The 144,179-nt window shown below is 41.0% G+C and overlaps 1 protein-coding gene across 1 annotated transcript; it reads left to right on the top strand.

Annotated features, from left to right (window-relative positions):
• The first annotated feature begins 86,012 nt into the window (after positions 1-86,012).
• gabbr1b (gamma-aminobutyric acid (GABA) B receptor, 1b) lies at positions 86,013-140,864 on the top strand. Its single transcript, XM_054606715.1, has 18 exons — positions 86,013-86,153; positions 94,091-94,225; positions 101,890-102,060; positions 102,903-103,004; positions 105,020-105,085; positions 106,992-107,183; positions 111,514-111,759; positions 111,914-111,977; positions 117,063-117,140; positions 123,111-123,261; positions 124,099-124,231; positions 127,975-128,091; positions 129,736-129,843; positions 132,045-132,138; positions 132,314-132,441; positions 138,039-138,167; positions 139,916-140,059; positions 140,577-140,864. Exons 1-18 carry the CDS (start codon positions 86,028-86,030, stop codon positions 140,862-140,864), a joined length of 2,472 nt encoding a protein of 823 aa, XP_054462690.1. The 5' UTR covers positions 86,013-86,027.
• The last annotated feature ends 3,315 nt before the right edge of the window (positions 140,865-144,179 follow it).

The raw sequence follows: 144,179 nt of genomic DNA, 5'->3' as shown, positions 1-144,179 counted from the left end.
GAATGCAAGTGGAGAGGACAGTGTGTTGGAGGCTTGTTCTATATTGGCATCTATTCAGAAAAATCCTGACTTGTCTGTAGATAAGCAAAGTCACATTTCACAGTTAGTGGTTTTGGCTTTGTTTATCACACCTCAGCCTGGGGCAAATCTCACTGCTATATCAATGAGCAGACCTTTACAATAATTCAAAATAACCCTAAATTTGTGGATGTCTCTTGAATGTGGGCTACTTTGGAATAGAGCTCCTAAAAACAGAAGGATTCCATACTCTCTAAGACACCGTTTCTATGTGGTATAAACATGCAATATCTGTTACAATATGTGTCTGGAAATCTTATCTGGATCTGGTCTGGCTCGCATTGTGATTAGATCTCAGGCAGGTATAAATAACAAATCTACAGTTTGGTCACATTCTTAAGAAAAAGATCACCTGACTATGCCTCTTCTCTTATGTTGCCTGTAAAAAGATATGGTACAAAAAACACTTCAACTTGAATAAAAACGTTTGTGCTAATCTCAGGTCTTAATGAAACAAGCCTAACTACAATAGAGAAACTTACATACAAAGACAGGAGTAAAATAATGGAGTTCCAGCTGAGTTCGGAGATCAGTCAGAAGCTGAGCTGCCACACAAACACAGAGAGAGACACAATGTGTTAAGTTAAGAATTTGCTATGTATTCCTGATCAACATGATAGTTTTCTTTTTTTGTTATAAAATAAAAAAAGATAAGCTTACTGAACAAAAACTATAAACACAAATAAACTTTTAAATTAGATGAATATAATCTATTTTCTTTGGTATTTTTGTCATATACAGATGTGCAATGATGATTGTTTGGTAACATGTTAGTTGATATTGTCAAATGTAAAGTCTCAATTTGATCATGTGACGATACGATGTGTGTACTTCATAACTGGTAGAACTAGCATGCACTAGGGCCTGTCATAAGTGTGCACTGGGGCCCATTGTAACTTCCTTACATCTCCGTGTGTAGCTGTTGTCTGTACTGTCGGTACACTGTTTGGTCACCACAAATCTTCACAGCATCAGTAACTTTAGTCCATAACCCTTGCCTTGCACATTGCAGAGGTGTGTCAGTAATCTTATGCATTGCTTTTCTTCACCTGCAATGCAACAGGTTTTTGAGACCCCTCTACCTAACTAATTTACATATTGAAAACAGAGCACAATTCAGTCATTAGGAATCAAGATAACATGAATGCTTATTAATAACCGGCGTTAATGCAAATGCCTCTGATCCGCTGACAATATCCTGATAACATATCCAGATGCAGATCACAGCTCAATATGAGAACACTTGAAATTCCAAACCATCCTACTGAAGAATCCAGGTATTCAATGCCTATGAAAAGTATTCATCCCCCTTGGATTTTTGCCCCTTTTGTTGCCTTTATACATGAAATCATGGTCAATATAATTTGGCTTTTTTTGACAAGAATTTGCAAAAAAAGCTTCTTTCATGTCAAAGTGAAAACAGATTTTTACAAACTAATGTCAATTAATTAAAATTATTAAGTGTAAAATAAGTGTTTGCATAAATATTCACCCCCTTGATTGGGGTATAAAAACACCTGTGTCTTGGAGATCCAGTCTCTGGTTCATCAGTATTCCTGCTACAATTGCAACATGAAGACAAAAGAACACTCCAAGCAACTCAGAGAAAAGATCATTGAAAAGTATAAGTCAGGAGATGGCTACAAAAATATTTCCAACTCACTGGACATCCCACAGAGTTCAGTTAAATCCATCATTAAGAAATGGAAGGAGTATGGCACTTGTTTAAATCTGCCTAGAGCCTCACAAACTGAATGACCGGGCAAGAAGTAGAGTGGTGAGGGAGGCCACCAAGACACCTACGACCACTCTGAAGGAGTTAAAAGCTTCAGTGGCTCAGATGGGAGAGACTGTACATACAACTGTTGTATAATTGACATTATTTTTTGTAAAAATCTGTTTTCACTTTGATATTAAATAGTTTTTTTTAGCCAATTCTTGTCAAAAAAGCCAAATTATATTGACCATGATTTCATGTATAAAAGCAACAAAAGGGTGAAACATCCAAGGGGGTGAATACTTTTTATAAGCATTGTAAGTCATCATCTGCTCTTATGAAGTCAATGAGAATAGTCAGAACAGGTTCTGCTCCTCACATGCATACAGTCTCTTTTCCCCAAAAAACTTCCAACATAGGTTTACTTAGTTTTTAGGTCTGATGCAAGGTATCCCCCTTGCTGAATGTCCCAAAAATCCCTGCACATGCATCTAATCAAATTCTTGAGACATGTCAACATGACGGAGCAGCAGTTGTACTTTGCACTCCTCCTGGATATCTGCGCTTGAACACCCTGAGGGGGAAACTCATTTGGCTTCTTGGTTTCTGATCTTATTATTTTGGTCAATACAGAACTCATGACTATAGGTGATGGCTGGAATGTAGATCAACTAGCAAATTGAGACCTTTTCAGACTCAGTCCAGTAACGTGCCTGCATCACTGTGGAGGCCACCAATTTATATAAAAGAAAATTAAAAGAATCCAGCATGTCCAACCACCTTGAATCAGCCAGGCACGGCACACACTCTAACTTACCCTGAAGTGAACAAAATCCTGAGACACTTGGGCTCCTTACTGGTAAATGGACTGTACTTGTATAGCACTTTTCTAGTCTTCCGACCAGTCAAAGTCATCATTCACCCATTCACACCCATTCATTCACTGATGACAGGGCTACCATGCAAGGTGCCAATTGCCAATCAGGATCTATCTAATCATTCATACCCATTTATACACCCCTGGCACAGCCTGCGGGAGCATTTGGGGTTAAGTGTATCGACCAAGGACACGTCAACATGGACAAGCGCAGCCGGGGATCAAACTGTCGATGCTCTGATTGAAGGACGACGATGGACTACTACTGAGCCACAGTCGCTCGTCACAGACACTTAATATAATTTATACAAACGATTGAACACAAAACCAAATATTATTATTATTTGTTTTTAGTGATAATATTAGCAGGCATTAAGCCCCACTGTTTCAAGTACAGCTTCACAAAGCCTAGTGTGTTTTTTTTTTATCTACTTATTTTTTGGATTTATTCCCATTGGAATAAACTCATATTTGGAGTTTTGTTTGCATTATTGATTGTTAATAAATAAAAACAATTATTACCCCACAGCTAGATGCCTGGTAATATTTACCCTCTGACAACCGAGATAATTCTGGTATTCAGGTTAAAATGATTTACATCTTTTCCCATAGGAAGTGAATGCAGCATCTCAGGCTGCGTCTCTCAGTGACGTCACGAGAGAGTGAAGGAGTGAGGTGGTGAAAGAGGGAGGGAGCTCCACCGTGAAACGCCGTGAGTGAGCGTGTCCGAGTACACAGTGGCGTGCTTCTAGAGACAGCTCTACAAGCGGCAGTGAGCCGACAGGATCTCCCCGGGCCGCGGAGCCGCCGTGTGCTCAGCTCACTTCATCTCTGGACGGACTGTGTACACAGAGCGCTCTAACAAACACTGCTGCGGACACTGGCGCTGGATTTCTGCCCTAGCAGCGGCAGTCGGTTTGAACCTGCCTTCACAGCTGGCGTCTATGTGTGAGTACGACTCTAATGCAACGTGGGGTTTATGTATGACATGTTGAACTTTGATTTCACTGCTCCAGTTTTTATTGGATGACATGCCAGTGGTTTTGAATCACCATGAGCTTCAGGAACACTACAAATGCATGATTATTTCGCAGTTGATTCAGACATTTAGTTTGGATTAAATATTGCTACACCTGTAACTAATCTCAGTTCAGTGCCAGGCTGCCGTGTTTTCAGACTTCCATCATGTTGTGCTGCGGATTCTCATTCATTTTCACATCACACATTGGCTAGCGGGGAAGCCCGTGCCTTTTTACAATTACTCATAGGCATAATTCTGCACTTGCACGTGCGCTGTCACACACGCGGCAGTGAGTATCTCAGTGTGTGTATGTCATCATGTGAGTTCAAAGCTCCACAGTAGCCTACATTAGGTGCAGACGCCGCGGCGTTGCTCTCCTCGCAGTGATGCAGTGTGGTCCATTTATCCCCCTTGTCATCAGCAGACAGGCTGGAGGTCTGCAGCTAATGGCTCTGATGACAACAGCCTGTGTGGATCAAGCCAAGCAATAACTGCCAAGGTATCACTTGGTCAGTGTGGCAGATTACAATTTGGCAGAGATAATCAACCAGTCAGCTGAAGTGTGACATCCAGGGAAACCTAATGATTCACGGTGAGAAATTAAGATTAAGATGTTTCCTTAAGAAAACGGATTATTATTTCACTGATTATTTCATTAACCAACAGATATTCTACTTCTACTGACAGTGTGCTTTACCCACTGCTGCCCCCAGTCTGCACTCAATATGTTAGGGTCATGTTTTTTTGATTGAGAAATTTCTCAGATAGAGAATGGTATTCATTCTGCTTATTATATTCTTTTTTCTGAACCTCAGCATGTCATTTTAGTTAGAAAAGAAACCAAAATGTGTTCAATATAAGATAGATAAATAAAATGTATTGTCCATAACGTCACATGAAATGGAAAAATGCCTTCTGCATTCTAGCAACACAGTGAGAAAAATACATTAAAACATCAAATACAATTTAAACAGTGGCAGTGCTCATGGACTTTGGCGAGGCGGGTTACCTCATTTCAAACTAGTGTTCGTAGTAATGCCTTATGTTGTGTCTCCAGCAGCATCCACTGAATAAAGCTATAGCCCTATACCCCCAACAAAGTCTGTACTTGACCATTACATGCTGTGATTGGGCCCCTCACGCTTTCCTCTCTGAGCCTGAGCCTGCACAGCAGTACAAATACGATCACAGAGTGTACAACCTTGCTTATTCAGCTCAACGCTGGGAAGCAGGCCCCTTACCAACATCAAGCTAGCTGACATTAGATTTGTCAAGAGTTGCTAGCTTGCCAAGTAAGAGTTCAAGCAGTGTTCCGACTGTGGTTCCCAGATGACGAGAAGGTACGCCCACACCTGCTTTGACTGGGGTAGGGAAGTACTGAGGTAGTGCTGTCAGACCAGTCTTCTGCATTGACTAAACCAAACTCCCACTGGGAGTAAGTCCATGGGTAGACTCTGACACGGCTCTCCGGCCGACTCTTGACTCGTCGGCGCTCCGGCCGACTCCTGCACCTCCTGATCCGTCAGCGCTCCGGCCGACTCCTGCACCTCCTGACCCGTCAGCGCTCCGGCCGATTCCTGCACCTCCTGACCCGTCGGCGCTCCGGCCGACTACTGCACCTCCTGACCTGTCACCGCTCCGACCGACTCCTGCACCTCCTGACCCGCCGGCGCTCCGGCCTGCACCGCCCGTCCCGTCAGCGTTCCGGCCGACTCCAGTCCCGGCTGGGCAGCAGCCTTCCCTGGGTCCCGTCCCGGCTGGGTCGCAGCCTTCCCGGGTCCCGTCCCGGCTGGGCTGCAGCGTCCACCTGCTTCCGATGGGTCACAGCGTCCCCCTGCTCTTGTTCCCGCTGGGTCGCAGCGTCCCCCTGCTGCTGTTCCAGCTGGGTCGCAGCATCCCCCTGCTCCTGTTCCCGCCTTGCCGCCAGAGCCCCAGGTCCGGTTGCCGCCAGAGCCCCAGGTCCGAGAGACCTTGCCGCCAGAGCCCCAGGTCCGAGAGACCTTGCCGCCAGAGCCCCAGGTCCGAGAGACCTTGCCGAGAGCCCCGGTCTCGAGAGCCCCGGTCTCGAGAGCCCCAGTCTCCAGAGCCCCAGTCTCCAGAGCCTCTCGCCCGACCTCCAGAGAGGATCCGCCCGCCCCGAGAGACCCTCGCCCGACCTCCAGAGAGGATCCGCCCGCCTCGAGAGACCCTCGCCCGACCTCCAGAGGGGATGAGCGAGAGCCATGTGCCCAAGGACACATGGCTCTCGCTCAGATCAAACCTGACACTGTACGGTGATGGAAGGGCCTCCAGAAAGGTCTCTGCAATAGAAATCAAACACCAAATGCCATTAATAAGATCATAAGATCTTATGATCTTATGGGATTGATGGTAAAGATCTGAAAGTTACTGACTAGTGATTGTACACGGAGTGATGGTGTTAGACTAGAGGCACATGCCAATATGGAAGGGGTTGCCTGTAGTGATGAACCTACAGTAGTAGTAAGAGTATTATCACCTGAATCTGCAGTTGTACTGAACTGAACTTTTGTATTGAGTCTCAGCTCATTGGTCAGCTGTCTGGCCCACAGCTCTACTGACTTGGTTCTCTATCAGTGCTCTCAGAGGCATTTGTGGCTGAAGCAGGAAGCTAATTTCAGCAAAAGAGCTCTTAAAAACCCACTGTACTATACCTGCTCAGCAGCAAACAACAGACAAACAGGACTGTCTGGTGAACATGGTGGAGCAGAGCAATAGGAGATTGAATATTGGACTTGCCAAAAAACATGCCTGATAATGAAGACACTCTGTAACTGCTGGATATGTTAAAGGAACAGTGCGCAGGATTTCAGGGAATCTATTTGCAGAAATGCAATATGAGGTTCATAACTAAGTTTCATTCATGTAAAATTTGTATCACCATAGAATGAGCCCCTCATACCTACATAGTAAGGGTGGGAATCTCTAGGCACCTCACAATTCGATGAGATTCCGATTCAGAGGCATACGATGCGATTATAAAACAATTGTCAATTCATGCTGATTTGTCAAAAATGTAGATTTCTACTATTTTTAAAACACAGCAAATTTCAATGATTTATTATTAAAAAACTGATGAATTATTCTATTACATTTTATTAATACAATATCAGTAATAGCCATAAGAGATGTGTCAATAGGAGGGTTCCAACATATTTCCCATGATTGTAAAGAGAAACGACAAGTAAAGAAATACAATTGTGCCTGTATTAGCATTCTTTTTGTAAAAAACACAGACTTTAGCATGTTCTGAATCACTTGACATCAAAAGCTGCCCTTACTCACAGATAATGGGCAATAAGCATTTAAGCACCAGATCTTATACAAAAATAACACTTTCTCTGGAGCATGTGGTAAAACAGTATACAATGACAAAGTGAGCAGTTATGGTGGGAGATCTATAGCAATTGATGTCCACGTATAACATGTTACTTATATCCTACCCGCTTTCCTCAGCGATTACATTACTTTAGCTTTGGTTTGGTTGTAGAGTGCGAGTATCGCCATGTCCATAAAAATGGTGAGATGAATGTTATATCTTGTTTCCAAGGTGTGCAAAATAGCGTGAAAGCTTTGATTCCCACTGATTGGGTAGGGGCGCAAATCCTTAGCAAAAAAAGTTTCAATCTACTTGGTGATTCTTGCGCCCAATACCTTTCCGTATTGGGCGAACGAAAAAGAAGCAAAATGCTTCCATACATTAGCTTTTCATTCAGAGAGTGCTGGTCCGATTGTATCCATATTCTGCTGCTGAAGCTCAGCCACTCTCACCAAAACTCCTTTAGTAGTTAGTTTTGATTAGAACGTAAACAAGACACAGGTGTTTTACGTCTGTTGCGTTCAGGGGCAGCCCGGTGTCACAGAATTGTTAGAATCATAATGTAGAGAATTGAGTAAAAAAAAATCTGATTATTGATTTTTCTGAATCAAGACATAATCTTTCAAGAGAGAATTGCGATGCATCTATCAATTGATTTCTGCCCCCCACCGCTACTACATAGGGAGAAGTTCCTCTTCAGAGTCCACCTTGTTGCACTGCCATGTTTGTACAGCAGCCTAGAAGGACAAATCAAACACTTCTCAAGCTTTTACGTTACCATTTATTTATTTTATTTTATTGCAAAACAACTCAAGACAAGACAAGACAATACATAAACAAAACAACAAGATGATGACAGTGAATATAGGCCAGCTTAAATCATGTAGTCAGTGTGTGGGAGAATGGAGAGATCTCGGTGTGTTTGTGTGTGATTGTATGTGAGCTACGTGAAATGATAGAAATGACATATGCAACTAAATAAATAAAAGGGCAGATCAAATAACATAACATAAATTACAAAATAATAACAAACATAAACCTGTGCGTTTAATACTTTAAAAAATAACAAAAATATTAATAATGTCCGGGCGGTGTCGCCCGTCCACTGGCAGCTCAGCAAGACCAGGGCACCGTCAAGGAGCTCCAGAACGGGTCAGCAGGATCCGTCAGACAGGGTTGACAGGGTTATTGTTTTCATTTTGTAGTTATGGATAAGGAAATATTATTAATTCATTCATTTATAGTTTTTAATTGTAATGTTTGTATTGTTTTAGTTTTTTTGACTGGTTGGTATATTCAGGCAAAAATAGCTTAAATATACAAACAAATAATGCCTTCAGAACTGCCTTAATTCTTCGTAGCATAGATTCAACAAGGTGTTGGAAACATTCCTCAGAGATTTTGGTCCATCTTGACATGATCGCATCACGCAGATTTGCAGATTTGCAGATTTGTCAGCTCCACATCCATGATGCGAATCTCCCGTTCCACCACATCCCAAAGGTGCTCTATTGGATTGAGATCTGGTGACTGTGGAGGCCATTGGAGTACAGTGAACTCATTGTCATGTTCAAGAAACCAGTTTGAGATGATGTGAGCTTTGTGACATGGTGCATTATCCTGCTGGAAGTAGCCATCAGAAGATGGGTACACTGTGGTCATAAAGGGATGGACATGGTCAGCAACAATACGCAGGTAGGCCGTGGTGTTTAAACGATGCTCAATTGGTACTAAGGGGCCCAAAGTGTGCCAAGAAAATATCCCCCACACCATTACACCACCACCACCAGCCTGAACCGTTGATACAAGGCAGGATGGATCCATGCTTTCATTTTGTTTAAGCCAAATTCTGACCCTACCATCTGAATGTCGCAGCTTAAATCGAGACTCATCAGACCAGGCAACGTTTTTCCAATCTTCTATTGTCCAATTTTGGTGAGCCTATGCGAATTGTAGCCTTAGTTTCCTGTTCTTAGCTGACAGGAGTGGCACCCGGTGTGGTCTTCTGCTGCTGTAGCCCATCTGCTTCAAGGTTCGACGTGTTGTGCGTTCAGAGATGGTATTCTGCATACCTTGGTTGTAACAAGTGGTTATTTGAGTTACTGTTGCCTTTCTATCATTTCAAACCACTCTGCCCATTCTCCTCTGACCTCTGACATCAACAAGGCATTTTCGTCCACACAACTGCCGCTGGATATTTTCTCTTTTTCGGACCATTCTCTGTAAACCCTAGAGATGGTTGTGCTTGAAAATCCCAGTAGATCAGCAGTTTTTGAAATACTCAGACCAGCCCGTCTGGCACCAACAACCATGCCACATTCAAAGTCACTTAAATCCCCTTTCTTCCCCATTCTGATGCTCGGTTTGAACTTCAGCAAGTCGTCTTCACCACGTCTAGATGCATAAATGCATTGAGTTGCTGCCATGTGATTGGCTGATTAGCTATTTGTGTTAACAAGCAATTGAACAGGTGTGCCTAATAAAGTGGCCAGTGAGTGTATAACTACAAATAACAATGACAATAGGAATAGTGATTGTGAGAAGCAGTGATAACCAAAAATAAATAAATAAATAAATATTAACAGAAAGATAAGATGTATTCATGACTATAATAATAAAAATAATATAAATATATAATAATGATAATATCAATCATTGATGATGATAATAATAAAAAATATAATAGCTGTAATAATATTAATAACATCATCACAATAATAATATAACGTTGTCAGAAACGGTGACAAATGTAATTAAATAATTTCAGAATTGTAATATCATCTGTAGTTATTTTATGAGCACCGAAAGAAAAAGTAAATAAAATAAAAGGAGAGGACTAGAAGAAATTTAATAATATGCTATGATATATAGAAATAATAGAATAAAAAGGACAAGACCAGAATAAATAATAATTTAATTAAATATTATAATTTTATAAGAGTATGTTATGTGTGTACGTTATGTATGTATGCATGTATATATGTATGTATGTGGATATCAATTGATGGACAGGCAAAAAGAAAATGATAAACAAATAAAAATAGTAACGAATTAATAAATAATAATTACTATAATTTAATATTAATTGGATGGGTAGTGTCACATTTGTAAAAACATAATGAAGGATGACAAGATGAAGTGATGGTTTATTGAGTGTATATGATTGAGGAGTTTAGATTTTTTCCGTTGAAATATATTCTATCATTACGTTTTTCCAGTGTGTGCTATGTGGTATGGCATGTAGGTGACCAGTGGCGTGAACATAGCTATCCGGGCTATTTTGTGTGCAATGTGAACATATTTCTGACGTGAATCCCATTTTAAAAATGTTTTGCCCAGTGTAGTGAATTCTGTGGAATATCTTATATTGTATGAGTTGTAGATTGGCATTTTTAGTCATGAAATAGATCTCTGTTCGCGTATGTACAGTTAGTAAAGCCCTCTTAGGCAATTTTGGGCTATACAAAATAAATTTAATTTAATTTAATTGAATGTTATTCCAAATTTAGTTCCAGAAGTTGGCATCAGGAGTGATGGACAGGTTTAATTCCCATTTTCTTGATGGTATGGATAGTGTTTTGTCCGACTGTGATATTATTCTATGTATTTTTGAGATTAGCTTTTTTGATGAATTGATAAATAATAGTATTAGGTTAGTGGTATTAGGTTAGTGGTATTCATTTTACGTTTTGATTGAACAGATGATTTAAGTTGTAGATGCCGTACTTCTGGACCAAGTGGGGGAATAAAACCCAGGTATTATTACTGAGGAAGTTTTGTGTGATGCCTTTTGTCGAACCATGTGGCTTAGAAAATCAGGGTTGTTTCAGATGGGGGTCAAATTTGAAAGTGCAATGTGGGGTTTGGGATTTTTGGGATTTTCCACCAGGCTGTCAGAGTTTCTGCTATTGTTAATGATTTGAAACAGGGATGGCGTTTGATAGACTGGCTGAGAAATGGTAAATCTGAATGTCTTTACAAACTGTTTGCTCTATATCTAACCATGTGTTATCTGATTGATTGGGGTCGATCCATTTAAGAATGAATTGAAGTTGATTTGCTAGAGTGTAATGGAAAAAATGTGGGGCTTCAAGTCCTCCTTGTGTTTTAGTTTCTTTTGAACGTGTCCAGTTTAATTCTTGGTGTCTTGTTTTTCCCGTGAAATTTAGTAATGATTGTGTCTAGAGATTTGAACCAGGATTGAGTGGGTTGAGATGGGTTCAGTGGCGTGCACAGACATTTTGGGGGGCAGGTGCTCAGGGGGGAAGGGAAGGGCACTTTTTAGCGCACGCGGAACACCTTATTATAAAAAAGTTACACGCACATGTTCAAATCAATCAAAATCAATATACAATTAACAAAGAGACCAAAAAGTACGAGAAGAAGGAGTTAGCTGCTAACTGTTGTCATTGAATAGGCCTACAGATGGGCATTTTTCACATGAGGAACTTCCCGTTTTTTCTGCCACAAATAAATGTGTTAATTTATGTTGCCTGACAAAACCTATACAACAGAAAACGTTCGTCCTAACACATTTGCAGATTTGCAATTGCAAACTCTACCGAAATAATTTGTAGCCTAATAAGCCTATGGTCGTCCTTGCGTTATCTGTCATTGGGCTATACAGCGTAAAACTTTATCAGGTGACCAGTCGGCTAAAAATGCTTAGTTGTTTGTTGCTGTATGAGACATTTTACTGCACAACAAAATGATTAGGCTACACGTTGGGCTTAGAGGGCAAACTATACGATTTTACTTGATCTGTATGTTACCTGGCTGGTGGGAACACGGGAGAAGATGCCTGTCTGCGACCGTGCCTGCTATGCTGGAGACGCTTCTGTTTACTGAAGCGCATGTGGTGCCCTGCGCGTGTCAGCGCGAGTGCACGTGACAAAGGAAGAGAATTGAGTCTGGTCTGTGCAAGGGGGACGTGGCTCATTTTTGGGCATTGTTTCAGTCGTCGTTTTTAATCGCTTAGGTTTTTAAAAGATCATTTCAAAACCGGCCTCAGTAAAATGTTAATAATATTAAAAAAAAAAAAAAAAAATTAAAAAAAAAAAAAGTTTCAAAAGGGCATTTTCGTTGATAAAGGGCAAAAGTCCTGGTGCGTTAGCACCACCTAGTGTCTATGTGTGCACGCCACTGGATGGGTTCATTGTAAATCGGTAATTTATTTAAGGAGGTATTGTCATTTCAACTATAGCTATTCTGCCCATAAGTGATAGTGGTAGGTTCATCCAGAAGAGAAGGTCATCATTTATTGTTATGAATAGTGGAGTGAAGTTGAGTGTGAACAGCTCTGACAGCCTGGGGGAATTTTTCATTCCTAAAAATGTGATGGGACCTGTGCATTAAGTGATAGGTGGTGTATGTGTGTTGTGGCAGAAAACCAATGAAGAGATGCAGTTCTTGGAGTTTGCAACCAGTGGGGATATTATATTGCAGACGAGCTTACAACAAAATCCAACACGTTAGTCCTTTCATCATATCTTATATACTCTTAATGCCGCCCTTCTTACAACACTTTCAGCCAATCACGTCTTGTCGATTGGACCATAACAAAGCACATCTGGCCTTTCACTTGCTTCCTGTTTGCTTCTTTAATGTCAGGTCATGTTAACCTTCTTGGCAGGACACATGATATTTTCACAGGACATGTTATTCTTATTTCCTGGCATGACGTTACCCGTTTATGGGAATCGCTTGTCTCCCTCATTCCCACAGATGATCTCATCAAACAAGTTATTGGGGTTCAACATAAGACGTTATATAAAGTTGTATAAAGTTGTATATTAGATAGATTTTCCTCAACATATCCCCCCTCTGGGGGTCCCTTAACCCCCACACTGACTTCATACAACCTTTATCAGATAGATGGAAAGGTACCCGAAAATATTGATCTTAATTAAGAGTATTGAGCAAGGAGCTTCCCTTTTAAACATTACAACAACGCAAGTGATTATACATAAAACACTGAACCTGGGAATGATTCTACCAAGTAACTATATAAATTATATATGCTTAATTATATACCAATACAGAACGTTTGAATTAATGAAACATTTCGGATAACATCGTGCAATACTAAGGTTCACTTTCATATAAGGGCGAAAAAACCTGCAGGTTGCTTTACAGGAAAAACTCCCTTTTGGTCCTTCCCTGCCAAGCGACCACCTTTCTGGCATGACGTGAACCTGTTTTTGCTTACAAACATGCATTAACTGATACATCACACATTTTAGTTTATGCAAAATATTGACCATATACTCATTAAGTGCAAAATACATGTCAAAACTCAGTTGAATGTGTATAGGCTATAACACTGGTACATCGACTATATGAATCATGAATATGAATTGTGAATTATGAATATATTTTGTAGAGATATCTGATTACAAGTTATTCAATCTATAGTTGCACACTCTCAGTTTTACACAACAGCCTTGATCTATGTTGTACTGTTGTGTCACTTTTCAAACTCCTGGACAGATAATAAAACATGTGACGTGGTGATCTTGGACATGTATGTACTTGCAACAAAGTTCAGGCTCCCATCTTGATGCTGAGATGCCTCCTGGTCCTGTTTCCTCCATCTCATCTGAGTCCTCCAGATAGTCCGGAATGGGAAACCGGTCTGGTTGTCCAATCACCATTTGAGCGAACTGGGCCTTTGTCATCATCTGAGCCAGTTGGAGATTTGCCATGACACCCATCTGTCTTTCCACACTCTTCTGGCACTGCCTCCTCAGGATGGGTACGATGCAACATGCCAATAGAAAAACTACAATTAAAACTATTAATACACTAATGCCTGCTTTTACCACTACGGCTCCCCATTTTCCCATAATTTGGTCTAGCAATCCCATTACCATCCCCGCTTGCCAGCATTGTCTTTAAATTCTTTCCTCAACCCCCAAATTGTCTCCATTGCAACAGAAAATGTCCCATCAGGTGCAGTGTTATTGGAAGGTTGCGTGTTATTGGGGATGAATGTACAACAATGTTTCCCAAACATTTGACATACTTCACCCTTTTCAGCTAGAATCGAATCTAATGCTTGCCTGTTTTGCAATGCCATTTTACTGGTATGGTGTAGCTGCTCACCCAACCCCTTAAGGGCCTCATCAGTGTAATTCATGTATCTCTGTTGATTGTAATAGGTATAATTGATCCAGTCCACATTTTTGTTAATAGTAATCCAAGGCAGTATAGGTTCAAATCCAGCCTGGATCTCATTTTGCGCTTTGAACTCCTTTGGAATCCCTCTAGGCTGTCCTATAGCGTCTAACTGGATATGTTGATCCTGCATGTATTGTCTTATATACCTACGCCTCCTATCGGACACTTCCCCTATTTTAATTGTATCCCTCACACCCTCTATATCACCAATACCGGTAACCTCATTCGAACTAATATGCAAAGTCCAAGCCATCTTGGCGGCAGAATATTCAGTAATACATTTTCACCACACATCTAATAACTGTCGGCTATGCCTGTTGTTTGTTCGCTTAACAATGAGATAGTGGGAATGGTCATAGTTATGTTGTCACAATTTTCTTTATTTCCGCATGCACATAATATACATAATTAGGGTCCCACATTTGGCTCATTCTGACCTTGACATCAAGCTGATCTCCTGTCGTTATGGTGATTAAACACTGGTCTTATCCCCATTTTGCCACTTGTTTACCTGTACTATACCCACATAGTTTTGTTCTCATTACTACTTCTATCTTGTGCTGTTTTTCTCCTTCCCCTATTTCGCATGGAATGTCCATGCTAACTTAACATTTCCACATGGTGTGTATACTTGGACTACTTTGTCTCTTTTTCCGTGTGTTAGCATGCATCTGTCTGAACACTGAATATGCTGGTTTGAACTTAAATGGCAATGGTGGCATAGGTCCTGGTCTAACATGGGTTGGAATATATGTGGTTGCATCGTACGCATCTGATTCATGGTTTCTGGCCCTCCCCAGAATTACCATCTGGGTGTTGATCTGCATGCTTCTTGGTGTCCTCACAGGTGTCATCACCGTCAGTCTTTCCTGCCCCATGGTTCCCGACAGCATCCATATCAGAACGCTCATCAGTTTCAACACGTGTTCCATACTCACTTTGTTTGTCATTTTCTTCTGACCTTGCACTGTCCCTTGTATTGTCTTGGGCCTTCGTGCAATGGCTCAAGTGATACCACGTTGTACTTTCTTCGACCTGGACCGCTGTCAGCGTGGCTTGCACCACTCTATAGGGACCTTCTCGCCTTGGCTCGTGCCACTTTCGTCGGAAGACTTCAACGTATACCTGGTCCCCTGGTACCACAGGTTTCTCAGCCTTGTGGTTGGAGCCTGGCTCTTTTCCCTTCTCCTGCAAGTAGATAGATCTATGGATGGCAGTTAGTTGCTTCATATAGTCTCTTAACTCTATTTGCAGCTGCTTAAGTGGGGGTCTCTTGTAGGGGCCCCTTAGTCGAGGTGCGGGCATAGGTCTGCCTGTTAGCATTTCATGCGGTGTTAGGTCTGTGCTTCTATGAGTTACATGCGATAACTCATTAGCGTAAGTGGCAAAGCATCCACCCAGTTTAGCTTAGTGCTTGCACAGATCTTATTCAACTTGGTTTTTAACGTTCCGTTAATTTGTTCCACTAAACCTTGACTTTGTGTACTGTTGTAAAATCCCCTTGGCTACTTTCTGCACAGCCATTATCTGAGCTTATTTCTGATGGTATGCCAAATTGTGGGATAACTTCCTTTGTCAGAAATTTGATACCAGTTTCAGCTGCTAGGTTTTTTTTATGGAGCTGCTTCCACCCAGGGACTGAATCGATCAATTACCACTAACATGTAGTGCTTTCCATCCATCCACAGCCATTTTCCGTAACCTGCTTATCCAGTTAAGGGTGCTGGAGCCGATCTCAGCTGTCAATGGGCGACATATAGAGACAAACAACCATTCACACTCACATCCACACCTACGGGCAATTTAGAGTCTTCAATGCACCTAAGCTGCATGTCTTTGGACTGTGGGAGGAACCCGGAGAGAACCCACGCTGACACGGGGAGAACATGCAAACTCCACAAAGAAGGTTGTCTAGCCCGGGAATTGAACCCAGGCCCCTCTTGCTGTGAGGCGACAGTGCTAACCACTACACCACCGTGTAGTCCCTAGTGCTTTCCATATGCTGATATTATCATGTCCACATCTCTCGGTCGTCCTCAGACGAGCTTCCATCGGAGTCTCCAATCCTCTCGGTTCTCCATACACCCGGCCAGCTCTGAAGAACTTTCAGCTCCCGCATCTTTCTTAAGCACGTCCACGTACGTTAGCGCGGAACGTCCTCGCGATCGATGCCCGCGCGTTGGTTCCCACAGGACCAGCCTGCTGGCCGGGAGCTCCCGATGTCTGTGGCAGTGGCCGGCCAGCTTCATCCTCCTGGATGCTACCTTCTGGTTGAGCCTCGGCAGCCGCCCGTACAGATCCTTGTTGGTAATGTGGGCATTCTGGTCTACATTCAGCACTGCTCGTAGCATCCTGGTGTAGCACCCATCCAAGGACTTCTGCAGGGTGGGCGTCAGGGTCCAGCTTTCGCAGCCATACAGGAGGACGGACTCCACAGTGGCATGAAATAGGCTCAGCTTTATGCGACGGGGGAGATTTGAGCGCCACACGCTTGACATAACATTCAGGGCCCTCCACGCCATTGCCTTCCTGATCTTAAGGTCTTGTTCTGTGGAGTTTACCCAGGAACCCAGGTATTTGAAGTCATTGACCTCTTGCAAAGAGCTGCCTTCTGATGTTGTAATCGGCAGATGGTCTGTGCAGATGTTATAGGTGATTACCTTAGTCTTCTTTATGTTCAGTCTATGACTAAGTGTTTGAATGGCCCTTCTAGGACTGGGATGTGTCCCACTGGTGTTTTTATGCTTTTTCGCACATTGTTTTGAGCGCAGATTTTATATTGGTTCAAGACTTCATCCACCATTGCTTGCATAAAAGGCGACCAGTACCCTTGTCTCTTTAACCTTTTCAGTACTTCCCCCTCGAACAGTGATCTTCACTGTGCGATTCTGAAATGAGAATGGTTAACAATGCAACAGGTGCAACCAACAATCTTTGATGTGTTCTCCTCAACCCCTTTCCATCAACTGTTGCCCCTCTTTGCACCCACATGTTATGTTCACTTTGGTTTACCTTTTGTTGTATCTGGATAATGTCTTGACATTAATGACATAAAAACATTCATTCATTCATTCCTTCATTTTCCATAACCTGCTTATCCAGTTAAGGGTCGCAGGGGTGCTGGGGCCAATCTCAGCTGTCAATGGGCGAAGGCAGGGTACACCCTGGACAGGTCGCCAGTCTGTCGCAGGACAAATAAATAAAAACATTATTATTATTATTATTATTATTATTATTATTATTACATAATTGACTGGGCCTCCACCTTGCATGGACTGAGCACCACGACACCCCTCTCTCCACAGTTGGCTCGGAAGTGGCCAGTTTGGCTGTTATGAATAAACATTGACAACAGAAGGTGGCTGCGTGAGCGCTGGTTGTGCAGTAGATGAGGCTGTACGTACGGCAGGCGCAGTTGGTGCTGCATGGTTAGTGATGTCATTTATCATTGGAGCTTGGGTGCTTGTTTTGTTTTTGTTTTGCAAGTCATTGAGTTGCAGTTGTGCTAGTTTTCGCTGAAGGCTTTTCTCTTGCTCTTTAACTCTCACCTCATCCTTCCTATATTTTCCTATAGCGTGCACCACGTGATCACGGAACTCGCGATGAGGCATTGAAGTCAGTCACACAACATCCTCCAATCTGCTTTGCACCGGCTTTGACAGGGCCTCAACAACTGAGTTTCTGAACAAAGTCATTAGAACAGGGCTGCTCTCGGCCTCCTCCTCGGTCTCTTGCTTCCATCTTTTCAGCTGCTTGTTAATATATGCAGCTGGATTCTCCGTCTCAGATAGAGGCTCCCCCTTCAATGCTTTGGGATCTATTTTGGTCTGCTACACTTTATCCAATCACCTTCTCCGATGCTGATGAGTTTGTCTTCCTCGTATGCCATACATGCTGCAGTAATAAACACAAAAGACAACAAATTAAACCTGTAGACCTGTTATCATAACAATATACTCGTCAATCAACAAGAAGATAATTCATAACTGGAAATACACAAGTGAATCATTGAAATATCTCACCATGATTACTTTAAGGTAGTACTCGCAGTACTTTGGTGAACATTTTTAAAGAATAGGGCAGTGATAACAAAAAACGGTCCTGGAGTTGCTCTCTAACGGTGAATGTGAGTACTGGGAGAACAGGTATAATATCTGACTGCTAGGAGATTCAATTTAGATCTAAAGGCAGACTGACTGATCAGTATCTGTACAGTGTTAAGTGAAATCAGGACAAAAAGCCAGAATAAAAGATAAGAAAATCAGGCAGACATTTCTAGACTGTAGCCAGACTGATTTAATTTAAATAAATGAATTAATTGAATGTTAAAACCTGCCACGCCTGTAATACCAACTGGTAAAACGGTGTCAGGCCAGTTAAATCCACTGCCTGGGGCTGAAGTAGGAACAAGTGTCGAATCCTAACAGTCCAGCCCTCCTCAGCGGCACACAGGCAGTATCTGTCCATGGCAGGCCAAAGCTGTAGAGCAGTCTGAGCAGTCTGTTGAAGCCTGTGACTGTCTGTGCTGGTGTGAGTAAAATAAATATCCTCCAAATCCCTGATTTATTTTTCTAGATTCTGAATTACTGTTTTTGACTCTCACAGTAGAGTGACTTGTATATTGTTGACAGAAAACTCGTATATGTGCCTCGCCCACTTCCCACCACTGATTTAGGGACTCAAAGTTGCCCTTCCTTTCACTCCAGATCCCCCAGAATGTCTCAAACTTCTGACAGAAATCATTGTCCTGAAGCAGCTTAACATTAAAGTGCCAGTAAGAGCTGCATTTAGTGGTTGGTGAGGTGTGAAAATGTAAAAGTGACTAACTGGGTAAATGTAAGTGTTCAGTAACCTGTTGCTATGCAAAACCCTGTCCAGCCTGGCTGCACTAATGTTCCCATCCAACACCTTAACCCATTTGTACTGTCTAACGTGGGGATGTTTGACCTGCCTTACTACACCTGACTCTGAAACCCCCTGTAATAAAGTGGCAGAAGACTGTAAGTGAAATTTGTAGTGCAATTCCAATCTCCCCCATCACTTTACATTTGTTCTGATCACACTGCTTTAAAAAATCCTTTATTTTTCTTAAAGATGTCCAGCGAGTCAGAGCCATGTGTAGTCCACACAGTTTTAAAAGATTAAAATTAATTAAAAAGAGTGCGGTGTCTACTCCCAAACCAGCTGCCTTCCTTAAAACACAGTTTGTTGCCACTCTGCTGTCCATATGTACCAGACCCTGCCCACCTCTTCTTTTGGTAAAACAGTACACTCTGAGGTACCCAGTATTAAGATAGCCTGTAGCCTGTGTGTGAGACCTATAGGTGGCCACTAGATTATTAATCACTAGAGTCCTGCCTCTGTAAGACATCTGTCGCCTCACTATATTTTCATTTCCAATATATACACCAAGATACACCCCCCCCCCCCCCCCCACCCCCACACACACACACACACTTTTTTTTTTTTTTACCTTTGCGGCTGAAATGGTGCCAAACTCTCTAACAATAGTTACCAGTTTACCGATCTCCTTCTGGTTTTATTAAAAACGTCGTCAGCATAAGCTGATAAAATGTGACTTTTGTTAAAAACCTTTAAAAAGACACTTTGCTCTGATTTTGCACAACATGGGTTCAATAGACAGTGCATACAGCATCCCTGAGAGAGAGCAGCCCTGTCTCACCCCTTTATGCACCGTAAAGGGAGCACTAAAACCTCCATTAATTTTCAGTACACTCTCAATGTCTTGGTACAAAACCTTGATCATAACTATGAGACCTGGGCTGAGGCCAAAACTCTCCAGAGTCTTCCAGAGGTAAAGGTGCTCAACCCGGTCAAAAGCCTTTTCCTGGTCTAGAGAAATGAGACCAGTTTTAATGTCTAAATAACTTAATATCCCGAATTAAAGACACATTGTCCAGGATGGACCTACCAGGCACACAGTCGGTCTCCCTCAAACGGTTTTCCAGCGCCTTGGACACGATTTTATAGTCCGAACAGAGTTGAAGACTGTCCGGCAGCCTCCCCCGCCACCTGATCCAACTCACCACCAGGTGGTGATCAGTTGACAGCTCTGCTCCTCTCTTCACCCGAATGTCCAAGACATACACCCGCAGGTCTGATGACACAACTACAAAGTCGATCATAGACCTTTGGCCTAGGGTGTTCTGGTACACTTATGAACCTCCCTATGCTTAAACATGGTGTTTGTTTTCGACAAACCCTCCAGGTTTCTCCATCGTTACCCACATGAGCGTTGCAGTCTCCCAGAGGAACTATGGAGTCCCCAGTTGGCACCCTTTCCAGAACGCCACCCAAGGACTCCAAGAAGGCCATGTACTCCGAACTGCCGTTTGGTGCATAGGCACAAACGACAGTCAGAGACTTCCCCCTCGCGATTCGCAGTCACAGGGAGGCGACCCTCTCATTCTCCGGGGAAAACTCCAAAACAGCGGCGCTCAGCCGGGGGCTCGTGAGTATCCCCACAGCCGCCCGGCACCTCTCACCCTGGGCAACTCCGGAAAAGGATAGAGTCCAGCCCTTCTCCAGGAGTTTGGTTCCAGAACCAGTGCTATGCGTGGAGGTGAGCCCAACTATTTCTAGTTGGTACCGCTCCACCTCCCGCACCAACTCCGCCAGAGAGGTGACATTCCACATCCCTAGAGCTAGTCTGTGATGCCGGGGTCAGCACGCCCAGGTTCCCGCCCCTGCCTGCTGCCCGGCGCACACGGCACCCGACCCCAATGCCTATCCCTCTCTATCTTTTACAACTGTTTACTATTCACATTTTTTACTGTTTCCTGTATCATACCTGTCTCCACCTGTCCTCCATTACTCACCTGACTGTCCTGTTGTACTTCACCCATCCCCTCCTGTCCCCCCCTCACTCACCTGACCTTCCTCCTGTCTTCTGTCACTCACCTTACTAACGTGTTGGACCTCACCTGTGCCCTCCTGTCCTCCCTCACTTACCTTTCCTACCTGTCTGACCTCACCTGTCCCCTCTTGTCCTCCCTCACTTACCTTTCCTACCTGTTGGACCTCACCTGTCCCCTCCTGTCCTCCCTCACTTACCTTTCCTACCCATCTGACCTTACCGGTCCCCTCCTGTCCTCCCTCACTTACCTTTCCTACCTGTCTGACCTCACCTGTCCCCTCTTGTCCTCCCTCACTTACCTTTCCTACCTGTTGGACCTCACCTGTCCCCTCCTGTCCTCCCTCACTTACCTTTCCTACCCATCTGACCTTACCGGTCCCCTCCTGTCCTCCCTCACTTACCTTTCCTACCTGTCTGACCTCACCTGTCAACATTTCATGTAGTCAGATGTTACATAATCAAAATCATTCACTCTGAGCTTAAACACTAGGTTCAATTCCACATTCCTGTTGTTCAGGATCATGTGAAGTTGTCTGTGAGACACAACATGCTTCAGCAGAGGAGACTTAGAGCCAGAGGAGCCTTTCCTGATCCGAGACACTTTTCCGTGTCTAGAAAGTTCCCTGGTCAGAGTCTCATCTCTGATGAACGGGGGAACATTAGATAGGGTGACTTAAATCGCCGGTGTAGCTAGAGGCAGAACCGGAACGAACGTATCGTTCACCACGATCCCGTTCGCCACCACAGTGTTCGCCTTATCAACGCTATCTACAAAAATAACCACAGCATTGTTCATCTGAGCAGCGGACTTCACGCTCCCGTGACTGACAACCTTCCCCACGGCCAGGCTGCAGTCCTCCACTGAGCAAGAGAATCTTAATGCTGTGTTTCCTTGTTAGCTTTGAGAAGTCCATTGTGGCGTTTAGCACGCTGACCAGCACGAGCTGGACGGCTGCAAACAGACACAAAAGGTAACCCTACACCCCCTACGTGAACACACTGTAACACCTACACTCTATAATACACTCTATTTATACCATTTACAAGTAAAGAAAAATATAGAAATATCACCATCAATCGCTCTCGGACACACGCTCTGCACACTCACTGCTCCTTCCACTCAGAGAGAGAGAGAGAGAAAGAGAATGACAGAGCCACAGAAAGAGATAAAGACAGACAGAGAGAGAATGGGATTTTAAACTAAAGACTGAAACTATAAACTCATGTTTTCAATGTTTACTGAGGGAATAAATCAAGAGAGAAGAGTCATTTTCTCTAAGACTTCTATACAAACAGAGTCACCCCCTGATGGCCAGTAGAGAGAATTTAAGGCACTTCAGCACTGGCTTCTCTTTCCAGTCCCGGAGGTTGCAGCCTGGCATCAGGCTGTAAGACTCCTAAATTCTTCCTCCACATATAACATAGTTTTTAAAAAATATTTTCTTGTTGTCCTTTTTTACAATGAGAATAAATTAACCTTTTACCTTGTTTACCGTAATAAAGCCAAAGCTTATACCTAACATTGTGTTTGTCCTGGACTAAGGGTTCCCAAAATAACTTTTCACCTCCATTTCTCTGCTTTTCTTCTTACACCTTTGATTTCATTACATGTTCATCCTTCATTAGCAGCCAAAGAAACAATGGGACTTTGGGGTTCTAGACATGTACAGGGATTCATTTCCTGCATGCTTCACTGGAACAGACAGAGCATTGAGTCCTGTGTGTTTGCTATTGGCTTGATTTTCTTCCCAAACACATTCTGGCATTTTAACAGAAGATTAATGATTTCAGGATATTCAATTCAATTCAGTTTATTTTGTATAGCCCAGAATCACAAATTACAAATTTGCCTCAGAGGGCTTTACAATCTGTGCACATGCGACATCCTCTGTCCTTCCCTCACATCGGCACAGGAAAAACTCCCCTAAAAAACCCCTTTAACAGGGAGAAAAAAGGAAGAAACCTATGGGAGAAAGACAGAGGAGGGATCCTTCTCCCAGGATGGACAGAATGCAATAGATGTCATGTGTACAGAATGAACAGCATAACAGAGATACAACACATTCAATGTATATGACATAAATTATTCATATAATAAGACTACTTATAATAACAGCAGCAATTATTACAGTAGAATTATAGCCATGAAAATAGGGATAGTAATGTGACTAATAATAATAATCGAAGTAGCAGTGGGTGTCAGTTGGCTCACAGCAGGAGGCACGACTACGGTCCAGGTACCACAACGATTCATGGAAACCTGCAGAACGAGAAAGCAAAAGGGCTTCAGGGTGGAAGTAAAGCTAAAATGCTTAATGGTACAGGTAATAGGTATATAGATATTGAATAGGTAACTTTAACATTTACCCCAGCATGGTTTCCTTTGCTTCTTCACGGACACTGTGTGTTGCCTTGACAACAAAACATCCAACCTAACCCCATACCACCAGTCCATCCATTCCATACCCCATTATTTCTGAATTATTTATTTATTTATTTCGTAGCAGCCAAGAGCACTGACCGCACGACCATAACCATGTGTAATTGCTTTAAGCAGCATCACACCCAGCGCAGAACAGATTGCTTTTGGAGCACAGTTTAAAATAAAGGTTGTATCAGACCCCCTTTATGGTTCTCAAAAAGCATTATTTTGTATTCATCTATACTGTGAAGTGCATTTGCATGTCATTTTTCAAAAAGGTTTAATCCTTTTCGAAATCACATAATGGAATACACTGTGATCATAACAACTAACAGCACTTGCAATTAACATGCTCATAACCTTCAGTAAACCTCTGATTTGTCTTTTTTTATACTTAGATTTTACCGGTTTCCTTAATCAATCATTTATTGCCAGCTGTAGTATAGCAAAACAGGCCCAACATCCCCTGACCAAATGTGATACAGGGCAATTATCTGTGTTGACCAATGCGGACATTGATGTAAGTGCATAGGTTGACAGAAATGGACAGATGTTCACAAGCTGTGTCCCAATCCAGGGGCCGCATCCTTCGAGGGCTGTCCCATTTCAAAGACTCATTCTAATGCAGCCGACAAATGCCGCCTTCTTTTCCCAGATTCGGAGGATACAACTGATGGATCCTTCACGACGTCTTTCAACTTAGCTTTACCTCTTTTATACTCTTTTATGACAACCGCAGCTGGTTGCTAGGAGACGGGAGCGGCAATAGGGGGGGACTCTGTAGACCAGACCTCTCATTTCGGTGACGGCTTGGTCTTGCCTTCATGGTTATGAAGGCTGTGTCCTCCGGAGGCTGCAGACGCTGGATTGGGACACAGCTACAGATTCACACTTTCCTGATCAATAACTCGTAAACAAAAAGTTGTTAAAACACGAACAACGCCACTTTGCTACCATAGTAATGTAGAGCCATAAACGGTAGTGGCACCAAAGTCAAGGCACACATATACGGTCTCAACACTTATTTTTGGTAAAAACATACTTTCACCTAATTTTGGTGAATTTGTATTCAGAATTTCCCCCCCCCAATAGATATTCTGCAATATCTGCGGGTCCACATAACATGCCCTTGAAAGGTTGCAGTTCAGCTACATTTAGGTTTTGGCAAGAAAACTGCATAATTAGGTTTAGGAACAGGTAATTGTTGGGCTCAAATAAGTATGTGAATCCTGGAAGTTATTTGATTTTCATTTTAGTGACAAATGTTTTCACTTTAGTTGAAGACAAAAGAAGAAGAATGGCTCTGGACTATCTTTCCTGAGGACAGTACAGAGAGGTTACAGGCATCATAGTAGTAGTACAAGTAGTAATAATGATAAAAATACATGACTGGGCACGGTGAACAGGAAGTAACCCAAACAAATATTAACAGGATAAACAAATGCTACAGGTAGAGAAGGAGAAAGGTAAAAGGCTTAAAAAGACATCAACACATTACTAGCTAACTTATTTGGCAAATCATAACATAATATAGGAGACACCAAGCAAAGAGGTAATTAAAAAAAAAATAATTAAGTGATAAATAGAGTATAATATTAATGTAATGTTTAGTGATCACACTTGAGAGATAGACTGATATAATATTGTCTGGTGTACATGTGGCAGGTTATCTAATACGGAGATGATGATCATCACAAATAAATACAGGTGTACGATCACCAACTTTACCTGAGGAAAATAATTGCAGTCATATCCCCTGATGTCAGAGGCTACCATGCAAGGTGCCACCTGCCCATCAGCACTAACTAACATTCATACCCATTCATACACCGCAGGAACAGCCTGCAGGAACAATTTGGGGTTAAGCGCCGATCCTCTAATTGAAGGATGATCCGTTGTAACGCTGAGCCACATGTAGCCCCATCCAATGGACAGAGGAGGCCTCCTCCAGTGTTCATTGTTACAGTGGGGCTGAATAAGTCACCTGCTACTCGCTGATATTTTACCTAAATTTCTATGCTAACACAAACAATATTTTCTCTAATCCAGTACTGGTTAAAAGTTTCAGTGATGGGTGTGGTAAGAAATGTGTCTTGCAACTTGTAACAACTGGATCTTGGTTAATGCTTATTTGGACTCATAGACTTGGGTTTGACAACCATGTCTGTATTATTGTGCTCTAGAGCTGGGCAATAATATCGCTTTATTATACACATTTCTGATGTCCAAATTAAAGGAGCAGTATACGACATTCAGATCATTAATATATCATAAAAAAAGATTGTCTATATAAAGCAAAGAATGAAGTCTCTCACTCGCTCGCTCACTCACATACACACACACAAGATACATTTTGGTGAGGAGCCATACATAACAAAGATTCTCATCTACGCCATCTTCCTCCCTCTCTCACCTTCTGCCAACCAATGCACGGTGTCTAAGGAAACAAAGGGCACACTTATCTATCATCTATAAACAAGTTCTAACTGTTTTCCAGCTAGCTAGTGAGTCCTCTTCATAAGTGAACTTTTGTCAACTAGCAATCCAAAGGTTGTAGGAAACAGTAAGGATGACAGGGAATCATCTATGAGTCATTCCAATAGAATGCCTGCTGTGACCTGGTTGTTTACTAATGTGTGATGATAAGACAATAGCGGAAATTCTGCTAATTTATTTGGTGACCCAAATAAAATCTCCTGCGATCCACCTTTGGGTCCAGACAAGTCTGTTAAAATGATTGTGCTAGAGCACAGGGAACAGGAAAGTGGGCAGGTAGGGGTCTAGAGGTCTGGAGTTGGGAACCCAGGGTCTAGACTACAGAACACTGACAGAGACTGAAAACATTATTGTAACTCAACTCAACACACTGAGAAGAAGAAGGCCTCCTGCTGACTGCACTTCAGTGACTCAGAACAACACTGCAGCGCAGCCTCTAGCTGGTCCAGCTTCTGTGGATGCTGACTCCTGTCATCCTGCACCTGCTGTCACACAGACCATAACAGCACAGGTACAGGCTATAATACCTGATGCACAGACACCTACAATGACTGTCATGCCCTCACAGCCCAGGGCCCTGCCCACAGAGGTACAGACCCCCCCAGTGGCCAATGCTGACCCCAACCAGGCAGCACACCACGGAGACCTCAACCCCCTGGCAGATAAATAAATGATGAAACATTGTTTAAAGTTTAATGAATCTGCTTTTCATTCACAAAAGATGATTTTACAAGGCAAACATTTTCAGAAGAATGTAATGCTCAGCTGAATGCTTCGATTTGTGTAAATAATAACATAATTATTTAACTATAGCAAAAGTTTGGTCATCATTTACAGTCATAATAATGTCAAATATGTAAAATATATTTCCCCCAACAAACAACCCCGACAGCTGCATAGCACCTCTTAAGCCTGACCGAACCCTGTAATATCCACAGCTTGCAGTAGGAGAATAGCTACGACAGATATGTGGTAGCTTTAATAAGGGCAGGGGAAAGTGTCAGTGTTTCTGTAGACGGACACGCATGCATACACAAGTGCACACAAGCTAAAAGTCCTGGGTTCCCACTGTTGATGGTGATTGTTACTCTGGTCATTCACATACTCGTTACTTTCCTCTCCTTTATTTCGCTTCCCTCCCTTTTCTCTCTCCTCACTTAATTAGAAACACACACACACACACACACACACACACACACACACACACACACACACACACACACACACACACACACACACACACACACACACACACACACACACACACACACACACACACACACACACACACACACACACACACACACACACACACACAGTGTCCCCATCTTTTCCCTATTTCGGTCTTCTTCTCTCACTGCTATGTTCTTTCTCCATCTGAAATGGTGTCACTGCTCATCACAGCAGAAAAACAAAATTCTATTCATGTTCGATCTATTTTTACTATTCATAGAAAGTCACCTATTTGAGCAGCTTGTCTGGCTGAAAGTAATTTATAATGGAAATGCTTCATTTTTAATGTGAATGGAGCTGCCTGTGCTAATCATTTTGGAGAAACCATTTCTAGGTTTGGAACCTTTCTAGTCCAAAGGGAGGGTTAAGGAGACTGGAGGACTAGGGGGAGAAATTAAATCTACCAGCAGTGACGAAGAACAAAATAGCACTTTTGTGTAGATTGATTGGATTCTGTTGACAGGTTTAATTGAACTCGATGGGACTATTTCTGGCATGGCAGAGATTGGACTAAATCAGACTTTATCTCTGAGCTGTGTCCCTCAGGAGAAAAGGCTGTGTTTTCTCATTTCTTTCTGGCTGTAAGCCTCAGATTTCTGCAGGTAATTCAGGAGATAAACTTTGGCCTTGGCTCTGACCTCTGTCCTCCTCCCCTCCTCCAACAGCTTTGGAGCATAAAGCGCCAGGATTAGTTTTTATCACCTGGCTGTGTTTCTGCTCACGGCAGTGGTCAGCTGTGTGAAGATTTGCTGAGCTGCAACAGGAAGGATTCGTGTTCACAATGGCTACAGCCCTCCTAGCAGTGGCAATGGTCATTCTTCTGACTTCTGGTCCCTCAGTAGCAGAGGAGTGCTGATATATTGTAAACTATGTTGGCAAATTTTTTGTCTGGCCCTCAAGAATGCATATGTCATGTAGGTTTGGACCCTGAGATTGGTTAATAGCTGACCCAGTGTCATAATAATTGTATTATCTACTTAAAACAATATATTTTGGGGCATTTTGCCCAATGTTTGGTGCCTGGGCCCCAAATTTGAATTCAAAACAAAATAAAATACCCCCCAGTGTACTAAAACAAAATAGCGTTTCAGACTGGTTTTCAGGCCACTCCTGATCTGGTCTTGCAATTCTAGGTTAGTTATGTCTCACAGGAAATCTATCAACAGCAATCTGTTGTTGTACATGTTGTTGTGCATAATGTGCCATAGCTGCATATAATGTGTCATTTCAGCTGGTAAATATTCAGAACAAAATCAAATGTGTGCCAAACACTTTATGAGTGCCTGCATTAAGCTTAGTATGCTGCTGAAGTTGACAGATGGCGGACAGGAGAGGCTGTAAAGTTTAATGACTGAATAATTATGTAGAAAAAATTCTGCATAGCTGTTGTAACTTAGTAAATAAGTGCCAAGGGCCACAGAACCGGGCTGCGTTCTAATTAGCCCAATGACACCCTTTCTCTTCAGTTACCTATCACGTATGTGTGCAAAGAATGTGTAGAGCATCTTTAGCACAGATCAGAGAGACAACCTTTTGTAAATGGTCCTTCATGTACCAGATGCTGCTGTTTAACATGCAGCCAGAGCTGAAGCTCACCAACAGTCCAAACACATGGTCATACTCCTTCAACTCCCAGTAGGCCAGCTCAGCTCCTGCCTCATGGCTTTCCCAGGTTGGAGAGGAATTGTTTCATTGCTACACGATTCAATTCAGTTTATTTTGTATAGCCCAGAATCACAAATTACAAGTTTGCCTCAGAGGGCTTTACAATCTGTGCACATGCGACATCCTCTGTCCTTCCCTCCTATTAATAGGGAAAGGGACTTTTCTTAAAAAATGTGTGCAGAGACATCCTCTCTCATTTTCTCTTGCACCATCAATCAGATAACATGTTATTATGAGCAAGTCAGATTTGATGCAAGCTATGATGTCCTATGGGGTTCATGTGCCATAGAACCACCTCCTGCTAGGTGACCAGTCCCGCCTAGAGAGAACGCTGTGTTTCAGTGATATTTCCTCGCTTTCACGGACTTGGTAACATGATACGAGCAATGCACAATCCTTGTTCAGTTGCTGCAAGAACCAACAGAGAAGTCTTCATGTACTCCCATCATGTTGTTCTGAAGTTGTGAAAACCCATTGGTTTAACTTAATTTTTGAAGGAAAGGTTCCTGCAACAACAGGAAGTCAGCAGAACTGAAGCTCAAAATGAATCTGTAACCTTTGCCTGTGATCCAAATTCAAACTTGGAAGCTGTATAAGTTTTGCCATGTTTATGTTGTTTTACTGTTTTGCACGTTAGCCTTTTGAAGTTACCATTTGCATGTTGCGCAGCCAAGCACAGGACGGAAAAATGTTGGAATAATGTAATACTGAGAGAGACTGAATGTTAAGTCTCATTTGAAGTTAAATAACAACAGTTGTAGGTTGGATTGTTTTTTGTGAAACTTTATACTGCAAAGCAGCTCAGCTGGCTTTGTTGTTGCATTAAGGCCTGCTCTCCGCAATCCTCTCTGGTCTGTGTTTGTTGTTGCAGGAAGAGTCTGAAGGAACAGGATACGCATAGAGCTGGGAGAGCAGGTAAAGGTGGAAAAATTAGGGATTTTATTTACCCAAAGTATTTACAAAATTTAAGATGGGTAACAAAATTAAGCAAAAGTGACAAAATAGAATAACTATATAAACTTGACATAACTGCTCCAGAGTCTAAGTACAACTTATCTTAACAGAACTTAATTTAAAACAACATAGTGCGTGCTCCTCTGACCAAGAGACGCTGCCCCTCATCTACTAACTGCATGATTGTTTATACTATGCTGGCTTGTCCATAGTTGATCGCAGGGTAGAGAAGACATTCCTCTTCTGTGGTGCAAATGTAGTGACTCCTTAAAATACCCCTCTGGCTGTAGTTGAATGGTACAGTCCAATTGTCCAGGCTAATCTATCTAGGCAGTCTTTTGCCAGAAGGATGGTCGCTACAGGACACTGACAGAAAAGTTGTTAACACTTTATTAACCTTAACTCAATTGTTTGCACTCAATCTAGAAAAATAAAGTGGGTCAAAACAATTGTCTTTATGTCTTGTATCCTGATGTGTGTAGATTTTCTCAATACACTGCCCTGAAGGTGCACATGTGAAAAACAAATGGTCAAACTGTAAGGAATTTTAGAAAACGTGATTCTGTTGCTTTAAATTTTTGTGTAACTCTAATTAATTTTGCCACAGTTGCTAACTTGCTCAGACTGAAAACTGCAGTGGCCTGCAAGACGGTGTTTGTAAAGTTACGCTGAGGCCAATATGAATATTACGATTCAGATACGCATATCATTACTGTAATACTGGCATTAGTGAGCTTGCGGTTCTGATGTAACATATATGAAGACTGTCACAGCCCTTCGGCCTCTCTGTTCGGTCATGTAATCTTGCTTTGCATAAAATAACACAGCTTACAAGCTTCTGGTATGTCACAACACAAGTGATTCTAAATATGTTAGCAGAGTCAGTAGTTTTACACTTTCATCCCAGTATATCCACTGTGCTTAAAGGGACAGTTCACCCCAAAATCAAACTTACATAATTGTCCTCTCACCTGTAGTGCATTTAACAGTCTAGATTGCTTTAAATTGAGTTGCAGAATGAGATGATATAGTGATGTCTGCCTTCTCTCCAATATTATGGTAATAGATGACACTCGGCTTGTGGCGCTCAAAGCTCCCTAAAAATGCCTTTGAAAAACTTTACAGAAATCATGACTTGAAGATAATCCACAGACCCTGTGAGCAGTTTCATGTATTGTTAAAAAAAAAAGGTTCCTATCGAAAACTGCTGTTTCATTGTATTTTGGGCCTTTGAGCATAGCAAGCCAAGTACCTTTTAGTCCAATTATATTGGATAAAAGGCAGATATCTCCAACCCTCTGCAACTCACTAAAACAATCTAGATCGATAAAAAGCAGTACAGGTAAATGGGCAAATCTATATTTTTTTTTTATTTGGTGGTGAGCTGTCGCTTTAAAATTTGCAAACTGACAAACATTTTCACTTCATGTAAATGGTGCTGTAATTATGAAATGTTAATTTTCCTACCTTCGATTGCGTTGAGTCCTTTTCAGTACGCTATCAAAATAAACTCACAGAGACGTGAAACTTTCTGACGAGCTAATGCATCACAATAAAGCACACGTCTACACTGGTTGTTACAGTTTTAATAGTATATTAAAATGGTTGAGTGATCTGTGAATCCTTCCTGGTGGTGCGTCCATGTACTAAAGTGAAGGTCTGACAGAGGAGCTTTGCAATTCAGCTGCCAAATAGTAACACGTTATAATTAATATTATGATTTAATATATTGCTAAGCACCAATGTCTTGTGTCTGTTGAAACTTGCCGTGAATTTGACAGTTGGCTCTCTTGAATTGTCTACGAAGAGGATTCTGCTGACTTCAGAGTGAAACTCAGATGTGCACTATCTTTGGATGATCCGTGCTAGAAGACCTGTTTAGTTTTTAGTAAACAAAGTAGTCAGAAAAGATGTTTCATTGCCATCCTGATTTCTGTGCCCTCTTGCAGGTTTATAGTGAAGTTGACAAAGCTGGAATGTTTTAGCTAAAATGTTTATCTCCGCCGTGGAAATTAGTACCAGGATAGAGGAAGAAGACAGAGGAATATTTGATGAGCACAATCATATTCACCATGAGTGATTAATGCACAGAACATTTTTTTTAACTTTAAACAATTTGAAAAAATAAAGTTTTGTTAAATTGTTTGACGTTTAAAAAAAACAATATAAGCCAAAGTATTGCTCCCTGAATGAAGATAAATAACATGTATTTTCTGTTTAATTATGGACATCCTCAACTGCAGCAAATTAAAATGGGAGTGGAGCTGAAAAAGTCCTGCTTTGCAAGAGTGTTTGGAGTGAATGTAATGTTTGTACTTATTGTTCTACCTTGTTTCAGCTGCGATATAAAGCTACCAGAGACACTGGACTCATGTGAATCAAAATGACCAAATGAGTCTCTTTTCTCACCCACATGCATTTTCTACATCCACTTCTTCAAATCCCAACCCACACCCCCAGAGAGTGTAGAGTGTAAACACTACCTAAACCTATCAAGCCCTCTTAAACAGGGCTTCACTCCTAAGAGGGCACACCATGAGCCGTTTCTTCCTGCTGCTAAAGAAGCTGCTGCATCCACCCTGTGAGGACCAAGGTTGTTTCCAGCGACACAAACATAGTGGTGTTTTTGCTCTCTGAGGGTGCTTATCGCTGCTTCTTGTTCAATTCAATTCAATTCAATTCAGTTTATTTTGTATAGCCCAGAATCACAAATTACAAATTTGCCTCAGAGGGCTTTACAATCTGTGCACATGCGACATCCTCTGTCCTTCCCTCACATCGGCACAGGAAAAACTCCCCTAAAAAACCCCTTTAACAGGGAGAAAAAAGGAAGAAACCTATGGGAGAACGACAGAGGAGGGATCCTTCTCCCAGGATGGACAGAATGCAATAGATGTCATGTGTACAGAATGAGCAGCATAACAGTTCTTAGATACAACACATTCAATGTATATCACATAAATTATTCATATAATAAGACTACTTATAATAACAGCAGCAATTATTACAGTAGCATTATAGCCATGAAAATAGGGATAGTAATGTGACTAAAGTAATGTGTTCTGTGTGTAGCTACAGCTCTGGCTTTGCTTCAACCCAGTTTGCTCTGGCTCCGGGACCTGTGGAGGCCTCGCTGGCTTTAAAGTCTATAGTCCTGCCTCAGGCAGCATTCAGCAGCCTACAGGGCTGCCTCTAAAAGAGCAGCTCCCTTAAAATAAAGTTATTTTGAAGTCTCTGTTGACAACACATGACCGTACTCAAGTGATTTCACCTGGGAAAACAAAAAAATTTAATGTGTGCAAACCACAATTATTATGAAACTATAAAAAACCTTGCTGCTAATTATTAAGACAGTCAAAATTTGGAGAACACAACAGAACTTTAGAGATTCAGACAGGTGTTTCCATTTTTTGGAGGGTAAATAAAAAGTACATGTATCTTTGAATACTACACTGAATTCAGAGGACAGCAGAAAGGGTGTTATTTTCCCCTTCAAAGTCATCTAAGTTCTTCTATTAGTAGCTAATATGACCACTAGGATCTTTATAGGAACTAGTGATTGAACATCGTCTCTTCAGAGAGGGAATCATCAGAATGCTAGTCACACTTTGCCAACCTGTTATCTTGCTGTATCACGGAAGTGAGAAAAAACATGTTGACAACATGTTTGGCTATTTTCAGTTATTCCTTAAAATGATCACTTCATGAACGCACACGTTGTTCTTTGACAGGATACATATGTAATGTAATGTAATGTACATGATTAGCTGATCTATATGTATTCCATTGATTTGGTGTGGAATGATAATATTATGCTGGTTGGTGCCTCTGTCTGGTTTCCTCATTCAGTACAAACAGTTGATACCTCTTCACAGCTCATCATTCAATATAGAGAGCTGCTGGTATATTCTTTAAACCTCCACACACCTTTAGCTATGCTTGTTATCCTTTTTGAAGATATTGGGGGATGGTATGGCATTTTTGTCAGAGTCAAAGGAAGAGAACAAAGAAAATATGAATAAGACTATGGCAGGATTATGTCTCTCTCTCTCTCCCCTCTGTCACTGACTGTTCTGACAAAATGTCCTGCATGTTGGCCTGCTGCAGAAAGAGGCAGGTGTCGGCAGCTCTGATCAGTGTTTTCATGGTGTTTATCAGTAAGGGTGATTCATTAGCATTAGAATAGGTATCCATCCCAACGGCTGTATCCTGTTCTCACCTTCAGTCCATGTAAAACAGCATCTACATCCTCGTGCTCTTTATCTTTGCATTTCCCAACATCCTCTCCTTGTTTGGAGTCCTCTGTCTCTTTGCCATCTCTGATTAGATGGCAGCAGCCTGAGTGTGCGATCTCCTACTACCAGTCATAATTGACTAACCTCCACCAAACCACAACCTGCACTCCTCGTCTTTCTTCTGTGCAGTAGTACAAGCACTCATTTATTTTTCCATACCGCTCAGTGTTATTACACTGTCTCCATCATTTCCAATCTCTGCTACTCTCTGTTTCTCAGCCCTCTCCTCTCTCTCTCTTTCACTTGCTCTCATTTGCATAACATTGTTGCAGACGATGTCTTTCATCTTTTCAGTATCAGATTGGAAGGGGGGGAAATTACATTACCTTTCCTGTCGTATTACAAAGTGCTCGATCTCGGAGTTCAGCAGATCAGGAGCGCGGGGCCCTCAAACGGTCTGGATTTGGAAACCATGCAAAAGACTGGAAGTGAATTGTAGAAAAGTCAAGGGTCAAGATAATTAATTTTGTCACATTTATTAGCTGAAATGCAAATTTGTACGAGTGGGAGAATATATTTTGGCCTGTCCTTGTGTTGTGTGTGCGGTTCAGAATGCCCTGTCTGGTCCGGTGTGGGTGGACAGTGGGAGCTGAATCTGTGTGAACACATTATCATCTGGCTAATGTGTGGAGTCTTATTGGATTCACGTTTCCGCTGCATTGCCTCATGTCTAGTCACGTCCTTGAGGCGCTCCTTGCCCCAGAACTCAGACAGCCCTGGTGATTTTGGCAGAATGAGAATTGGCATTTTGGATTTTTCTTCAGAATCCGTAGATTTATCTGGATGAAAAAGGATGGAAGCTGTTTCAACAGGCATCCTGATAAAATACATGTTGATAAGGATGATGAGGTGTTGCCTGTCTCTGATTATTTAAAGCTTCTGAACAGGACTCTGTATGCACAGTAGCCCTCCGTGTTGCTGATTATTGAGAGGGGAGTAAGAACGTCATTCACAGGTCAATTAGTTTGTTATATCTATATTTTCTAAAAGAGATAATGGTTTTGTGGGAGACAATGTAAATAAAAGCTGGTCTTCAAAAGCACAGCAAAATGAAGGTCAGTCACTAATAAAGAGATGAATAAAAGCCCCCATGGTAAAGTTAGCATGACGTACATTTCGACAGCACTAACTACGTGCCCTCACCACTCCGCTGCTCTCCTTTTCTCTTTTATTAATAAATACCATTGTCATTAACATAGCTGCTTTCTGTGAAATCCTTTGAACCCCTAATGCAGATGTCTCTGCTTTGTCTCTGGTTGCTGGTTGCTTAAAACCAGCAACCAGAGAGATTATACCCTTTGAGCCACATGAAGGGGTTTGTGAAGGAAGTGTTGAGTCGTATTGATAGTACTTTAACATTGATTGAAGAAATTGCAAGGTAGAAGTTAATGGAAACTAGTGCAGTGTCTGTAGGAAACGTGCCTATTCAGACCGAGTGAAATGTGTGGCCTGTGGTGTTGCTTCCTGCAGCATTCTGGAGAACCTCTCATACAAACAAGTTCACACTCAACACTGATCCTCCTCTGGTCCTCCGCAACACATCTGCCATGACATTCAGTAGTTGTATCACACATCCAAGTCCCAGCTACTTACGGTCAGAAACACAAATGAAATACAGTCTGGCCCCAAAGGCTATGGATTTATTATGATGTTTAGATAGAGAAAATATGAAATTATGTTACTATTCCAACTCATTGTTCCACTAAATAACTTACAAAAGGCCCCCAAACTACTTTTACCTGACAAAGATACCTTACTGGTTATGCTGCAGATTCAGATTTGAGTCAAAAAATATAACAATTCAAATGAAACATTATTCATTCAACTATCCAACCTCATATTAGAATTGAAGCTCCAACTCATTAAGTAAATGTAAGTACATTGTGCTGATGTAGTAAACACAAGTAAACTCAAGTAACATTTGAATGCAGGACTTTTACTCTACTTTTAATAGTTTTACTATTGATAGGTAATAGTTTTACTTCAGAAAGAAAGTTTTGAGTACTGTTAATAAAAGCTGTTATCAAGTCACTTTATTAAGTTTTAATATGCTTTCATGAGAGAAAGTAACTGTTAAGATTCTCAATATGTGGTCAGTTTATCCAATTGAGACCCTATTTAATAAGCAGTAGTCAGCAAATACTGATTCAGTATGTAGTATGCACTAGGCATACCTCTGTGTTCACGGTTAATCTTGCATTCTGCTGCAGCCTTCATAATACCTTTCCTGTTTTTTGGGGGGTGTTTTGGCCCAACTGTTCGAAGTGTATTGTAAGACGAATTCAAGCCCGTTGCTTGTTTAGAATTACGTCATCCTCATGTTTTTTTTTTTTATGAAGAAAGTTAAATTGTATCAGTCTATATCTAGAATTTAAAATAGATGTAGCACCATTTCTGCACAATTCACCCCATAGTTCCCCATCCAAAGTTAATCCCAGGTCATTCATCTGGATCTATCCAGATCAGGTATTAATAAAGTGGACATGAGAGCTTCATACACTCTAGAAATTGTTTTTAACATTGGTTGGTCGGCATGTCACAATTTTCCACGAGTGTCATAGGAGGTAACTCCACCGTCTTTATTTGTCAAGCAATATTTCTGTTTAAACTGTTCAAAAGAAATGAAGATTCCATCCTCATAGCAGTTTTCTAGGTGACTGATTCCCTTGTCTGGCCATAATCTGAAGTTGCTACTCTGAAAGATCTTTGGTAGCAGTCTATTTTTCCATAAAGGGGTTTTAGGGGAGAGGAATCCCTTTTGTCTAAACAGCTCATGCAGTTTGTGCCAAATTTGAACTGACTGAATGATAAGGGGGTTATCTGTTGCAGTTTTAATTGCCCTTTTATCCCATTTATACAGAAAATCTGTTGATGTCTCTTCCTTCATCTCTATCATTTCAATGTTAAGCCATGAAGGGGGACAATTATCCAACAACTGTGCAATAAATCTAAATTGGGCAGCATAGTAATACATTTGAAAGTTAGGGAGTTTCAAACCTCCCTTTTCATAATTCAAAGTTAACTTGTCTAAACTTACTCTTTGAGCCTTACCATGCCAAATAAACTGTCTAATCAATTTGTTAAGGGAAGAAAATAATGTTGATGGGATCTCAATCGGAAGTGACTGAAACTTAAACAGGAATCTTGGCAGGATATTCATTTTTATAACATTGATTCTGCCCAATAAGGTGAGTGGCATATCTATCCATTTTCTCAAATCCTCCCCAATCGTCTTCAACAAGCTGGTTAAATTAAGTTTTTCAACGAAAATAACCAGATATTTGAAACCTATAGGAGACTACTTGAAAGGGAACTTATGTTTGACAATATTGTAGTTGAATACATACAGTGGCAGAATTTCACTTTTATCAAGGTTGACCTTATATCCATATGATTTGAATAGAATCTGAAGATGGGAAAGAGAGGTTTTGTGGTTAGTTAGATAAAGGATGATGTCATCCGCAAAAAGTGATATTTTATGCTTGTCAGGTCCAATCTCAAAGCCACCTATATTAGGGTTGCCTCTAATTGGCCTAGGCCAATGGTTCGATGGAGAGAACAAAAAGGGCGGGACTAACTGGACTGTCGCCCCTATAGAGACGAAAAGAGTTTGAAGTAATCCCATTAGTAATAATCCTTGCTTTGTGGGACTTGTAGAGTGATTTTATCAGATCAGTAAACGCAGTGGCAAAACCAAATTTATCCAAAACACAAAATAAATATGGCAGCATCAATTGTGACTGCCACACTTGGTACTTTATTTTTATGAGCAAAGTGGATTATTACATTACATTACAGTCATTTAGCAGACGCTTTTATCCAAAGGCGATTATGTTAAATAATCGCCTTAAATTATTAGATGACAGTCTATTAATTATAAAGCCTGTTTGATCCGGATTGACCAGTAGAGGGAGACACATCTCTAACCTTTTAGTTATCATTTTAGTAACCAATTTATAATCTGTGTTAAGGAGAGAGATTGGTCTATAAGAGACACATTTTAGAAGGTCTTTCCCCTCTTTGTAAATAGTCATAATAATAGTTTGGGCAAAAGAGTCTGGAAAACATTTGTCCTTCCTAGCTTGTTCAAGTACATCCATTAGGTGTGATACAAGAACATCTTTAAATTCTTTATAAAATTCCGAGGGAAAGCCATCATCCCCGGAGACTTTTGATAGCTTCTGTCAACTCAGAGATAGAGAAGGGATCTTCCAAACGGTCTCTGTCTTCACCTGACTAGCATGGAAAGTTAACTGAGGCAAGAAATGAGGCATTTTTGATAGATCCCCATTTGATTGTGAAGTATAAAGGTCCATATAGTATTTTTGAAAGGTTCCATTAATTTCGATGGGATTATTAGATATCTCATTAGAGGGTGTCCCTATGGCATTAATTGTTCGCTTGCTTTCCTCAGCTTTAAGTTGCCATGTATGCCATTGTTTGTATTCATAATATTATATTTTAATATATAATCCAACGATTCCTGGGGTTCGGCAACTTCTATAGACGTTTCATCAGAGGCTACAACTCTGTAGCTGATTCAGACCAGATTCACCTCAGCACCCATTCTCCAAGTCCCCGACCCCGACTGGCAGTTCGTAGTGGAGGTGGATGCTTCCGACGTGGGAGTTGGAGGCGTTCTGTCTCGGCGCTCCGCCACCGACCAGAAGTTGCATCCCTGCGCCTTCTTCTCTCGTCGGTTGTCCCCCGTGGAGAGGAACTATGACATCGGGAATCGCAAATTATTAGCCGTGAAGTTGGCTTTGGAGGAATGGCGTCACTGGCTGGAGGGGACCAAAACTCCGTTTCTGGTTTGGACCGACCACAAGAACCTTGAATACATCCGCACGGCCAAGAGACTGAATTCACGACAGGCCCGGTGGTCGCTGTTCTTCACAAGGTTCAACTTCACCCTCTCATATCGCCCCGGGTCCCGCAACGTCAAGCCTGACGCTCTCTCCCGTCAGTTCCAGGAGGAGGAGGAACCTACCTCAGGGCCCTGCTCCATTCTTCCAGACTCCTGCCAAGTCGCGGTCCTGACTTGGGAGATTGAGAGGTCAGTGAGGGCCGCAACCGAAGGCCAACCCGGCCCCAGCGCCTGCCCTCAGAATCGCCTGTTTGTCCCTCAAGATCTTCGGTCCGACGTTCTCCAGTGGGCTCACTCCTCCAAACTCACCTGCCATCCGGGCATCCAGCGAACCCAAGACGTCCTACGACAACGCTTCTGGTGGTCCTCACTCCCCGAAGACACCAAGGAGTTCGTTAACGCCTACCCGACCTGCAACCAGCACAAGTCTTCGGACCAAGCCCCGGCGGGCCTCCTGCATCCTCTTCCTGTACCCCACAGGCCATGGTCACACATCTCCCTGGATTTTGTCACCGGGTTGCCCACATCTGAAGGCAACACCACCATCCTGACGGTGGTCGATCGGTTCAGTAAAGTGGCCCACTTCATCCCTCTGCCGAAACTCCCCTCTGTTCCCGGAATCCTACTTCCTGGTCCCGACAGCTGTTGTGGGTGGAGTATGCGCATAACACCCTGACCAGTTCCACCACCGGCCTATCCCCCTTCCAGTGCGCGTACGGCTTCCAACCTCCCTTGTTCCCCGCACTGGAGAAGGAGGTTTCCTGCCCTTCGGTCCAGACCTTCATCCGCCGTTGCCAACAGGCCTGGACGAGAGCCAGAACAGCCCTGCTTCGGTCCGCCGACCGCTACTCAAAGGTGGCCAACCGACACCGCACTCCAGCCCCCGTCTATCAAGTGGGGGATAAGGTGTGGCTGTCGACCCGGGACCTACCCCTTCGGGTAGAATCAAAGAAGCTGGGTCCTAAATTCATCGGTCCGTTCGAGGTCGAAAGGGTCATCAACCCGGCGGCAATAAGACTCAAGCTTCCCAGGTCCATGCGCATCCATCCCACGTTCCATGTCTCCAAGGTGAAACCAGTCCGGGAGAGCCCCTTGATGCCAGCTGCTCCTCCGCCTCCTCGTCTCATCGAAGGAGGACCATCCATCGCCTGCTTCGCTCTCGCTGCTGGGGTCGGAGCATTCAATACCTGGTGGACTGGGAAGGATACGGTCCTGAGGAGAGGTCATGGGTCCCTGCTCGTCACATTTATGACCATCGATTCATCGCAGACTTCCATCGACAGCACCCGGACCAGCCCTCCAGGACAAAGACCCCGGCCAGAAACATCCAGGAGGCCCCCGAGTCAGACAGTGAGGCTTAACTCGTCCGGGGCCGAGGAACCCTTCCTCTAGACCCCTCCACCCACCCGACTGAAGATCCGGACTCTGCGGCCTCGGAGGAGTACTCGGATTTCCCGTTGCCGACCCCGCTTGTTTGGACTTCTCCGCCTTGCCTCTGCCCCGGTTAACCGACTCAGCCTTCTGTCCCCGACCACGAGATTTGCCTTCGCTCCTTTTGCTTTTTGTCTGCCTGCTCCGCTGACGGGGGATATTCCACTCTCTAGAGTGGAATATCCTGCCTGTCTGTCTGCTGTTTGTTCCGCTTTGAATAAAGCTCCTGAACATTACTCTGTCTCCTGGTCGTACTGCACTTGGGTCCACACACCACCCGTAACACAATCAATCTTCTTATTTAACTCAGACTTTAAACAGAACCTACGAGCTCTCACCTATATTAGTTGATAATCAAAGGCTTTATTAACCTGGTTCATAGAGATGTTGACACAAAAATACGTTACATTTCGGCTCAAATGAGTAGTTTTATAACTTATAGATAATAGTAAAATAAAGTTTAGTATCTATAAGATATTATAAAATATGAATGAATATATAAAAGAAAAAAAAAAGGAGGGGACTAAATAAAATAACCAAATCCCTATAATCTATAAAGCAGGAGTTTGTCTATCCAGTTTATCTGGTAGCATTCATGATATTCGTATCCTTCTTGTTATAATTCGTCAGTCAATCACTCTCCCGCAAATCAATTAACTATTACACTTAAGAGAGCATACGTTTGAGAATCAAGCATCATTGATGCTCAAACATCTCCCCTCTTCTTAATGGAGCTCTACATTCTTTAGGCACTATAAACTGTCGGTCCGTCAAGTGCAAAAGCTTAATATGGGATGTTGTGATAAAGCCAGGTCTTTGTAAATATTTGTGCACAGTCTGATTTCCTGTTGCGGGGTAAGCCTGAGTCTTACTTCATCCATCTTATTTTCCAGCGACCGGACATTAGTTAGGAGCAGGCTGGGTAGTGGGATTACCTCAGGTCCAAGCTGTTTAGCCCTTACCCTGGCTCTCTTCCCCCTCTCTTCCCCTTGTTCCCCCTCATCCTGGTTTGATCACACTGCTTCCGATGGCATTTGTTTGGCCAGTCCGGCCAAGTGGTCAGAAGATTTTGTGGGCGATGATCTTCTGATTAACTGCTGGCAAATCCACTCTTCATACTTTATTTTCCGATGTTGATAAGTGTATTTTTATCATAAATGTAGCAAAGTCTGTGGGGGCTACCAGCCACCAGATCTGCGTTGCCATAGCATCCCTAAGACTCATATATGTAAATAAAGTTGGAAATATATAATATGTTCAGTGTTACTTAAGTCAAGTGAAAGCTCCTTGGTCAGTTCCTTAATGTGTTCAGGAAAAACAATGCTTCTTTTTGCAACTCTACTACTGAACCATGTGAAGTTTGGAAATGGCATGTTTCTTTGTAAACTTCAGTGTGGGCTCTCTCCTGTGTTTGTTGCTGACAATACTGACAGTAATAAAAACGAAGTTCTACTTCAACTATCATCAAATACTGTCAACTGTCCTTTTCTATAACATGAAAATCTGTCCAATAGATGAGTTATTTGGCCACAGTAGCAGTAAAAAGCAGCACAAAAAACCCTACTCACAAACAGACAATTTTAAGATGAATGATATGTTGCAAAGATGAAAAACTATATTCTCCATCTTGTGTGTGTGTGTGTGTGTGTGTGTGTGTGTGTGTGTGTGTGTGTGTGTGTGTGTGTGTGTGTGTGTGTGTGTGTGTGTGTGTGTGTGTGTGTGTGTGTGTGTGTGTGTGTGTGTGTGTGTGTGTGTGTGTGTGTGTGTGTGTGTGTGTGTGTGCTGGACTGTGCCCTCTGATAAAGAGAGGAAGTGGTGGCTGGTGTTTTATGCCTGTCAGTGCAGGGAGACTATGCTGTGATGGTAACCAGAGGAGACAAACCATCATCAGTGCTTAAATGTGGAGAGGCATCCACACATAGAAGACAGTGTGTGAATGGTTTCCAGGCAACACACTTAGCCACCATCTAGCTTCCCTTTACTGTCAGAGGAGGAGATTACCTTCTGTTATATGTCACCTGATGGAGATTGTGTATGTGAACACAATGTGTTTTTAGAATAATAATTTATTTTTAATTTAAGTTTGTAACTGGTGCAATTGTATTTGTTTTGTCCATCTTCAGTTTACTCCACAATCCTTGATACAAAAGGTCAAATAATCATCTGATAACTTTTCAGTCTTTTAAAATCCTGTCTCTGAATATTGTTAAATGCTGTGCAGTGTTTTGGTGTTTTTTCAGATAAACCCTGAATGGTTACAACAACATTGTTCCCCCAAACATTGCTGAATGAGGTTTTACTTATGCTCTGCAGCAGAAACCCTTGCTCTCTGACAGCTTTTTCACATTTCCCTCGGGGCAGGCAGCTATAGAAGCAGTTTAACCCACGTATCATAGTAATTTGTGCATTTAGTAAGGGCTTCATGTTGTGTTATTGTGCTGCTGCACCACCAGAATGTACCCCGCTTCTATTGTTTCAAATGACAATAAACTGAAATTGAGGCCATCAAGAGGGAGGCTTTTGGGGGATTGGTTGGTCAAGGGATCTCAGGAAAGAGTAGACAGCAACAGTAGAGCTGCAGCTGCAGTCGCCAAAGCAAAAACCTTGGCGATTAGTTGAGGGAAACTAGGACTTTTGGTTGGCCTCAAGGAAGTTCTGGCAAACCATGAGACATCTAAAAAAAAGTGCAGGTCTTGGCTCAGGTTGTGTTCAGCATGGGAGGAGAACTGTGAACCTGGACTGGGGGCATTGTTGAACGGTGGAAAAAGCATTCTGAGGAACTCCAGAACCCAACCTACATGTCTTCCATCGAGGAGGCAAAGTTTCAGGATTCAGGGAAGACTCACCTTTATTTCTGGAAGAGGTTGCTGAGGTAGTTAAAAAGCTCCTGGGCAGCAAGGCACCAAAGGTGGATGAGATTCACCCAAAAATGCTGAAATCTCTGCACATTCGCTGACACTGACACTCTTCTGTGTCACATGGAGGTTGACACCTGTGGGAGCCACCACCCAATTCTGCCCTAGGCAGGCTCAAACAGATTGTCTAACCTAAGATCCAGTACAGAATCTGGACTGGCTATAGAACTGTTGACAAGCTCTTTACCCTTGCAGGGCTGTTGGAGGGGTTATGTAGTTTGCGCATTCAGTCTACATTTGTTTTGTGGAGTTGGAGAAGTCTTTCCCCTGGTGAGTCTACTTTCCTACCTCACCAATAGGACAATGGTTTCCTGTTACCCCCAACTGGTAAAGGCCCCAGGGTAGACTGGAGATGTTATATATCCTGAATGACTAAAAGACACAGTGTTGTATTTTAGTTAAGGCTGTAGCCTACTGAATGTATTTTATTTTACATTAGAAGCTTCTATTGAGGTTTTGGATGTAGCTTCGAAGGTCTGTCGCCATCTATAATGACCCTTAAAAAAACAAACTTGAACAAAATTCTCAGTTTGATTTTAGTGATTCATCTGATTAAATGAGTCAGTCATCTTTTTATTAAATAAACTTTTTATTTATACAATTTAATGAGTATAACTTTTCAGTTTTGTTTGATTTGCTTCACCACATTAGTGAAGTGCTTCCATTGTGTGTGGTGAGTGGGATAAGTTGTTTTTCCACCGCTGTGAAAATGTTCAATCCTCTCACATGCTCTGACAAAGAGAGAAAGTTTTTTTTTTTTGGATCTCTGTACAAAAGGATCGACTGTAGGTATGGTTTAACTGGTAAAGTTTTGATAACCACCTCTAATAGGTCCTGTTTGTGCATGTGCATGTATTTTGGAAACATTAGGGATGTAATTGTATACAGATGTCATGGTTCAGTTCATAACCTGGTTTGGGAATTCAGTTTCTTTGTGACTAAGGTTGAGCTACTGTTACTTTTTTCAATCTGTCCTGTTTGTGGACTTCAGCTCAACACTCAACACTATCTTTTGCTCCAAACTCACCAACCTCTCTGTCTCACCAGTGAGTGGATCACAAACTTCCTGACGGACTGGAGGCGGCAGGTGAGGCTGGGTAAAATCCCATTCAGCACCCTGACTAACAGCACTTGCGCTCCCCAGGGACTTGTGCTATCCCCGATGCTCTTATCCCTCTACACCAACGACTGCACCTCAGGAGACCCCTCTGTGAAACTCCTGAAATTTGAAGACCACACAAAGTTCATCAGCCTCATCTGCAACACATTCATGATGATTCTGCATAGAGACGGGATGTTAAACAGCTGGCCTCTGATGTAGTCAGAACAACCTGGAGCTAAGTGATCTTTAAACTGTAGAGAAGACGCTGGAAATCAGGTGGAACCCCCCAACACTGCCCCCCCTCACCATACCGAACAATATTGAGTCTGCTGTGGATGGCTTCAGGTTTTTGGGATCCCCCAGTGCCCCCCAAGTGGACTTCCAACACAGACACCATAAGGAAAAAGGCAGATGCGCTTCATTCAGAGAGTTCAACCTGCCTCAAGAGCTGCTGGAACAATTCTACAACGCCAGTCTGATTCAGTCTGTTCTCCTCAGATCCATCACTGTCTGGTTTGGATCCAACCGGAACAGACTACAACGGTCATGACTGCAGAGGAAATCATTGGTGCCAACCTGCCCTCAAGATTTATACACCTCCAGAGTCAGGAAACGAGCAGGAAACAGCCCATTATTTCATCTCAAGTTACTATCCAAACTGTAAACATCGGCTGGCTATACCCAAACTCTGGAAATACTGGAGAATGGTATTTTGCTATTTAAAGCCTTTTTTCACTTTAGGCGACAGTATGACGATCAGCCCTATGTAGCCCAAATGAAGCAGGACCGATACAACAGCATTGGTCACCTGGTCAAATATTCAAACCCCTCTAATCTTGATCACAAAAAATGTGTTAGAAAAGTTAGAAAAAGGAATCAATCCACACATTAAATAGGCGTGATACATATCAATGACAAACCTAAAAGCTTATTGTGCAGCCCTTTTGAAACCTTGATGGAATGTAACATGTGTTTCAACATCATGCCATTAACATGGAGCCAGTTGTCAAAACAAAACATCCTATAAAGAAATAGACCTATATATTGTTTACAGGATACATCAACTACAGTGTTTTAGGATAGGTTTTTTCCTTTTAATTTATTTCATGCTTTTACTTGAGCATATGTGTCTCTTTCCCCATCAGCCTCATTTTTTAAATGAATTCTTCTCTCTGTGTTTTGTTTTTCAGGTAGAGAGATGGCACTGTCCTTTCTTCTCTTCTTCTCTGCTGTGTTGCCCTTACTCAGAGTGTCTGCATATAATGCATCTGCCGGTAATGACTGTGCTTCTAACACACACTTTCTTGTCTCTGACACAATGTATCCAGTTGTCTGTACAAAATGATTGTGGCTGTGACAGTACAATGGTACAGCTTTGTGAGCGTAGTGTGTGCTGGCCTGCTGTATGGTTGTCTTTTGATGTCTAGTGTGCACACATGTTGATATGTGGAGGGTTAAATGATCTCCTGTTGTTTACTCATCAGTTATTTTCTTGATCCTATTTTGAGATGGGAATGTTTGCCCCAAATTTTTCTAGATCTGTTAAGTTTTTACATTCAAATTTTTGAATTCATGTTTGTAGCACACAACAGAGGATGGTGACATGTAGAAGGCCAAGCTTCATACTCCTCACTGTATAGGAGGAAAACTAAAATTCATATGCAAAGAGACTTGAGAATTGGCCTGATTCAACCTCTGAATAACCCCCACATCTCAGATTTGTTCAGTGATCCGAATAGGTCCGTTATTGTGCTCTTTATGTCCCTGGTTGGTAAACAAAGGGCCACTCAGAGCTTTAGGTGGTGTTAAGGCCAGAGACATCATCATACCTAGCTAGCCACCAAGCTACATCCATGAAACATCTGAAAAAACGCAAGAGACTCCAGGGAGACACTGGCTTCTTTCCAACCTGTTTTTTTTTTTTTTTTTTTTTTTTCAAAAAAAGGTTGGGAACCACTTGTTTGCCCTGTATTTATAAGCTCATATTATTATTTTTGCCAAACCTTAAACAAATAAATTCAGTCAGACAGTCAGATATATTTAGAGTAAAACATACATTATTCTTTTTTTAATTAAGTAGAAGTAGACAGCAACATGAAATGCATTAGGCATTTGCTAAGACTGTTTTGAACTGATACATTCATCATACATCTAAGGTTCACAAAATTGTGCAATTACAGCCATGAAAAATGAAGTGGATGTTTCTGGATCCTTTGTGTGCATTCAGTTCTACAGTTATGCCTCTGTCCCTTTTCCCTCATATCAGTCAGTTTCTGATTATGAAATAAGAAAAGCACCATATCCACCTCTAACAGCCCAGCTTGGCAGGCAGGCCTAGCCCCACATTTAAAAAAACAATTTACAACCAATAGGCACTGAAACCACTAATGCATATTTGCTGTAAACTCCTAGTGCTTATTATGGTGCTTTTATAACCAAGCTCATGCTTTGACACTAATGCTCAGAGGCAGATGTCAGATATTTGCAATAAAGACATAAACCTGCCGTCAGATTAGTAAACTGTCATTTCCTCTTTTTGTTGAGCGTGGGGATTGTGGTGCGGGGGTGGGTGGGGATGTTTGCTATGGGAATCACGTCTAGTGGTCTTTCCTGGCCTCTACTGAGAAATGTGGTGACTGTTTAGTAATTAGGGTTTTACACTGTGGGTGAACCTGCATGGAATGGCAGGCTCCAGATGTAGTGCCCCCAGGGAAGGCAGGGCAGAAAGAGATGGAGAGAATAATCAGATACACAGAGCATACTTGTGGCGATGTGTCAGTGAAACAGAGCTCTGCAGTGAACTGGCAGGAAATGAAAAATGCCAGCACACAGTGGAGGCACCGATGAGATGTTTTTTTTTTTACTAGGACTGATTGATTTCATGTACTTTAATGGATTACTGGAGGCCATATTGTGAAGTAAGGCTATGGGTGGTGTCTATCAGGGTCACTTCCCATTTACATCAAAGTTAGGCTGACATCTTCATCAAAGAGTCTATTTCCATTCTTCTGGCTTATTTCTGCCCCTCTGTGTGCTGTCTTTTTCTGCCTATTTCTGCCACACCAACCTGTTATTATTAAAAGGCTGGTCATGTTGAAAATGCTGAGGGGCTATGTATTGTTAGCAGTGAGGTCTAATCTGCCTGTATCCATTCATTAGATTGTCTGCTTTATGTTATTAGCTTTCTTTTAAAAATATTTAGCAACTGGCTTTCCCTGAGTTATACAAATAAGATAAAATAAGATAATTTTTAAAAAGTGCATTACAATAACTTTATTAGTCCCGCAGTGGGGAAATTTGCAGGATTACAGCAGCAGAGAGGATAGTGTAAACAAGAGACATAAGTAAAAAAACAAAACAAGATCAAAACAAGTATTATGAATAAGTAAATAAGTAATCACACAGTAAAGAATAATAAATAAGTAAAAAAACTTCCCCAATAACTAAAATATTATATAAAAATACAGAATAATTGTAGTTTTGCACAGTGGATTGCACATATTATTTATATTGCACAGATTTATATAGTCAGTTTTTTGGTATGTGTGGTCTACTGGGAGCAGAGCTGGTTGTGCAGCCTGAAGGAAGGAAGGAAGGACCTGCGGTACCTCTCCTTCACACACCGGGGGTGAAGCAGCCGGTGGCTGAAGGAGCTGCACAGAGCTGCCAGAATGTCCTGCATGGGGGGTGGGAGGTGTTGTCCATCAGGGATGATAACTTAGCCATCATTATCCTGTCTCCCACCACTTCCACCATATCTAGTGGACATCCCAGGACACAGCTGGCCTTCCTGACAAGTTTGTTTAGTCTCATCCTGTCCATAGTCGAGATGCTGCTGCCCCAGCATACCACTCCATTGTCACAAGACATCCCAGGAGACGGATGGCAGCAGAGTGCAGTTCATCCTAGGGAGTGCACCAGCGAAGAAGCCTGTGCCACACCTGTGCCTCGTTCTGGGACTCGTTACCTTCATTCATTAGAGTATTTAAACCCTGGCTTGTTTGTGTTTCGTTGCTTGATCTTGACATCTATGGATACCCTATGTCAAACAGTTTCGTGAGTGCCTTGGTTTCAGTGTTTATTATTTGTCAGTTTTTAAGAGCCTTGTCTCTGTTTTCTTTCTACCTTTGAGTGTATTTTCATTTCTCAAGTAAAGCCTCAGTTTAAACACCTTTTTCCTTGTCATCTCTTCAAATGGGTCCAGCAATCTCAGTGAAACGTTACATCCATAGAAGATGGCTGATGCCACCACAGAGTTTAAAAAAGTCCTCAGGAGTGCTCAATGCACTCCAAAGGACCTCAGTCTCCTCAGCTGATAGAGTCTGCTCTGACCCTTTTTGTTCAGTGCGTTAGTGTTGTCTGTCCAGTCCAGTTTATTGTTCAAGTGCACACCCAGGTACTTAAGATAATAAGATTAGATAAGATCTCATCATCTCAATGTCCATTCCCTGGATGTTCACTGGTACCGGAGGAGATAGTTTACCCCGTTGGAAGCCCACCACCAGCTCTGTAGTGTGTTCTTTAGTGCGTATGGTAATTGACAAAGACTCTATTCCCAATTTTCTTTCAGCAGTTGCTTGGAACCTCCAATAAACCAGCTTCAGATGATTACAGGGTTTTTGAAAGCAAATACTTAACAAGGAGGTTAGCCATATAGGTCGATTCTAGCCCATTTAGGACTTTGTATATAGGCAGGAGGACATTAAAATAAATTCTTAATGTTACAGGAACCCAGCGTAGGGCATACATGTATAGCGCTTTTCTAGTCTTCCGACCACTCAAAGCGCTTTAACACTACATTTCATCATTCACCCATTCACGCCCATCCATACACTGAAGGCAGGAGTTACCATGCAGAGTGTCACCTGCCCATCAGGACTATCCAACCATTTATACATATTTATACACCACTGGCACAGCCTTCTCTACCAGCCACAGTCAGTTATAGGGCTGTAATGCTCCTCTCTCCTCTTCGTTCTGGTTTAAAAGCGTGCTGCAGAGTTTGGAATGAGCTGTCAGTGTTTTTTTATTCGAAAGGCAATTTAAAAGTGCATTACAATAATTGAGTTGCCTTGTCATAAAGGCATGAACAAGTTTTGCAGCATCTTTTTGGCTTATAATAGGTCTACTATAGCTATGTTTCTAAATGAAAAAATGATGTATTATCTGGGACTTGTAAGCTCAATAATTATTCAGGGAGTTAAGTTCCCCAGATCATTAAACAGCTTTCCTCTTTTTGTTTTAGGACTGACTTTTAAAAAAAAAATTCCTCATCCATTTGTTTGTTGCCAAAAGACAGGTAGTAATGGATCTTATAGCTGCAGCTGCATGGTTCAGTAGAGATTTAGAATTGTGTGTCATCCACATAATTATGGAAACATACATTGGGCTTTCTAATAACATCACCATGTGGCAGCATGTATAGTGAGAACAATAATGGACCAAAGCAGCTCCTTTGTGCAACCCCAAAACAGTGGTCATGTTTCTCAGAAATATGATCTGACGTAAAACTTTCTCCTTTTGATCTATGTTTTGAACCAGTTTAACACCGTTAGAAAGACCAACCAACTTTTTTGTATTGGCATGCATTGGCATGTTATGTAGAATGCATGGCCCCCATTGGACATACTAAACAGTTATCCTTGTGCTATAGGAATGGTGTGGCTGGTTATGTCCTATCCAAGTAAGGCTACGTTCATCAGCGAAATATGGGGGAAAGACACAATTGATCTTGTTATGACCTGAAAGGTAAGGCAGGTCATTTATTCTTATGAAATGCTTTAGTGACAACACATTCTCACCTCAATCAGTCAAATAATGCAGCTTGGTCAGTGGTCAAGCAAAGAAAGGTTTTTCTTTAGCATCAGTTTTGCATGTGTCAGTGACAATGTGTTAATTACACTCGGTACATTCATTGTGTCTTTTCAAAATAAACTTCCATCTCCATAGGAAGTCAGGTTCAGGCAACAAAAACACTTAGGTTGAGGAAAAGAGAGTGGTTGACTTTAACTTGACTGAGTAACAACTGACATTGTATTTTACAAATACTGATGTTCCAGAGATATGTAATTTAAAAAGGCAGAACTGACCAAACTTCTGCGTATATAATTAATAATTTGACCAGAGTGTTAAACTAAGGTCAGCAAATTGTTAAAGCCATAAATTATTACCAGAGAACATAAACAACTCCAAACTAGAGCAGTTGAAAAGATAGCTCAGAATTTATCATAAGATACTGCAAGCAAATTAATTATCTGGGTATGCTGTGAAGTCCTGCAGCAACCCAGCTAGGAACACAGAGATAGTTTTGATTTTGGCCCTCATTAATCAATGAATATCGTCTGATAAAACAAAGCATTTAAAAACACAATACTTTGATGCAGAAATAATTGGGGTGGCAGAATCGTATTTTTGTCCCTTTGTCACCTTCCAAATATCTGCTTTTCCTGTAGCCTAAACCTTGAAGTACATCAGTCGAAAACAGACTGAACATGCAAATTGGTCTCCTCCCAGATCGACAAGCCCCAGCTGGCCCCATTAACTGTGTCCCCATCCCACTGAAGCACCATTTCCTTAGGGGAACCCATTGCTCAGTTGAGAAATAAGCAACAAGCACAAACCTCACAAGGATTCCACAAATTACTGATGTGGATCACGTGTGAGCCTTCTGCTGAAAACCAGGCTGCTGGTGCTTTAGAGCAGTGGTTCTCAACCTTTTTTCAGTGATGTACCCCCTGTGAAATATTTTTTCAGCCAAGTACCCCCTAACCAGTGCAAAATTTTTGGTTGAAAAAAAGATGAAATACACAGCGCTGTGCCATCAGTGTCTGATTTATTAAACTGTCAACACTGAAGATTGCATTGTGGCATTGAATTCAGTTCATGAACTTACACTTATATTTTATTGAATATTTATTAAATAACTATTTTGAAAGGATTTTTGAATGGATGCTAATTTTAAATATATTCTTTAAGAATCTCAAGTACCCCCTGGAGTGCCTTCATGTACCCCCAGGGGTACACGTACCCCCATTTGAGAACCACTGCTTTAGAGTATGCTGAAAATATAACATAGGTCTCCACCTAGTGGTAGAAATAATGGTATGATATATTAAGAAAAGCCTTTTCTTGTATTTAATAAAAGGCTTTACTGACCTGTAAAAACCTACAAAGCACTGTGAAATGTTTTATTTATGTTTATTTTTACTCTTTGTTTTTCATGTCCAGGTAAATTGTTTGACTCTTTTTGTACTCATCTATACATATTGTCATGTCATTTATCCTGTAATTAAGAATAATTTAGATGATTTATACTGCTCATGCCAGGCTTACTTTTTGCTTCTTAAATTCAATTTAAATTCAGCTGTTTGTCTACTGGTAGTTGAGGAGGAATAGATTTGGATAATTTTCCCTTATCACCACTAATTTAAAAGGTGCTATAAACGGGATTGGGAAGCGCATCCGCTGCCTCTCAACGGCTCTCAACATGGCAACAGCCCAGCAACAGCTGAGCCTGTGGGTTGCAGTCTACGACTCTGCACATCCCGAGATGGAGCCTCTGACTCAAGCCAGCATGCTACAACGCCATGAGCAGCAGCTTACCTTCATAGCAGAGGCTATGCAGGCGATGGCCGTCTGTCACAAGCGCAGCATGGAGTCTCTCTGGGATCATTTGCTGAATGTTTCGATCTTTGCTCCCAGCCCTATGGTTCACACCCCTCCAGCTTCGGATGCCCGCTTACTGAGAGGTCCCGGGTGGCGTATATTGTCTCTCTGCTCACGGGAAGAGCTAAGGACTGGGGAACTGCTGAGTGGGAGAAGCAGACTTCAATCTGTGCTTCTGTCCAGCTGTTTTCTGACGAACTGCGTAAAGTTTTTCGATCACGCCACACCCGGAAGAGAGGTCGCTCGAGGCTTGTTTGACCTGAGGGAGGGAGATCCGTGTCTGAATACTCCATCGAGTTCCGCACCATTGCAGCTGAGAGCCCCTGGAACGCCTCTTCACTCCTCGATGCCTTCTACCAAGGCCTCTCGGACTGCATGAAGTACGAGTTGGCGGCCCGGGATCTTCCTACTGGGTGGATGAGCTGGTCGCTCTCTCCATTCGTATCGACGGCTGTCTGCGGGATCGGAGAAGGGAGATGGGCTTTTCCGCCGTTGCACAAGTGCCACTTTGCCCGCCATACGATCCTCGGGGGTTTTCTTCTGAATTTGCCTCTGGCGCCTCTCCTGAGCCATTGCAGCTGTGGCGGACATGGCTCTCCACAGCAGAACGAAAGTGCCGCCTGCGGGGAAACCAATACTTGTTCTGCAGCCAGGACGGCCATGTAACCTCTTGTCCAGTAAAAGAGATGGCTCCCCAGTCATCCAGAGGGCGCTGGTGAGCCAGACCATGAACTTAAAAATGCCCTCTCGGCCTTTGATTCATGCTCAGATGTTTTGCGCAGGGAATAATCATACTGTTGCAATCCTTATTGGACCTTAATAAACCTTTTGGACATGACACTTGCCGCCCAGCTGGGGATTGGTCAGGTGGTGCTGGAGAAGCCTATCAAAGCTACAGCCCTAGATGGCCGTCTCATCTGCAGGGTCACACATTGATCCACACTCCACCATATCGGGTAATCACAATGAAATACTCACATTCCATCTCATCCATGCACCACAACAACCTGTCATATTGTGCTACCCTTGGCTTAGGAGACATAATCCACACATTGACTGAGCCTCAGGAACTGTATTGCAGTGGAGTCTTCATTGTCATGCTGTCTGTCTAAGATCTACCCCATCATCTGCTCCTAGTCTGCCTGTAACCTCTGAGTTTCCAGATCTCTCCAGTGTTCCAAGGGAGTACTTACATCTGAAGGAGGTTTTTAACAAAGCCCGGGCCATATGACTGTGCTATTGACCTCCTTCCCGGTACGTCTCCTCCCAAAGGTCGACTTGGGAGGAGACATCTGGATTCCACCCTCAATCTAATGGTCAGGCTGAGAGAATGAATCAAGAAATGGAGACTGCTTTGCGCTGTCTCTCCTCACGAAACCCCACCTCCTGGTCTAAACAACTCCCCAGTTCTGCCACCGGTCTCTCACTCTTCCGGTGTGCCCAGGGTTACCAGCCACCACTCATCCCTGAGCAGGAACAGGAGGCCAGTGTCCCCTCAGTCTAGGCATTCATGCAGCGGTGCCGATGCACTTGGAGGCAGGCCTGTTCCGTGCTTTTACGCTCTTCCGACCACTACCACAACACTCTCCCCAGTTCTGCCACCGGTCTCTCACTCTTCCGGTGCGCCTAGGATTACCAGTCACCACTCATCCCTGAGCAGGAACAGAAGGCCAGTGTCCCCTCAGTCCAGGCATTCATGCAGCGGTGTCGATGCACTTGGAGGCAGGCCCGTTCTGTCACAAATCCCACCAGGTTTTAGATTGTTTTTTATGGCCTGCCTGTTGTCATTCACTCTCCTGTAATTTCAGGTCCTGCCACTCGCACCATGTAATCAATCATTCCCCTCACCTGGTCTTCCATGCCCTTGTGTCTGATTTCCAGGTTTTGACCATGCCTGCACAACTAAGTAAACTGAATTATCTGTATTTTTGCCTCATTGTCGTGCTTTTGGGTTCCTGTCTGCTAGTGCTTGTAACTGTTACAGTAACACCCATATGAGAGCAGTGCAGATGGTCAGCCGTGAGCCAGCTAGTGAATCATGCTCAAATGCACAACCATGCATTAAACAGAACGTGCGTCCAACTTTTCCAACAAAGAACGGAGATGCTTGGATTACAACAAACACAAAGGGAGAGTGACTTCATTTTCTGCTCAGGTAGCCATACCTTCTCTATATAGCAAAAAGTTGCTGCTTTATAAATGCATTTAATCCCATATATTGCACCTTTAAGATGCCTTCCTGCCCGTTGAAGAAGTAAATCTGTTAAAACATCTAAAAAATGTATAGTTTCATTTTTAAAAGGGGCTTCAGTAATTGCCTTTCCTTACAGTTGGTCACTGTTGTTTTTGTTAAACGTTACTCAAATATGAGGAAATTGCCTTTGTTGAGGACTATTTTCAGCAGTGGATTAATCCACATTTTGTGCTCAGGTGAGTATTTGTGGCAGCAGGACAGTAGATGTGGGATTGGTCAAAACAAACTAGTGTGTGTGTTCATGGTGATGACAGAACAGTGCAACAGTGGGGCTCACTGATGTGTTTTGGAAAACAATGGAGCTCTACGGCACAAAGAAGAGATATCAGGCTTTGATCAACACACTGCACTTGTTAGAAGATCAATTCATCATTGGTTTACTCTTTTCATGATATTTGATTGCCAAAAGAAAAGTGGTTTTAAAACTTGCATTGAGCCTGAAATCAGTCTGAAATCTGTGTGGCTGTCAGGATCCATCATCAGTGCTGAACAGCAAAGCCGGCTGCCTGCAGCTGATGAACAGCCAGCAGATTAGGACAGATCAGAGCTGGAGGACTGGCTAGGTCTCTTTCTTTTCCAGCTGACGGTTTGTCTCTCTTTCAGGTTGTGCTATCATCCGTCCTCCCAGAGATGGAGGGATAAGGTACAGAGGTCTGACACAAGAGCAGGTAGGAATGGCTACCGCCACACTGTTTTTACAGCTGCACAGAGATCAACTCAAAGCTAGACTTGGAGGAAGTGTTGAGTTTGCATTTACAGCAAAATTGGGAGTAGATAAGAAAAAATAAGGACAGATGTTATTGAAATATGACAAAATATGATTGTAAAACCAGTAAAAGATAGAAAATGCCTGTTCCTCTTTACAGTTGAAGTCAAATATATATACACTTGGGAATATATTGTAACTCAAGTGTTTGATGTAATGGAACTAAGTCTTATCTTTTTGGATGGTGGGACATGTTCATCTACTCGCCATCAAAATCCATCCAAAAATAACCAAATCTATGTGGTGGTATATTTTAACTGGTATACTGTTTTTGATTCTGTGTGTTTGTTTGTGTGTGTGGGTATGTGTGCGTGTGCGTGTGTGTGTTTAGATCCGCAGTGTGCAGGTGCTCCCAGTAGACTATGAGATAGAGTACATCTGCAGAGGCAACAGAGTGATTGTGGGACCCAAGGTCAGGAAGTGTTTGCCCAACGGCACTTGGACAGATCTAAGCCAGCGCAGCAGATGCTGTGAGTTTAACCTCAGCTGACTCTCCACTACACATTCATTCATCTGCCACATTAAACAATGTTCAAGAAATACAGACTCCATCGCTGAGTCTTTGATCGTCCTGTCAGAAGGCATAAATATCCTGATTTCATCATGTTGAGGAGAGATCATCTGAATTCCCTCTGTGCTCATTGGCCAACATCTTGTGCATGATGAAGTTTCAGCCATTTAGTAAAAAGAATCGAGAGTGGAGGTGAGGATTGCCCATAGAGTCCAGAAGTGGGCTCTGCCAGTATAAAAGTATGGTTACACAATTGTAACCTTTGTTATTGTATGGGGCTTTCAGATGTTTTTTTATTATTCCGTCTATCTTTGATTTTATTAAGATTTAATCTTAACTCCCATACCATACTGGCTTTAAAAACATTTTTTTAGGAAGTATAAAACGACAGTTATTCAAGGTAATGAAAAACTTGTTATTTGCTTCTTTTCTTAAAGTGAGATCTTCAGATGGTTATCAATCTCAGGCCTGTAAGTTTAGTACAGAGCTTGAGTCAGGGCATGGTTAGCCTAGCTAAGCATAAAGACTGGAAGCTGGGGGAAACAGCTAGCCTGGCCAAAGTTAAATGATAATTAGAGGTATTAGGGGAATTTATGTGCTAGAACTATTTCTTGACAAACATCAATATGTTCATCTGCTCAATACTTCTGCACAGTGTCATCAGCTAGGGCAGGTTGACAGGATTTACATATGTACACTTTGCAACCTAACTTTGACAACACAACTCTGATGCAAATAGTCACTGCATCTGGTTGTGTCACCAAGAAATGGTTCCAGCATGTAACTCCTCCTAAAAGCACTACTTACATTTCTGATTTTATGAAAATCAAACACATAAACAACATTTTAATTAGTGAGCTTTATAGGTGCTGTTTTTGTAGGTGTCAGGATCAGATTCTGGGGAAATCTGATGAAATCAAGCAGGTTCACCAGAAACTCCTACAGCTCAGACTCCAGCAGGGCCTCCAGCAGAGAAAAAAGAACCAGAACCAAGACAAAGCAGGGCAGACCATCAGAGCCCTGCTGCTGGAAAATGTAAAATGTTTTTTAAAGGGACTCTGGTGCTTGTAAACACCAATTTTGTCTAACAGTAACCACCAGAATCAACACAAATTTCCTCATAGTGGCTTTAACACACAGACATTAAATTGTTATCCATTTGAACATCTCACTCTCGGAATAGGCGTATTTCGTGAAAATCAAGATAGTAGGTGTATGTTACGAAATAGAGAGGTTTAGAGTTTTTTTGAGGCCGTTCTGATACCACCAGGCATGTGCTGCTTCCTCCTTGATGGTCATACCTCACCATGCTTGCATGAGTTGACAGTAGGTGTTGGAATCCTGCTTTGTGATTCAAGGTTCCCTCTGTATTCGTATACATCTGTATCTGTTTTAAGCCTGTGGTAGGGTTGGCATCTTTTCTTTATACTCTGAAACAATAATAACCTGCCATTATGCTACGCTGCAATTCCCTCACTCCCTCTTCTTTCTTTCTCAAAATCTATTTACATTTTTTTTTTTTTTACTTACTATGTCAAATGCATTCTTTTAATTTGTATTAAATCCATTATTTGCAGGGTTTCAGAATTTTTGCAGTGGCTGTATCAAAGAAAGCGACTGTGATTATTAGCAGTTCACTGCCGCTGTTCTGTAACACTATCATTAAGTATGAGATCTCTCTTCAGGACATGTGTAAAATAAAGCATCATATGTCTTTCTGTTCCAGTGTTGTTGTGTCCTCGTGTGTGGACATCATTGGAAAATGGCCGGGTGTCTTCTTGGCCCCTGGGGCCCCCGGTGGAAGGGACAGAGCTACATTACAGCTGTCTGCCTGGCTTCATCCTCATGGGCCGAAACTCAACTCAGTGCAATAAGATTGGCAAGTGGGACACCCCAAAACCTGTGTGTCACTGTGAGTAACTCTCCTCTGTTTATTCTCTGCTGCATGGCTCAACATTTGGGGTTCAAATTAAGAAAACTGAGAGTAGTTGTTTTAAGCAGTTGAAGAAAATGTTCACTATTTATTTTAAAAGGCACCAGAGTAAAAGACTGAATGCATTTCTATCCTCATTAAAACATTAAGTCCATGTTTACAAGGTGAAGCAGCATTGTTTAGCCAGTGCTCTCCCTTCCTGCTGCCTTATGCTGCTACTTTGCTGTTTTTGAAGCATTACCACCTCCAACTGTTAATAAGGGGAATAGTATGAAACAGTGGGCTGAATGTAGTCCTACGAGAGGCCGTCTAGGCCATAATTCATACTTGGTCTTACATACAATGTCAAAATCTCACATGCACACCACCAAACTCTTTCACACATATTACTATGCACTTTTACATGCACAATCATACTCTCTCACACACACACTTTTGTCTGGGCCATAAATCAAACTTACTTACATACCCAACTATACTTTCTTAGAAACACTATTATTCTCACTTACAGACATCATACTCTTACACATACAATATAACACTCTAGTGGTGTATGCAAAATAGAATACTTCTAACCGTGAGAGAGAATGATAGTGTGTGTGAGAGAGGAATTTAAGTATATATGAGAGTATAGTAGTGTGTGTGAGAGCAAATTATAATGTATGTGAAAGACAATGTTTGTGTTTTTGAGAGCTTATGATAGTTCATGTGAGAGGGCATTGTACTGGGTGTGAGAGTATAATTATATAGGAAGTCAGTTTGATCGAACAGGAAGACAGTTTAAATACTCATTCCCTGATTGGCTTTCAGCCTTGAAAACAAAACCTGTACCTGCCCAGAGCACTGCTGGCTAAATTGGAGCTACAAGTAGCACTTTTAAGGAAAAGTTTACAGTTCTGTAAGAACAGTATAGGAGGCAGCCATGATATTTTTATTTATTTACCTTCTTTTTCAGGGTCAGTTTTTGTTCGTGGAGGACAATGAGGAGGACATTACTATTTTTTTCAGTATAACAGTGCGGAGTGTTCAGAACATTATAAGAGAAAGTGACAGCATGGGACCTGACAGCATGATTTTGGACAGATTATTTAGTGAACTTGATGGATACAAACAGACAATTTCTTCCTTTCTCTCAATTAGCCAGGAGTTAGAAGGGGCCCGTCTTTGATCCACCATTTCTGACAATGATGTGACAACATTTGGAGTATCTAAAATATTGCTTAAGAGGCCTATGGCTTCATTAAGTCGCTCCCTGTTCACCATCTTCTCATAGCTCAATGGTTCAGCCCGTGTTCGTGAAATCCCTCTTCTATGTATAAGCCAATCAGTAACTGAGAATTTAGAACTACTTCCTTTTCAATCAAACTCACTTCCGTTTCAACTATACTCTCTCTCACACACACACACACACACACACACTATACTCTCTCTCCCACACACACACAACTATACTCTCACGCACACAACTATAAAAGAGAATAGTAGTGTGTGTATTAGAGTATGATGGTGCATTTAAGAGAGTGTTTTTGTGTGTGTTAGAGAGAATAGTCATTTATGTATGAGAGTATGACAGTAAATGAAGGAGAGTATGACAGTACATTTAAGAAGGTATGGTAATGTGTGTGAAAGAGTATAGTGTTTGTGTGAGATTCTGACATTGTATGTAAGACCACGTATGAATTATGGCCTAAACGGCCTCTCATATAGTCCAGCTTCTTTTATTTGGTACATTTTGTTTCCGTTTTCATTCCATTCACATGCTGAGACAGTCCAAACAGACTAACATCATTCCAACAGCAGACGCCTCTCTGTTTGTCTACCCTCATGTTGAGATGGACATTCAGTACACTAATGCTAATTAAAAGAGCAGTGTTAAATGGTGACTAGGCAGTGTATGTTTGCATCTTGTGTATATTTTTAGTGAACAAATCATGGAACATATGAAATATGTTTGAGGCCATTTTGAGATCTTATCGTCCCAATTTTCAAGGGCGGCTGTAAAACGAAACTCTTTGTCTCCTCTTTTCTGATCCCAAAGATGATCGGCACTACAAAGGTAGGAGGATTTTCTCACTCTTATCTCTTCATTTCATTACTTTTCAATCCCACATGTTCTCCAGCAGTGACAGCTCTATCTCTGTGGACTGAGTGACAGATATCATTGACTACGTGGATCTTTCACTGACCTCATCTCTTTTCAAAACTATTACCTTTACATAACATAATTGAATTGCATTTTTGTTATTTCTGCAGTGACACCATACTGATATATAGATATCAAATATCTAAAACAAGATATGAAACTATTCAAAGCTGACCATTTTAGTGTTGATTATCATGTCAGAGAGAAGTAAACAAAACAAACTGCAGCACCTTGACTCCTAGGTCTTCAAGGCTGTTTCTTCTGGGTAGTTTGGGAACTTCCTCATTGTCTTTGCCCTCCTTCTCCTCTACCACGGGTTGCAAGGCAGTGATGTCATCCAATGTGGACAGGAGGGACATGAGGTTAACCTCTTGGCTTTATCTAGAGGTCATATCTAGATACTTTTCCAAAGACCCATTGCTCACAGAGATGAGAACAGCAAATGTACACATTCAATGTCTGCAAAGGGCTTGAGATTGTGAGCAAGTGACATCTAGTCAGCTGTTCTTTATCAGATTCAAAAGGAACCACATGTGTACATTTTCACTCTGCCTTGTTTTCATCCTATGTTGGTCAGTAGTATGCTTAAACACCTCAAAATATAGTGAGGCATTTAGGTAGATGCTAAATACTAAACTCTTTAAAAATTTTGATTCATTTTTCAAGTGGTATATACTTAAATAGGCTCTTTAAAAAATGGGCTACAGACATGTAGAGAAGAAGAGCTGTGATTGGTCGACATGGGTTGCTTTTGTTTTGGTGGTAAAGATTGTTCAGAGAAAGGATACAAGTTGAAAAAAAAGGTCACTGTTATCTTCTTTTCAGTTACACACATTAAAGCCATCTCCATTCCAAACATTCTGCTGACTGTGACCCCCCCTCCCCCTCTATTTTACATGAATATGAAAGAATGCAAATACACTGTGCAGGGCATGCATTTGTGCACACTGAACTATATAAATAAATAAAAACCCTTTTGTACATATCTAAGTGGGGACGTTCCTAATTTACAGTGTTTTTGGAATTCCCTCTTTTGGGCTTCCAGACAGTGTTTTTTTTCTCTGCAGCTGGCTCAGACTGCTGAAGCAACTTGATCTCCATCTTACACGCCTCCTATTTGCATTTATACACAAGGAGTTAATAGGATGCCAACTCTAGATACCTTGGAGGACTGCTGTAGTGTCATATTATAGAAGGAGATAAAAGATCATGAAATAAAGAAAATGGAAGGTATGCAGGTTTTTTTAAACATCAATTTTAAAAGAGATGAACCAAAAAAAAACCTTGCCTCTACACTGCCAGTATGTGAGTCAGCCTCCATTGACAGTCCTCCCATCTCAGGGTGGCGATATTGTGCTGCTGCTGTTTCCATCCCAGATGAAGAGTGGGTGGTGTTTTTAAGCCTGTTAAACCTTACAATTCTTTGTTCCGAGTAGAGGTCATTAAGCCGATGTTGTGGCTCTGTGCAGCTGCTGATAACCTGTGAATAAGCAAGCAGTAACAGCTGCTGTGGTTAATGTTTTTTTTTTCTCTGTTGGACTGTGGAAACACAAATAGGATGTTATAACCTGGACAAATGTAAAACCATCACTGTAGATCACTGTTCATCTTTATTTTTAGCTTTCATATCTGTCCTGGTTAAAGAAGAGTATACTAACCAGGACAAGCAAAAATAATTTAACATCACAGCTAAAATGGAAAAAAAAAATGTATGGAAATTATTAAAATATATACAACCAAAATACCCCCCCCCCAAAAAAAAAGTATGTAGAGTAGCCCCCACACAGATAAGAAATACAGAGGACGTGACCTCTGTGTCCTCAATGGTATATAAATTGCCTTACATACGTATTCACGCCCTGAGTATTTGTCCTCTCTTTGCAGGTTTATTGTGGTGTCACATTCTTTCCATTTTGTTATATTTGATTTAATGGTGCTTCATTAGATCATGCCACATTTAAATTTCACACAAATTTGACTTTGTTTAAAGACCCAGTGGTAGATCTGTGTTAAGATGATCCCTCTGCAGTTTATTTACTCTCACACTGCCAGGCTTTGGGGAAAACTCTCTGATGACTCTGCACTTTTAGGCCTCGTACTTAAATAGTGCGATCTGTAGAGACGATGTGGAGAGATTTGTTGGCTGGTGTGTTGATTACCTGAACCTTTCCATTAGGAAGATCTAAAGAGCTATTGACCTATAAAAAAGTAATTTTAATCCAAATTCAGCAAATTGATTTGTGTCACCTTACACAAACTGAACTGATCAGAAATTGTTAATGATGATGTTCAAGAGTGCAGCCTAGGTTGTTTTATCTCAGGAAAATAAAGTTTCCCAAGGTGGTATTGTTTTAAGAAACAGCATTACTGCAAAAAAAAAAAAGAAACAGGATGAAATTAATCCCAATTCATTAGAAAAGCTTTTAAAGAAAAGAACCAAAAGGATAGTTCACCCAGTTTGAAGGTCATCTCCTATTTGCTGTAGCTAGTAGTTTAAATCATGTGTGATCAGTAAAGTATGTCAAGATGCTCCTCAGAAATATTTAGAAGATCTTTTGTGCCCTGTTTGTAGTGTCTTATATACATTTCACATGATAAAATCTCAGTTTTCCAAGCTGACTTCCCCTGTATTTGATAGAAAAGTGTCATATTCATAAAGGGATCAACATTGTCTCAAGTATTCCTCCAAATCGTTTCAAAACTAAGCTAAAAAGCACAATAACAGTATAATATAAATGTAATAAGAATTTCTCTTCTTTAAAACAATTCTACAGCTAAAATCAGTGCCCCTTTGACACTAGATGGCAGTATGACACTGGCCTTTAATAGAATATAATAAAAGATTAAGACAGATAACAATAGCAACAGTCAGGGTGTGATTTCTTTAACACGTTCAACGTGTCAGATCGGTTGTCATGGCACTAATGTCTCCACTTAGACGTCTCTCTGCCAGATGATGCTTATAGGAGGGAAGGAGAGTCTGGGGAGACACGGAGGATGGAGGAGAGGAGGGATGGTGAGACGGGGAGACACGGAGGAGAGGAGGGATGGTGAGACATGGAGAGGAGGGATGGTGAGACACGGAGGATGGAGGAGAGGAGGGATGGTGAGACTGAATACTGCTAAATGAAGCAGCATTGCCTTCAGTTTGAGAAACAGACAGTTCACACTAAACATTTACATTACTGAAAGGACAATTGTACCTTTCAGATCAAGGAGTCTGTTTAGCAAAGTACATTCTAGCTATTACACAATATGAAACAATGTTAATAAAGAAATAATTATTATTGAACTCTGTAGCTTCAAAAACATGATTGTTTGATTGTTGGTGGCTATTCTCACAAGTATCCTTCCTGCTCGGACGCTGAGTCTTAGTCCAGGTCTGGAGTCCAGTCTAAACCCAGTTCACTTTAAAGTAGTTCATTTTGACATTTTGTCAGTCTTATATTACACAGAAATAAATAATGTAGCTATGGCTAAGGATGCATGAGTTTATATTTAAATTCAGGTATTTGTACAGGTGTGACAATGTCTTAAAGGGGTAGAGGTCCACTGAGGCTGCGTACAGGGGCTCAGATTGTTGTGCTACGCAGCTGGAGGAGGAGGTGACTATGCTACATTCCCATCAAGGGAGGGAAACTGTCTGAAAAACATTCAAGAAACTACTTGGAAGTAATTTGTTGTTGTCAGACACCTAGGTTGAAGTTTTTTATAGACTTTGGCTGCACATTATAATGATTCTTAGCCTTATCAGACTTTACACGTTAACTTTGTGAAACATCTGACTAGGCCACACAGGTCAATGTGTTGATCAGTCCTGAGCTGTCAGCTTCTCGGGAAACAAATTAAATGTTTTATTGACAGGGTCACTGGCCTATCATTGCTCCCTGCTGTGTACAACTGTATAATTGCAGTCTGTCAGAGCTCTTTGAACCATTGCTCTCATTTATGGATTGCAAATGGTTTTATTAAACAGTGTTGTTTATCAGTGTGAGGTCTGTGCATCAGTCACGCCAGCAGAGAGAGAAAGCAGCATAATGTCGGAGCAGGGACTGTGTCCTGTGGGTATTTGAATAGTGTCTATGCTGCATTGTGTTTCTCAGCTTGTAAAATTGAAGGCAGGATTTATCAATTCAATTCAGTTCATTTTGTAAAGCCCAGAATCACAAATTTGCCTCAGAGGGCTTTACAATCTGTACACATGCGACATCCTCTGTCCCGGGACCCTCACATCGGCACAGGAAAAACTCCCCTAAAACCTGTTGGGGAGTTTTTCCAAAAGGTTAAAGGATGCTGAAGGGAAGCTGTGAGGCATTAATGTAACACTATGAATTGAAGAAAGACTTTTTTTTTTTTCCCCTTATGCATTGGGAGAATTTTTTAGCCAGCCAGATGATATTCAAAGGACAGCTCCATTGGGAAATCTAATAAAATGGAGGTGATGTTTTTACTGATATGTATCTGAATTTGTGTGTATATTAGCTGTGGGATAGGTGTCTGAAGGGAGACTTCAGACACCTATCCCACCTTTTCCTCAAGGTAACACAGCATATTGTGAGCTGTGCTTGGTTTCCTACTTTTGACTAATATTATATATATATATATATATATTTTTTTTTTCCTTTTCTTTATTTTTTTTTTTTTTTTTTTTTTAGTGAAGTGCAAAAATACTGTATACACATATGTTTATTTATACATTTGATTGTTGAAAATGAGATTGGGTTATGTTGAAAATGTTTTAGAGTTATCATAGATTGTCAATTAGGCCAATCATAAAAAAAAATCTGGTGCACAGTGACTGTAATGGGTGTATAAAGGACCCAGATGCAGTACGACTGGGCACGAGCAGACTCACACAGAGAAATCCAGCCGGGAATACGCCAAACAGCCACAGGAACAGGCAGACAGAATCCAGGAGGTGCAGAGGCAGAACTCGAGGTCGGGGACAGGAGGCTGAGGCGTTTACCGGGGCAGAGACGAGGCAGAAGAGTCCGGGGCAGGCGAGGTTGGTAACGGGATCAGTCCAAAGAAGAGTGCTGGAGAGTCTGGCATAGTGCGGTGAACAATCTGGCCATGAGTGTGTGTGAGACAGGAGCTTAAATACAGAGTGAGTGATTACAGAGCAGATGCAGCTGTGTGGGCAGGTGAGGGTGGTTGAGCTGATGAGCAGGGAGTGACTGACAGGTGAGCTGAGTGAGCTGATTAGGTGAGTGTGAGGCAGAGTGACAGGAGAGTATGGGGCAGAACTGTGACAGTGACAGATTAGTCATCTTGATTTCATTTAGACAAAGATAGAACCCAGAGTCTGCATAATGCATTTTTCATCTGTGGATTGCTTCCAGCATTCGGCTACTTGATAGCCTAAACTTTTTTTTTTCATACTATGCCATCAGTGTATGAATGTGAGTGAATGGGTGAATGAAGAGTAGTGTAAAGCGCTTTGAATGGGCAGAAGACTAAAAGTGCTTTATAAATGGAAGTCTATTTATCATATACTTGTGTTGTTAGATTGGCAATTACTCCTTTCACAGTTACCACTGAATGTCTTATAAGTCTTAAATGTTGTTTTCTGCAGTCCCCAGATCAGTTGTATATGTATATGGTCAGACAACAAATAAGGAGCAAATAAAAAGCAAAATGTAGATGTATTGCAATCTACCAATTCCCATTCTCATTTGCTCTGAGTTTTACATAATGCATGTGTCACAACTCCAGCCAGCTCCTAACATTTGTTCTGTTTGCCATATTCCAGCTCTCCCTGTCCACTCACATCCAGACACTCCCTCCCTCTCCATCACTTGACCTCCTGCCCACTCACTCACCTGCTTCCCATTTCCCTGATCAACCTATCAGTATACAGGTATATCCACCTATTCCCTGTCTGACTGTCTAGTGTTTATCTGCTCTAGCCTGGCTGACCATGTGCCTGATACACAGATTATTGATTGTTGATTGCCGGCTGTCTGGTGCAGTTTGCTTGTTATGACAGATTACCTGGTTTTGACGGTTGCCTGTTTTTGGACCTGGGACTGTGTTTGTGTTGTGCTTTCAAGCTTGTTGTGTTCCAGAGCCATTACAGCATTTTGACATAATTTAGTTGATGGCACACAAATGCTCATGTGCTTCATCTATTTTCCAACATTCATGTTGCGCATCTTGTTGTCTGCGCTTCACAGCCATAATGGAAAAGTAAATGGGAAAATACTTTTTCAACATTAAAACGCCATATGTTGTGTCACCCTCACTAATGAGGACTATTAAATAAATGAGTGTTTGAGAGAACAAGATAACAGGAGAGGGGGGAATGATCAGCAGGCTAAGTGTGGCAGCATGGTTAACGTTCCATGGCCTCCTGATTTAAGATGCTGTATGAATTATTTATGTGGCTGTGACTGAGTGCTAATGATGGGGGGGGGGGGGTCAAAGGACACAGCAGGATTCAACAGTACACCGATTTCCACTTTATTCATTTCAGCCCAAGCATTTCACTCACACTGTTACCCAGCAACATGGAAATAACCTCCATCACTCGATCGTAGAGACACTCCTCTCAGGGCTGTGTCCTCCACAACATCTGTTACTACACTCAATTAGCAGTCACGTCTCATGATGATGACCTCACCGTCCATCTGGCGCAGTCAGCCAAGAAACTAATGTGACACACTGTTTTGACAATGCTTTAACCTTGACTTAGATTTTTGGGTTTGCTTCTCACCTTCAATGAACACTTAGAGCAAAGTGAAGCTTGTGTCCTCATAGAGAAAAACCCAGAAAGAAATATGTAAAAAAAAGTCTTCACAGTTTGAGAAGACACAACATCTTTCCCGTTTCTCCTGGAGCTTTCAACCACCTCTCATTTCAGTAGCTAGTAGAATTTATTAAACAAACTTTATATATTTTGCTTACAGCAGCAACTCTCCTAAGCAAACTCTATGCTGTTAAAAATTCTGGAAAAAGCTTTTGAGTCGAACTTGAGTTAACTACAATTTCCAAGCTGAAGGATGAACTTTACACAAATGATGTATTATAGCCTGTCCTGAAGGTGGGACATTAAAATTAAGTTTTTATCTCCAAATTTGTTGTCCAAACTGGAAGACGTTTATCCCCTGGAGAGAAAGATTTGGTTTCTTGACGGTAATTTATACATGTACTGCCCGAAATGTTGACTGGATGGTGACAATACAATAGAGACCCTGTTCAGGACCTGAACTGTATGGGAACCCAAGTAGTGCTGATCCCAGAGGCTTTGCCTCAAAATCAGAATTTAGAGAAAAACAAATGATAAAGTCTACATTTAGTTTTCATGTTGTTTGTCCGGGTTAGTTTTTATGTACGTCTATGTGGTCTGTAGTAAACCAAATACGAAGATATTGGAGCTGACAAGCTCCAACCAGCAGTTTAAGGAGAGTGCTGCTGTTTTATTTCCAAATCTTTTAAATGGATCAATAGTTGGTGAGGATTATACTTTTTGCTCAGGGCCTGTTGTAGCACAAAAATACCTCGGTAATTTATACTTTTGCTCACATAAACACTGAGTTACTATGACATCATGTACTGTATGTATTTATCAAATGCATATTTAAAAACTTTTGCAGCATTGCAATTTATGGAGTTCCTTTTAGTAAATTAGCAAGATACAGTGACACTTGTAATTTCAGCAAATAAAATCAATTGTGGTAACTGGTAAATGGACTGTACTTGATTAGCGCTTTTGTAGTCTTCCAACCACTCAGAGCGCTTTTACACTACATGTCAACATTCACCCATTCACACCCATTCATACACTGCCGGATTAGCCTGCGGGAGCAATTTTGGGTTAAGTCTCTTGCCCAAGGAAACATCAACATAGACTAGCGGAGCCGGGGATATAACTGCAGATCCTCTGACTGAAGGACGACCCTGCTCTACCTACCACTGAGCCACAGTCGCCCATAATGCCATTCTTTTGGAATTTGATACTTTCATAGTATTGATATGGCACCTAGACCTGCTTTATAGTCAAAAAGACATGGGAATCTCACTTTTACTACAATATTGGAGCTTAGTTAAATATAATAAAGTAATTTTAAACATTTACTACACAGAGTAGAGTTCTCGTATCCTCTCTTTAAAAGTGGTGCTAAATCCCTGTTTCATAAGCATGAGGAGGACAGGGTTCCAATGTTCTGTATGACCTTAGCAGCTTGTCAAATGCATGTCTAATACAGCTTTGTGTGCGCCTGTTGTCCCACACTGATGCTGTCATTAATGCTATGATTTATCGGCCTGTCAGATGCCTATCTCCTCCTCTAGCTGAGGCTTGAGAGGGGTCAGCACAGGTTAAGTGCCTCTCCTGAGGGCAGGAGAGCTGTGATCTGAGGTGCATTCTAATGTCCAGGGCCTGCATGGCTTCCGTCAGGTATGTACAGAATGCAGGTTGACTTTGCCCTGAGGAAGAAGTAACACATGCTGGTGTTAAATGGGATCAAGAAGGAGTGCTGTGTGGTAGCAGCTCCAAATGAAGAGCCATTCATTGTAGTGCACATGCATATTTAGAAACAGACTGCTTCCTTTATATTGCAGTGTTGTTAAGGTGCTTTCAGATTAAACACAAAGCAACTTGTCACTTATGGACAAATTTGGCTTTATCACTACTCGTGCAAGCTCCATTTATTTGTCACAAACAGTAATTGTAATGAATACAACAGGCAAAGACATTTTCTGTACTGTTCTGAACTGGGAGTTTGCCTGTTTTTAGTGTAAGCCGGCAGCAATGTCTCTGCTGTAGCCCAGAACCGAGAAATCCAGAACTGACCACTTGATCACCAAATGGAAGTTCTTCAAGACAGAAAATAAATATGACCACATCTATCGTAACGTAACCCTCGGCCACAGAAACTTTAAATGATTGCCCCCCCTTCCCCAATAATCCTTCTGCCAGGCCAAGAGTGATTTTTGTAAGTTGACAAAAAACCTGTACAGCTGCATCCGTCTCACCAAAGCTTGTTTCCTTTCTTGTTGACCACTCAGTATTTTTCATTGATGTAGTTAGGTAACTTTTTACTGTAGGATAATAATTCCCCATTCTAAATCCCCCCTACTATGCTTTCATTGGTTGGCTGTTTCTCCAGCCAGCAGAAACAGCCGTCAGTGAGCTCAACACCAGACGGTGTGTAAATTTAGCTTTGTGTTAAATATGATCACATCCAGTGTTAAAATGAACTAGTTCACGTTAACAGTTTTGAATTTATAACTAAGTTCACAGTCCCAAAAAAAGGACTAGTTCATGTACATTTGTTCTCGTTGACGAACAGGTCAGGGCTGTGCACATACAAACCAGACTCATGCAGGTGACAAGAGTGCACAAAACTGTATCCTCAAGAGGACAAGCATCCTCCTCTGAGTGCAAAAAAGGGAATCCTGCGAGCTCTGGGCAGATACACTCAGTTCAGCTTTCAATGAACGTGCTCCTATAGCATGTGCATGCTACATACATCACTAATCACACTCTTAGTGTATAAAATGATCGAGTTTGCAGTTAATGTTCCTTAATGTTTACACATCATCAAAAATGAAGCCAGGTGCTGAAATGTAAATAGATTCCTCCAGCTAATAATAAGGGCAATATAAGATAAGCACATTGCTCACCATAGCAACAGTGGCATTCAAACCGAGGCATACAGCTTCAGCTACAGCAAAGAAATAAGCTGTTCAGTGATAACACAGTCACTTTAACCATGAGAAATAGAGAAGAAATAGCCAAACAGGTTCAGCCGCATGCCCACAGACAGCCAGGGAGATTAGAGTGTGTTTTATGGACACACTGCGGATCACATTAACGTTATTACATTCAATGGGAATGAGCACAAAAGAGGAGAGAGACGAGCTGGAATGGAGGGAATGGAGATGGAAATGGGTGAGTGGGCAAACGAGACAGCTGATGGATAGGCAAAGTGGAGGAGTGAAGTAGAGCAGAATGAGCAACAAACAAGTGTTAAAGAAATAAGGCTAAACTCATTGTAGGGGAAAGGTAAAAATGTGTAAGTGAGAACTTGAGATGTTGATTAGGAGAAAGTGGTATATTAGGAAGAAGGAGAGGATGACGCATTCCCTGTGCAGACAGCTCCGAATTAACTGGAGACCAACTGCAGAAGGCTGAGTCTGCAGAGATGGTGGCCATCATAGAGAGCAGTCAGAGGGTGGCCATCATAAAGAGCAGTCAGAGGGTGGCCATCATAAAAAGCAGTCAGATGGTGGTCCTCATAAAGAGCAGTCAGAGGGTGGCCATCATAGAGAGCAGTCAGAGAGTGGTCAGCTACTGCTGCCCCCACAGCAGACCCGCATGGATGAACTGCTGACTATTATTACATTCAACTAGTCACAGTGCCAAAGCAGTTGGGGGTGAAAACAAGTAAGAGGTTCTTCTCTCTGGAGTGTTTGGGGTGAAAGCCTGAGAAAAGGGTGACATGAACTTAATGCAGGGTTTCATGGGCACTTAAAGAGTGTGAAAATAAGGGCAAGATTACACTAATTCAAACCTACAGTACATTTTGTTCAATTGTGCTCACAACATTTCTACAATAAAACACTTTCCCTTTCTAACATTTTCTGCTATCAATATGTCAACTTCCATTTGAGCTTTTACTCTGAGGTTGTATGTGTTAACCACAATTTGAAGTCCTAGATTCTGCCATTCACAGAGAGAACAAAGGCAGGCAGCTCAACCTCTGTTGTTTAAATTCTGACCATTATCTGTTTTAAATCTATCTCATGCAAGTTCCCCGATTTTAAGGAGTTGAAATGATAAATTGCTGTTGTATCCCTTCAACACCAATCCTTAAAGTTGTAGCGAGGGTGGAGCAGCATTGTGTATTTAACACTTGAGAATCATCCCCCTACCGGCGGTAGGTGACGCAGAGACATTCCAATACCGGAATAACACTGTATAAGTCTTTAGAGTATTCAATAACCCCACTCAAGTTATTCCATGTGTGATTTCAGGAAAGTAGATTTTTTTCCTGAATCTGTGAGAGGAAAACAGAGCTAAATATGTTTCATGCCCTTTAAAGACCCGACACACCGTGGGACCACAGTGCCATCCATCAACCTTCGGTGATAAGACATATATTTTTGTTAAGGACCGGAGGGTCTTGAACAACAGGTAGAAAAAACAGTAAATATTAACGATATTTTTACACGCTAGTAAGTCACATGGCAGATGCACATTTCTGTCTCTGTATTGTCGTTGTTAAATCCTGTGTATTAAGTATGTGTAACTAAAATTCAATTTTTGTATACATACAAGTTGATACGTGTGTAAGGTTTATTATCATAATCTGAAAGTGGGGGAAAGTATGCGACTTATTTGTTTAAGATGTTAGATTAGTTCATTTACTAAGCAAGAGCACGTCAACATTAAGAGACAAAGAAACTTGGAATAGTGGGGGAAAGTATGCGATTGTCTTATTTGTTTAAGATGTTAGATTAGTTCATTTACTAAATTTATTTTTGCAAGAGCACGTCAACATTAATTTCTAAGAGACAAATCAATATTTGAAAATGTGTTGTGACTTGGAATAGTTGCTCATAGGAGAAACTACAGGTTATCACCTGCATATGCAGCTCCCATCAACAGATCTTTAAAGTGAGTTTCAGCTCATTGTTAAGAAATCCGTCCATAAAGTCACTGTTTGAGTTCACTCTCTCTCACATTATTTTAGGCATTTTAGACACCCATCCTGGATAGTTGATAAAACTTTTATTTTAAATTCGGTGAACCTTTGTCTTTGTTGCTCTCTTCACACAACGTTTTTTTTGAATATGAAATGTTGGTTCTGAATGAGGAATAATTTAACAACTGTCTTGTTTGGCTGCTACAAGCATTAAGTTACTTCATGTAAACAAACCACGTTCAGTTGAGTGCAGCACGCTCCATCATCAATGTTATTTTATTTGAGAATTGGAAATTCTTGGTTTTGAAAAAAATATTAAATCTAACTTGAATCAAATCTTTGGGGGAAATGTCATAAACTTGACTGTGGGGAGGTGTTGGCTGATGTGTGTTTGAGGACATGAGAGGAAGGAGAGGATAGGAGACAAAGAGGGAACATGAGGCATCAGAGGGTGTGGAGGAGCTGATCAGGATTTAGAGGGACAGACGGTTTAAACAGCAGGTGTGTTAGAAAGCAGCGTCTGTAAACAAACCACGTACACTTTGAGTGCAGGAAATTCTACACACATGAATGTCCCTTTAGTCTTTTATCAAAATTGAAACACACAATCAAAAACATTTTATCACCTGTCATATTTCACACTCCAGTTGAACAGCGGGGGGATTATTGTAAAAACTGCAACAAGAACACAGCTATAATCTGTATCAGGGGAAGCAGCTGACTGATTACATCATGGACCTACATTGTGCGATGTTTCCGGCTTTGTTTTTGCCTCCCAGTGCAGTGAATGCATTCCGCTCACCACTGGGAGAGCTGGAGATGGCTGATGATGTAATTTGTGTTTTGAAATATGTGAACAAATGCAATTTGGTGTCAAATTGAGCAAAAGTTTCTGTAGACAGCCCTCCATGGTGGAGTGATTAAAGGATCACTGTATAGATTAAATGAGAGGGCTGCGTTCAGCAAAGGAATGATGAGGGAAGTGGGGACAGGTTTCATGTGGAACAAGTCTTTTTGCTTGCCATGTGTGCTGATGTTAGCACAACAAGGTGATTGGCAAGCCAGATGTGCCAATCACATGGAAAAAGCAACCCCTTTAGACAACCGGCATCGTGTCCCCTTTAAGAGGAAAGAATCACGCTGTCACATAAGAGTAACTGGAAAAGGCTGTAAAGATAAGAAACTATATTAATGACTAAGGCTTTCACACTGAGATTTGAGGCATAATCATGAATATTCACTGTCTTTGTTGTAAATTGCTGATTGACATTTACTACTGATGGATAGCTAATGTTAGCTTGAGTGGGATGCTGCTGAAGTACAGTCATACAGTGTAGCACCATTTGACTGTCATTTCCAACTAAATCTCAGCCTAAAGATTAAACAGTTGGCTATTAATGAATGGTTATTAATTCAATTCAATTCAATTTATTTTGTATAGCCAAAATCACAAATTACAAATTTTCCTCAGAGGGCTTTACAATCTGTACACATACAACATCCTCTGTCCTTAGACCCTCACATTAACACAGGAAAAACTACCCTAAAAAAACCCTTTAACAGGGAGAAAAAAGGAACAAACCTATGGGAAAGCGACAGAGGAGGGATCCTTCTCCCAGGATGGACAGAATGCAATAGATGTCATGTGTACAGAATGAACAACATAACAGAGTTACAGACCATTAACAGGCAACATCTATCTTAACAATACCTGATGATTATATCAAATGTGTTTAGATGTCTGGACAGTTGATTTGTGGCCACTGTGTTGGGTCATAGACCCACTTGGACGTTGGAGACTAACGCCAAACCATTACTCCTAAAACCCAGGTATGGACCGAACCGTCACTTCTGTGTACCATTACATCCCCAATGTTTTATGAATACAAATTCTGACTGTGATGTTTACAGCTTCCTTAAGTCTCATAGGCTTGATACTATTGTGCTGTACAGAGACTAAAACCTGTGCTCACTGAGTTGGGTCACTTTGGCTCTCTATACAACATGTTAATCAGTCAGGTACAACTGATGACAGAGCTAGGTTAGCTGCTCCCCATTTCTTCCACGTCTTTATGCTAAGATAAGCTAACCATGTCCTGAGCACTGTACTTAAAGGCAGACATTAGATGTATTTTCAAAAATAAAGGTAACATTTTAAAAAATGAATAGTTGAAAAATACCTTATTATGGCTATTACTTATAATGTAAATGAAATATCATGTAAACCGCAGGGAAAAGGGATACACATGGATCACACAAACGTTTGAGAAGATGAATATTTGTACAAAGAACTACACATTTAAAATGAATGAGACTATGTGAGATTAATCTGGATTTATAGGGATTAGATACTTTCACCTATTGAAATTAAAGTAGCAGAGGTCATGCATGGTGAGGCTGTCCCATAATAAAAATTTGAAAAACAGTATATACAGAGGGTGGTCATTATGGCAACAATGACATTGCGCAGGCGACTGTGGCTCAGAAGGTAGGCGGGTCGCCTCTCAAACAGAAGATCTGTGGTTCTAGTCCATGGCGATGTGTCCTTGGGCAAGACAGTTAACCTCAAATTGCTCCCGCAGGCTGTGCCAGCAGTGTATGAATGGGTATAAATGATTAGATAATCCTGATGGGCAGGTGGCACTTTGCATGGTAGCCCCTGCCATCAGTGTATGAATGGATTTGTATGGGTGAATGATGACATGTAGTGTTAAAGCTCTTTCAGTGGTCAGAAGACTAGAAAAGTACTATACAAGTTAATTTACCATATTTCTTTTCAAATTGTTAATTGTTTGCAATTTCAATCTCATTATACATTTTATATATCTGAGTTTTATGCATTCCTTTAAATCTACTGTGAATGGCTGTTGGAATATAAATCCTTTAGGAATTCAATGTGTCTTTAATTGCCAACATGATTTGTTGCTGGAGAGAAATCTGTAGCTGTAGTGTTTCTCTGAGTTTAGTGGTCATTTTTAGCTCCCACTCTCCACCAGCTCATATCTTTGCCTGCAGTGATCCGGCAGCCTCTTTAGCCAATTGTGTTGCCCGGCAGTGATCTAGCAACGTGTGCAGCCAAACATGCTGCCCAGTGTGACCTGACAACCAGGGCAACCAATCACAGCACCCTATAGAATCAATTGAGGCCTTACAGCCTCTGCTGAAGTCCCGCCTTCTAAGAAATCTGCAGTGCCATTCAGCAGCAGAATGCCAGTGGAAGACCAGATTTTCTGTCTTATGTCCTAGAGTAATATGATGCAGATGGTGTGAAATGTCAATGAGGCATGCTGGGCACTATTGGCTGCCAAATGAGAGACGCACTGACCTCAAAAGAGGACACAACTGGTCACTTTTAGGCTATAGTCCTTGTTCTTGGTTCTATTTGGACTACTTTAATATGGCATGATAATTCTATTTTCTCAATTTTACTATATAATAAGAATTAACGGCTCTACAGTCACCACAGGTGAACATTTAAATGCTGAACATTAAGTGAGATTGGTAATAAGGGGAGCTGTGTTATTTGACTTAGATTGAAACTCCATGCTCTGGATGTTTCCCTCTCATCTCGTTGTCACTTTGAGCCTGTGCTTTATTTTAGAACAACCCTAAAGGCTTACTGCAGAGCCAGGGACAGAAAGCTATGAATATCAGATGCAGCCTGCAGCTCCTGCAGTCCTATCAGGACCATCGCACAAGCAGGCACTTAAAATCCATTCTCCTCCATTCACCCACACAACTGTCTGACTACCTTTGTTTAAGACCCTTAGCTGTGACAAGCCCAGCCACTTTCATTATTGTCATTAACAGATGTCAGCCCCAGCCAGCATACGTTAGGCGTGAGGGTCCATTGGGAGGATAAGAATCCTGTCTTCAAGATGTTGCCGTGTGAAGCCATCACAATCCAGAGATTAAGGTCTCACATTCATTCACCTCCCCTGGTAACAAGACTTGTTTAGTTTAATGGCATATCATTGGCATAGTTTTTATACAGCAGGTCCCACTTGAACAGGAGAGATAAGCAACGGAATATAGGCTCAGGTCGTGGTCATGATTACTGTAACACCTACTGCATATTAACATTTCAAACCATGTGTTCAAGTCTAACGGTGCACATGAATGTACACTTTTTACAATGAAGCAGATCTGCTCATTGATTTGCAACATTTCCCACATTGGCCTAATACACAGACAGATAAAGGGATAGTTTAAAAAAAAAATGTATTGGTTTATTTGGTAGGGACAGTGCACATTAATTAACATTTCTGTAAATGTGCCAGAGTTAGCCAAGAGGCTATTTTTCATCTGTAGTCCATAGTTACTTCAGCAATGAAAATGTCTTTACAAATCTCTAATGATTAACATTTCTAAGTTCTTGCGTTGTATATTGTCCATCAAGTAAAATGTAAAAATGTAACACAGACCTTAATCAGTGTAAACCTAACAACTTACAATTGTAATCATAACTTGACCTTCAAACCAAAGTCAAGGGTCGACCCAGCGTTGAATCTGTCTTAATGATGTGCAAACCCCCTTATCAACAACCATAAATAAATAGTAATGCCCAGCTCCCTCTGCTGCAGTCCTTGTTAATGCTAATAGGGCTGTCCGGTCTGGAGAGGAAGTAGACAGACATGTGCTATCTCTGTGACACGTCACCAGCCACTTCTTTTAGTTTATCATCAATTGTCAAGTGTCAGTGTAGACCGTAGGTTTACACAATCCCCCAGATCGAGTCCCCTAACCAGTAGGATGAGATCCCCCACAGGCTTCCCACAGGCAAACATGGCCAGTTGTGTTTGTTAGAAATCATCACCAAGCGGGAGTTACAACTAGGAGTCATTGTGAATCAAACCCTGCAGCCACCCTTCTTTTGTGTGCTCTGACCAGCCGAACCTTTACTGGTCATGGCTTGGTTTGAAATCTACTGCGACCTAAAAATGAACCTCAGGAGAATAACCCAGTCTCAGTGACCCATCCATCCTCTCTGTTAGTACACCATTTATCTTAAAGCTGTGTTATAAACCAGTGGCAGCTAATAAGCTGTGATATCCTATCCCGGTCTTCTCTGCCATCACACCCTCAACAAACAGAAGGCTGGCCCATGGAGACAACATGGAAAGGACTGAGCCGTTGATGTCTGTGAACGGTATAGATACGTGTGTGAGGTGTATTACCCCCTGATGGGGATGTAATGCGACCTGATGTCCCACCATTAACCAGAGGAGCGAGTCTGATTGCCTCGGATCAAGTTAACCGCGGTCACAACGCGGAATACATATGTTATTCAAAGCCACTAGACCAACAGAGGTGTGCTTGCTGACAACATCTTGGCAATTATATCTTTCATGAATGGATACAGTGCTACTGCATGCCACCGTCAATGACTGCTTATGCTCCCAAAATACAACTTCTATCCAGGGAAAACCCGGCCAGTAATGAATCCAGCTACCGATCAATGAAAACCCAGCTACTGATCAATGAAAACCCAGCTACTGATCAGTGAAAACCCAGCTACTGATCAATAAAAACCCAGCTACTGACCAGTGAAAACTCTGACCAGTAGGCTGTAATTGTGCTATAGCTGTGCGCTCTGTTCTCCCGGCACCTTCTTTTTTTTGGGTCCAATGGCTGACATCTGTCTCTGGAGCTCTGCTAAAAACTGCATGCCTATGTGGTTTCATGCAGTCAACCCTGACGGGACTCAGTTTTGACAGACAGTAGTGAGAGATGGTTCTTCTGTGCAGGAAATACAAAATAAGACAGCCAGCCTCGTTTGCATTTTAATTTCACCAAATTTAACAAATATCAAATCAGCTGATCTGTTAAATTAGGGTAAAAAACGAATCAGTGTAATTTAATGTTTAATGAGTGGAAAAGGGAAGACAGACATAATAATTTCCTGGTAGTGACATATGAGTTGCAAGTGAACAGACATTGCTGCTGTTCAAATGGGTAAATCTCACAAGACCATACCATCAAGTCCTCATAAACAACAAAATCGGTTGTGTCATTGCCTTCCAATATGATATGAGCTTCTTCTGAAGTGGGGGATGACAATGTTTATCAGTGAACTCCAATAACCTATATGAAGGCTTTATAACATGCTTGACTGCTGTAAATTAAAGTAATTCAATACATATAGGGCTTTTACTTGCTCTAAAATAATTTAGAATGAGTGTTTCTTCATGTGTGGTTTCTGATCTGTCATCTTTAAAGTGGTTTTGTGGTGCTATTCAGTAACAACAATGCTAGTTCTGATTTTTGGCTTCTCACACAATAACAAGAGGCCACTTGGAAAACATAAATAAAGGTCATCAAAAAAATATATATTTAAGGTCTATTTGTGGCTTATCACTTTTTCTGTCACCTTCAACGATATGAAAGTCTTCATTAGCAGATGAAGTTTGACACTTGGAACATGGGGAGCTTGATCTTGGAAACTGCCAAGCATCTGCAGAAAAACATCTATATTTCTAAGACAAACAAATCTCTGCTGAGGAAAGTTTTACATTTCGTAAGAAAGAAGTGTACATTTTTGATGTCTATGCAGCATTGCGATAAAAAACAGCCAGCCAAAGCAGGCAACTGCTGTAGGGTCCCAGACCCTCAAGGACCCCTTGGGTGACTGTGTTTGTGGTCATTTCATTAATAGCAAAGCATGATTATGCACCACCTTTTTACAATATCACCTGAGATCAATAGTGATAAGTGCATTTAAGATGTCCTACATTAAAAGGTATTTTCCTGCTGTGTCTTGTAGAGGGGCCCTGGGTGTTATAATATTTTAATTATTGAAGTTTATACTGTGCTCACATAATGTACAGTATATTCCAGGGGACATACATCATGCAAATAGATAATGATTGTTGTGGAAGGGGATCAAAAAGGGCCCGAAGCTAGTTTTGCCCCGAGGCCCCCCTAGTTTGCACTGGTACCAGTCTTAACTTGGTCTTCTTTCGACCTGGTTTTGACTCACATTCAGCTGGTCTGTCATGGATTTGAGCTGCATGCATGCATACTGAGCATGTTATAGTACATAGGGTTGAACGTAGCTTCATGCAGCTGCACTGAAGAGAAGCTAGAACACAGCAGCAGCGTAAATAATAGAAACGTGTCGCATGTGATATTGTTTTGAAGCTCCCCTGCAGGGCTTTGGTGCTGGGGCAAATATAGAAATTTAAATCTCGGTTAGAGAGGGAAGAAGGAAGAAATAGAGATAGTGAGGAGAGGACAGCGGAAGAGGCAAAACAAAGAAAGGCATGAGGGAGAGAGGGAAAGAAGATGAACCGTCACAGCAGCTCTCTGTTTGATCCAGTGTTCTACTTAACAAAATTGGGCCTGTTAGTTTAGTTTTTTGTTTTAAAGGACCAGCGTGTAACATAAAGGGGGATGTATGAGCAGAAATGGAATATAATACTCATAACTGTTTTCATTAGTGTATAATCACCTGAAAATATAAAATATACCTTTATACTAAACATATGGATTAATATATCCAATCCTGGATTGTGAACTGAGCAAAGTGAGCCACTGCTCCGGGGTCCCAGACCTACAGGTTGTCAGTGGGGCAAGGACTTTATTGTCATTGATTAATTAACAATATTGTTGAAAAAATGTGGAGGGCCCAAAAGGGGCTCATGCAAACCTTTCCCCCAGAGAATTCTTGTTACCTTATGCATTTTGAAGAAACATAATTTCTATCTGTAGTATGGTCACTGCCAATATTTTATGACCAAGGAGAGGTGGTAGCAGGGGGATAGAGTGTGTAAAGAGCTCAGAGTTTTGCATCTTTGCAGATACTAGTTCACTGCCTGTTGAAAACATGCCTGCCGCATCAGAACGGTCGGATGTGTGGCCTGTGGTGCTGCTGCCTGCAGCTTTCTGGAATCACTCATACAAACAAGTTCACACTCAACACTGAGCTTTCTAATGTCCTGAGCAACACACCTGCCATCACATAGTTAAGTCACACGCACGAGTCACAGCTACTCATGGCCAGAAAAAACAAGTAAAACACACTCTGGTTCAAGAAAAAACAACAAGAACAGACTTTCCCATTAGGCATGGTATGCAACCAAACAGCTATATATATCATTATATCATAATGTTTAAATATGAAAAGTATTGAGTTATGTTACTTTTCTAACTCATTGTTCCCCTAAATAACTTACAAAAAGCCCCAAAGCAACTCAGCTGTATACTACTTACTGTGTCCTTCTTTTTCAGAGGATCACATTGTAGCACTACATTTACCTGACAGAGAAATGTTACTGGTTATATTGCAGATTCAGATTTAACTCACAAAATATATATAACAACAACAACAATAAAAAAACAAAAAACACAATGCATTATTATTTATTTAACTAGGGTTAGGAAAGCTCCACCTTGAACAGACATTGAGCAAATTTGAGTAAATTGTGCTGATATTGCCTCTCATCACTCTGCACTAAAAGTAATAATTTGAATGCAGGACTTTGACTGTGTATACATAGTTTTACTATCGCTGCAGACCACATGCTGGACTTCAGAGCCCTGAAGCCCCGCCCCACTGCTACACAGAGAGCTGTTTGCATGTTTATTCAAAATGTATTAACATTTAATGTGTAGCATGTCCAAATTGTGCCAAATTTGACAAGGCCCTCCATGGGGTCAAGTGTGAAGTAGATAAGATCAACGCTTCTTGAGAAATGTGAAGGACAGATAGACAGATGTGAAGGACAGACAGACAGATGTGAAGGACATACAGACAGATGTGAAGGACAGATAGACAGATGTGAAGGACAGACAGACAGACAGATGTGAAGGACAGACGGACAGATGTGAAGGACAGATAGACAGATGTGAAGGACAGACAGACAGATGTGAAGGACAGATAGACAGATGTGAAGGACAGACAGACAGATGTGAAGGACAGATAGACAGTTGTGAAGGACAGACAGACAGAGAATCCTTGCTTTAAAGTTGAATGTATATTAAACATGTTTCCTCATTATGTTAATAAAACAACCCTATCTATTTTAGAATACATTCTTCTACAATATCTGCTCATGGCTACTACAGTGTGGTTAATGTAAGGGATCTTAATTGATAGTTAATGTATGTTAAGCAAAAGGTTAGACAAAGATTATGGTTACAGTTTCAAAACAATCACACATTAACTGTCATATATGCATACTGCAGTCTCCCACATGGTTTGCTTCATTACTGTCATCCCACTTCATTAAGGACACACTGCTTTCTGCATTGGTACTGAATGTTAATCATGTGCTCCCACAATATGAACTATATTATAAAGGAAAACTAAATTAGGCCTCTCACAAAATGTTTTGCCAAGACCCTGTCTTAAAAAGGTGATATTGTGAAAATCTAGTTTTATAAAAACAATAGTTCTGTTGATATTATGCTCACATTGCACATAACCTTAAACACATTTATATTTATAGTATTCTAGAAAATAAATGCTGGTTAGTTTCAGGTACTCTGGCTAAATGGGAGGAGGGCTAAATAGAGACCCACAGCTCACAAATGACCAGCAGCCCTCTAGCGGGTTAATTTGGACCTGTATATGAACAGATTATCATCTTTAACAAATCATGCCTTCTACATATCTAACACATGGATGACTTTCACTTCAAGAAGAAAGCAGAACAGGATTAGGCGAGTGAACTATCCTAAGCTCTTTAATTGTATTCATTGGTCACCAGAGGCTCTGCTTTTATCCACTTAATCATGAGTGTTCCATTTTACAAAATTAGTCTCCTATTTATGAGGCCCGAATCATTTATCAGCCTTGCTAAGTGTTATTCAAATGTATTGACAGGGAAAAAACTCCAAACGGATCAGGAGGAATAACAGCATCATGTCTTCTTCATGTCCATGGAAACTGCTTAAACAAGTTGTGTGTGTTAGCAGTCTGCTCTGAAGTCACCGCAAATGACAGCACATTTTGTTGATAGCAATGAGCTGGAGCTGAGGGATGTGGGAGGCAGAGATACATGCCTGTTATCTCTAGTAGCATGGATAATCCCAGAGAGATAGCCCAACAGATAGGAGGAGGCACAGAGAGATACAGTTCATCCCACCTGAGAAAACGAGAGCCAGTCAGAAAAAGAGCAGTGCATGGAAACAGAAATAGGATGGAGCAGAAAGAGATGGACATCACACTGCACCAGCAGATAGAAGGAGAGAACAGCAGCGGCTCTGTGGCTGCTGGAAATGGGAAGAAAGAACGACAATAAATGAAAGTGAAGGGAGAGGGATCGGTTTTCAGACCATCACTGTGCTGATACATTATTAAAGATACACTTACACACACACACACACACACACACACGCACGCACGCACACACACACACACACACACACGCACACACACACACACACACACACACACACACACACACACACACACACACACACACATACATAAAGGGATGAAATGGAAGGCATCACCACTCTCAGGAAGAGTTGGTAATAAAGAAATGTGTACATGTAGGAGTATGTGGGTGAGAAGCAGAGCATGATTCATTGTGGCTCAATAAAATACATTTAAAGATCCTATTGGCTCATGCAGAAGACAACAATGAAGGAAATGAAAAGATATCATTTAAAAAAGCAGAGATTTGTGCCATAATAACACATGAATGTAACCATAGCTGTTATTTACCAACTGTGCAATCACCTTTTTATTTGAGAATAACACTGTCACACTTTTTTGGGATAACATTCAGATTTTGTGAATAGTATAATTAGTGACGTCCAAATATGAATAATAACTGTTTTTATTATTTATTTAGAACATTGAAAATATTTAACCTAATTTAAGTTATTAATGTGATGATCATTGTTCAAGATCATTTTTCTTTCACTATCACTAAAATAAAAGTAGTTTGGACAAAAACTCTTTACTCATGGTCCATTTACAATCTTTTCCTGAAAAACTGGCAGTGGCAACTGAGCAAACTCCATCCTCTGATGAAGATTTGGTTGCTGGGGAAAAGGGACTTTTACAGAGAAGAATTCAAATTATCTGCCAATAAAGTTTACAAGGTAAACATACACGACAGTACTAGTGGTTAGGGTTTTACCCCTCCCCGTGTAAACCAAAGACATTGATTTCCTTGATCTAAATATGTGCATTTAAAGATGTCTGGATGGACATACACGACAGTACTAAGGGTTTTACCCCCTGTAAACCTTGATTTCCTTGATCTAAATATGTGCATTTAAAGATGTCTCTTTGTTAGAAAAATGTAATATATATAGTTTTAAAACTATGTCAGTGGGAAGTAGCATGAATCATATTTTAGCAGTAATGCATCAGAATCAGATAGAATTTTGCATGGAATGATCCCACTAGAATCTGAAAGTACAGAAGAGGCTAAAATGATCACAAAAAATCTATGTTGACAACGTTTGTCTTCTGTTAAAGTAAAAGGAGATTCACACAACTGTTTTTTCTCACCCTCTGTCCTTTTCTCTGTGACTCCTCATGTGTCTCCTTTGCAGATGAGTATTCAAAATAATTACTTCAAATTATATACACCTTCTTTATTTCATCTTTGTGTTTGAGTTTTCATTATTTTGGATTTGAATTATAGAGGTGTATCAAACAGCACAAGAAAAGTGTGTTTTAAATTACATATTTTTCAAATAATCCTATGTTATTACACATTATGCTAGCTGTTTGTGTTGTTAAATTGAGCCTTTAGGTTCCACTCTGTAAACCAAAGAACACATGTGTTTCTGTGGTAATGAATTAGTTGAATAGGATCAGGTGAATTTTTGTTGAACAGCACAGGGACATAATGCTAACATAATCTGGGGCACAGTGGTAGTAGCTGCTCTTCCTCTCTCATCTCTCTCTCTCTCTCTCTCTCTCTCTCTCTCAGTCCCCTCATCTTGTCCCGTATCTCTTCTCTTCCCAAAGTCGAGCATATATGACAGTCGTATCGTTTGAGTCTTTCTCAGTGAAGAAAGTAAACAAATTAAGACTATATTCGGCTGAAAGTGAATATAACTAGCAAGCATCACTGGCCACTGTTTAACGCAGTGTGACCACACAGGAGCTATTGGTCAGATGATTAATGGAGATGAACTACATGCAGCCCACTAGTTAAACTATCAAGCTATCTGAATTACGCTGGATTCAGCTGCCTGTCTGCAAGTTTCTTTAAACTGTTGACAAAATCAAAGTTCCACAGTGTTTAGTAAAGACTTTGTAAGTTTCTAATCTCTGCATTGTACGATATCTTTGCTGCAACAAATTCAAGTTCTTTTAGTCAGAAAATACCAAGGTCCTGGCCTGGGTGACCTCAGTGGTCGGCACGGCCATGTTAACACATTACATTAATACATTTTTTTTAAAAGGATCCCTTAAATTTGCATCTGTGGATCAGTGGTAGAGCAGGGTCGTACTTTAATCAGAGGATCGACGGTTCAATCCCTGGCTCTGATAGTCCATGCCGATGTGTCCTTGGGCCAAACACTTAACCCTGAAGCTCCCGAAGGCTGTGCCATCGGTCTATGAATATAATGTAAATGAATGCTTAGTTAGTCCTGATGGGCAGGTGGCACCTTGCATGGTGGCCCCTGTCATCAGTGTATGAATGGGTGTGAATGGGTGAATGATGACATGTAGTGTTAAAGCGCTTTGAGTGGTCCGAAGACTAGAAAAGTTCTATACAAGTACAGTTCATTTACCATTTACCTTTTAAATTTTATTATTAAAGAATAGTGACCAATATGCATTGCTCTCTGGTGAACCAGGACACTGTTTATAAATGGCCTCAAAGATATTTTTTGCATTTCTGGACTACCATTTATTATACTATGAATCCAACATATATGCCAATACCAATATATAGTTGCAGTTTGTGGTGTAGGCAACAAAGCCAGTTTCCTAGGGTGCAAAAGTGCAGGAGGCATAGAGAGAAAGGGAACCAAAAATGCAGAACCACCAGCACCAACTCTTTGGCAGGTAGCATTTGATTGATTTATAATAAAGATTTGTTAGTGAACATGCAGTACTAAATCCCTTTATACTTATGGCTAATGGCTGTTCCTGTATTTTGACCTTGAGGCCCTGTCTTGTGAGGGGTGGGGGTGTGTGTAAGGCATGGACTACTGTTGTCAATTACACCTGTGCATGTCAATGACAAACCAAAATGTTTGCTCTGAAAAAGTTATTTTGAGACCGTTTTTGCATTGGGACCCCATAGTGTTAATCCAGCATGAGTCCCTGTATGATTCAATTGGAATAAATCAATGAGTGTCAATGTACAATTCTAGCTCCCACAATGGCCTTAATTAGGCTATTACATGCTTGCAACAATACAATTGGAGAATTGTAATCCTAGTTGTAATTAAATTCTGAACATTACAGAACGATGGAGTAATGCATGAGCTGAGCTCATAGGAAGGGAAGTGGACCAGCTGAAACCAAAATTCCTGGTGGTGTGGGGGAGCATGGAGAAACGGAGGCACGGGGAGAGGGCAGGGGGAGGAAGGCTTGTTGTCGGAGCAGGAAAGATAAATGAGCCGGGCTGTGTTAAGGGATTGCAAATTCTAAGTGGTTTGTGAAACGGAGAGACTGCACATCCCTCCTCCTGCCCCTCCTCCTCTCTCACCCCCCCGCTGCTGCTGCAGTCAGCCTCGTGAACGCACAGACCTGCGGAGCTGAACACTGCTCCCGTCATTCTTCTCTTCTCTCCTCCGGAGTAGCTGACTGCATTCCAGCATCGCGGTGGCGACTCTTCCATCGTGACATCGACCTTGCTTCCAAATTGACCCCTCTCCTATTAGACGTCAACGGATTACCGAAAGCTGACATTCCTGGTGCTTTGTGCTGCTCCCATGCAGCATGTTATGTGCGTTGTAGCGAGCCTTTCGACAGGAGAGCCGTTATTGTGTAGGCGGGTTGATGAGGACGCGCACCTACATGACGAGAGGATCCGGACAGAATATAGATGTTTCCATAAATGGGAATTATAACGATCTATTATCCCTCCGGCCGAATATCACGGACATTCTGCGAGTTTAGTTTCAGCACCTTGGACAGCGGAACGAGTTTTAAATCTGCATGGTTTAATCTCGGATCTCGCTTTGATATTCAAGTTCAGTTACCAAACATCAACTCCAGCCTGCTCTAATGTGAATGAGCTGTCTCTGTTCACTGTTCTGGAATGGCATGCCAGAGACCATTTATTCATAGAAAATAATCATTTCCATGGTGGTATTTTAGTTGGAGAGCTGCAGCTGGCTGAGATTGTTTAATATAAATTGCATTTGTTTGTCAGCTGTTAGATTCTTTATTTGCAACAAAAAAGCAGTCAACTTAATCTTCATTTAAATAAGTATTCTAAATGTGCTTCCATCTCTGAATATAATCAACTTGTCCCGCTCATGGCCCACGACCACTAACCCTACAGACTCCAAGTTGAACAGTGCAGGAGGAATAGAGTGACTTAGCTGACTGAGCCTTCAGCGTCCAGCAGCTATGGCTTGGCTCTGCCAAAGCCTCCTCCGCAGGACTGTACTCCACTACTCTCTGACCCTTACCCTCACTGTCCTCCTCTCCTGCTCCTGCCCGGCTCTAGGCAAGAAGAAGCTCTACATCGGAGCCCTCTTCCCCATGAGTGGAGGCTGGCCTGGCGGACAAGCCTGCCTCCCCGCCACTCAGATGGCTCTGGACCTGGTTAATAAGAGGGCCGACATACTGCCGGACTACGAGCTGGAGCTGATACACTATGACAGTATGGTGAGTAATGAACAAGGCTATTTCACCCCCAGAATAGACTCTGTTCTTCCATCTTTGACTACATTGTAATATTAGTTGATTACAATCCAAATACTCTGCAGACTGTGTGACATCCATGCATCACTAGCATAATTAAAGTATAATTTTACAAATAAATTTCAAAACAACAAGACTAATGCTTTATAGAGAAGTTAAAAGCCAAACCTTTGGGTTGCCAGGTTGTGAAAACTCCCTTTTACTTGTTGCACTTGCATTTTAGCCACTATTATTTCTGGGATTCAGACTATTAATTGATTAAAACCTTTTATTTTATATTAAAGACTTGATGGTTAATTAGAAAATGTAAGACCCACAAGTGATTATTAATGGATGACCAACATTTAACAAGAATACAGGATTACTAGAAGTAAAGGATAAACATCAGCCAATTGGATTTTTTACAACATAGCAACATATTTATGTATTAATGAATTGAAACTGATCCCCCCCAAAAAAATGAGTGAGTTATTACCAATTGATACAACAATTAGTTACATAAAGGGGAACAGAAAAAGGACTTCAAAGTGTGCTCTTGAAGGGCGGGCTTTGCATAGCAGCTCATCTGTGTTTTGAAGTGTGTGTGAATGAGAAGCAAATTGTAAAGCTCTGTGTACACTGAGGTTAAAAGGGGCTAGATTGATGCAGTCCGCCCATCTTTGGAGTCCACATAGTAGACTGTTTCACTGTGGCTGTTTTATTTATATCGCAACACTGTAATTACTTTTTCCACATCACGTTAGGCCATCATTTGGATAATTGGCAGTCCTCTGTGTGTTGTATGTTTTAAAATGCAGCATTCAGGTCTTAAAATGGGCCGCAGCCTCAGAGAAACGTTTTACAGTACTTACTGTATAGTGGCTTTAACTACTGTGTCAGGGTGTGTTTGTTTCAGTCCAGCAGCTATACAGCATGCACACATTCAAACAGCACTACACTCTCTGCTAATGGCTTCTGGTCTGCTCACCCAACAAACTTCTAGTCTGCTCACCCAACAAACTTCTAGTCTGCTCCCCCTACAAACTTCTAGTCTGCTCACCCAACAAACTTTCCTGCTCGTCTGTTTCTGTTGGCTTTCACTCAAACTGAACTCCACACATTATGAAAGCAACACAATATGTTAATTCAAAATCTGTGCAGGAAAATGGACCAAGGAACGCTGTGGTAGAGGAAATACAATAAGAAATAGAAAGTCAAATAGCAAAAAAATGTCAGGACAATGGATAAGCAATAAGTGAATACATGTTTAAGTAGCTCAACATTATTGAAGTTGTTTTAACTTAAAAAAGGGAAAAAATAAGTATTTTCATTCCACAGTTTTGTAGTGTCTTCTAACATGAGTATCAAATGTAAATCAAATGATCACTAGCTGACTTTGAACTTATTATTATACTCTTAATTAACTTATTCTATGAAATCACTTTTTTATCTCTATTAACATAAAATACAGTCAGTGCTTTGCTATTGAACTAAAACATATATGAACACAATTTGCACTTTCACACATTAAAAAGTGAATCAATATACAGAACTCCTAAATTATTAAAAATATGATTTCATTTGCAAGTTATTTCAAAGTAATTAGAGTCATAACTAAATTATAATTGGCTGTATAAATCAGTTGGGAAACTGAACTTTGTAAAAGCAAAAACATGTGTTGGCTTCCTAAGGTCTCTGTCACCAATAACAAAAGAGGCAAAATTGATTATTCCCCCCCTCTGCTCTAGGATTCCTTTCTAGAAGCAGCTATGAGTTGAGCGACTGCTGATTCTGCGATGTGAGCTAGTCAAGATTCTCCCCAAGAGAAATCAGAAAGGATTTTTACTTCTATTTACTACATACTTTCAAGATAGCATGACATGTTTGGTATCAACAGATTCATTGCAATCTCAAGATTTATATGATGTCACTTCAAATCACAGTAATTTTAATGCCAGTCAGATGATCTTCCTCCATTTCAGAGGGTTAAAAGTAGGCCAAGTAAACCAAGAACTGAAGAGGAGAATAATTCAAATTTTATGATCATGGTGATCAATAAGGCAGGCAGAGGTTTTGGCCTTGACCAATTCAAACAGGACAGTTTCATTCTGAAAGGAGGTTAAGAGGTTATGTCAATCCTGTATGCACAATGTGTCCACACTGATAAAGAACCTCCCGGCAGGCCACACTTATTAGTGCACTATTTATGTTATTTTATTTTTTGCAATACAGAGAATGCTTTTGTAAAGGGCCCACAGCCGGATGGCTCCCAGAGACAGTAAGTCCTACCTGGATTTGCAGGGTCTGTGTCTCTCTCTCTCTCCTCATAGCTGAGAGTTGTGAGAGGCTTAGCCCCAGATGTTTGTTTTTAAGGCCAGTACTACCTGATTTTCACTGGAAAAAGGACCTGCATTTTGATTCAGCACTGCAGACAGGGACCATAATCAGGCAAAATTATAATAAAGTGACTATATATAATTTTGTACAAACAACTAATTCGTGTTTTTTTCTTAGTTGCCCTGATTAATTACAAGATAGTGAAATATTCAACCTTTGTGGTAGCAGATTGTTAAGAGCTATTCTAAGAGTTGCTATTTCTGTAAGTCCACTGGCAACCATTTTTGTGCTCATTTTTCATGGATGTAGCTAGGAAGCTAGCTAGCTATGTAGAAGATGACGGCCCAGTCTACAATTTTATGACTGGTCGAATGTTTCTGCAACCGGAGCAAACAGCCATACACAGCAGACCTACAGTGTATGAACTAATGCTCTGTCTACAGTAGCCTGCTGATCAGTTCTTTGACAACATGAGCGTTCAAAGCAACTTGAGGCATGAGGCATTACAACATAGGGTATGACAATAAAGTGCATGGACAAAGAGGGGCAGCTGTCACAAGCCGAATGCAACCCACAGTGACAGGATGGACGTCCATACAGTATATGGGCTTCAACTGGTATGCATACTAATCTGAGCTGCCTTCTGAGTCAAATCAAATCAAATGTTCATGTTTGTGGCATGATTCAGGGTTAGGGTTGATTACATGTTTTTTTTCTCTGAAAGGCACCACCATATCAGGGATTAAAGGATGTTTCTGTCTGACTGGTCAGTACCCATGTTTGTTACTCCTCTCCTGCAATTTGTCAAATAAATGTTTAAGCTTTATTAAAAGCACAATTTGTATCTGTTAAAGCTTGTTGGCATGACAACAGTAACTACAGTTCAAACAAACACAGATTTGGCTCTAAGAAAAAGGAAAGATCATGCACCTAGTATCATTGCACAAACAGGAGCAGATGGCCTGATGATTTAAGCTCGTCTGTGTGAGAAAGCCATATTGGGAGCAGTTAGCCAAATGTTAGAAGTGCTGGCCGGAGCACTTATCGATCACAGCCCTCTACACCACCAGCTGCACATCACACTGAACATGCTTTGACGGATCTCCTACTGATCACAGTCCAGATCCAAAAAACTAAACAAAACAACAAACAAAAACTGCCTCATCAGTTAGTATTCAGAGAATTTCTCAAGTTTTCTTCTGAGATCTGGTGAAACGATAATGTGGTGTCCTGCAGTGCTGAAAGTTGAAAGGAGGTCCCCAAGGTTCAGAGTGTAAGGGTGGGGGGGAAGCTATCTCATTTGAACGTGTTGCTGATTTCCCCTGAGTGACAGGGTTAATCAATGAGTCAACTGTAAAGAATGCAGCTCCGGATAACGCTGAGCCTGCTTTAAAAGCCATTCTATTTGATTCAGGACTGAAGTGGGCAGCTTTCTTCAAGCTTCTTGTTACTGAGTCTGTTGACTCAGTGTCATTAGGTGAGGAGAGTAAATCCAGCACATGCCTCAGCACCCTCCTTTAACCCCACACACATGGATTTTACCCTCACAGAAAGGATGTAGACCGCTTCAACAGGTAGTTGATAGGAAACACCTTGGGTCCAAGTTTACATCCTGTCAGCTATTGATGTTGGCAAACGCTGCGGCACAAAATTATGTCAAGCCCATTTTAAATGTTTATGGTTGTAAATGAAACGGTCTCTGACCTTCACCATGACCCTTTGACAGAGCTGTTCCGAACATGTAGACATCCAGTGAACCATTAGATGTAGCAGCATTTTCTATCCATGTTTTAAAACTTAGATTTGTGCCAAAAAGGAAAGGTTTACCTTTTGATTTGATAATTTTACACTAAAAGCAGACTGTTGAATATGAATATATTCTTTAGTCAAACTTCAAAAGCCTTATTTTAAGGCCTTCATTACTTTAAGTTAAAGGTGTTTTTTTATTTTGACAGCACCTCCTCTTGCTCCTCTGTGAAATTACTCTTTAACTTTGCAGTTACTGTTATTGTGATTGAATCTCTGAAGTTCATTGAAAAGGAACACGGTGCAATTTAAAAAGTGATGTTGTATCTGCTCTTTGTTAGGTACTATATCAGAGAAATCCATTTATAATCATTCAATAGATTGTATGTTATCCCATATAATGACAGGCATCAACATAATTTAAAGTCAAAATAAATTTAGAATTCTCTTCACTTTTTTGGGTTATGGACATTTCCCCATTTTTCATTGTTATTTCACCCATCACTCTTAAGATTCTTCTGTTGTCCGGATGGGTTTGAACATTGAATGGATAAAACTGATCGTTATTACATATCTGACAAGGAATGATAAAGGAGTTAACAAATCCTCTTTTAAAATGTGCATTACTAACCATGAAAAATTATCCACCACCTCACACCCATCGGGGTGTGTTGATGGTGATATCACAACAGCACTCATGTATTAGAAAAACAGAGTTGTCACGTGTTTTCAGCCCCACAGCCCATTCAAAGGCTGTAGGTAATAAACACTTGTTTCTCATAGTGGCAGAGAAGGCTAAAAGCTAGAAGCAAACTATGTCAAGAGATGCTGCAAAGAAGTAGGCCCGACTGCTTACATAGCACAACACCCAGCCTGCTGTCCGTGAGTACATGGTTGTCAAGGCTAGTTTCAATGGGATACTTTTTTACTCTCCCTGCTCTTATTCTTTTGAGACGTTCTGTAGGAGAGAGACGAGCCCGGCCCATCTGCATCGGCTCCAGTTCAGGCAGCTGACTTGAACTACCCCCGTACACTAGGAAAGCATTGACTTGTAATATCTGTTAGATACATGTATTGTGTGTATGTACTGGTTAAAGTGGAGGGAAACTGAACACAGGCTATGAACACATATAACACAGCTCACTATAATAAGTGGTTAAAAACAGAATTCATTAAAAAATATACTGTTCTGTACATGATTCTTCATATAACCGTAGAAAAAGCTGAGGCATAGCCAGCAGGGGGCAACGTGAGGCATGTTCCAAGGTCACCGCAACCTAAGTCCTTAGACAGCATTTCTTTGTGTAATGCTTGGGAACACATTTACCCACCAGTCAAGCCTCTTTACACTGTGTTCCTCGCTTTCTATTTACAGCTTATAGTCAAGGAAAAATGAATAAGTCATTTAATGATGAAGGTGAAGGTGTGGTGGCCATTAATCATTTAAGGATCATGTTTTGATGACTGTCATATAACAACACACATAAACTTTCAAAGTAGAAAATGACCTATGGCTTTTTATTACTTGCTACTTCATGTTGTTTTTCTGTGTTACATCGCTACAGTTACCATAGATGTGCTGTCAGGCACACAGAGCCCAATGGAGACACCGCTGTGCTCCACACTCTCTTCCTTCTCCTTTCCTTCCTTAGCTTTTTGTGCCTAGTAATTCTGCAACAGCAGTGAGGCAGCTAAGATATCATTTATAGTAAATCTGTTGGAAGGAGCCCCACTTCGCTTGTATAATGCCTTGTATGACCAAGGTTCCCTCGCAGCCTAGTCATTTCAATTTTTTTCAGCTAAACTTAGGCTTGTTTATGCCCATCATATACAAAGTAAGTCAGTCAGTCAGTCAGTTTTATTTGAGAGTGCTGAAGGCTTAGCTAAAATACAAAATTCGGATGTAGTTGTTGTTATCTTAAAGATGTGCAAGGGCTGAGTGGAGAGCGGTGCGGCAGCGGTGCGGCAGCGGTGCGGCGGCATCGGGGTGTAGGCCATGGTCAAGCCCTACACCCCGCCCGACCACTTCGCTCTGCTGCCTCGGGGCGATTGGTTGCCCCGTCACTCAGAGGTCCCTGCGGCCGATCGACCCGGTCGCGGCTTTTTTCTGTCCTGGCCCCTCAGTGGTGGAATGAACTCCCCAATGACGTCAGGACAGCAGTGTCGCCGCCCATCTTTCGGCGCAGGCTGAAAACTCACCTCTTCAAGAAGTACTACCCAGAGCCTTCCACTTAGCACTTATTGTATTTGTATTAGTTTGTTGCACTTATTGCATTCGTATTAGTTTGTTGCTGCACTGTACTTTTGCTCTGGTTTATGCTCTTCGATACTTGTTTAAGAAAGGAGATGCACTTATGACTTCTGGTGACTAGTAGTTCTCTTGAATACCTATGTTGAATACACTTATTGTAAGTCGCTTTGGATAAAAGCGTCTGCTAAATGACTGTAATGTAATGTAATGTAATGTAATGTAATCCTCTGTTGATCTGTTGGCTATGTATGCAAACTGGTGAGGGTCCAGGCTGGCTGGACTGTGTTTTGATGTGCTGGACAACCAGTATCTCAAAGCACTTCATCAGAATGGGGCAGAGTTCCACAGGGCGGTAGTCAATTAAGCTGGACACTTCAGACTTTTTAGGTACAGGAACGATGTTGTCTTGAATCAGGTGGGAACACTCTCCTGTGTCAGTGATATGTTAAAAAAAGTAATGAAATCAGTTAGCTGGCTGGTACATGTTCCAACACGACCAGGTCATAACATCCCTGGTCCAAAATATTCAAAACAGTCCTATAGACGGGTGTTGCCTTATCTCTGATGGTTTAGCCTGTTAATCAGCTGGGCTTATTTAGGCAGCAGGGCCTGGGAAATATTATCCGATTGTCCAAAGTGTGGCAGATGAGGGCTTTGTAGCTGCCATGAACATCTGTGTAAACATGGTCCAGTGTATTTTTCCCTTTGATGGAGATGTGGACATGCTAGTGGAATTCAGGTGAAGACCAATTGGAGGTTTTTTTGATTAAAAATCAAAAGCTATAATAAAAATATATGATGATGACCTCATACAGTTCCTGTGATGCATTTTCTGGACTACACCATTTGAGCTGGAGCCATTGAGTTTGTAAAACATATTCTGTTTTTCATTTACCCTGGTTCTACACCACATTGAGAATTTGTTTGTTGAGCCTAATAGTTCTGACTGCTGTTTCTCCAGTTGAGGAAACAATCGACCAATTAGAACTTTGTAGGCTGGATAAAGGATCAAGCCGTCATCTTCCTATATAGCTAGCTACCTACCTACTGTAATGAAAATGGCCACAAAAGAGTGTGTGGAAGGATGATAGATGGATGTACAGGTTGTTGTGAGTCCACTTAGGTAAATAATAAGTGTTGAATCTGCATATTTCTGTGTTTGTCACAAAAAGTTTCCCTGCCCCTATGACTATATTACTGACTGAAAATGACAGAGTGGCAAGTCAATCTGATTACCAGGCTTATCCCAAATAAATTAATCAAATTAACATACAAACAAAAATCTAACATACAGTATTGGATTTATGTCAGTAACAGATAAATATCTTGAACAGTATATTTCTTGGTAGTTTTTTACCTTTCCCCGCTATAATTTCAGAACTTGCTTTAGCTACAAGTAACTGTATAGACTGTCCTTTAAATGTATTTTCATTGTGAAACCTGTGGTAACCATACATATTCCACATACCTGTTCACATTGGATCCTTGTTATCCATCAGATTTTGTCAATGACACCTTTGTAGGATGTTGGGCACAGTGTGTTTCTTTTACTGACTGTCCTGCTTACTGTGTCTCTGTTTGTCCACAGTGTGATCCAGGTGAGGCCACCAAGTTGCTGTATGACCTTCTGTACACGGAGCCCATTAAAATTGTGCTGATGCCAGGCTGCAGCTCTGTGTCAACGCTGGTGGCCGAGGCTTCTCGCATGTGGAACCTCATAGTGGTAAGGACTTTCATCTTTCTGTCTTTGACTCTTCTGTGAAGTTTACATAGTTTACTTACTTCAACATAACTTAACAGTGAATGTAAGTATTCCATGGAGCTACAGTGTTTAACACTGCTCACCAAGAGGGCCTGCTGACTTGGGCCTTTCTGAGTGGAGTTTGCATTTTGCAGGTTAATTGTTGACACTACAGTAAACTGCACGTAGCTGTGAATGTGAGCATAAAAGATTGCCTGTCTATATGCGTCAGCCCTGGGACAGACCTTTATCACAGCACACCTTTTGACATTTTGTAACAAGTCAGATATGGAAGATGGCACTTGTGCAACATTGCTGGGCTCTACAAGTCAGGCCTTGCCTATCGCTTTACTTGTTGTTGTCTGTATTTTTTTTATCTGTGCGGCAATTTAGGGCCAGAATTAACTATGACAGCTAGGTGAGCTTTCAAGAAAGGTTTCTTCAACCCTAGCAAGCTCAATAGCTTCCCAGAGCTACATCATCATGGTAAAGATACACTAAGACAGGTAGCAGTCTGGGGCTCCTCTGTCAACCAGAGGCTGCCAAATGAAGGCTATATCCCAGTCCTGCTCGAAAGATGTGGACTATATAACACTAAGGTGCAGGCCATTTTATTTGCCAAGAAAACTGCAGAGCATAATTTTGAGTGTTGACTCCCCCTCCACCAATAGGAATAAAGCACTCAGGGAATTGCACAATATGATCAGTGGACATGAAAATACCGGATGCCGCTGTAGCTGTTCTGGGGGATTTCAATCGTTGTAATCTCAACGATGCCTAAACTCCACCAGTTCCTGAATTTCCCTACAAGCTGTCCATGCTGTCCGCAAACCCCATCTTGGCAGGTCAGACCCCGTGGCAATCCGTTTACAGCCAATTTACATCACAAGGATAAGAGATTACCCAGTCCCTTTGAGGACTGTGGAGATGTGGAATGAGAGTGTTCTTGCAGACCTGTAGGTTTGCCTGGATGCAACTGATATGAACATCTTTTGAAAAGGCCACTGAAAACAGTTTAATGCAGAAGTAAGTATGAAGATCAGGATACTGTGTTCAGCTTTCAGGTCTGGGGACATCGTGGAGTACAGGCGAGCCCAATATGAGCTACAAAAATCCACAGTCCTAAAGGCCTGTGCTGAACAATAGGCAGGGGTGTACACAGACATTTTAAACTCATCTCTCGCACAAGAAATAGTCCCAAGGTCCTTCAAGTCCTCTGTTATAATACTGATCCCAAAGAAACCAGACATACAACTGTTGAACCACTTTGGGTCAGTGGCACTTACCTCAGTTGGTATGAAGTGCCTGGAAAAGCTGATTCTTTAATCCATGATTGTCGCTCCAGTCTTACTGGACCCCTTACAGTTTGCCTACCGCACAAACAGATTGGTGGATGATGCTGTTGCCCTGGCACTTCACTCCCCACTAGAACACTTGGACATTAACAGAACCTATGTGCACATGCTCTTTTTGGATGACAGCAAATGCGTACAAGAGAGAGAGTAGCACTGTATGCAGCGCTACTCTCTACATAAAGCGCTGAAGGAGAAGGGCACAATTCTGTGTTGATTGTATCAATTATCTGGTTAGAGTTATGTCAAAGATCACAGAGCTACAGCACTGCCTTTATCTATCCATCGATCTTCGTCCATGTCATGGGGAAAGCAGGCTTAGAAGGGTATTCCAGATGTCCCTCTCCCCAGCAACACTTTCCAGCTCTATCTGGGGAAACCTGAGGCGTTTCCAGGCCAGACAAGTTATATAATCTTTCTGGTCTTAATCGGCACAAATTGGGCATGATAGGAAAACCTCTTAAGTGATGCGTCCAGGAGGCATCCTGATCAGATGCCCAAATCACCTTAGCTGTCCCTATTTGACATGAAGGAGCAGCTCCTCTGAGCTTCCTCTGGATGTCTGAGCTCCTCACCCTCTTTCTAATCCCAGAAATCCTAAAAAATAAGCTCTTTTCGGGAGCTTTATCCACAATCTATTTTTTTCAGTCACGACCCAAAGCTCATGACCATGGATGAGAGTCGGGATGAATATGGACTGGCTCCTTGGCTCAGCTACCCCTTCACAACAACAGTCCAGTAAAATGCCAGCATTTCAACGAACCTCCTGTCCATCTCACGCTCCATTTAACCCTCACTTGTGAACTAGACCCCAAGATAATTAACTCCCTCCCAAAGGTTTTCCGGCAGAGAACCATGGCCTAAGACCTGGTACTGACTCTCATCCTGACTTCTTCATACTCAGTTGTAAACCATCCCAGTACATGCTGAAGGTCACCTTCTGAATGAGCCAATAGAACCACATCATCTGCAAAGAGCAAGGACGCAATTCTGAGGTCTCAAAGGTTGACACTCTCCTCCCTCCGTCTGAAATCCTGTCCATGAAAATCAGAAACAGGATTGGTGACAAGGGACAATCCTGGCCAACATGGACTGGAAATGAGTTTGACTTTGTGCCGAGTATACAAACAAAGCTCTCACTTTGGTCATAAAAGGAACGGATGGCTTGAAGCAATGAACCAGGTAGCCCCTGTATTCCTGCAGTGCACAGGAATCCCCGAGGGGCATGGTAGTAGGCCTTCTCCAAGTCCATAAATCACATGTAGACTGGATTGGCAAACTCCCATGACCCCTCCAACAGAGCTGAAAGGCTAAAGAGTTGGTCCACTGTTCCACGGCCAGGACGGAATCTGCATCGACAATCGGTCGGAGCCTACTTTCCTGAACCGTGAAATAAACTTTCCAAGGGAGACTGAACAGTGTGATACTCTGATAATTGGAGCACACCCTCCGGATTTGAAAATCAGAACCACCACCCCTGCCACTCCACAGGCACTGTCCCCAACCTCCAAACAACACGGAAGATGCATGCCAGCCAAGACAACCCAACAATGGCCAGAACCTTGAGCATTTCCGCCGATTCTCATCCACTCTGCCAGGCATATGGATGAGTCTTCAAACTCCGCTGCCTTCACAGAGGACATGTTGGTCCTCTTTGAAAGTGCTCTTTATACCGCTCAACAATATTTCCAGTCCGGGTCAGCAGTTTTTCTCTTCCTGTGCTGAACACATCCTGAGCTAAGCCCTGCTTTCCATTTTGTGGTTTGCCAGAATTTCCTAGAGGCAAACCGAAAGTCCTTCTCCATAGTCTCCCCGAACTCCTTCCACACCTGGGTTTTTGCCTACGCACCCACTGCGGTTGCAGCCCTTCTGGCCAACTGGTACCTGTTTGCTTTTTTGGGAGACCCCTGGGCCAGCCAAACCCAAAAAGCATCATTCTTCAACTTGATGGCCTTCTTAACCACTGGTATCCACCAGTTGTTTTTTTAAGTTGCCTCCAGGCACTGTTGACAATGCGACCAGAGCTCCTAGCAGCTGCTTCCACAATGGAGGCTTTGAACATGACCCATTGAGGACCTCGTGGACAGCGTCCTCAGCCAGACGTACCCAGTTCACCCTCACCACACGCTTGGGTTTACAAGGTCGATCCAGCAGCTTTGGATCAGCTTGGATACAAAAGTTATTTCAAGTCTTAGCACTCCTGGCAACTGTAGGTAAATGTTCCACATTAGAGAAGCATATATGCAAAAAGCAGCTACTGTGCTTAGTTTAACTCTGGGAACAGCCAATAATTCAGAGCCAGCAGACCTGAGAGGTCTCCAGGGATGTACTTGGGTAACCGTTGAGTGATTTAACAAGTAAAATAATTTTCAAGTTGATTCTTTGAGGAACTGGTAGACAATATAGTGATCTGACAGCTGGAGCTTTATGCTGAGGCTTTTGCAGCCTTTTTACAACCCTGGCAGCAGCAATCTGGATCATCTGAAGGTGTTTGGTCGCTGTCTTAGTCATACATCTAAGATTCATCCATTACAGTAGTCCAGCCTGCTCGAGATAAATAAGTATACAAGTCAAGAAAGTTATGTCTGAATCCAGGCTAAGACTGAGTGGTTTCGCTTGATTTTTACCTTTCAAAGACAGACTGTGAAGGTAAGAATCAGACTTTGAGTCTTTCTTCTTTGGCCCCAAAACAATGACTTCAGTTGTGTCCTTATTCAACTGGAGAACATTTTTGAACATCCAACAATTAATTTGTTTAATGCATTGGCCCAGGCGGTCTATTGAGCTATATTTTTTTCGAGACACAGCCAGTATATCTGCGTGTCATCAGTGTACATGCGATAGGAAATCTTACACTTCGAATTATTTCTGCTAACGGGAGTATGTAAAGATTAGATAACAGAGATCTGAGAATCGACCCTTGCGGAACTCCACACGTTGTTGGGAAGCGCTCTGATGTACAGCTACCAATTGATACAAAATAGTTTCTGTCTTAAAGCTAGTATGTGAACCAATTCAGGACCATGTTTAAGAGACCATGCCAGTGTTCAAGTCTGTCTATTAATATACTATGATCACCAGTATCAAATGCAGCAGTAAGATCCAATAACAGGAGGACAGAGAGTTTACCAGAGTCTCTGCTGAGATTAATGTCATTCAGAACATTGATTAGAGCAAACTCGGTAAAGTGATTTTGCCAAAATCCAGACTGGAAGCTGATAAAGTTGTTTTTTACTTACAGAAAGCTGCTGAGTTGTCAAAAGACAATTTTTCCCAATAATTATACAAATAAATGGCATTTTTTTTCTTTTTAGGAATAGCTTGATAACTGCAGTTTTCAGAGTTTGGAGAAGACCCCTGAAAGGAGTGACCTGTTACCTAGCTGTAATACCTCTATTGCCAGGCAACTAAAAAACGAATCATTGCCCCAATGATTGTCTTGCATTTTTCAGCTCTAAATTATATTTGCGGACTGTCTCGTTAGGGATCATAATGTATTTGGAGGTTTTTTTTCCACACATTTGCACTCTGCTCTTCCACACATTCTCTTTTTAAGTTTGGGGTGTTCCTTCCATGGTGCCTTTTGCTTCCCAGAAGTTACTTTAACTCTCACTGGCACCATTTCATCAATAGAAAGATAGTCAACAGATTTTGATGGGGGTATCATAGAGATTGTCTGACAATATACCGTGATACTGCATTCAACAAAATATCATTTTTGCACTGTTTCAGTCCTAGTGTGAGTGTCAACTATGATGGTCATATCAAACAAAACAAAGAAGTGATCCGATAAGGCAGCATTAAGGACCATGACATTTGAGATATTAAAACCTTTGGAGATGATGAAGTTTTCAAGGATAAAGAAAAGCATTTATATCAATTGGGTTATCAACATGAATATAATTTTTTTTATTAACAAGTCATAATTGCATGGTCAAAGTCAGTTACAATAATGGAAATTAGTTCTGCAAAGTCATCAGAAAATGTGGCTCAATATTCTAACATCTGAATATAAATGCTACACTACTTCTTCTTCCTGCTTTAACTACATCCAGAAAGTTAAAGTTAGGGGCTGCTGACATTAAGAACTGCTACCCTGTTGTTTTCATTCAACCAAGTTTCAGTTAAAAACAAAACGTCAAGTTTATGATCTGTATTAAATCAAAAAGGATTTGCCAGGGATCTTAAATTGAGCAAAGCCAAATATATTTTTCCAGGGTCAAGTTCGGAGATTATTGTCTGTTAACAAGGAAGAACAATTAGGTTTAGAATTGTTCACACTAAGTTGGTTACCTCTATCTCTAATCAGGACAGGCATTTTAAAATCAGAGCTTATCTCACATGTAGCAGTACTATGTGGGGAACTACTGATGGGATAAAATCAAAAAAAGACCTTTAGTTTTGTAATAGTAAACATGCTAAGACACTCACTGTCACACAGGAATCTGGGAGTCAGCAAATTTTACTTGCTTGTACAGCAAGATCAATGTCCATAGAAAGCAAAGACCTCCCTGTTATTTGAGTGAAGGGGGTCAGATTAAAAAAGTTCTGTCTATTAGAAAAAGTAGTAAAACTGTCCGCAACATTTTTAGTTTTATGGTAGGCTTTCGTCAACACTCATTCAGAGATATATTGATGCTACACCATTGAATGAAGTGGATATGAGTGGAGAGATGAACCAACAGTTCATCTCTCCACTCATATCCTGTTTACAATTTCCGTCACTCAGTGTTACGTCACATGTTTTGTTTCTTTGATTCAGTGGTTCTCAACCCTTTTGCGAATTGGTCTGGCGATGTCAGGCTAGAAGAATTCGTCAGTCATTAATAAACTTTTCATATACCGTTACAGACAGTGATGTTGTAAAGCTAGTTTTAACAGGTTTGTACAACAGATCAGTTACATTGTCTAATATAGCCAAGGTGTGCCATCAAAGCTTACTCATGGCTGCATCCCCCTGCCTCGCTGATCTTTTGCATGGTTTTCAAGATGTCGCATTCAGTGATACTTTCTCATCTCCATACACCTGAATGATCTCTGCATGATACAGCCATGATCTTCGCAATGTCTGTCTAGGAAGTTATAGAACTTTTTGGACTCAACCCCCCACGATTTTGATGTCGTGAAGGGGATCAAACACAGTTAGACTATTAGACAAGTATTATGTGTAAAGCAATTTGAGTTCCTAAGCTATAATAAAAAAATTGCATTTTGAAAGTTGAACTTTTTAAAATCACCATTTTGTTAAAAACGATGACTGATGTAGCACTAGCTCCAAATTTTAATGAACAGTTTGTCATTAAACTTACGCCCTACACAGGGATCAATCCTTTCGATTGTCACTCCATGAACTTGGTCACCATATGGGGCAAACATCTCTGCAAGATGCTACAAAGACCCAAATGTATTAATTGCTGCATAACAACTAGATAGGGATGCTGCCATTTTCATGTTGCCTCTATCTATTGAAGACATGTACGATGTAGCTTCAAACAGACAGATCAATTACACATCAGTGTGGCTGTCTAGAGGTTGTGATCTCAACAGATCAACATCTCTGAGTTGAGAGCAATGTACAGCATAAATGTCATTCTGCTCTTCAGGGAATGCTAGGAAAGTGCATTCGAACTAAATGATTTGGATATTAAACTAACATTAAGATGAGTCTAAGTTCCTGCGCATGCATATTCCAGCAGTAGGCACACACTCGTATTTTACATGAATGTACAGACATAATGTACACTGCTCCCGTTACAATGTCCTGGGAGCATCTTGTTTGCAGCACAACGTCTATAGTTCCATATTTATGACTTTTTATTGCGAAACATTAAATGCGTCTAAATCATGTCGCCGTGTAGACCACATTTTACCGACCAGTGCTATATGACTTTGGAGAAATAAGTTCACAATAACCAGTATCATCTCTCTTTCAACCTACAACTGAACAAATCATCAATGTTTTCATACAAATATGTGTTTTGTGACACGTTGATGTTGTAACCGCATTTTAGCCGGTTGAAATTAGGTCTTAGACGTTCAGACCCAATATAACCCAGTTAGCAACCAGAAATCAACGTTGAAATCCCAGTTTGTGCTCACTGGGAAGTGTTTTTAGTTGTAGTCGCTTAAAACTAGACAAACTATGAAGATAAACATCCCTTAAATTTGACTAAAACTAAAGCTTGTTTTATTTGTTTTTTTTTAAATTTCTTTTAAGTTATCATTTTGCAGCAGTTTAAGTCATCAGGATGACACTGGTTTTAACATGGTTATTTCTGTCTCCCTGTGTCTCAGTTATCGTACGGCTCCAGCTCCCCGGCTCTGTCCAACCGCCAGCGTTTTCCCACCTTCTTTCGCACTCATCCGTCTGCCACGCTGCACAACCCCACTCGAGTGCAGCTTTTTCAGAAGTGGAAATGGACCAAGATTGCCACCATTCAGCAAACAACAGAAGTTTTTACATCAGTGAGTTGTGTATTCATCTAAAAAAAAAAAGAAGAGCAGCAAAGTCATTATAAACTACAAGTATTAAACTACAACACCGCTTGTCGTCATTTAAAGGTACTTTCAAAGACTTTGTTGTAGCACCAGAATTTACAAAATGTCTTCCCAGCTCAGTGATTCTATTTTAAATTAAATTGTGAACTGACTTTCCGCTAAACCTCTCCCCTTAACAGCGATTTTCCATTCATAGCTCAGCATTAGTAACTAGGCACAGCAGGCCTGTCAGACTTTGGATTTCTGCACAGTTTGAAGTGGTGTACATGGGGCCACACTAAGAGAGACTCTCCTTTAAACATTTGAGAAAGTTTTCAAAATTTAAAATCACAAATTTGCCTCAAAGGGCTTTATGTGTTTCAAAGTTTCATCATTGGGTTGCTTTGCTCCAGAAGTTTTCATCGACTTTTCTCATTTCCTATTTCTCGCCCCTCCTTTATCTCCTTCATCTTCTATAACATCTACTCTCCCTTGATTGGATTCCCTCTGCCTCTCTCTTGTCAACTGTTGTTTTATCTGTTGGTATCATCACCAATGCACCCGCCAGCATCTTTCTAAACCACCAACTCATCTTCCGCCTCACTACTTTGCTCCTTCTTCAATTGCTGTCTTCAGATTTCTCTTTGTAACCTACCATTCCATTATCTTTCACATTTCGAATTGGGTTGCTGTCACTTTCTGCATGCTCATGATTGTGTGTGTGTGTGTGTGTGTGTGTGTGTGTGTGTGTGTGTGTGTGTGTGTGTGTGTGTGTGTGTGTGTGTGTGTGTGTGTGTGTGTGTGTGTGTGTGCCTATCTGTGTTTGGCAGACTCTGGATGATCTGGAGCAGAGGGTGAAGGAGGCAGGGATTGAAATCAGCGTTCGTCAGAGCTTCCTCACCGACCCCGCTGTGGCTGTCAAAAACCTCAAGGTGCCAGATTCTCACATACTTACACATATCAGGCAGCTGAACAGAAATCACTCAGGCCTTGTCTGGCCTGTTCACCACTGACAGTTCTTGGTTACGTAGCAACAATAGCCCAGAAAGTACTGAAGCAGTCTCATGACTAGAATGTAGATCCATCTCTGTAGCTCCGGTTGACCAGCGGCCCAAACTGTTGTAAAAACAATGACAAATGCTGAAGCTAATATTGAATTGCTCACAGATACAGCACCATTAATGATCACTGAAATATGTCCATTTCCAAAAAGATCCATTCAGGAAGTGACAACTTCTCTTGAAACAGAAATTCAGTGATTTTGTCCATTATGGTCTCAATATGTGGCAGGGCTGTTTCTTTCAGCACCACAGAGTAGAGGGAGAGATTTTTTTTATTTCAATTAGTAAACTTTATTGCTGATAGAAAATGCTTAAAAAGATAATTGTATTATTCCATCCTCTTGTTTGGAACAAATACTCCTTTGAGTTCTACAGTTCATACATTTATCCATCCATCCTTTCTTTCCTTTTATCCGGGTCCGGGTCTCGGGGAGAGCAGGCTTAGAGGGGTATTCCAGATGTCCCGTTCTCAAGCAACGCTTTCTAGCTCATCCCAGGGTGTTCCGAGGCCAGACGAGACATATAATATCTCCAGCGTGCTATTTGTGCCTGCCCGGGTTATCCTCTACAGGGAGGCATCCTGATCAGTCGTCCAAACAAAGATTCTCTACTCCTAGCTTGCTCCGGATGTCTGAGTTCTAAACACCTTTTTTTTAAGGCTGAGCCCAGCCACTGTACTGTTGAGGCTAATTTCATCCGCTTCTATCCGCAATTACATTCTTTACCGAAAGAACCCAAAGCTCATGACCACAGGCTAGTGTCGAAACGTAGATGGACTGGCTCCCTGGCTCAGCTACCTCTTCACCCACAACAGTCCAGTACAATGCCAGCATCACTGGAATTCTTGCAGTGATGCAAGTTTCGCATCGAACTGCCTGTACATCTCACACCCCATTTTACCCTCTCTGGTGAACAAGACCCAAGATACTTGAACTTCCTCCCTTGGGGCAGTGACCCAGCCCGGAATGTGCAATCTACCATTCATACATTAATTAAAACTATTACAAGGAACTTTCATTTTTTGTTGATTTTATACCGTTGATTTAGACCCCACAAACATCTGTCCAAATACCCTTCTGTGTTATCACATATACAACGGCCATGTATTTAACAGTCTATGGAATCTACTTGGAAGACCTGTTTACTGTCTGACAAGGTTCAGTCAACTTTCACAAAAGTGAGTAGACGATCAGCAGCTGTCTGAACATACAGTACTAAACATTAACACTGACCAATTCAATTGAAGCCCTAGACCAATACAGTGTGTGGGGAGTTAGTGTTTTTTGCTGTTAGCTAAGCTTTTTTTGGTTACATCTGCCCACTGAAAATTTGCATCTTTGTATGCTTGATAAATAAGTATATGGTCTGCTAAAGTATACAAAATGAACTGTGTTGGTGGTGTTAGAGAAGGAATCTCGGAACCCATTGGCTGTGGCTCTTATGGCAATTTATCCTCTTGGGGCAAGGGCCAATCATTCTTAACGAATAACAAATACCTGATCCAAGAATTCCTCTCCAGGGGTTTTAATGAAAGTGGAGGATAAAGAACCTCTAGCTTAGCCTTGTTTCTTCCCTTCATCATTCTCTTCCTTCCTCCTCTCCTTCCTCCTCCAGTGTCAGCTTTACTAGCTTCCTTCCTGGCACACATATACTTTACAATGACCTTTCGCAGCATGCCAGCCTAGTTTTGGTGAGCAAGATTAATTGGCCAGAAACCATGGTAACAGCATGAATGTAACCCAGTGGAGGAGAAGTTTACTACTGTGTGGTGCAGGAGTTGGGAGGAGGGGTGGCTCCTGTGTTCCCTATCCACACTGCAGAGCCTTTAACTTGTGTTCTTTATCTCCACCCTGTGTCTGACTGTCCGTTTCTTGTTTAATTCCCAGCGCCAAGATGCCAGGATAATTGTTGGCCTGTTCTATGAGACGGAGGCCAGGAAGGTTTTCTGTGAGGTAATGTGTTCTCCTGTTAAAATTCATTTGTGAAAGACTTGCCTTACATGAATTTAAAAACATAACCAAGTGCCTGAATACAAGAGCCTTATAAAAATAAGCTTATATTGGGTTTTAACTGCTAAAGTTTTCTACCCCCTCACTTATAATGAGTCTGCAAATAGATGACAAAAATCCACAAGTGCTAATGAGATCCAGGCACGCAGATAAAGATGCGCCGCACATGTAACTCAAACAGCAGCTCAAGCATATTACTTTACCAAGCTCTTTCACATGACTCGTGAGCAGAATATCTCTCCTTGCTAAAGTGCTTGCCTTGATTGGTACTTCAATGAGAAGGAAACAAGATCACTCACTCATTAGCTATTTCCCCCATCAGCTCCTGAAAATGTTTTTACTTCATTCATGTTTGTTTACTGCTAACTCTTAAATGCTCATTCCTGAATTGCGGTTAAAATTGTTGTCTGAACCCAAATACATTGTATCTCAGGCTGGTCTCATTGAGCATTTGTTGCTGTACCTACACAAAACAATGTACTGTAATAAATTATTTTTAATGTTGGTTTACAGTATAAAGAATGTAAAAGCACACACAATGGGGGAGGGAAGGGAGGTTAATGGGTCCAACAAAAATCAATCTTTTCTCCAGGAGAAATGATAAGTCAACATTGATTTATTTGTCACATAACTTCAGTACTGGAACTTCTTAACTTTTTTGAACCCAAATTAAGTCCTATTCCTAAACCTAAGGAGGTTTGTTGCCTAAAGCTAATTTAGTAATTCACCGTCTTTTCTTAAAGGAGTAACAGTAGTTTTGAATGAAACGCAGAAAATTAAGGAGTAACTTGCGTAATATCATACTAACCGTTGTAAGAGAATACGTTATCTAACTTGCTGTGTGGAGCTATATGCTCAGCCTTTAGTAGGATTGAAGTTTATAATTCCAGAGCCTTACAAAACGCCACGACTGACCCAACATGGACAACACCGCCACTGAACTATCAGCCAGCTTTCAATCCAACAGTTTCACAGGACATGATGGTTGTTAAATTGTCCATCAAATCCAACCATCACAATGAAATATATGAAATATCACATCATTGTGGCAAAAGTTAAAAGCTATGGAAAAAATCAGGTCTCAGTGGCTGTCGCAAGACTGTAATAAGCAATCATTTCATTCATGTGCATGAATAAAATGATTGGACGGGCTACCTGCCTACCTACCCGTGTGCACTCTGCCCTTTTACTCATTACTACTAGCTTGACAGCTCTGAGTGCTAACAATAGCCATGTTTGTTGTTTACGTTAACATAACAATAATTTGGGGGAGTGGCTTGGAGGTCTAAAGGGATGGGCTGTCAGTGTTAGAGACTTGGTGACTTTCTTGCTAGATTTCGGAAAAGAGCTGATTGGAAAAGAGTTCGAAACACCGAGCTGGATTTTTCAGTTGGAGATTTTTTTCAATATTACCGGCCTAAGTTCGGAATGTATGGGCAAGATACTTAATAATAATAATAATAATCAATCCTTTATTAGTCCCACAATGGGGAAATTATTTCTCTGCATTTAACCCATCCCGGAGGAGCAGTGGGCTGCTAAGAAGCGCCCGGGGAGCAACTTGGGGTTAGGTAACCCCAAGTTGCTCCCGATCGGTGTGGACTGGATGTTGCATGAATGTTAGTTAGAGTCTGATGGTGGCACCTTGCATGGTAGCACTGTCATCAGTGTGTGAATGGGTGAATGATATGTAATATACTACTGATTGTAAGTCGCTTTGGATAAAAGCGTCTGCTAAATGACTGTAATGTAATGTAATGTAATGTATGAAATATATGAATATCTTTGTTTGCACACTCAGAAGTTGTTCAAGTCTCCCTCATCTCATCACTACACTCTCCCTCTGCAGGTGTACAAGGAGAAGCTGTATGGCAAGAAGTATGTTTGGTTCCTCATCGGCTGGTACGCAGACAACTGGTTCAAGATCAAGGACCCATCCATTAACTGTACTGTGGAGCAAATGACAGAGGCAGTGGAGGGTCACGTGACCACTGAGATTGTCATGCTCAACCCGGAGACGGTGCGAGGAGCCTCCAACCTGGTATGATGTACATTATCTCATAATGTAGCAGTGGTGCTCAACAGAAGCAGATGCAGAGGCTGCTGGGAATTATGATGAATGCAGCAATACAATTTAAGTAAAATAACTGTGTACTTCTTTAGAAAAAAAGCATAGTTGTGTTTACTTAGGTTTAACTTTAGATGAGTGTGGTTCTTCCATGAGAAAGACCTACTATTAAAATATGTTTTATTGATACCAGTGCAGCAATAGCTTCCATCTGTTTTGTTTTCAGAAGATTACCTAAACGAGGAAAGCTGCTATTTGCAGCTTTTTTCTCTTTAACGCTGAAAAAAAGGCAAGAAAGAATTATTTTAGATCAGATGACTTGTAAAGAAATGGTTTTTTTTTATATAAGAACCATCACCTTTTATTTCATATGTTATGGTTCATATTAGGGCTCAAATAACTGATACTCAGCAGCATTATGTATTGCATTGCCTATCTATTCATGCATGTGCATCCTATTTTTCCACTTGATACAAACAAAACAGGCACTAATTAAGATAGTGGTCATAAACTACACAGTTTACTTTTTGAATATTAAAAACCATTGAGAGACTCTGTGTTGTGCTGCAAATCAGCTCTGTCTATTAAATACTTCACTGAGATCACCAATTTCCTAACCTTAAGTAAATACTCCGGGCTAAATCCAAATCTTGCTCGGAGCAGAAAAGTATGACTTTGTTCAATTATTGAGAAACAATTTAATCGAGGCGGCATTCTGTTTCATACTTGCCTGTTCAAATTTGTTAAATATAAGTCTACCATAATGTTGACCGTGATTTTGCAAAACCTTCTATTTTTCACTGTTGATTGAGAATGAACCCTTAATTATCAATATACAGTTAATGTGTGTTTTTAAAACAACAGGCACAAATCAAATAGACTATAACAGAAAGGGGAGTGGCTGAGTATTGAGAAAATTTGTCAAAAGAGTACTTTCAGAATCTCCATCTCCATCCTTTGTCTCCAATTCAACAGATCAACACAAACTAATGTGTATCTTGTGTATGAAACCTTTATTTGATCTGACCTGAATATAGTGATTTTAAATTAAAAAGTGCTGGAAAGCCTTAGTTTTTTTTGTCGCAGGTGCTTGCTGGGTAGTATTTCCAGGATATTGCTCTGCATGCTAGTGCTGATACTAAAACTCCATGAAACATGGAAGGTAGATTTTTATAAACGGCTAGAGCTTGTTATCTTCCGCCTCTGTTGTCTGGAAGTTCTGTTTGAGTGAACAGGGGAGCGCTTGAGATGCAGGAATGGCCTCTTATTGATCAGAGTGCGGAAACCCTAAATTGCACCTAATTGGAGTATGAGAAAAAAATACAAGTGGCTTTGGACACATGTGTCTGTCATATGAATGTGCTATGCATAGTGAGCAACTTCCACAATCTAAATGAATGTTTAACACATTGTGTTTTACAGTTGTTCTCCACATCCGTTCTCTACTTCCCTCACTTTACTAAACAAAACAGACCTCACTGTGGCCTCTTTAATGTTGTTAATTCAGAAAAAATCAGGAAATGGGCATGGAAGAATCTTATATCAAAGCCTCACAAGATTTTAAAGGTTAAGTTTATGGTAAGCCCCAGGTTACACAGTTTTAAGTTCCCACAATGGGAAAAGGCTATTAGTGCTAGATGGTCTAAAACAGTGATCAGACTTGGACCAGCAGATCACAGATATAAGCAGTAGCCTGACCGTGTATAAAAATCGATAAAAGAATCTTAAAATGAATTCTGTAAATGTCAGGTAGCCAGTGTAGGTTACTATTCTCACTTAGTAACTGGTCAGGGATACTACATATGATTTGTCAATTATGACGTAGGACCTGCTCTGTCGAATCTACGGCTCTTTATCTGTGATTAAATTGTGTGGGTTCTGGAACACCTTACAGTGGTGGTGAAAAGTTTATTTTATTTATTTTATTGGGAATAGAGCTGAAGTACTTTTTAATTCTGTGGATTGACATATTTCACAAATAATGTAGGCCTTATTGTGATGATTGATCATTGATGACAATGATATTTTATAATGCTCCCTGCTGACTGCACAGCCGGGAGCAGCAGGTTAACCTGCTGTCTCTAGTAGCTTGTCCTGGATGTTCTCCAGATGCCTCTGTCAGTATCAACACCAATGTGACTGTGACATTGGCAGAAGTCCATGCGAGAGGAAATAAAGTTATGGACTACTTTCTCAAGATCTGCAACTGTTAAAATAATTAAATTTTAGCTGATGTCTACATCTAAATAAAGCATGATTGTAGAAGTTTGGATTGTAGAGAAGCTATCAGGGAAAACAGGACAGACAGTCTCTTACCATTGGCCCTTGCTTGGTTCATAAAGTACTTTATTCCACAAGCTCAGGAAATTGCTCAGGGAATTTCTTCAAATCTGACACAATCATCTGGACTCAAGGATATACTGATTGGAATTTACTGGTCATACTCAAGGTCGAGAACACTGTGACCTCACAAATCACGTTTTTGGCCATAACTCAATAATTCGTATACTAATTCTTACAATAGCACACAAATGTAAAATAGAATAAAATTATGAAAGGATGACATTTTGGACTGACAGGGATGAAAACTGCAACTGTAATTGGAGGCATACAACCGCAAGACGGTAATACTAGTTTTATGTTCATTTGTTTATTTGATTGTTTGTTTGTTTGTTTGCCAGAAAACCCAGTGGCGTCACTGAAATGAGTAGGTAATAAAAATCCCTTATTGAATAAATAGATAGAATTTTATTAGGTTTAACAAGGTTTGTCAGAAACCAAAACACTGAACAGAAGTATAAACCACTATGAGAAAGGATTTTGCAGGAACTCTGCAGTGTTATCACTTTAACATTCATTAATAGTCATTTTATCCTCCATCTTGCCAGCTAAACAATAGAATTACATGTTACCAAGTAATTACCAGGAAAAATGCATCTGAAAAATCAGCGATCATGCATTATTAAACAACATCACTGCTATATGTGGTAATTAAGGTAATTGGGTGGCACAACTTATAATGAAAATCGATTGCAAATAGGAAAAAGCATCACGGGAGCACTAGACAGTTTTTAGATTAAAGAAGAAAATTGCTGATTTAAGTGTGCATGTTGCTCTAGTGTATGATTGAGTTATGAAATAATACATAGACAGATTGATGGCTCCTGACATTGCGGTCCAGGAGAGGGGCCTTCTGAGTACGAAGCAGTGCTGTGACAGAAACATTCCAGTGTAGACACAGAAGAAGCACCAAAGCTGCTGGTACTTTTCTGGTGTTCTGGTTTCACTATGTTGCTTTTATATCATCTTAGTCTAGATGATGTAGGGGGCCAAGGCCCTTAGCATAGACTGAGGGAATTTGGTCTACTAATAAGGGAACTGAGGGCAGGTGCACAGGTAGGTGTGGGGATCATATGGAGAACACGCTAAGGGCAGCTACTACTGGACAGGTAGAGAATGATGAATAATTTGTAACAAGAGGAGTGGTAAGTGAGAGGATGCAGAATGAGTAAATGTGAAGCTGATGATGGGACACATTCATTGACAGCCTCCTTCAAAGGCATTTGAAGGTGTGGACTTTGGAGGATGGAGGCCATTAGACTGAAGACCATCTCACTTAGGGATGAGGATCAGGTCCAGTAAATAAGCATAATTGTAAGCTCCTGCCCGAAGCCTCACAGAGATTCAAAATAAACAATTGGCCAGCACTTGATTATGGGATATGGCAAAGAAACCCCTGGTTGGGTACTCTCAGTTCAGACAAACGAGGCAACATTTGGAGGAACCTTTGGAATTGCTTATCAACAGGGTCTGACTTTTTAGTTGTGAAATGAGGTGTTATTAGGTTTGTTACACCTTATTTTGTTTCCTGTTTCCGATCAACATTCATTTTTGGTTTTGTTTACCACAAACACAATCTTTCCCTATGATATAAACGAAGTAGGTTGAATTTAACCATGATGATGAAGGTTCCTTAACCTTGTTTTTAACCCAAATCCCAAACTGTATGAACAAAACCATGATCAAGCCCTAAGGCAATGGTTTTGTGCCTAAAGGAATCCTTTCCCCGAACCCCGAAGTTTTCCTTTAATTATAGGGACGCAGAAGAAGACAATCACTTCGGTTATTCATGAAGGTACTCAGTTTCCAAAAGTAGAACAAGTTCACCTGAATGATATCAACATTTTAAATCACTCAGAACTGAAATTTACACAATCAGACCAACTGATGTTCTGATTTAATAGTCTTAACATTGTCCATGTGTAACCAAGCAACATCTCTTGCCATGTTCTCTCCTCTCCAGACATCTCAGGAATTTCTAGCCCAGCTAATGTCTAAACTTGGGGGTAAAAATCCAGAGGAGACAGGTGGTTTCCAAGAGGCCCCCCTGGCCTACGATGCTGTGTGGGCTCTAGCCCTGGCCCTCAACAAGACCGTGGGACCCCTAAAGGCCAAGGGTCACCGGCTAGAAGATTTCAACTACAACAACAGAGATATAACAGCTGAGATCTACCGAGCCATGAACACCAGCTCCTTTGAAGGTGTTTCAGTAAGTACTACACCCAGAGGAGGGAGGAGTTGCAAATGTGAGAAAGGGTTAAGAGTGCTGGACTGAAAAAAGAGAAAGAAAGGGTGGGGGGTGGGGCAGAACTCTGTGATGGAGGGGGATGTTAAAACATTTAAATTCTGCCTTTTTCTTTCAGGGCCATGTTGTATTTGATGCTCAAGGGTCTAGGATGGCCTGGACTCTGATTGAACAGCTACAAGGTATGTCACAGCACATGTCCCTGCTTGAAAATGGAATTCATTTTGATAATCAGCTTATTAGATACAACTTGTGGTGAACTTGTGCTTTCCATCTAACTATCCAAATTTATTAAATACATATAATGTTGGCAGTGTTTGAAGCATATGTCTGTTTAAATGTTTTAAACCGGCCCTATTATGCTCTTTTTCTGGTGCATATTTTTATCTCAAGTTACAGTTACAACATGTTTACACGCGTTAATGCTCATAATCCGCCTTGTTTTTCTCTTCCTGGCTGTCCTGCAGCACCTCTTCTCACCCTCTCTCTGAAACGATCCGTTGTAGTGCTTGCTCCTCCCTCCAGAAAGCAAAGTCTGCTCTGATTGGTCAGCTAGCCCGCTCTGTTGTTATTGGTCAACGTCTTGCATGCGTCGGAAATGTCCCGCCGCTCACAAACAGAATTAAGCCCCATCAACACTGTTGAAGCTGTCCTCAGCAAAATGCAGCGAACACAACATTAAGTTTTCGTTGTACCGCTCTGTCAAAGTGTTTGAAATGAAACGTAGACACTTTATCTTCTTTTTATCTGCCTTCGGAAGTCCAAACAAAGGACACTTCCCCTCGCAGAGCAGAGCACAGCGTCTTCTCCACATGACGGCTGCAACAAAAAAAACTCTTACGCCATAGCTCCGTCTCTCTTTTGTTGTTTGAGGGCCAAACTAGCCAGAGGAGTTTTACGTCACTTCCGTAACATACTGACCTCATAAAGTTACGGAAGTGAAGGAGAGAATTCAATGGAGCCGTTTCAGGCAGCTCAGGAGCAGTGATTCTGAGGGGGAGGGTAACTCCTTTTAGAAGTGGACTTCAGGTTTTACACTCTACGGACCTTTTACATGTACAAAAATATATATAACACACTACAGGAGAGGGAAAAAGTGAAAAAGCATAATAGGGCCCCTTTAAAGTTCAATATTTTAAAAAGTATGAATGGTAGAAATAAGGAAAGGTATAGCAGACATGTCCTTGAAGAATCTGAGAATAGACTGTGTTATTTCATACATTTAGAACATTAGAATCCCCGTCCGGCATTAAAAAAAGCCATCCAATAGCCAAGAAATGTCTATGGTTAGATAATCTATGGAAGTGTTTTGTTGGATTTGTTCTTGTTTATCTGAGGAAGAAAAGGCTGACTAAGTCTTTGAAATTCAGCAGTAGTCTACACCGACAGCTTCTCTTCTACAGTAATCAAATTATTACTCTGAAATGACTTGCAGGCCAATCAGTTTTCATGTTTGATGGTTGCATCACATTTTTCATGGAATGGGAAAGAGGTGGCTGAGTGATCACGTGGTGATGGTGGTGTCTTAGTTGCCTGAGGTTCTGGTTGGCTGGCTGCCTTTTGATCACTGAGCATGTGTTTTACTATTCAGTCTGTGGCAAGATGCTTCTCTGTCGTGTGCTGTAGTACATACTATATGTGAGCAGGGAGAAACTGTAGCTACATAGATAATCCTGTTGTAGCCAATGTGCACAGCCTAAAAGATAGAATTACATGGCTTACCTGGACACCACAAGAACTGTGACTGGTCAGCCACAGCTGCTTTCTTGTAGTGTGCACTGTTAAAGGCAGCATAATTCTGGTCTAAGAAAGACAACTCGGAAACGCTTTAGATTACTGCTTTTAACTGCGTAATTACTCCGGTGTATGGTGTAATCTTTTGTGATAAAAGTGTACTGTGGTTCAGAGGTATGGTGGGAAGAGGTCTCTCTCTTTAGAGGAATGAGACGCAAACATTATATTCCGTTGTTGCCAAAAGCTTACTTAGTATTTCACAATCTATTCCTAAATCTAATCAGGTAGTTTTATTGCCTAAATCTAACTATGTTGTTTCCTGTGACGAGGGAAGTATATTTTGAAAATAATGTATACATGTAATTGACATGTGTTGCTGGCTTTTGTTGGAAAGCGCAAATAAAACTCTTTGTGAGATATTATACAAACTGTTGTATGAGGATAGGTTGACAGGGTATGCAGACTGTAATCGTAGGCACTGTTAGTTTCCCCTTAATGCATTAGTTATATTGTAACTAGAGAGCACACACACACACACACACACACACACACACACACACACACACACACACACACACACACACACACACACACACACACACACACACACACACACACACACACAAATACACTCACATTAATAATGGCAGAGCGTCTGTAATGGGTGCAATTGTTTGATTCACAGAATTTTTGTTAGTATGGTGAAAACTAAGTGTGTGATAAGAATGGTTAGATACAGCAAAGCTGTTTTCAGTGTCATCCTTTTCCTCTGTCGTCATTTTGAGTGGTAAAACCCAACGCAGAATAAATGTTATCAGTTACAACTCTGTTTGACCCATGCTGGCAAATGGGGGTGCGACTCTGGCTCATGTCGATGTGTCATTGGGCAAGAAACTCGACCCCAAATTGCTCCTGTAGGCTGTCCCTCCGGTGTGTAAATGGGTGTGAATAGAGGCAATAAAAATGTTCCCAGTCTGGGATCTTGAACCTTCAACATTCTCTAAATTAAACTTTCCTTTACACTTGCAAGACACTTAACTCAAAAGTCTGTGCCAGCGGTGTATGAATGTGTATGAGTGCTTAGTTAGTCCTGATGGGCAGGTGGCACCTTGCATGGTAGCCCCTGTCATCAGTGTATGAATGGGTGTGAATGGGTGAATGATGACATGTAGTGTTAAAGCACTTTGAGTGGTCAGAAGACTAGAAAAGCGCTAATACAAGTACAGTTCTTTTACCATTTCCATTTACAAAATATCCGATATGGGTTAATCCATGTCTCATCCTCCGTGGGTGATAGATATCCTGTTAGCTTGAACTCTGCAGAATGTCGAAGTGTTAAGATGAGATGTGGCATGGTAGATGTAAATACCTGTCCTGTCCTGTTTCATTTTTGGCAGTCAAATATTTATCCATTTTGGCAACCAACCATTTTGTATTAGAACCATGCTTTGGATTTATTTAGCAGAATGCATCTTTCTTGTGAGCTTTTTCAGCTCTTCATGACACAAGCGAGTATAAGTAAACACAATGACTGTTGAGTTATAGTCAACTCTTTATAAATCAGTTTAGCCCTCACCAATTGATTATATGTGTCTGACAGCTCTGTCAGTTTGTAATGTCCCTCTTTCTTTCTACCTGACTGCCTACAACAGAAATGTTTCAACCATATTAATACCTAGATAATACATCTGGTGTTCATGCAGAATTCATACTGATTCTGGTTGACAGACAGATGTATGAAAACTCTGGTTTCGGTGGAAACTTTTCACTACAACGCAAGATAAAAAAGTCAGAGGACTAATCCTCTTGGGAACATGAACATCCATACAAAATTGCATGCAATAGTTTGATATATTTTGCTCTGGACCACAGTGGGGGATCAACTGACTAACATGGCCATCCCGGAGTTCCACTGCATGTGGCTAAAAGTTTAGTACAATGCTAGCCTGTTAAAATATTTAACAAATTGTTGTAAGATAATATAAATACATTTTAGGTTTTGTAGATGTTTAGTTGTGAAGGGCATCTTAGGTATTACATTGGGAGGTTATGTGTTAGCAATAGGGCCAATATCATCATCATTAAGTCAGCAAGGAACCACAAGGGTTGTTTCTCCTATGATGAGGATTACTGTTTGTTGTGAGTTGTGGAGAGCCTTACAGTATCTTCAGCTGCCTCAGCCCTTGCTGTAGAACATTAGAAGTACTTATAAGGAAAGTCATGTTTGTTGGCTGTAGAAATTATGCCCAATGACTACTCGACAATTAGGAGTGGAGTTCAGTGGGTGGGGGTTTGATGCCCCTGGGCTCTGTCCCTTGTGCTACTACACTGGGATATTAAAGTGTTATTACAGCAAACCACAGGATAGCATACAGCTACAGCTGATGACAGGCCAGTTTATAACATGGGTAGGGTTTTTTTTATTAAAAGAGGCTTGCAGGGATCCCTCTGGCCTAGATTTTATTGTATTGGTGGTTCATAGAGCGGAAGGGCAAGGATGCAGGGCATCGGTCTGTCATGATTTCCCAGGAGAAAAAAATGCATAAATGTCAAAACATGACATGTGTATTTGAAGTAAAGCAAAGCTGCATACGTATTAAGGGCTAGCACAATTTGAAGCTGCTTCTTTGTACAAGCCGCCTGGTCTCATTAAAAGGGTGACGATAAAACACTTCTTGGTAAGTGGCCTCCCGTCCAAAACCCCTCTGCGTCATTATTAGATGATCAGGGCAATGGGCATTATATTAGGAGTAAGTCCTGTACGGACGGGAGGGAGGGGTGGTGGATGGGTCAAACAAACACATGACTTTCACTCAGGGGACCAGCGTTCGTGTCCCATGTTAAACCAAAGTTGAGGGATTTTTACCGATACCATTATGTCACATGCCGTTATTTCAATTTGAAGTGTTTGCTCTATTGATACCTGAGTTTCAATACCACTAACAAAAGTGGTACTGAAATTCAGGTATCAATATAAAGGTGATGTTGAGAAACTAACAAGAGTATGCAAGATTATCCATCCGAAAAACCCAGCGCAGTGTCGCACCTCTTTTCCAATGAAAGTAAGTAGCAGCTCTAGCTTCAAAAGTTTTTTAATCTAGCACAGGTAGCACATCCAATCGTTTTCAGCAGAATTAAATGATTTGAGGGGCTGGATCAAATTCTTTTTTTTCCAGAGCATTTGATCCAGTGATTGCTGTCAGGATCTAATGAGAACTTCATCCAAAATATTAAAAATATTTTGGAGGAAGCTCACAAAGCCTGCACTTTAGCTCAAAAGCCTGTTCTCAAATGTTAAACTTGTGTTGTCTAAAATTGTCAAATGACAACTTTACCTGCCTGCCTGTTTGTTATACCTGCTATGCATACAGTTTGGTTTCTATTAGATATACCTAACCCTAACTAGTGGAACATTCATTATAGTTGGGGAAAATAGAGCCAAGCGTGACTCACTCTCTCTCTCTCTCTCTCTCTCTCTCTCTCTCTCTCTCTCTCTCTCTCTCTCTCTCTCTCTCTCTCTCTCTTTCTTACAGGAGGAAGCTATAAGAAGATTGGATACTATGACAGCACTAAAGGCAATCTGTCCTGGTATGGGAATGACAAGTGGATAGGTGAGGGACATTCATCTTCCTCAGCACCTTTATTTTCCTGTTGCTCACTGTCTGTTGAACTCCTTCTACCTTTTAATCTCCTGATTTCTCTCACCCTACAGCTTCGCCCTCTCTCCCTTTTAATTCATCTTTCCTTCCCCGAGTATTGTTCTCTCCTCTCTCTCTCTCTATCCTTTCCACACTTTACATACAAGGTTGGCTGAAAATGTTCAACAATCAATCAGTCAGGTTTTATTAAGCATGTGAGAACAGCTAAGCTCAAGAGACACCCAAGTGATGCGGCAGCAAATCGAACCACAGTTAAGGGCTTCATTTAGGCCGATGTGCTATGGAGCGACAATTTCACTCCATTTACTAATTAATCATGAGAACCAATTCAAAGCTATGAACGCTATGTAATAAATATAAGACTCTAGTTGACAGTCTAAACAAAACATGGAAAGCAATCTGGGTGGGGGTGTAATGGGATTGGACCGCATGACCTTGACTTTGAGGAATGAAATTGTGTTCCCTAATCAGTACACAGGGGAGCTCTGTGTGTCCAGCTCTGTTCTGCCTCCCTGAACACTGACAAGATGCAGATCTGAAAGTGGTTCATTCCCTGAAAACTGTGGAGGACTGTGCAGGACTGATAAATGGAAAACTAAAAACGGGGTGATGCAATTGTCAATGACAGGGAGGGGGTGGTGGATATGGATCGACCTTCAGTTTTTTATTCAGTTTGCTTGTTTGTCGACTGTCTGTCACAAGCTTATTGGATTTCCTGTGTGAATTACATTGATTGTTGCAAGATGGAGGAGGTGGATGTGAGGCAACTTTTCTGGTATTAGACAAGGTGAAACATTGGTTGCTGACTGGCGGAGGGGTGAGTTGTAATTTGGGAAACAATATCACATTTTCTTTGGTGTAAGTTGTTTTGAATGACCATATCAGTCCTTTGGAATGTCCTTTTACAAATACCGCTTACATACTGTTAATTATAAACTCTACTGAATTAACCTCAAATGAAGAGAGAACCAGGCAGTTCTTTTTTTTCTGTTATAAGTACATTTAGTTCCGTATTTCCCCCGCCCTCTTCTACCTGTCTTCTTATCTACTCCTGTTTGAATTCAAATTACAACTGAACTCCCTACCTGTTCTTGATAATTCAGTGTAATGTACATTTACAGCACTAATTCCATTTTAGCCATTTTTTCTTTGGTGTTAGGCAAGTGTTCTCAGCAGAGTGGTGAGTTTGACATGACTCAAACCCTCAGTGACATTGTTATAATAAAGGCTTTATTTGGCTTTATTCGAGAATGTTCAGTATTATAGGACCATTCCTGCACCTTTGGATGTCCCTGTAGTTCACCCCTACAAGCATCAGTATTTTCTATAATTTTCCATAATTGCTATTCATATGGTACAGTGTTGTATATACATCATCCTACATTTTTAGCCACAAAAACTTTCTATTAATTTCAGTGCGGTACAATTCTTAAAATAGGTACAGGTGTTGCTTTTTATAATCCCATGATCCCACAGGTCATTTCCACCACTCTAAGCTGCTGATTCTCAAGTGTTTGTTGACATCTCAGCTGTGAAGACACAAGCCAAGCTGCAATGTCCCCTGGTAGTGTTTGACCGCACTCTCGTCTACTGTCACTGAAGAGCTGTAAGCGCTGGTACGTTACTGGCTTTGTTACAGAAACTAGTATTTGTAATCAAGCCAACAGACGGCAATGTCATCCAAGTAGCCTCTTGCTCTCATACGACAAGACTTGAGGGAAGGCCGGCAGACGTGACGACCTCCTGTGTTTTTGGTGTTCGACCCTGCAGTTAAGCCGCCCTTAGTGAGACTGTCTGGGCAATCTGGACTGTGTTTGGAAGTCAGCAGATGCTCTTGGACAGTGGAAAAGCTGAGTAAGATGGTACAAGAAGCCAGTTTAATGTGCGTGGCAGCCAGTCACCCCAAGGCACTTGTCAAGATGTCCTCATCCCTCCCTGCCAGTACGCGGCGTCCTTCCTGGCAGTCAACACCAAAAATAGCCAGGACGGTGACATGACAGAATTAGGCCTCCTCAAGGTTGTAGATTGGTTGCTACATGTTGATGTGTCACAGCTCAGGGTTTATTTCAACACTTATTAGTTCTCTCTTTACAATCCCTTTCTCTTCTTTCCTCTTACCTTGTTTCTTACTTCTCCAATTCCCCTTTCTTTCTTTACAATCCATTTTTCCTTAATCCCTCCTTCATCTTCTCATGTCATTGTATCTTTCTAACCCCTCTCATCTCTTCACTCCCTCTTTTATTTCCCAGTGTTTGTCGACAATCTCCTGTCCTCACTCATTCTTTTGGTCTCCTTGACAACTACTGCTGCATCGCTGCCTTTCTCATATTGCCTTGGCAACCATTATTGGGCCAGTCGCCATGGCAACATACTGTCCCAATTCCATCATCAAGGGCAGGGGGAGATATTAGTGTTGGAGAACACATTTTCCCAAAGGGCTCTCGCTTACACACACACATACACACACATACAGGCCCCCATGCATGCACACACACATATACTCTCTATCTGCCTTCAACAAAAACACCCACTCACAAGCACGATGCATCATTTTTATGAGTTCTGATTCTAGGTCCTTACTTTTTTATTGCAGAACTCTTTACTTTAATGAAAAGGTATTACTGTTGTTAACAGGGTGGGAAACATGTGATTCTTAAAACATGAACATCATTGTATATGGCATACACTTTTCTTAACATGCAAAAAAAAACTGATGGTATCCTTCAAAGTTACAGGACAAAGAGTCTATGGCCATGCTAATGGCTCTGTGAGCCTGTGCTTGGGCACAGCGATTCTTTTAGCTAAATGCAATCATCTGCACACTAATATGCTCACAATGCCAACGCTAAAATACTGATGTTAACTATGTTCACCACAGACACTAGTGACATTTTTCTTTTCCTAGGAGGTTTGATGTTTTTAAACTTTGCAGCAAGGTAGTCATTGCTCTCTAATAGTACATTCAGTACTACATGCTTTTTTCAGAACAAGATAGGCCTACCATGACAAATACTGGCCAAATTTCCATGACATGGGGATGATTTATAATGGTTCTAGTGACCCCATGACTTTTCCTCTAATACACACATAAGTCAAAATGTCAGCTTGATGTTCTACTAAAACTAAATCCTTTAATCTGACCCTGATCCTTAAACTTGTTCAGGTTTGTATCCTAGTTGACTGGTCAAACACATTAGAAATGGATCTCTTGATAGATAGGAATGACTACAGCAAGACAAAACCTGATTTAATGTACACATGGGCACTTGGCTAATGTTTTTAGAAAGACTTGTCAAATTGTGTCCTTTTAATGTATCAGCTCACACTGCAAAACAGCAACAGCCAGCACTCTACCAGTTATGTAATTTAGGGCTCAGTGTATTGCTAACATCTGTAGTGAATGTTGTGACTCCAACTTTACACCTTCCATAGAAAATGTAACTAACTTTTCTTTCACATGACCCCTGGATCGAAGAACAAGTCCTGTAGGACTCAAGTGAGAAACCAATGGAGGGTTAAGGGACAAGTGGCCAATTTCCTGCACTGCCTTGCACATACTCACCACTGACCAGTTCAAGGGTCAATATCTCACAAAGAGAGAAAAACAGATTGGCTCAAGAATGACTATTGGTTGCCCCCTCCCCTCCAGGGTCATTTTCCCCCTGGTCATCAGAACCGTTAGTTGAAACTTAAATTTTTTCCTGTGATTGGAAGTTGATGCTTGAGATTTCTAAGACCTCCCAGCAATATAGCAGGCTAATATTGATTTGCTTCAGGAACTTTCCCTTAAAGTGCCCTCAGCTGCTGAGTGGTGCATTTAGTGAACTTCATCCGCTAAGTGGTCTCCTACGTTGCCACAAGTTAATACATCTTGCCAAGCTATCATTCACTGCCTCATCTGGTATATGGTCCTCAGTCAGTTATTAATTGTTCATCTTTGCATTGGTTGCATTTATTTATGGTTGCGTGTATTCATTTTTGTGCCATTACTAGGTTCAAGGTTCATTTATTGTCTTTTCACAACTCAGGGTTGCGCAACAAAAAGCGGTTTTAGTCCATTAATACTAAAAAAGAAGAGTATTCCTGTAGTGCATTGTTATAATTTGCATTAGGAGGTGCTAGTGTTGTAGCATTGCTCTCCTACACAAGCATTTCACTTGCATGCCAGTATTTCTGAAGGTCCAACAATTTTAACAGAGTTCTTCTCATCATTGGATAGCCTCCATCAGTTTAAGAATTTACTCTTATGGCGTTAAAGTAGTCTCAGAACCTGAGCACATAAAAACCAGGTGGCTGTCCGATTGCACAGAACAGTATTGACGAGCAGAAAAGGCTCCTCGCGAGGGAGCATTTGTGCTCTGCCTGCAGGAATGCAGTATCACGATCACGTTGCTGTGACGAGCACAAGCTCGACCCTCCCTATGAGCTCGCAACTGCTCAACACTGGCACGCACTCGCTAATCAAATTAGCTTTGAGACTTCGTAAGCGAGGATGGAATGAAGTGTTGGAGGGGTGATGTATTATTGAAGGCCAGCCCAGAAGTTAGCATCACACTGATTACCTCTACAAAAAGCAAATGAGATTTTGATTTTTGCAGAAAATATGCTCTGACACAAATAACACTAATGATACTTATTTAATATTATGAACATTAATAAAACATTAAACAAACATCTGCTGTGTCTAGATATAGAGGAGTAATGTATACCTGAGAACAGAATAAAAGTCACTCTCCCTCTGTGTTTTTTGTTATCAGAGCTTTTCTTTACTTTGTTGTCATGGCATGTGAGTGCATGTGAGCTTGCCCAACTGGTTAATTTATAGGTCCTGATCATTCCGTACCGACCAACAGCGTCGTTGTGGAATCGTAGCGCCCATCTTCCTGCTCCCCCTCAAATTAACACTGATAGCTCTGTCAGCACTTTCGCTGTAGTTAGCTTTGTTAGCACTGTTAGATATGAGCCGTTGTCTCGCCATCGCCATGTTGAAAGCCTGTGAGAGGCAATAAAAATGTTCCCAGTCTGGGATCTTGAACCTTCAACATTCTCTAAATTAAACTTTCCTTTACACTTGCAAGACACTTAACTCAAAAGTCTGTGCCAGCGGTGTATGAATGTGTATGAGTGCTTAGTTAGTCCTGATGGGCAGGTGGCACCTTGCATGGTAGCCCCTGTTATCAGTGTATGAATAGGTGTGAATGGGTGAACGATGACATGTAGTGTTAAAGCGCTTTGAGTGGTCTAAAGACTAGAAAGGCCCTATACAAGTACAGTCCATTTACAATTACCATAATTCCCAAAATGTAAGCTGATCAACTAACTAATTTTGAACTAGGACCATCAACATTGGGGTCAAGTAAAATTCAGCAGCTACGATTATTATGTAAATGTTTTAGATATATGATCCATCAACATTTAGTTAAAAGTAGACATTGGATCAGACTCATGATTGGCAGATACTCAAAGGTTTTTACAGCCTTATTTGATGGAACCCTGTGCATCAGTGAACAGACCTTGCACGTCATTATACCAATGATTCTTTGTAAAAATCAGGAAAAGGCTCATGAATAATGCAAAATAGAGGTCAATGAATGAAATGAATGGAGAAGTGAAAGTGTTTTTCTCAGTCCTGAAGCATGTCTGTGTGCCGTTAGTGCTGGTAGTGATCTGAACATTAAATGAACCTTGGTGATGGAGCCACACACTAAGTGGTCGTGTGTGATTCACTACAAACAACAATGGGACATTGGAGAATGAGGCATGGCTGGACACTGCACTGATAGTTGGATCAGTAGTCAGAGCCAACACTGGGAATGCATTTCACTTTTCTGCTCTACTGAGTTTTTCTTCATATCTGTCAGTCATCTTGTCTTTTCCCTACAGTCTCTTCATCCCTCTCATCATCTGCTCTGTGTTTTCCAGGCTCAGGACCCCCTGCAGACCAGACAGTGGTCATTGAGGAGTTTCGCTACCTGTCCCAGAAGATCTTTGTGTCTGTGTCTGTCTTTGCTGGGTTGGGAATCCTGCTGGGAATTGTCTGCCTCACCTTCAACATCTACAACAGCAATGTCAGGTACAAAAGCTCACCTTTGCTAGACATTGATCAAGATCAAGTTAATTTAAAGTCACACTTTCAATATTAACTTTCAATAGCTCAAAGACCTATGTCATATGGGGAAGAGATCCGCTAGAGTGACAAACCCCCTAGAATTACTATCCAGCACTGCAGTTCCGCTCAGGTTGCGTTTTAGCATATTTCAGTTCATTGTTTTGGTTTTATGGCCGAGAAACTCTGCTCTCATCTTCCTTGTTTTCAACTGCAACAAGCAGTTGTTTTCAGTTAAACAGGCCCTATTATGCTATTTTCCGGGTGCACCCGTAAAATAGCATAATAGGGCCTGTTTAAAGATGGTAAAATGTCAATTGAAGAGTAAGAGATGAAAACTGTTTCAATGATAATGAGTAAGCTGCTGAAACCATTGGAATTTAGTTGAATCATAACTGATGTAAGTAGTTGAAATTTCAGTTAAAGTGGAAGTGCTGGAGACAGTTTGATTTTGTGCAGTGTAAGCATAATTAAATTGTCAGTTGAAGTATAAGACCTGAAAGTATTTGAAGTGTAAGTTGAAGAATGAAGTCTGCGTCCGTTAACATTAACAGGTGAAAACAGTTGAAGCGTCAGTTAAAGTGTAAGCAATCAAAGAACTTTAAACTTCAGTTGTTGTTTAAGATAATGATACAGCTAACTAATATGTCTATTGTTGCTTTCAGGACCACAATTCAAAAACAATAAATACTATCTATGTATTCTATATTCTACCACAATTATTATCTATTCCTTTCACTACGGTATGGTCTATTGTTTGTGTATTTGTCTGTTAATGATTATGTATTTCTGGTTTTGTTCCAGGTACATTCAGAACTCTCAGCCCTACCTTAACAACATGACTGCAGTGGGCTGCATGATGGCTCTGGCTGCTGTCTTCCCTCTGGGCATCGATGGCCTTCATGTCCACAGGAGGCAGTTCCCCGTCGTCTGCCAGGTACACTTTAAGAGTTGCTCAAACATAGACTGTAGAAAATATGTACAATATGGTCTCTGTGACATCACCAATAGGTTTCTGAAGGGACTTTTAAGGTGGTACTGGCTAGCAGAGGAGACGGCTAGCAGCTAGCGACCAGGTACAGCATCCATTGGTCACCTAAAACAAACATGCACTCAATTGTACCTAACTCTATGCCTTGAAATAATTAAAATGGGTAAGTTCTATAACAACTGACATACCATTTGTATGAACAGAGAAGTTGGCTTTAGAGACCAAAATGTTTCTTAGTACCAGGCTGTCAACATGTTTATTTCTGCAGTTTCTGCAGTTGGTCACTTTACCATGGAGGTCTCTGGGGATTGACTACCTTTTAGAGCTACCTCGAGTGAACATTTGAGGGACTGTAGTTGTTGGAACTTACACATTGGCTTGACACCAGAGGTTGCTCTTCCGCCAAACATAGGGATTTGATTTTAAATTTACTGAACTTCAGTTTACAGCGGGAAGCATCCTTGAAAAAACAAGAATTATCTTGATTACCCATAAACAATTGTCATTGTTCATACAATGTCAAAATCATCATATAAATCATATTTTGCTTTATTGTTTTTTTTTTTCATTTTTTTTAGTTACTATACTGTTTTTGAAATCAGTTAAAATGTTGCTGTGTCAAAGATAATTTCTCCACTAAAACAGTAAAGATGTTTACATCATGTCACTTAAGCCCCACTATATAAAATCCACATGCATGGGTCACTCAGCAACATCAGCATCTTGTCTGGCTGTGAAATCTACTGTTGAGGTGTTTCTTGGTCAGTGCTCATAAGCATCCAACTATTATAATCTAGACACACACACAATTTCTTTAGAAAAAGAAAAACTTAAAATACCTTGGTTAGGTTTCAGGCAACAAAACCACTTGGTAAGGGTAGGTAAAAGATGGTGTTTGTAACGTCGTTGTAAAAAACATACCTAAGTAGTAGGCTATTTTGCATAAGTACGTCACATAACATTATGTAAACAAGTCAACTTTCACACTGATATGTAATACAGTTACAATATCCAGAGATGAGATGTTTTATGCTTGGTTTGTTTAATGAAAAAGGAGAGTTCTTAGAAATATATTTAAAGCCTCTTTAAACTCCATTCCATAGAACTGCCAGTTCATTATTCACTCACTGTTTGGTCTAGTTCCATCCAACCTGTTCTCACTCCCAACTCATCATAAACCACATTTTGATCAGTGCCCCTTGTCGTCTGATACTGATTCATGGTTAGACACTGTCAGCGGGGCAGGCACCAGACCAGACCATCAAAAGAATAGCCCAAAGCCCCTCACCAGCCATTTTCTAATCCAGGCGTGTGATTAGCCTTCTTCTTTAGTCTTTTTTTTACTGCATAGCATTATTAGAGCAAGTTGTCAAACCCTGTCCATTTTGGTTACATCTTCTTTCCAATGAGATCAAGTGTGGTACGTTGCTCTCTCTGGCATGATAATCCTAATAATATCCTGTAGTGTGTGTTGCGCCATTATTTTCAAATCCTGTAGTGTGTGATTGTATAAGACTTGAGAATAGAACATCTGTGCAGATTCTCCTAATGTGTGTGATGCAACCTAATTTCAAAATTGGTTAGGATTTCAGAACTCCTTTAGCCAGAGCCCAGCTCTGTTAATGTTAATGTCAACCATGATCTATTCCTAACCCTTACTATGTAGTTTTGTTGCCTAACCCTATCTTCCTGCATATATTGATATGCCATCCCTGACACCTCCAAAACAAGTGGAAGTGCCAAAAACTGCAGTTTCTCAAAAGGCCACTTGGCTGGTTCCAAAATAAAGTAAATCTCCATAGGCTTCATGTTAAAATGACCAACTTTACAGCAGAAAATGTTTACACCATTGTACATGAAACGGTTTTGGTCTTCATAGCCCTCCTCATGACAGATGAATCAAGGGGGATTTTTTGTATACAAAGAATCCTATTAAACTATATTAAGGCTTATAGTTATGTATAACTAAGGGTGTGTTTGCTTTGAGTGACAGGTGGGTGCTGTCTCAGGTCGCCTGCCCCTAGCTGTGTGCTCTGATGCGTCATCTGGGCCGCCTCAGCTCCACCAACGATCCACCTATTTGCCAATTTATGGATTAGCCGGGAGTAAGACTGTTTCATCACTGACAAGATAGCGACAGCCGGAGCCATCTACTTTGAGCTTCACAACGGCCTATTAGTGATGGCACAGAGACGACATCCATATTTTATTCAGCTTATGGTCCCAAACTAACAGTAGAGAGGTACAAGAGCGTCATATTTTGAAGCTTAGTGCCACTGACCAAGTCTTTGTATTGGTTGAGTTGGGAGTGAGAATGTGTTGTTCCAGCACAAATGAATGTTTTTACAACGATGCATTCATTTGTTAGTTTTTAAAGTGTATTTATGAACGGTGCACATATATTGTATTGATATGGATCTTCTCATTTCACTCTTGGAAGGAAACAAACAAGTATATATAAAGTAGAACTATTCTTTCTAAGCAAATAAGGGTAAATCCCTGCGATGGCTTCTAGTGACTAGAATTATATTGTGCTCAACACTGCTCAACTTCTCTAATATTCCCAACAGCAAATGCTTGTCTTTGTCTCAGGTCTTTAAAAAGTGCCCAGTTGAAACAAATTCCTCTAGACCTCTCTTCCATTTCTCTCTCGTAGATGGGGTAAATATGGTTGGATAGCCAAGCCAACTGTTTTTGGTTTCTGGCTCGCAACCTCTTCTTCTTCTCCTCTGTTTATGGGCGGATTACAGACATGCAAGCCTCTATAGTTAAATTCAGACCAAACTATGCCCTAGCTGAGTTTATTAAGTTAACAAGTTGATGTTAATGTGCCTTAATCGCATTTTCTTTCTTGCGACATTTCAAACATCACTTAAAATTTCCCTGACAAGACAACAATTGTGTTCTTGCCAGCCAATTTCTGTTTTGTTGATTATTTAATGTGGTACCCTAACCAACTGGTAAGTAGTGATGTATTTGTCTCGCCATTGTCAGTTTCACTAAACATGGGAGTTGGGTTAGTGATTGCTAGAGAGATGTGGGGGATTATCACAAATCTTAACCCAGGCCTAATGTGGTGATGCCATTCATGCATGTCAGAAATCTGAGTTTTCACATTTTTAGAAGTAGAAAAGACACCTTTGACTATAAAATGTCTGAAAGTCAGAAATACCAGTGAAATCTTTTGGTGAACCAGTCCAGTCCAAGTTAACATGGTGTTATTGTTAGTATTCTATAGTTGGAATGTGATTTCCTTTTAAAAATGTCATTATTAACCTGTGAACTGCTGGCTACTGCAGTTACATGTGAAAGTGTCATTTCCACAGAAAGGAGATAAGATCCAAAACAAATCCCTTCCACCTTGGGAAAAAATCCTTAGTGTAGATCCCAGAAATATTCTGTAGTTTCAAGACTTTGTGCTCTAACCTTTCCTCATGTTGTCAGTCTTCTGATTCTTGTCCCCCACAGTAAAGGCAGACATACAGCATCACTGCTGTATTACAGAGTATAGGGGAAGAGATAGCCAGCCATAGAGAAGGTTATTTTAATTTCAAGGTCATTGCGGAAAGGCTATTAAACTCAAACAGGAATTAATGATGGAGAATGACTGAGAAGCTGATTTGATTAATCTGTTTGATACATTAATCAGTTTAATTATGAAATATTTCATTTCTTTTCTTCTCTGCTAGTTTCGCCTGTGGCTACTCGGTCTGGGTTTTAGTCTCGCGTATGGCAGCATGTTCACCAAGATCTGGTGGGTCCACACTGTCTTCACCAAAAAAGAAGAGAAGAAGGACAAGAGGAAGGTAAAGGTGGCAGGGATTTGAAGCAATGGATCTATGAACAATTAAGTCCAGTCGGAGCTTTTCTGCCAAGCCAAGGGAAGTTAGGCTTTGCTTAATCATCATCCCCTGCAAGGACATGCTCCACTTCCAGAGATTATGTATTCCCCAATCATATGTTATCTTTTTACATTTACTCTCTGCCCAGCTTCTATAGTTGGCCCACAGTGGGATAGATTGCATTTGAGCATTCCGTAGCATCTATTTGTCATGCTGCCTGGCCAGTGAACTCTTTCAATGGTTCCCGGTGGTAAAATGCTACCCCTAGTTCTCCATCCTCTACCCCCCTCCTCCCTCTCCTTTTTCCTCTTTGTATAGTAAGAGGACATGTCAGACATGATGTTTTAGAGCGGACGCTCCCGTTGTGAGGCAAGAGCAGGAATCTACCCAGCAGAAAGATAACTATTACTGATTATGAATATCCTTAGATGGAGTAAGCCTATCAGTCTGGATTATTTATCAAGGGCTCTGTCAAAACTGATTGAGTTCACTTTAACTCACTTGCCCATGCTGTGGCTGCTGTAGCCCATCTTTCTGCGGGTGGAGGAAAAAACAAGGCGAATTTCTGTTTCTGTAACAACTACATCAGTAATGGATGGACCCAAACACTGACACTGACACCGAGGGTGGAGTAAATGTAGTGGTTGCAACAACAATCTGGCGAAGGGTGACTGAAGAACCAAAGTTAATATCCCGCAGAGGGATGAGTTTGATGGAATGCAGCTGTGGTTAATCAAAGGTAACTGGAAGCCAGGAGAGGAGCGCCGACACCAGCCATACAGACACAGATAGACATGCACAGGGGGAGGTTGGAAACTGCTTTGGCTGCTAATGTTTTCCCTACAACTTTCCAAGGCCAGTAGAGGCTAGTGTAGGTGAAGACAACATTGACTTAAAGAAAGGCTCAGCAGTTTGCTGCTTTTCACTAACAAACATCGAACAAAAACATACTGTCAAATCATAACAGAAACTATGTGGAGACACTCTTCATATAAAGCAGGTCTAGACCATATTGAGACCCAACTTCCCCCATGAGAAAGCACAGGGCGACGGTGGAAAGAAAAAAGTCCCCTTTAACAGCTAGTAACCTTGGGCAGAACCGGGCTCTGGGTGGGCATTACCTCTGCAAACTTTCTGCTCACTGTGTTTGCAATAGTCTCCTTTTCAGTCATTCAAGGCAAAAGTCACATTTGTCCAATATGATAATGATTTCCTAGAGATAATCAGCTTTTCATTCCACGATGAGGACCCAGGCCATTGCAATGCTTCTTAATAAAGACTAGCACGCCTTGAAAATGGAAGATTCTGCAGAAATAAGAATATTCACGTTTTTTTATAACACGTTTTTTTATTGACTTAAGTCAGGGAGTTGTGTGTTCTCATCAGTATGGCCTCTTTGTCTCTTTTCCTGTCATGGCCCATTGCTTTGAGGGCAGATTGATTTGACTTCAGTTAGTAATGGATCATTGTTTTCTCGTCCAGCTTAAGCTAGTCTATTTATGGCTTCATAAAGCCCTCCCTCACAAAATCAGAAAGAGAGGATTTGTGCCTTCTCCTGATCCCTTGCCATGCTGCTGCAGTGACCATCACCTCCCTGTTTCCCAGCAGCACCTGGAACCATGGAAACTCTATGCTACTGTAGGTGTTCTGCTCAGCATCGACATCCTGTCTCTCATGATCTGGCAGATTGTGGATCCTTTACATATCACAGTGGAGGTATGATCAATCCATTCATTTTGTTTTTCATTTGTAACTGGGCAAAAAAAACATAAAAGATTCCACCATAAATGTATGTACTACCTTAAATACTTGGTGGGTCTACTTCCTAGTTACTTGGTTGATGGGGGGAAACAAGTAATAAATCAAACAGGGTGATACAAATTATGGAACCTTATAACTACCGATATTAAAATGAAATAATTTAGTCAAAGTGAAATTTTAAACTCCATCTTGCATGATGTATGACAAAATAATGAATGTCAATGATTACTGCCAAAAGGAAAATAACAACTCCTGACAATATATAATACAACTATATACAGTTGAAATGGACTTTTCATAAATATTTTCAAATTGGAAGACAATGTGTAACCTTAACATTTGAATTAGATTCAACAACAAATCTCATTCTATCTGTTTGTTCATCTGTCTGTCCTTCGCATATATCCAGAACTGCTCATCTGATCTACTTCACTCATGGCGGTTGTAATGCTGGGGACCCAAGGGGGTGCATTTTCTAATTTGGTGCAATATGGACTCTTTCAATATTAATAAACTTTGAAGGGGCGGGGCTGCAGCGCTCTGAATTCAGAGTCCGTCATGTCGACTGCAGAGGACAGACCGTGGCTCATTGACTGCAGTTCACTTTAAAACCAAAATATTTCTTACTGGAGTCAACGTGAGCTGAACTGGAAGCAGAATCGAACAAGAAAATGTTTCACTTGACTTACTGTGAGTACTTCGCTGTGTAGGTTTACGCCATAAAAATAACCTTGCTGCTTAAATCCATGCTCTGCTTTATAACCACAGTGGTTATGTCAAAGCAAGCGACTAGTTGGCCCATTTGTAAATTACCTCTGCTAAGTGTATTTCACCAATGACTGCAAGTAACGGAGGACTAGGTGTATTTTCAGGGTTGATGAGTTGGTATTGGCAGTGGTAGAAGAAGTAGCCAACTGAAGTAAAACTATTTATAGTGAAACTATTAGTATTAAAACTATTAATACCACAAAGTAAAAGTCCTTTGCATTCAAAACCCTCACTTCAAGTGAAAAGTGAAAGAGAGGCATCATCTGAACAATATACTTAAATTTATTTAACTTCTGTCCAAGGTAGTTTTTCAATTGTAATATGATGCTGGATAGGTAAATAAATTATAATGAAATAATAATGTATAATTGAACTGTACTATACTGTACTATACTGAGTCAAATATGAATCTGCAGCGCAATCTCCCTGTCAGGTAAATGTAGTACTACAATGTTTTGCTCTGAAGTAGAAGTACACAGAAGTAGTATACAATTGATTAACATATTTTTTAAAGGCTTTGGTAGTTTTTTCAGGGTACAATTAGTTAGAATGGTAACATAACTAAATATATTTACTATTCAAAAATCATAATAAAACTACATCTGTTTGGGGCCCTTACAGTTGGGCCCTCAGGCCCAAGTTGTCTACCTTGCCTTAGGGTAAAGTTGGCTCCTGGTTATTCCCCGGAACCAAACCGTCTTTCTGACCATGTGTAGCTGTGACTTTGGTGTGAAACTCAACTATGTGATGGCCGGTGTGTCGCTCAGTACAGTGTTGAGTGTGAGCTTGATTGTATGAGTGGTTCTCTAGAAACCAGCAACACCACAGGCCAAACCTTCGACCAGTTGTGAACAGGCACCACACTGGTCATTTTAGAACACTTCCAATGAATGCTTCACGAATTACAGGATTCTCTCAGGCCTCTTTTGTGAAATTTGGTATTTGCCGGTATTTGACGTATTGGGGTGATAATGTGTCTACACACCACAGTGTCCATCAAAAAAAGAAAAATCTTTAAATTTGAGAATCTGGAATCCAGCAAATATTTTGTATAATAAATGACTGAATCGTCAAATAAATTTGCTGTCATTTGACTTATCGATTAAGCAATAAATATTTGACACGTTTTCATTTTGGCAATTATTACTTATTTTCAGGCCTGCAAATAAAAATGACAACTGGATCTCAAAATGTTTCATTCTAATAGTGTCGTACATTTACACTCAACTGGAAAAGAAAATTTCACTTTGAGACTATCAAAAATGGACTCCCCTGACCAAACGTATTTAGCCTAAATTTAAATGGATTTTGTCATGTATGTTTACTGTTGAAGTTGTAGCGTATTCCTATTCTTCATCTGTGTGTTTATGTTGCATGTATGTAAGCAGAAATTCACCAGAGAAGCCCCCAAAGGAGACCTGGATGTTTTGATCCAGCCTTTACTGGAGCACTGCAGCTCAGAAAAGATGAACACCTGGCTGGGTGAGTAGAAATCAATGTAAAAAAAATGTAAAATCACCGGTATTGGCTTTTAAGAAGTAAAACTTTGTACTGTGAGAACAAACTTCTAGACCCTCTTTAAATACTGTGTGAAATGAGAAGCAGTACAAACAGTTCCATAATTTCTCACAGCTGCCCTCTTGTGTCCTCTCTGCAGGTGTGGTCTATGGTTATAAAGGTTTACTGCTGCTGCTCGGCATCTTCCTGGCCTATGAGACCAAGTCCATCTCCACAGAGAAGATCAATGACCACCGAGCTGTGGGCATGGCCATCTATAATGTTTCTGTGAGTTCAGTTTGTTTGTTTGTGTGTTTTTGTGTTTTTGTGTGTGTGTGTGTGTGTGTGTGTGTGTGTGTGTGTGTGTGTGTGTGTGTGTGTGTGTGTGTGTGTGTGTGTGTGTGTGTGTGTGTGTGTGTGTGTGTGTGTGTGTGTGTGTGTGTTTTGGAGCCCGCAGTGAACCAATGTCTAGGAAAATGTTGGAGGCACTAGAATTTTTGAAAAATTATACATAAATATGTGATCTCGAGTTTTTTTTTGTAAGAGATGTCATTTTGGCATTAAAAAAAGAAGTGATGTGGGCTGAAGGGTAAGTAGATGGTTTAATATTAATTAATATGGATCACAATGCTAATTTTGATACTTCAGTGGTTAAAAATAGATATTCACATGCATATGCCTTTTAGGCATACAATGATTAGAATAAATAACGGATGAACGCTCTCTGTTAGAGAGAGAGACATTTAATTTACGGTTAATTTACCGAAACAACGATCTTTTCTTTAACCTTAGTAGTTTTGTTGCCCAAACGTAACTATGTATTTCACAATCTTTTCCTATTTTGATCTATCTATTTTTAAATGGCAGAATGCATGTTACAAGCAGAAAATGAAAATGGTAAGAAGACGCACAAAACATGAGGAGTAACTTTTCGAAGGATATCATACAAACCATTGTATGGAAATGATAGGGGTACTCCGGTGATTAAGTGTTGACTTTTACTACCTGGTATGGGTCAAGCTCCAAAATCTTTTTTCAGATTTCCCATTATGCTAGGCTGACAATGTATGTAGTAAGCCTGACTTTAACCCATACAAATTAAAAAAATATTGGCAAGACTAGCTGTCACTTCACTTATAGGCCCTTTTTCATTTTGTATGAACATGTGATCTGGACACATTATCTGGCTAATGACACCTGATCCAGGTGCCTTGTTATATTCATTCTGCCCTGAGATAACCATGATGGCTCAGGTTTTATGTGTAAAATCAGTGGATCAGCCCTTTAAATAAACACTACTCATCTAATTGTTTTGGAGTCACAAAAAACTACAAATGGATCGCATTTAAGCAGGGCCACATTCAGTCAAAAATATTTGAATGGAAGTTTGAATATTCACCATACACTATTTTGGCAGACGTAAAGAGACCCTACAGTATACAAATAGCCATTAACAAAACACAGAGAGTGTTTAAGCACCATGTTATATATATATTTATACTTTGACCTTCAGTGTTCTCTGAGAATTATTCAGCATTCAATCACCACTATGGTAATAATCGACTACCACAGGGCATTGAATGTACCACGGATAATATATATTTAAATGGAAAAAGTGTGTGGCAGCCAGAGTAATGTGTCTGTCAGTAGCGTGCCTCTCTGCAAGCTCTGTGTTAGTCTGCAGACTTGGTCTTTCACTTTGAATCCTTCATAAGCACAGCCTCCGTCATAAGGCACTTTGACTTTCTCTTCGACCTCTCCTTTTTCGTTTCACACTCTGCTGAGAGAGCTCTGCTGTGTTTGTGGTGAGGCTCACCTCCAGCCCAATTTGTGGGCTTAAATGAGGGTGAAGCCAGCCAGCTGGCTCTGCAGTCCACGGTGTGTGTACTAAGTGACGACACCACCGCATGCATGGGGCTCTGCAGCATGCCAGGCAACAATTATATTTGAAACTCAAAATACTCATATTCAATACACATTTAGAGGTGCAGATACCAAGTATGCACTGATCTTACAGCCCAACTGATACTGAGGCTGTGGCTCAGTGGAGAGCAGGGTCGTCCTCCAATCAGAGGATCGGCAGTTCGATCCCTGGCTCCGGCAGTCCATGTCGATCAGTCCTTGGGCAAGACACTTAACCCCAAATTGCTCCCGCAGGCTGTTCCTGCGGTGTATGTATGTGTATGAATGTTGGGTCCTGATGTGCAAGGTGGCACCTTGCATGGTCATCAGTGTATGAATGGGTGTGAATGGGTGAATGATTAGTAATGTAAAAGCGCTTTGAGTGGTTGGAAGACTAGAAAAGCGCTATACAAGTACAGTCCATTTACCATACTTGATTTTTGAAGATGAATCAGATATCAATGTTTAAAAAATCCTATGAATTAATTGGTATCCGATAACATAACATAACATAACAAATGTTGATAAAGATTTCTTAAATATGGTTATTAAAGAATTTTGACCAAGATATGTAGTGGGTATGTAGCTGATATTCTATCAGTGGAAGACAAAGTTTCTTAATCAATGCAAACATATTTCTTGTTTTTTATTGGCCCATACCATATATTTATGATAAGCGAATACCAGCACATAATATTGGCTGTTGGATTTTTCAGTTGGCCTTCAATATGCAGTAGCGCTGCATCAAACATTCCTTTGCGTTCAATTTGTGTCAAAGTGTAGGCAGGAAAGATATGACTGTGACCAGGTTTCTAAAGGATTTTCAACTGCTCAGTGTGAATAACTCTGACATTCTTCCCTCAAGTGTTCTTCCAAGACATCACTGCTCTCTGTGTCTATAATTGGCTGGGCCTGTTCGCTCTGTCACACCGCCAGATAAATTGTTCAGCTTTTTAATGTGTGTCCTAGAACAAGAAGTCGTTTCACTGCAACCAAATTTCACTCGACATAACGCAAAGTATCCCACTCTGCATGACAATTTAAAAGACAAGTGAGGCAGCTGCTACTGTTTTGAAATGCCGTTCTCTTTCCAACCAGGCACACACACACTCACACACACTCACACACTCACACACACACACACACACACACACTCACACACACTCACACACTCACACACTCACTCAAAGTGGCTTTTTAATCAACAACATCTCCAGTGCTGCTGATTTTGTAATTTTCATTCATGTTGTATTTTAATTCATCTGTGAACATTATCCAATATGCACTGAACCCAATTGAAGCCTAACTGTGTGGGTGAAATTCAGATTGGTACAGGGACAGAATCGTGCTGTTTCCTCTCTTCTTCCTGCTTTGGTCTGTTTTTCATCACCAGCCTGTCAGCCCTTCTCTCTCTACGACAAATTCATTTGATCATAGCGCTGCTACCTGCAATTGTTAAGCTCTAGGATCTATTTATGGGATCTTCTACATGTTTTAGAAAAAAGAAAAAACATCTGACTGCTCATTTTGGAACCACAAATAGTCCATAATTTTCATGGACTATTTCTGTGAGTGAAAGTAGTTCAAATAAAACAGTTTACACTGTGCTGTTTCGATTATCCAGAGTAACACAGATACTGTGTCTGGGAGATGTTGCTGTAATTTTTCAGTTGAGTGAGCACAACTTAACGTTATCCCCCTATATTGTATTGGGCTGGACTTTATAAAACTTAGAAACAGTTATCTCAAATCTTAGAAATATGACTGAGGCTTGGCTTGGATTTGTCCTGACTTACTCAGGACTCAACTTGGGTTTCTCACAACTGACTTGAGACTTAATTGGACTTCTTGAATGATGGAATGAAGATTTGATTGACCCAAAACTTAAATCAGATTTGTGGCATCTGATCAGGCTGTATCCTGGGCGCCCTTCATTGATCTTTTTCTACTGACTTGAGACTTGACCTGGACTTATCTTGACTGGCTCAAGACTTTACTAAAGTTGTCTTGACTTGCTTGGACTTTATTCAACTGACTAGAGACTTTGCTAAACTTGTCTTGACAGAATCCAGACTTACATGACTTGACAACTCACATCTACTTTATTAAGGCAGACAGACATGATAGGATAGAGGTAAAAAAAATCTATGTATATCACAAGTTTAATACAGAAGTAGTAGAGTTTTCCTTTAGCAGAATACATTTCGGAGTAATGATCATACTAACCTGCCATTTTGCTTCACTGCGTTTATTTTGGTTAACATTATTATTAATATCTTAGCCCATTTGTATTTGAGAAGGCATTTAGCTTTGTTTCTGTCTCAGTGGTGACAAACATATCCGCCCCATCATTTTCTTTCAACACCAAAGCTGTGGTAGAGGTAGCTAGTAGCAGTTTACTTCACATTTTTTTTTACAAGAAACAAAGAATATATTAATTTAAGAGTAACTTGGCTTACAACAACCTGTACAGCTGAGTCCATCTCATCCACGCTTGTCAGCATAGCAAACTAGGAAGAAAACATTTCCATTTTTAATCTTGCCTACAAAGCTGTAATTGGTTTATTTATTTATCCAGCCGCCGAGCACAACATCAGGACCAGTATAAGTATATACCAGTATAATAGGAAACAATGGATGGATGCTCTGAAAAGTTGTCTCCAGATGAAAGTGGTTCTCTCCTCAACAAATCCCTCAAGTACACAGAAATGCTTTTTGTGCCAGTGAGGGGGTTGAAATGAATTGGGTGAATTGGGTGTGAGCAGAGGGCAGGATTGTGTTTGTGCGTCGCTGTGTGTGAGTAATGACACAGCAGAGAAAACATGGCCGTACTGGTGTCGGCCTGCTGCTTCCATTTGCCACTCTAGATGGGATTTTTCAGCTTTTGCACAGAGATGACTGACTGTTGATCAATAGGATTGATTTCTAGCCTCACCTGCACCTCTCTCATGTTTCATTTGATGTTGTGCTTCTCTACCTGCTGCTTCTCAGATTAAACTTTGTTGGTATGACAGAAATTAAACTTGCGTTGCGAAATCGTCCACACAAACCATGCCACATTTATTTAATGAGCATGAAACAATAAAACAAATTGAATCCAACAAATTGCAATGACGTCCTTAATGCAGATGGATGGAGAAAAGCATGTGTTTTGGAGTCTTCACTTATATTCAGGTGTCTGTTTTCTATAAGTAGCTGTTATGTTGAAGGAGCAACACTATCATAAATTGAGATTTTTTTTTGCAATTTTGATAAAAATGTATTCAAGTTAAACATAAATAAACATAGAAATAAAGAAGTTCTTTACCAATGAAATCCCAAAAATATAACATGAATGCATACACAAGAAGAAACACTAGATGGCAACATTACTCAGTTTAGCCGTCTAAAGCATTAACAATTCAACAATGGTGTTGTTTAGGCCATCATCTCTAGCAGTAATGATAACATTGTGCTCGCTAAAGTAATTGCTGAGATCTGGAAATAAAGTGACATGATATCCAACTGGTGAAGAAACCCCTGTGGACAGACAAGCAGAATTCAATTAAATTTGGTTTGTATAGGCCAGTCTCACAAATCATACATTTCCTCAAGGGGCTATATAATCTAAATTAGCAGGTACTTTATGTTATCTAAACTTGTGCTGAAGCTAACAATATTTTTTTATATTGATGATATTGATGATTATTTTCTTGAATAATCAATCAATCAATTTGATCTCTACATAGACAATCAGTAAAACAGCAAAAGATGACAATCACAAGTTTCCAAAGATATAGCAAGCTTTCTTTGACTGAAATAAATATATGTGGAGGATATATGAATTAAGAATTTATAAGAATAATATAGTTTTGGTCTGTAGTGGTTACAAAACCTGCTGTGCCATTTTGACTTACAGGCTCACAGTACACCTACAAGTACGCTGTGTCATTTTTTTTACTAAGATAACTAAACCAGTTGTTTCTGTCCACCCTTTTCCTCAGGTGCTGTGTATGATAACAGCTCCAGTCACCATGATCCTGTCCTCTCAGCAGGACGCCTCCTTCGCTTTTGCCTCCTTGGCCATAGTCTTCTCGGTCTACATCACCCTGGTGGTTCTGTTCGTCCCCAAGGTAAAAGCAGAGCACTATCCTCCTCTCATCATATCCTCGCTGTAGATTACAGCAGAACCTTTCATTGGGGATCTAAGTCATCTGGGCTGGTGTAATATATCACACCTGTAGATTGGCCCAGCCTTGCTGTGTCGGCATACATGGAGCTCAAGTCTCCAAAAGTCTGCTATGCTTTCACCAAGGGGGTGTTTGTGTGTATTAATATTCTCTTACCCTTCTTGTGACAAGTCTGATTATAAAAATTTTAACAGAGATGAGCGAGTTCATCAGGGATTTGCACCCATTCAGCCACAAAAGCATGAGTGAGATCTAACAACGATGATGGGTGATAAGGCCTGAGCCGCTCTCTGCGTTTCAGTTCATCACTGATTGAATGAACAAGATGCAATGTTTTAATTAGTAAACTAATTAGGTGTTTGTTTTCATTTTTATTTTGTACAGAGCCAGGCTAGCTGTTTTTCCATTTTTCATAGTGAGATGAGAAGGTCGTTATCAATCTTTGTGTTGAATGCACAATCTCTGAGATCACTTAACTTGTGATTGAAGTGAAAGCAGACTTGATCAGTGCAAGTTACCATTCAAACCATCTTTTGTAAACATGCTTTGCAGCAACTTATAGGTTTAACTTTGACATCCCTTATTTACCATGAAGTAGTTGCGCACACACATACTCTGAATGACCATTACATCAGAACTAAACATTTTGAGAATCATGCTGTTATGTTTTGAATGGAGTTGAATGCAATGTGACACACTAAATTCAGACTTTTATTATGTATATAGAAACATGGAGCATATTGTGTATTCCAGGTAAGTTTGGTTGAAATACTGGCTGGTATCAGCATGTACTGTATACAGAACATGCTGATAGATATATTGACAAAATGTGTAAAGTTTTTTTTAGACTGATGGCAGCATCTCAAAAAATGACTGACCTGGCAGTTTTTATCTCCATAGTGGAGTGGGAAGCAGCTCATTTTTCTAAAGTGGATGGCAACTTTTGTCCATGATTTTATTGCTATTCAGCAAATGGAATGTATGGTTATATTTGTTATTTATCCAGATTACAAGATGTTTATAAAATCTCAATCAAAGTAGTACAATAATATATGTTAACACCAGAGATTGAGAATATGGCTTTGTAAAAAAATAATAAAAATAAATAAATATATATATATATATATATATATATAATCACAAAATTATTCAGAAATAATTTTATTATTGAATCATTCTGTTAGTCATGTTTTAATCAAAAATGCCAAAAATGAAAAATTTACACCACAGATATATAGTCTCTAAATAGACAATTAGACAATAAGAAAATCTGAGAAATGCTCAACTATATTAACAATATTACAAAATCAAATATGAAAAAGGTTCAGTACATTCAAGTACAACCTACCTGAACAAGAGGATATGTGGACAAAAAAAACGCAGTGAATGGTCGCTGATTGCAGAAGCAGGCTTATAATAAGGTTGTCAAATGTTAGACTCAAGGTAAAAAGTAAAATATTATGTCACCCAACATATTCTTATAGTGGTAATTCTGAAAAGATAACAAACAACTGGGCCCAGTACCAAATAACCATACTCATAACATGTATTCAGGTAATTTATTCATCATTATTTAAAGCTCTGCAGAGTTTAGTCCAAAAACTGACCTCTGATGAACTCCGTGAGTGACTGGTGAACATTCATGACTAGTCTTACATGTATGCAATGGATTACATGTGCATGATTTGTAGATGCGGCGTCTGATCACACGGGGCGAGTGGCAGTCTGATGCCCAGGAGACCATGAAGACCGGCTCTTCCACCAATAACAATGACGAGGAGAAGTCCAGACAGCTGGAGAGAGAGAACATGGAGCTCCAGAAGATCATCCAGGAGGTCAGCCAGGTCCTTTCTCTTTCCCCTCACATTTAGCAACTAAAGCTCATATTGGGATTAAAATATATGTCCAGAAAATAGTATAAAATTAGGATATTGATCTTGAGTTTGTAAATAGGAATAAAGCCTCAAAGTCTTCCTCAGTAGACAGAATTTGCTTAGTTGCTATATTTATGTCACATGATGACAAAGCATATCTGTGACTTTTCTGGTTTTCTGGTCAAACTACTATATCCACAAACTACTAGTATTTTTCAGTAGTTTGAGAAGCACACATTCATTATCATACATATCTCATACATATCAAAACTATTGTCAGGGATTGATACCACTAGATGGATGTAAACCAATCCGTCAGGCCATGTTTAGGGAATGAGTCTGAAACATGTCTTTCCACACAACTCCTGTCAACTTGCAAACAAATGACACCATAAGCCGACCATAAACCAGTCTTTAGGATCAAAGGACTGGTCCCTGGAGAAGATTGTTGAGACGTTGTCACTATTTGTCCCCTCAGAAAGAAGAGCGTGTGTCTGAACTAAGAAACCAGCTGTCTGAGCGACAGGCCCTGCGATCAAGGAGAAGAGCGTCCACTGTCACCAATCAGAACCACAGCTCCACATCCCCTGTCATTCCCCACAGCGACCCCAGGGCCCTGGCCCCTCCTCCAGGGTACCCCACCCCCATCTCTGACCTCCACCCCATGCCTCCGTCCTTCGGCAACTCGTCCAGCCTCTACCAGCCGGACAGCAAGATCAGCCGAAATAACTGCCACACCAGCCATCTGCAGCTGCTGTACAAGTGAGGTGGTGGTGAACATTGCGGGTTTGAGGACAGTAATGATGTTCAAAGTGACATGGAGACGGAGAAAATGAAGTACGAACATAGTTTGAAAAATAAATCAGTATCTGTTGAGCGGCTGACTCCAAAACTCCTTTCACCAATCAGCTGAGGCCAGAGGATAACCAGTTTTCGAGCAGACCAACATGTTATTTTTTGTTAATCTGCCAGTGATTTATCGTGTGCCATCCAGAACCTGAGAAACGATCACTATCAGCTTAGCCCTGGCCTCCATAACTACAGGTGCTAGCCGTCAAGTTTCCCGTTGTAACACTGCTCATAACAGTGGTAGCAGGTTAACCATCAGCAATTATGTCAACTCCTGACACTAAATGTTCTTGTTTTAAGATTAAAGAAGACAAGTTCATCAGTTTATGACTCTTTTAAGAGCAATGTACCACCCTCCAAGCCAAATACAAAAGTGTGTTTGTGTAGCTTTGGCCTCAGTCTTTTAGATCATATATTAAAGACCTCTTTAAACAGTGCTCTCACTCTGAAATGAAACAGAACATTTAAAAATGTCAGACATCACTATATCTGTGTTAGTTACAAGCTACAGATGACAAAAACTGCCAGCAACAGTTGTCATTTCAGCTGAAGAAATAGACGGCCCCTGACGAAAATGTGAAGACTGTTTTTGTTAACTTATTTGTGAAATAAACTACCTAAGTTTTTGGATAGTAAATCTGCTAAGGTTATCATTGAAAACTGCTGTGCCAGAATGGAAAAACGGACGTAGCAACAGTAGCTAATGGGGGGAGGGGCTTAGCAAAGGGTTCACTGGAGACCAAGTTGTTATCAAAAGCATTTCTCAATCTGTACCTTACAATATTGCCTCCTTATGTGTCTAGATAGTGCTATGTACTGTATTAAGAGGCTGGACAAATGGACAGACTCCATGATGATGTCAGTTTTGTGACAAAGTAACTGGTTGTATTCATAAAATATTTTGTCATTTTAGCTCCTCTTGTTGAATGTTTGATGGTGGTTTTTACATTGTTATTATTCTCTGTTCAAAGAGACTGCTGAGTCATTGTACATAGTTGTGTATGTTCATGCTTAGCCCCTCACTGTGGATGAACATAGTCCTGTAGATTTAGGACTGAATAGAAAAGTACACTGCTGTCATCTGTCAGGTATGTACTGTATCAAGTGTTGTGCCTGCCACACTGAGGTCGGCTAGAAGCTTCAATTCAAACACCTTTAAGTGTTAATGTAAGGCTGCAGCTGTGTCTCGGTGTACAAGTTTTCAGAGGACAAGACAGACAGACATAAATACAATGGACCGCTTTCAACAGACAAGGCTTTAATGTCAAACCTAAAGCTAATGCAGTAAGTTTTATTTGTATGTATTAAACTTTTTAAATTTGTTCTTCAAGAGCTGAATTATTTCATGTCTTTATGAATAAGTGATTAAGGTTTTGAAATTTGAATGACTTTCTCAATATGTTTTGTCTAAGAGATATTCATTTTAAAAAGAATGTGCACGGTGCATTTCGAAATAAATTTTTATTTCAGTTTCATCTGTCTGTGACAGCACATTTAGGGACTGAGGTGAAACAAAGCAGCGCTGTTTCAACCCACAGTATCAAAACCTCTCTGACCTTTATTTCAGGCACCAAACAGTCTCCTCAGTTTTGTCTTTATTTAGTAAGAGATCATCTTGGCATGCCTGCTCATTCATTTTGCACAGACAACGTCCGTCAAAGGGGACCACAGTAAGCCAGTGAAAAAGAGATGGAGATCTGGCCTAACAGGAGCATGTAAATATTTCTGGAGTGGGGGGGTGTTGATTCTTGTGGTACCCGACAGGTCATGGTGACCCACTTGGATGTGAGACTGCCAATGACCATTTTACAAATACTGAAATATAAATCCAGACAGATTTCAAATGTAAATATTAAATTCACTAGAAATTCAAATATAAGCAGCACCATATGGAAAAAGGGCCTGATCAGACAGAGACATTTGCAAGGTTATTGCTAGGCAACCGACGAATGATTGCTGTCGTTAGCTTAACACAAACTATGAACTGTAGGCTACCTAATAGTTAATAGTACAGTTTAAATTCATGAAAATCACTAACCTGAAATCTCACTAATTTGCCTCCTGCTGTTTTCTGTATAGATCATGGTAACTAAGGTTGGCACTTCAGATTCAGATCCACTTTTTTATTCCACACAGGGAAATCCGATTGGTTCAGTGCTCCAGACATAAGGACAACATAAAGTCCACAGTAAAAACAATAACATAACGTACACAATAAGACCACAACATACTCATAGTAAAACCCTTTTGACTAGCCTCACTGATATTGGACGGCCGGGTAAGTTAAGTAAATTAAGTTTAAAACTCTACTCTTGGCAACTAGAAAGAAATCCCAAATGTGAAGCGCTCAGCTCAGAATAGCCCCTCAGCACCTTGTGACACGACTGTTGTTTGTAGCATAGCGTGAATACATGGCAGTCCAACAGTACACAGGAAAAAACTCTTCAGTGGAACCAGTCCCTAATGCTGTACGTGACCAACATTTTATGTTCCATGTCAGACAGGTTTATCAAAGGTATTGGGTCAAATCCTTCAGGGTTAGTAAATAAGAGAGGCCATCATATTGCCTCCTTTAACAAGTTACCTTTGTTTCAACAACCGTCACACATTTCCTCCACAGCTATAAACAAACAGTTGAAAACAAAACCAACAGGTTGAAATCAGATTTCCCCTGTACAGGCAGCTGATGCATTTCCCTTTTCTGCTATTCGCACTCTTCTGCTTTTTCGCTCTCACTTCCAAATATAGCTTTTTGTTGGGGTTTTGTGGAAAAACAGGAAGACTCCCTGATACAGTTTCAAAATGAAGGTTTTTATGCCAAAAAATGTAATTACCTCACATGCTTGACTTCTTTATACGTAATAATAACTAACAGAGATAACAGCAGGGGGCTTTGGTTTCTTCATTTGTGTCTCTGAGATTTATGTTGCCATGGTAAAACATGGGATGACTTTATAGTGTGACCAACATCTTTATTTTAACAACAGGGGTTTATTTGGCTGCACTGACACCTCTTCTGTTCGATTTCTGGCAGTAGCTGCTCAACTGCTTGCCGTAGTATTAAACACTGAAACCACAGGTGTCACCAAAGCAACCAGGATTCTACCTGTAAAGTAGGTACTGGTAGGAATACAAGTTCTCCAAACTAAACAACAAAACACGTTGTTGTTAATAACTCCAAAATCTGTTACAAATCACCATTACAAATAGTAGCGTTAAAGTCTGGTTAGAT

Source organism: Anoplopoma fimbria, chromosome 10 (assembly GCF_027596085.1).
Source record: "Anoplopoma fimbria isolate UVic2021 breed Golden Eagle Sablefish chromosome 10, Afim_UVic_2022, whole genome shotgun sequence".
NCBI lineage: Eukaryota > Metazoa > Chordata > Actinopteri > Perciformes > Anoplopomatidae > Anoplopoma > Anoplopoma fimbria.
The sequence above is the reverse complement of the archived record's forward strand: the minus strand, read 5'-3'. Positions and strand labels throughout refer to the sequence as shown.

Bases quoted from the DNA above. Each gene is read 5' to 3' on its own strand.
- gabbr1b (XM_054606715.1), top strand. From the start codon at position 86,028: ATGAGTGGAGGCTGGCCTGGCGGACAAGCCTGCCTCCCCGCCACTCAG. The intron at 123,262-124,098 runs GTACAAAAGCTC...GTTTTGTTCCAG, and splicing joins ATCTACAACAGCAATGTCAG to GTACATTCAGAACTCTCAGC. The intron at 140,060-140,576 runs GTCAGCCAGGTC...TTGTCCCCTCAG, and splicing joins TCCAGAAGATCATCCAGGAG to AAAGAAGAGCGTGTGTCTGA.